Source organism: Lontra canadensis, unplaced genomic scaffold (genome assembly GCF_010015895.1).
Source record: "Lontra canadensis isolate GAN:19392208 unplaced genomic scaffold, GSC_riverotter_1.0 scaffold88, whole genome shotgun sequence".
Taxonomy (NCBI): Eukaryota; Metazoa; Chordata; class Mammalia; order Carnivora; family Mustelidae; genus Lontra; species Lontra canadensis.
Genome location: NW_022631082.1, coordinates 6148645 through 6288374, shown reverse-complemented (window position 1 = coordinate 6288374; position 139730 = coordinate 6148645). Strand labels below are relative to the sequence as shown.

At 49.8% G+C, this 139730-nt stretch overlaps 6 protein-coding genes across 14 annotated transcripts; 5 read left to right on the top strand and 1 right to left on the bottom strand.

The window, feature by feature from the left end:
* Positions 1–51255: 51255 nt before the first annotated feature.
* ACP5 (acid phosphatase 5, tartrate resistant) lies at positions 51256–53640 on the top strand. The gene is made up of 5 exons (XM_032884099.1): positions 51256–51341; positions 51588–51848; positions 52048–52175; positions 52299–52644; positions 53037–53640. Exons 2-5 carry the CDS (start codon positions 51588–51590, stop codon positions 53307–53309), a joined length of 1008 nt encoding a protein of 335 aa, XP_032739990.1. The 5' UTR covers positions 51256–51341; the 3' UTR covers positions 53310–53640.
* Positions 53641–59758: 6118 nt separating this feature from the next.
* On the top strand, positions 59759–65532 carry ELOF1 (elongation factor 1 homolog). Of its 3 annotated transcripts, none has more exons than XM_032884096.1 (4): positions 59759–59873; positions 64216–64349; positions 64512–64582; positions 64891–65532. In XM_032884096.1, exons 2-4 carry the CDS (start codon positions 64234–64236, stop codon positions 64953–64955), a joined length of 252 nt encoding a protein of 83 aa, XP_032739987.1. In that variant the 5' UTR covers positions 59759–59873; positions 64216–64233; the 3' UTR covers positions 64956–65532. The 3 variants fall into 3 exon arrangements, with proteins under 3 accessions (XP_032739987.1, XP_032739988.1, XP_032739989.1); XM_032884097.1 differs by having other exon boundaries at positions 59796–59877; XM_032884098.1 differs by lacking the exon at positions 59759–59873 and adding an exon at positions 59910–60127.
* Positions 65533–68610: 3078 nt separating this feature from the next.
* CNN1 (calponin 1) lies at positions 68611–75163 on the bottom strand. 2 transcript variants are annotated; one of them, XM_032884093.1, is made up of 7 exons: positions 75012–75163; positions 72825–72946; positions 70643–70709; positions 70404–70541; positions 70114–70224; positions 69486–69632; positions 68611–69386 (listed from the first exon to the last, which is right to left on the bottom strand). In XM_032884093.1, the coding sequence occupies exons 1-7, from the start codon at positions 75072–75074 to the stop codon at positions 69141–69143; spliced, it is 894 nt and encodes a 297-aa protein (XP_032739984.1). In that variant the 5' UTR covers positions 75075–75163; the 3' UTR covers positions 68611–69140. The 2 variants fall into 2 exon arrangements, with proteins under 2 accessions (XP_032739984.1, XP_032739986.1); XM_032884095.1 differs by lacking the exon at positions 75012–75163 and adding an exon at positions 73945–73960.
* A 12013-nt stretch (positions 75164–87176) lies between these two features.
* Positions 87177–104779, top strand: ECSIT (ECSIT signaling integrator). Of its 4 annotated transcripts, none has more exons than XM_032884089.1 (9): positions 87177–87254; positions 87465–87605; positions 95013–95131; positions 98628–99060; positions 99194–99417; positions 103267–103324; positions 103441–103589; positions 103787–103892; positions 104437–104779. In XM_032884089.1, the coding sequence occupies exons 3-9, from the start codon at positions 95036–95038 to the stop codon at positions 104685–104687; spliced, it is 1317 nt and encodes a 438-aa protein (XP_032739980.1). In that variant the 5' UTR covers positions 87177–87254; positions 87465–87605; positions 95013–95035; the 3' UTR covers positions 104688–104779. The 4 variants fall into 4 exon arrangements, with proteins under 4 accessions (XP_032739980.1, XP_032739983.1, XP_032739981.1 ...); XM_032884092.1 differs by having other exon boundaries at positions 87465–87640; XM_032884090.1 differs by having other exon boundaries at positions 87187–87262.
* A 493-nt stretch (positions 104780–105272) lies between these two features.
* ZNF653 (zinc finger protein 653) lies at positions 105273–121365 on the top strand. The gene is made up of 9 exons (XM_032884088.1): positions 105273–105571; positions 112157–112200; positions 114258–114473; positions 117708–118325; positions 118481–118661; positions 118763–118874; positions 119949–120063; positions 120633–120732; positions 120930–121365. The coding sequence occupies exons 1-9, from the start codon at positions 105273–105275 to the stop codon at positions 121105–121107; spliced, it is 1863 nt and encodes a 620-aa protein (XP_032739979.1). The 3' UTR covers positions 121108–121365.
* Positions 121366–123846: 2481 nt separating this feature from the next.
* Positions 123847–139087, top strand: ELAVL3 (ELAV like RNA binding protein 3). Of its 3 annotated transcripts, none has more exons than XM_032884086.1 (7): positions 123847–124276; positions 131131–131347; positions 131674–131777; positions 135162–135315; positions 135471–135696; positions 136647–136685; positions 138180–139087. In XM_032884086.1, exons 1-7 carry the CDS (start codon positions 124268–124270, stop codon positions 138529–138531), a joined length of 1101 nt encoding a protein of 366 aa, XP_032739977.1. In that variant the 5' UTR covers positions 123847–124267; the 3' UTR covers positions 138532–139087. The 3 variants fall into 3 exon arrangements, with proteins under 3 accessions (XP_032739977.1, XP_032739978.1, XP_032739976.1); XM_032884087.1 differs by having other exon boundaries at positions 131128–131347; positions 138201–139087; XM_032884085.1 differs by having other exon boundaries at positions 131128–131347.
* Positions 139088–139730: the final 643 nt, after the last annotated feature.

Below are 139730 nucleotides of genomic sequence, written 5' to 3'. Positions count from 1 at the left end.
CAGTTGAAGACTTTGACGTCCCTCTATCAGACAGACCCAGCAGGTAGAAAACTGGCATATGAATTGTTGAAGGACCAGTACTATCAATCAACAAGTCTTTTGTGGTATTTATATTTATGTGATATTTATAGATTTATAGATATTTATAGATGACTTCATCCGACTGCAGGATAGACATTCATCTCAAGACATTTATCTCAAGAGAACATGGAACAAGTCCAGATAGACTACATTCTAGGCCATAAAACACACCTGTAAAACAGTAAAGACTAGAAACCCTACAAAGTATGCTCTCAGACCACAATGGATTTAAACTAGAAATCAGTAGCAGAATCATAGCTGGAAAACCACCAAATATGGAAGACTTCTACATAATACATGCTCAAAGGAGTCCTGAGAGAAATTTTAAAATATTTCAGCTGGGGCACCTTGCTGGCTCAGTCAGACGAGCATGTGACTCTTGGTCTTGGGGCCATGACTTTAAGCCCCATGTTGGATGTAGAGATTATAAAACAACAACAACAAATCTTTAAAAAAATATTTCAACTAGGGGCACCTGGGTGGCTGAGTTGGTTAAGCATCTCAGGTCATGATCCCCGGGTCCTGGGATGGAGTCCCACATCAGGCTCCCTGCTCAGCAGGGAGTCTACTTCTCCCTCTCGCTCTGCCCCTCCTCCCTGCCTGTGCACATTCTCTCAAATAAATAAAATCTTTAAAAATAAATAAAATATTTCAGATAATGGAAAACAAATCTATCTTATCAAAATGTGTGGGATGCTGTAATAACAGTGCTTAAAGAGAAACTGATAGCATTGAATGCACCCATTAGAAACAGAAAATAATGTAATTTTCCATTTTTGGAAACTAGAGAAAGAAGAGTCAGAAGAAATAAACAAAACACAAACCAGTGAAAATGAAAACAGGAAATCAAGAGAGAAAATCAATAAAACAAAGATGTTTATTTTTTTAAAAAAATCAATGAAATTTACCAGGCTATAACCAGAATAACCAAGAAAAGAGAGAAGACAACGTGTTACTATCATAAATGAAAGAGTGGCCATCACAACTGATTTCATGAGATTTAAAGGGATAACAGAGGAATATTATTAACAACACAAGTCCAGAAATTTGATAACCTAGATCAATTGGACCAATTTCTTGAAAGACACAATCTACCAAAAACCACACACACACACACACACACACACACACACACAGATCTGAACAGACCTGTAGCTTTTAAAATAATTGAATCAATAACTAATTACTTTCAAAAAAAAAAAAAAAAAGCACCAGGCCCAGATGATTTCACTGGTGAATTCTAAACATTTAAGGAAGAAACCTATCAATTCTTTTCATTCTTTTCCACAAATTAGAAACAGAAGTAACAGTTCCTAAGTCATCCTCTAAGGTCATGATTACTTTAATATCAAAACCAGACAAACATTTTTAAAAGAGAGAAATTCAGATTAACATTCTCATGAACATAAATGCAAAAATAATAAGGTATTAGCAAATTGAATCTAAAGTGTATAAGAACCATATACCACGATCAAATGCAGTTTATTCCAGGAAGGAAGGGTATCAACATTTGAAAATCAATTAAAGTAATTCACCAATAGGCTAAAGGAGAAAAAAAAATCATAGGATCGTATCAATAGAGTCAGAAAAAGCATTTGAGAAATCCAACATCTATTGCTGATTTTTAAAAAACTACTGATATTCTAGAAATAGAATGGAAATTCCTCAACTTGGTAATGAACATAATACCACACTTAATATCATAGACAATAAAAGGAAATATACCCTTTCTCCCTTTCCCTTATATATTTTCCTCCATTTTTAACATCTTGCTTTAGTGTGGTACATTTGTTCTAATTGATGAACCAATACTGTTAACATTATTTTTTTTAAAGATTTTATTTATTTGACAGAGAGAGATCACAAGTATGCAGAGAGGCAGGCAGAGAGAGAAGGGGAAGCAGGCTCCCCGCTGAACAGAGAGCCTGATGTCGGGCTTGATCTCAGGACCTTGAGACCATGATCTGAGCCAAAGGCAGAGGCTTAACCCACTGAGCCACCCAGGCACCCCCTGTTAAATTATTATTAACTAAAGTTTACAGTTTATATTATAGCTCACTTTTTGGGTTGCATACGTCTGTGAGTTTTCACAGATGCATGTCATATATATATATACAATTACCACATTTCCTAGATACCATTCACTATCCCAAAAATTTCTGCTTCACCTACTCACCTACAAATGCCCCACCCGTTTTTCAAATCCTTGGCACCCACGAATACTGCTTCTATAGTTTTGCCTTTCCCAGAATATCATATAATTGGAAGTAAACAGAATATAGCCTTTGGAGATGGAATTTTTTTCCACTTAATATGTATTTAATGCTCCCCATGTTCTGTCTTGATAGCTTACTTTACCACTGAATAATATTCTATTATTTGGATGTACCACAATTTGTTTATACATTGAACTCTGAGGGGCCTTCCAATTGCTTCTAGTTTTTGGTATATGTGAATAAAGCTTGTATGCCTATGTGGGTGAAGGTTTTTGGGTGAACATAAGTTTTCAACTCATTTGGGTAAATATCTAAAGGACAACTGTTGGATCATATAGTAATACAAGAAACTGTCAGATTGCCCTCCAAAGTGGGCCTCTTAGGCCCAAGATATATGGGTAAAAATAGATACAATTAGGGGCACCTGGGTAGCTCAGTTGGTTGAGCATCTGACTCTTGGTTTGGTTTGGGTCATGATCTCAGGGTCCTGGGATCAGGTCCTGCTCTCAGCATGGAGTCTGCCTAAGAGTCTTTCCCTCTCCCTCCCCCACTATCCCCTGCCCTGCTTGCTCAAATGTTCTCTCTCTCTATAAAACCTTTTTAAAAACAGATGTAATTATTAACCGGCAAAATACCTATGTTGGTTTCCCAACATGTTTGTTGAGGCACATACTGGTGAGAAAGGCTAAATGAATGCTTTTTTATCTATTCTCCAACCAAGACAGTAACCAAGAAGTAACCTCATACAGGGAGGAATTGCAGAGATAAATTATATCAAACAACTCCTTGAAAGATATAGGAGAGTTTTTTTTTTTTTTAATCACCTTTGGGGTGCCTGGGTGGCTCAGTGGGTTAAAGCCTCTGCCTTCAGCTCAAGCCATGATCTCAGGGTCCTGGGATCCAGCCCCGCATCTGGCTCTCTGCTCAGCAGGGAGCCTGCTTCCCCCTCTCTCTGCCTGCCTCTCTGCCTACTTGTGATCTCTGTCAAATAAATAAAATCTTAAAATAAAATCACCTTCTTTTAATTCACATGTTTGCTTGTTAACTATGGAAAGAGTTTAGAATATCACACACTTAAATAGTTTCAGATGTTAATAATGTTTTCCAAATATGGTATCATTACTGGGGCATTTACAAAGAAGGGCCATGGCATCTGGTATGCAGCTTCTACTCTTTGCTCATCTCTGCCAGTAGAGTTCGTCAGAATCCATTTGCCTTTACTTGGATGTCACAACAATGTACATTTACTGTCTTGTCTTAGGGCTAGGTCATGAGTCTTTATCTGTGTCAGAGTACAGACACATACATATCAGATGTTGGGGTATAAATGTTATGAAAGTATATGGGTCATGCACATTTGTAGATTTTTTACAGTTTCATTGAGAACAGGATGAAATATCACCTGCAGTATTGGAGACATGTTGCTGCTCTTTGTACTGCCAACAGGTTGGTATCAAGGTCAATGGAAATGCTGAAATTATGGAGACCACAAATACAACATCTGAGCCTGCCACTCAGACATATTTACTGGGAGACACATAAGAATGCCAGTTTTAAGAACTAAAATCGGGGTGCCTGGGTGGCTCTGTCGGTTAGCATCTGCCTTCAGTTCAGGTCATGATCCCAGGATCCCGGGACTGAGCCCCACATTAGGCTTCCTGCTCAGTAGGGAGCCTGCTTCTCCCTCTCCTCTGCACTCATGCTCTCTGTCGCTATTTCTGTCTCTGTCTCTTGAATAAAGAAAATGAAATCTTAAAAAAAAAACAAACTAAAATCTAACCAAGTCAAAATCAAAAAGGCTATTTACAAGGTGCAATAAAAAATGGAGGCTCTTACTGCTAGGGTAAATGAGGCAGAAGAGAGAATTAGTGATATGGAAGACCAGATGATGGAGAATTGAGAAGCTGAGAAAAAGGGAGATAAATAATTACTGGATCATAAGGGGAGAATTCAAGATAAGTGATACCATAAGATGAAACAGTATTAGAATAACTGGGATCCAGAAGAAGAGAGAGGGGGCCGAAGATATATTGGAGCAAAGTATAACAGAGAATTTCCCTAAGTTGGTGAAGGGAACAAGTGTCAAAATGCAGGAGGCATAGAGAATCCCTCTAAAAAATCAATAAAAATAGGTCCACACCCCATCATCTAATAGTAAAACTTACAAGTCTCAGTGACAAAAGAGAAAATCCTGAAAGCAGCTTGGGACAAGAGGTGTGTTACATACAATGGTAGAAATATTAGATTGACAGCAGACCTATCCACAGAGACCTGGCAAGCCTGAAAGGACTGGCATGATATATTCAGAGCACTAAACAAAAATATGCAGCCAAGAATACTATATCCAGCTAGGCTGTCATTGAAAGCAGAAGGAGAGATTTAAAGAACTTCCAGGACAAACAAAAACTAAAAGAATTTGCAAACACCAAACCAGCCCTACAGGAAATATTGAAAGGGGTTCTCTAAGTAAAGAGGGAGCCTAAAAGTAACAAAGACCAGAAAGGAACAGAGACAATATATGGTAACAGTCACCTTACAGGCAATACAATGGCACTAAATTTTCATATCTTTCAATAGTTACCCTGAATGTAAATGGGCTAAATGCCCCAATCAAAAGACACAGGGTATCAGAGTGGATTAAAAAACAAGACCCATTGATACACTCTCTGCAAGAGACTCATTTTAGACCCAAAGACACCTCCACATTTAAAGTGAGGGTGAGGAAAACCATTTACCATGCTAATGGACATCAAAAGAAAGCTCGGGGGGCAATCCTTATATCAGACAAATTAAATTTTAAACCAAAGACTATAAGACATGAGGAAGGACACTATATCATACTTAAAGGATCTATCCAATAAGAAGATCTAACAACTGTAAATATCTATGCCCCTAATATGGGAGCAACCAATTACACAAACCAATTAGTAACAAAATCAAAGAAACACATTGACAATAATACAGTAATAGGGGACTTTAACACCCCCTCACTGCAACAGACAGATCATCTAAGCAGAAGATCAACAAGGAACTAAGGGCTTTAAATAACACTCTGGACCAGATGGACTTCACAGATATATTCAGAACATTCCGTCCCATAACAACAGAATACATATTCTTCTCTAGTACACATGGGACATCCTCCAGAATAGACCACATTCTGGGTCACAAATCAGGTCTCAACCAGTACCAAAAGACTTGGATCATTACCTGCATATTTTTGGACAACAATGCTTTGAAACTCATACTCAATCACAAGGAGAAAGTTGGAAAGAACTCATATTCATGGAGGCTAAAGAGCATCCTACTAGAGGGGTGCCTGGGTGGCTCAGTGGGTTAAAACCTCTGCCTTCAGCTCAGGTCATGATCCCAGGGTCCTGGGATTGAGGCCCACATCAGGCTCTCTGCTCAGTGGGGAGCCTGATTCCCACCCCCCTTGCCTGCCTCTGCCTACTTGTGATCTCTGTCAAATAAATAAATAAAATCTTTAAAAAAAAAAAAAAGAGCATCCTACTAGAGAATGAATGGGTCAACCAAGAAATTAAAGAAGAATTTTAAAAAATTCATGGAAACAAATGAAAATGAAAACACACTGTTCAAAATCTTTGGGATGCAGCCAAGGCAGTCCTAAGAGGTAAGATTATAGCCCTACAAGCCTTTTTCAACAAACAAGAAAGGTCTCAATACACAACCTAACCCTACACCTAAAGGAGCTGGGAAAAGAACAGCAAATAAAGCCTAAAGCCAGCAGAAGAAGAGAAAAAAGATTAGATCTGAAATCAATGAAATAGAAACGAAAAGAACAGTGAGACAGATCAATGAAACTAGGAGCTGGTTCTTTAAAAGAATTAATAAAATTGATAAACCCTGGCCGATTTATCAAAAAGAAAAGATTAAGGACCCAAATAAATAAAATTATGAATGAAAGAGGAGAGATCAGAACCAATACTAAAGAAATACAAACAATTATAAGAACATATTATGAGCAACTATATGCCAGCAAACTAGACAATCTGGAAGAAATGGATGCATTCCTAGAGATATATAAACTACGAAAACTGAACCAGGAAGAAATAGAAAACCTGAACAGACCCATAACCAGCAAGGAAATTGAAATAGTAATAAAAAAATCTCCCAAAAAACAAGAGCCCAGGGTCAGATGGCTTCCTGGGGGAATTCTACCAAACACTTAAAGAAGAATTAATACCTAATATTCTGAAACTGTCCAAAAAATAGAAATGGAAGGAAAGCTACCAAACTCATTTTATGAGGCCAGCATTACCTTGATCCCCAAAGCAGATAAAGACCCCATCAAAAAGGAGAATTACAGACCAATATCCCTGATGAACATGGATACAAAAATTCTCACAAAATACTAGCCAATAGGATCCAACAGTACATTAAAAAGATTATTGACCACGACCAAGTGGGATTTATTCTGGGGCTGCAAGTTTGGTTCAACATCTGCAAATCAATCAATGCGATATTACATTAATAAAAAAAGAACAAGAACCATATGATATTTTCAATAGATACAGAAAAAGCATTTGACAAAGTACAGCACCCTGTCTTGATCAAAACTCTTCACAGTGTAGGGATAGAGGGTACGTACCTCTCTATCATAAAAGCCATCTATGAAAAACCCAGAGCGAATATCATTCTCAATGGGGAAAAAGAGAGCTTTTTCCCTAATGTCAGGGACACAAAGGGATGTCCACCATCACCACTGCTATTCAATATAGTACTAGAAGTCCTAGCCTCAGCAATCAGACAACAAAAGAAATAAAAAGCATCCATATCGGCAAAGAAGTCAAACTCATCACTCTTCGCAGATGACACGATACTTTATGTGGAAAACCCAGACTCCACCCCAAAACTGCTAGAACTCATACAGGAATTCAGGAAAGTGTCAGTATATAAAAATGAATGCAGGGGCGCCTGGGTGGCTCAGTGGGTTGAGCCTCTGCCTTTGGCTCAGGTCATGGTCTCAGGGTCCTGGGATCGAGCCCCACATCGGGCTCTCTGCTTGGCAGGGAGCCTGCTTCCCTTCCACTCTCTCTCTGCCTGCCTCTCTGCCTACTTGTGATCTCTGTCAAATAAATAAATAAAATATTTTAAAAAATGAATGCATAGAAATCAGTTGCATTTTTATATACCAACAATAAGATGGAAGAAAGTGAAATTAAGGCATTGATCCCATTTATAATTGCACCTGAAAGTATGAGATACCTAGGAATAAACCTAATCAAAGAGAAAAAGAATCTGTACTCAGAAAACTATAGAATACTCATGAAAGAAATTGAGGGAGACACAAAGCAATGGAAAAATGTTCCATGCTCATGGATTGGAATAATAAAAATTGTTAAAATGTCCATGCTATCTAGAGCAATCTACACATTTAATGCAATCCCTATCAAAATACCATCAACTTTTTCACAGAAATGGAACAAATAATCCTAAAATTTTTATGGAACCAGAAGAGACCCTGAATAGCCAGACGAATGTTGACAAAGAAAACCAGAGCTGGTGACATCACAATTCCAGACTTCAAGCTCTATTACTAAACTGTAATCATTAAGACAGCATGGTACTGGCACAAAAGCAGACACATGGCTCAATGGAACAGAACAGAGAGCCTGGAAATTGACCCTTAACTCTATGGTCAACTACTCTTCAACAAAGCAGGAAAGAATGCCCAGTGGAAAAAATGATAGTCTCTTCAACAAATTGTATTGGGAAAATTGGGCAGCCACATGCAGAAGAATGAAACTGGACCATTTCCTTACCCCCACACAAAAATAGACTCAAAATGGATGAAAGACCTCAGTGTGAGACAGGAATCCAACAAAATCGTGAGGAGGACACAGGCAGTAACCTCTTCGACCTCAGCTGCAGCAGCTTCTTCCTAGAAACATCACCAAAGGCAAGGGCAGCAAGAGCAAAAATGAACTACTGGGTCTCATCAAGATCAAAAGCTTGTGCACAGCAAAGGAAATAGTCAACAAAACCAAAAGACAACAGACAGAATGGGGGAAGATATTTGCAAATGACATATCAGATAAAGGGCTAGTATCCAAAATCTATAAAGAACTTATCAAACTCAACACCCAAAGAACAAATAATCCAATCAAGAAATGGGCAGAAGACATGAACAGACATTTCTACAAAGAAGACATCCAAATGGGCAACAAGCACATGAAAAAATGCTCAGCATCACTCAGTGTCAGGGAAATACAAATCAAAACCACAATGAGATCCCACCTCACACCAGTCAGAATGGCTAAAATTAACAAGTCAGGAAACAACAGGTATTGGTGAGGTTGCAGAGAAAAGGGAACCCTCCTACACTGTTGGTAGAAATGCAAGCTGGTGCAGCCACTCTGGAAAACAGTGTGGAGGTTCCTCAAAAAGTTGAAAATGGAGCTACCCTACAACCCAGCAATTGCACTGGTTACCCTAAAGATACAAATGTAGTAATTCAAAGGGGTACCTGCACCCCAATGTTTATAGCAGCAATGTCCATGATAGTCAAACTATGGAAAGAACCTAGATGGCCATCGACTGATGAATGGATAAAGATGATGTGTATGTATGTGTGTGTGTGTGTGTGTGTGTGTGTGTGTGTAGGAATATTATACATCCATCAGAAAATGAAATCTTGCCATTTGCAACAACATGGATGGACCTAGAGGGTATTATGCTAACTAAAATAAGTCAATCAGAGAAAGACCATTATCACAGGATCTCACTGATATGTGGAATTTGAGAAACCAGGCAAAGGATCATGGGGGAAGAGAAGAAAAAGTGAAACAGGACGAAACCAGAGAGGGAGACAAACCATAAGAGACTCTTAATCTTAAGAAACTGAAGTTTGCTGGAGTGAAGGTGGGGGGCAGAAATCGGGTGGCTGGGGGATGGACATTGGGGAGGGTATATGCTATGGTGAGTGCTGTGAATTGTGTAAGACTGATGAATCCCAGACCTGTACCCCCGAAACAAAAAATACATTCTATGTTAATAAAAAAAAAATTTTTTTTAATTAGAAATGCATCTGAGAACTTAAACTCACCCATCTTACCTCTTGAGGTTCTCTCTCCTAAAAGGTACAAATAGTCTGGGCTCCAGAATGTTTTTGCCTAACTCACACCCTACTTCTCAAACCCCAAGAAATTTTCAAACCCCAAGAAATGAAAACTCTTAATACTCACACAGGAAACAAATTCCAAAATGCTAAGGGAAAATCAGTTATATTAGGGCCACAATGTTCAAATGATAAAGGAACCCAAAGGAAAGAAATGCAAAATTTTGAATCAGCTGAGATAAGCAGTCTGCTTCCCTATAACTGAAGAGGAAAAGCCACATTCTGTAGTTCAAATACCTTCCCAAGCTTTGGCTCCAGACTCCTCTGGTGGAGACGGAAGCCCTAGAGTGGGTGGCGCAGTCCCTGGTAAGGGAAGGTAGGGACGCCTGAGCAGCCATACCAAAATACTCACCCCAAAAGCATAATGGAAATGCTCCCTCCCTCTGGCTTCCATTCTCACAAGTGAGGACAATCTCAGCAGGATTCTGACCCAAATAACTCCCACAGTCATAGCCCCTTGGTCAGAAGACAGAACTCCTGATCTTCACAGACTTTCTCAATGTATGCAACTGATGTATACAATCACATACAAATGTATACAGTTTAGACTTGAGTGCACCTACACAATCTATGGAGGCAGAACTCCAACCTGTGTCCATGAGATGGCGGTCACAACCACAGAAAGCCATCACCTGCTCACCACCCACCCACCACTGAACATGCGTCCCCAGCTTTCCAGGGGGGTGTAGCTTCTCCCAGCAGACAGGGCTCCTGTGAGCAGCAGGACATCTGCAGGGGGAGGCTTCCCAGGAAGAACCAAGTGGTACTTCCCTGTGCCATTAGCTTAGAGACTCTGACCTCAAAGCCAGGTTGCTTTGGACCACCACTGATATTTAAAAAGTGATAAACCCAGTGTTCAGAGAATTCAGTAAAATCACTCAAACCCAGTTTTTTGAGTGTAAAAGAAATAAAATTGTAAGGCACTTTTTCTAGTTCAACCATAATATTCACAAATCTCTATTCCTTTCAGTAAATAAAGAGGTCAATTAACTGTCATTGACACGGCAAGAAATTGCTTGGAAAACAAATCTATCTGAACACTCCTGGATGTTGCAAGTCTAAGCCCCAATATTCCATTTAAAATCATCCAAACTTGGGGAGCCTGGGTGGCTCAGTGGGTTAAAACCTCTGCCTTCGGCTCAGGTCATGGTCCCAGTGTCCTAGGATCGAGCCCCGCATCGGGCTCTTTGCTCAGCGGGGAGCCTGCTTCCTCCTCTCTCTGCCTGCCTCTCTGCCTACTTGTGATCTCTGTCTGTCAAATAAATAAAATCTTTAAAAAAATAAATAAAATAAAATCATCCAAACCCAAGAACCTCCAAATATTACTAAATGCCCCCAGGGGAATACAAAAAAGGGAAAGAAGAATCTTTTAACAAATCCAATGTAATAATATGGAATCCATTATTTCATTTTTTTTTAAGTTCTGTAATTTAGTTCTTTCTTGCCTCTTTGGAAATATTTTACACTGTTTCAAGATTCATTGATTTAATTTTTTTATTTATTGAGAATCAAACCCAAGTGAAAAAAAATCTTTCAAGGGGACAAACCTAGGGAGGAGCAGTGCTGACAGGAGAGATCACCCAGAAAACTTTCCAAAGATGCATCTCTACCCAAAGGACTTCCCATAGGAGGTCTGTGCCCAGGAAACATCCTGGAGGGTGTAGGGTGGTGAGGGAGAGGCGTGGGATTTCATACAACGTAGCTCCTGGTGGTTAATTCGCTGCTTCTCATGTAAAATAACCACAAACATTTTTTCATGTGTCTGCCTTAAGAAATTAAAAATGGAGCTACCCTATGACCCTGCAATTGCACTACTGGGTATTTACCCCAAAGATACAGATGTAGTGAAAAAAAAAAGGGCCATCTGTACCCCAGTGTTCATAGCAGCAATGTCCACAGTCGCCAAACTGTGCAAAGAGCCAAAATGCCTTTCAGCAGACAAATAGATAAAGAAGATGTGGTCCATATATACAATGGAATATTACGCCTCCATCAGAAAGGATGAATATCCAACTTTTGTATCAACATGGAGGGGACTGGAAGAGATTATGCTGAGTGAAATAAATCAAGCAAAGATAGCCATTTATCATACGGTGTCACTTACTTGTGGAGCATAAGGAATAACACGGACGACATTGGGAGAAGGAGAGGAGAAGTGAGTTGGGGAAATCGGAGGGGGAGACGAACCATGAGAGACTGTGGACTCTGAGAAACAATCTGAGGGTTTTGGAGGGGGGGATGGGTGAGCCTGGCGGTAGGTATTAAGGAGGGCACGTATTGCATGGAGCGCTGGGTGGGGTGCATAAACAATGAATCTTAGAACGCTGAAAAGAAAAATAGAATTACAATATTTTAAAAAAATAACCACAAACAAAAAATAAACCTTTTAAAAACGGCTGGCCATTGACTGTGGGAAACTGATAAGCAATTAAAACACTGGCTCAGGTTGAAATGCACCATGGAGACTAATAGTGGACGATGCTGTGAATCAAGTCGGCGTTTGGGGACGCGGAGAGCGATACAGAAATTTCGGGATTTACTGCTACCCTTAGGAAGAGCTAGGCTGGGGGAAAGGATCCTGGATTGGACCCTCTGCTTCCCCCAAATGTGGAAGACTCAGGGGAAAACGGGTGTCCCTCAGGGCAAAGGAAGGACTGGGGACCCCACAGTACACAGCACCCACATACACACTAACTTCAAAAACAGAGTCACGACTGTCCCCTGATGATCCCCGTGGTCACCGCACGACTGGAGGACACGCGGCCGCACGCAGAGATGAGACAGGCGGGCGCCCGGGAGGGGACTGAAGTCGGAACGGAGCCACCAGGGACTCTGGGCTCCGCAGACTCGGGGGCTCCCGCGGGAAGTTGGGTCCCCGCCACCGCCCGTCGCCAGCCCCTCCGCCCCTTCCTGGCACACCCGGCCCCGCACACTCACCATTTCCCGGCTTCTCGGTCTACCGGCGCCGTCCCTACGGCTCCCGCACCGGGTGCAGCTCTCCGCGCTATAGACGCGGCAGCAGAGCCACCTGGGACCTAATTAAAAGCTAGTGAGACTTGACCGCGAGCAAGATCTCAAGCGACCACGTGTCTGCGCCACACCCACCTGCCGCAGCGGCGCCCCAGATTGGACAGAGTAAATGCAGCTGGTGGTCACGTGGCTGAGCCGACACTCCTTTCAGTCTTGCACCAGTACTCGGCCTCTCTAGGATGTTTGCATTTAACTGCACCGGAATGGGAGGCAGGTGTGCCCGGGGAATTCAGGACTCAGGTTTTGGGGATGCCTGGGTGGCTCAGCCTGTTAAACATCTGCCTTCTGCCCGCGTCATGATCTCAGTGTCCTCCCATCGAGCCCTGCATGGGTCTCCTTTCTCAGCAGGGAGTCTGCTTCTCCCTCTGCCTGCTGCTCCCCCTGCTTGCCCTCTCTCTGACAAATAAACAAATAAAACCTTAAAAAAAAAAAAAAAAGACTCTAGATGGTCTGACTCGTGGTGGAGGAAGAGGGGGCGACCGTGCCAGAAAACTGGAATAGGAGGATTTGTCGCCGTCTGGAGGTCGGGAGCTTGGCATGAGAGCACTCATGGAACTGTGACCCTCGTTTACAAACACAGACACTTAAAAGTCACCTCGCCATATATAATAATGGGTCTGCCTCCATTTTTTTTAAAGAGATTTTATTTATTAGAGAGAGAGAGCACGAGCAGAGAGAGTTAGAGGAAGAAGCAGACTCCCCGCTGAGTGGGGAGCCCCAGAAGAGGCTTGATCCCAGGACCCTGAGACCATGACCTGAGCTGGTCAGACACTTAACCCACTGAGCAACTCAGGCGCCCCCCATTTTGATTTTTGACCATTGATTGCAGTTTTCCACCCTTCCCTTGGCCACCCCCATATATCTGGTAATTTAAAGAACCCCTTAACCTCTTAACCCCTCGGCTCTGATGGGAAGTTAGAATCTCACAACTCTATCCTAAGCGCAGGGACTCTTCTGGGAACAACCACAAACTATGAGCCAGGTTCAATAAGTTCTCAGGTGTACCTTTCACACTGGAAGGAAATTTACATCAAATTTTGAGTGTGTGCCTAGAGGACTTTGACGCGTGAAAGGCTTTAATATTCCTAAGGCAATTGAATTCTTATTTTCACTGATATAAGAAAAACAAATCATCCTATAAATTTGGGTTGCACCTGAAAACTATTAAAATACTTAACAGATTGGACGGCAAAACTCTGGCACTGAAAAACTTAATGCGTTTACCCATTCATTTGAACAGTTTATCAAGATATAACAATGGACCCCTTTAAAGTGTACAATGCAATGGTTTTCAGTACAATGTATTAAAAAATATGTGCAATAATCGCCATTTTAGAATATTTTCATAATCTCAAAAAGCTCTTAACCATTTTCCTCTTCCTGCCTTCAGCCCTGGGCAACCATTAATCTACTTTCTATCTCTGTAGATTTTTATTTATTTAGTTATTTTTTTTACATTTTATTTATTTATTTGACAGAGGGAGACCACAAGTAGGCAGAGAGAGAGGGGGAAGCAGGCTCCCCGCTGAGCAGAGAGCCGGACGTGGGGCTCGATTGTATGACCCTGAGATCACAACCTGAGCAGAAGGCAGAAGGCCTAACCCACTGAGCCACCCAAGCACCCCTAGTTAGTTATTTTTAAGATTTTATTTATTCGACAGCGAGAAACACACAGCGAGAGAGGGAGCACAGGCAGGGGAGTGGGAGGGGGAGCCCAATGCAGGGCTCGATCTTAGGACCCTGGGATCATGACCTGAGCTGAAGGCAGTCGCTTAACCAACTGAGCCACCCAGGCACCTCAGTTTTTATTTATTTTTAAAGATTTATTTATTCTGGAGAGAGAGAGAGAGCATGAGCAGAAGGGGCAGAGGGAGAGAGAGAGAATCTCAAGCAGGCTCCATGCTGAGGGTGAGACCCACATGAGGCTCATTTCACGACCAAGAGATCATACCGGAGCTGAAAACAAGAGTGGGATGCCTAACCCACTGGGCCACTGAAGGGCCCTTCTATATACTTTTTTTTTTTAAGATTTTATTTATTTATTTGACAGAGAGAGAGCACAAGTAGGCATAGAGGCAGGCAGAGAGAGAGAGGGAGAAGCAGTCTCCCCACCGAGCAGAGAGCCCGATGTGGGGCTCGATCCCAGGACCCTGAGAGCATGACTAATATTCATTGACTTTCTTATGAATGAAATTATATAAAAAGTAGTCTTTGTGGTTAACATCATTTACTCTGTTGAGTTTCTTTATATCATCCTGCTCGCTTCCGCAGCACATATGCTAAAATTGGACCGTTTACATTAGCATAAGTTTTTAAAAAAATATATTCATGTTGTAGCATGTATCGATACCTCATTTGTTTTTGCAGCTGAATAATAGCCCATTGTGTGGATTATTAACCTCAAAAATAGGGCGCCTGGGTAGCTCAGTCAGGAAAGTGTCTCCTTTCGCTCAAGTCAAGCATGAGCTCAGGGTCCTGGGATCAAGTCCCTCATCTGGCTCCCTGCTTAGCAGGAAGTTGGCTTCTCCCTCTACTCTACCCCTGCCCCCCTTTGTGCTCGCTCTCTCTCTCTCTCAGGCTCTCTCTCAGGCTCTCTCTATCAAATAAATTGCTTTTAAAAAAAAAATCTTAAGCAAAAAACTTTAAAAATAAAACCGGCAGTTATTTTACCAGCAAAAATGGGATTATTCGAGAAGAGCAGAGAATTGCAATTTGGAACAAGCAAGATAGGGCAAAACCATAGGCAAGGCAGGAGAAAAAGGAGAGAAAGGTTCTTTCGTGGAAGAAAAGGGAGAGAGCGGGCAGGATTTTGCGAACAAAAAGTCTATTGGAATAAACTGGGAGTTCCAAGTATAGGGGCTTTTCATTGGCGGAGTCTGACAGTCTCTCATTGGCTATTGCCAAGGGAGGAGAAAAAAACTTTCTTCCTGCCGCTGGGTTAGTAAAGTAGCTACAGCAAAAAGAATTTACAAGGTTCCCTTGTTCTGTGGAGTTTGCAACTGATCAGGAGCGGTAGGGCCTGAGAGCTCCCCCTGCTGGCCTCCTAACACAATCGTCAATGAGGTTTCCTTGTATTCATTTTCACAGGGTAAAGTGAGTTTTCTTCATCCATTTCATCCATTAATGGACATCTGATTTGTTATACTACCTTTTGACTCTTATGAATGCTATTCATGAACGTTTTTGTTTGGACACGTTTTTCTTTCACTTGGACATATGCCTGGGAGTGGAATTGACGGCTCATATGGAAATTCTACATTTAATCTTTGAGGAAATGCCAGACTCTTTTCCGAAGTAGCTGAATCACTTATAGTTCCACAAGCAGTGTATGGGGGCTCCAATGTATTCATATACTCGAATACACTTATTATTCTCTCATTTGTTGAGTCTAGCCATTCTAGTGGGTGTGAAGTTGTATCTCATTGTGATTTTGACTTGCTTTTCCTTGATGTGTGATCATGTCCGGCGAATTTTCATACACTCTTGGCCATTGGTATATCTCCCTTGGAAAAATATCTCTTTGGGTGCTTTGCTATTTTTAAATTGGGTTATTTGACTTTTTACTTTTGATATGTAGTTCTTTATATGGTGGATCCTCGAAACCAATACCTTATCAAATATATTTTCTCCAAAATTTTCTTCCATTCTGTGGGGCATGTTTTCACTCTCTTGCTCTAAAACATGTTACTTTTGATTGTGGCAATATACACATACTATAGGGGCACCTGGGTGGCTCAGTGGGTTAAAGCCTCTGCCTTCAGCTCAGGTCATGATCTCAGAGCCCTGGGATCAAGCTCCATATTGGGCTCTCTGCTCAGCAGGGAGCCTGCTTCCTCCTCTCTCTCTCTGCCTGCCTCTCTGCCTACTTGTGATCTCTGTCAAATAAATAAATAAAATCTTTAAAAATATATATATACAAATACTATAAATTTGACATCTTAATCATTTTAAAAGGAAAATCATTTTTAATCATTTTTAAATCATTTATTTAAAAAAATAAATTTTTATTTATTTATTTGAGAGAGAGAATGAAAGAGAGAGAGAGAGCACGAGAAGGGGAGGGTCAGAGGGAGAAGCAGACTCCTGCTGAGCAGAGAGCCTGATGGGACTTGATCCCATGACCTGAGCCAAAGGCAGTCGCTTAACCCACTGAGCCACCCAAGCACCCCAACATCTTAATATCATTTTAAGTGAATGTAAGTAGTATGTTAAGTAGTATGTAGTACACTGACATTGGGAAACCAGTCTCCGGAACTGTTTTCATCATGCAAAGCTGAAACTCTGTAGTCATTAAACAACAACTCCCCATTCACACCTCTGTCCAGCCCCTGGCAACCACAGTTCCATTTTCCTTCTCTATGAATTTGACTACTCTAGGAACCTCATATAAGTGGAATCATGCAGTATTTGTGCTTTTATTTTTTTTTAAGATTTTATTTATTAATTTGACAGAGATCACAAGTAGGCAGAGAGGCAGGCAGAGAGAGAGGAGGAAGCAGGCTCCCTGCTGAGCAGGAAGCCCCATGTTCAGCTAGATCCCAAGACCCTGGGATCATGACCCGAGCCGAAGGCAGAGGCTTTAACCCACTGAGCCACCCAGGCGCCCCATATTTGTGCTTTTAGAACAGGCTTATTTCACTTAGCATATTGTCCTCAAGGTTCATGCATGTTGTAGCCTGGGTCGGGAATTTTTTTCTTGTTGAAGCTGAATCATATCCCATTGTATGTATGTACTACATTTTGTTCATCCATTCATCCCTTCATGGACACTTGGGTTGTTTCCATTTTGGCTATTGTGAATAAGAGTCCTATGAACAAATATCCATAACAGTCTGATTTCTCTTTAGATCAAATAAATCTTTTGCCTTTTACTTAAAAAAAATAGATTATAAATATCTGAATTCATGTTTTGAATGCTTTGGGGTACATATACAGGGGAGAAATTGCTCAAGCATGTAGTAACTCTGTAATTTCTAAGGAACCACCATATTGTTTTCCATATTAGTGGTACAACTTTATATTCCCACCAATAGTATACAAGGAATCCAATGGATCTGTTTATTTTCTTTCTTTCTTTTTTTTTTTTTTTTAAGATTTTAGGGGCACCTAGGTGGCTAAGTCATTTAAGCATCTGCCTTCAGCCCAGATCATGACTTCAGGGTCCTGGGATTGAGCCCCACATTGGGCTCCCTGCTCAGGGAGGAGTCTGCTTCTTGTTCTCCTTCTGTGATCTCTCTTACTCTCACTCTCTCCCAAATAAATAAATAAAAATCTTTTTTTTTTAAAGTTTATTTATTTATTTATTCAGAGAGCAGGAACAGGGGAAAGAGCAGAGAGAGAAGGAGAGATTCTCAAGCAGACGCCACACTGAGCACAGAGCCTAATGCAGGGCTCAATCTCAGGACCCTGAGACCATGACCTGAGCCAAAATTAAGAGCCACCCAGGTGCCCTGGATATGTTCATTTTCTTGATAGTGTCCTTTGGAGCAAAAAAGTTATTAATTTTTATGAAGTCCAAAATATTTTTCTCTTTCTTTCCTTCTTCCCTAATTTTGCTTTAGGTGTTGTTGGGAAGGAAAATTTTTTTCTCTAGCCTTTAAGATTCTTCTTGGTGGCCTAAGAATTACATTGACATGAGATGAATTAAGAGGAGAAAAAAAACAAATTTAATTACATGTACATGGAGGCCCAATAATAAATTTGAGACCCAAAGAAAAGACAAAAGCTTGAAGCTTTTATATGTTTTAGACAAAGAAACATGAATCTTTGAGGAATAAACAGTACAATGAAAACTTATTTGGGGAGCTTCAATTAGTAAGTCATTCTAAGCAGAATTTGAACTGGGATAGTAAATTAGTAAAGGTAACAAGGTTTGTTTATATAAGCTTTTTTTGGCCCAAAATCCCCTGTCTCTAACAATAGGATGTCTCTCTACCACCTGCTGCAGGGAGATTATTTTTCACTTGGGAGATTTATTTCCTGCTTTCTGAAGATAAAGGAGGGTCACACTGTTCTTCCTGCACTGACCATTTCTTAAGTAAATAATTCAAAATAACCAATTTGGGATGGTCTGTCCTGGGCCCCTACAGTGTCATATAAGAATTATTTCCCAACTCCAAGGTCATGAATATATCTTGTATTTTTTTTTTTTTTAAGAATGTTGTCGTTTTGGAGCACCTGGATGGCTCAGTCATTTAAGCATCCAACTCTTGATCTCAGCTCAGGTCTTGATCTCAGGGTCATGAGTTCAAGCCCCACACTGGGCTCCACACTGGTCATGGAGCCTACTTTAAAAAACATAAAAGAGTACTATATTTTAACCTCTTATGTTTGGGTCTTTGTTTCATGTTTGATAGATTATTGTATGTGCTGTGAGTAAGTAAGAGTCAACTCCTTTCGTTTGCATGTGGCCCTCCAGCTGCCTCAGTACTGGGATTTTCAGACCTCATCACAGTCCAATATTCACTTGATCTTCACAAGGTAAATTGGTCTTACCCTGATCCAGTGTGGCAGAGGGGAGTTTCCTAGCCCCTGAGCCAATGCCCAAAGGTGGATTTACCCACATAAGTTGAAAATTCAGGTCTATGTAAAAACCTGCACATGAATGTGTATCACAGCTTTATTTATAATTGCCAAAAGTTGGGAGCAATGGAGGGAGATGTCCCTCAGTAGATGAATGGGTAAACAAATGCTCCATGCAGACAATGGGATATTACATAATGCTAAAACGAAGTGAGCTCTCAGGCCATTAAAAGACATGGAGAAAACTTAAATGCATATCTCTAAGTAAAAGCAACCAATCTGAATATTTATATTATATGATTATGACTATATGACATTCTGAAAAAGGCAAAGCTATGAGACAGTAAAAGGACAGAGGTTAGCTGTAGGGGGGAAGAGGGATGATGAGGCAGAGCACAGAGGATTTTTAGGGCATAAAACGAGTCTATATGATAATCTATAGGATACCTTAATGGTGGATACATGTCATTAAATACATTTGTCAAAACCCATAACATGTACAACACCGAGAGTGAATTCTAAAGTAATCTGTAAACTTTGGTGATAATAATGTGTCAGTGTAGCTTCATTGATGGTAACAAGTATACCACTCTAGTGTAAGATGTTGATATCAGAGGAAATTGCACACATATGGAGATAGGGGCATGTGAGAACTTTGTATTTTCTGTTCAATTTTGGTGTAAAACTAAAACACCCAAAAAAATAAAGCTTGTTGGGACACCGGGGTAGCTCAGTTGGTTAAGCATCTGCCTTCAGCTCAGGTCACAATGCCAGGGACCTGGAGTCAAGTCCCACATAAGGCTCCTTGCTTAGTCGGGAGCCTGCTTCTCCCTCTGCCAGCCCCTCCCCCTGCCTTGTGCTCTCTCTCTCTCTCTCTCTCTCTCTCTCTGGCAAATAAATAAAATCTTTTAAAAATAAATAAAAAATTAAGCTTGTTAAAAGTAAAACAAAAACCCAGTCCCAGACAGCTTCACTGCTGAATTCTACCAAACGCTTAAAGAATTAATACCAGTTCTTTACAAACTCTTCCAAAAGATAGAAGAGTGAACACTTCTCAACTTAGTCTACAAGGTCAGTAATACACCAGGTCAGAATAAGACACCACACACACAAACACACACGCAAACACACACATACACATGCACCAATTTCTTATAAATATGGGTGTAAAAGTCCTCAACAAAGTACTAGCAAACTGAATTCAGAGACATATAAAAGAATTGGGGTGCCTGGGTGGCTCAGTGGGTTAAAGCCTCTGCCTTCAGCTTGGGTCATGATCTCAGGGTCGTGGGATCGAGCCCCGCATTGGGCTCTCTGCTCAGTGGGGAGCCTGCTTCCTCCTCTCTCTCTGCCTACTTGTGATCTCTGTCTGTCAAATGAATAAATAAAATCTTTAAAAAAAAAGAATTATACAATATGACCAGGTAGACTTTATATCCGAGGTATACAAGCTTGGTTTAACCCTCCAAATCAATTATTATAGTACATCATATCAAAAGAATAACAAACAAAACTCCATAGACAGAAAAGCATGTGACAAAATCCAACACTGTTTCATGATTTAAAAAAAAAAAAACATGCAGCAAACTATTAACAGAAGAGAACTTCCACAGGCTGACAAGGGACAGTTAAGATCATAATTAATAGTGATAGAAAGGATCTTTTCGCCCATAAAATCAGAATGAGGACAAGAATGTCCACTCTTGCTAGTTTTATTCGATATGGTATCAGATGTTATAACCAGCTCACTTAGGCCAGAAAAAAAAAAGTTAAAGGCATCCAGATTGGGAGGGAAGGAATAAAACTCTATTCACAGATGATGTAGAATATCCTCAGGAATCTTCTAAAAAACTATTAGAATGACTCCATGAGCTCAGCAAGATTGGAGAGACAAAATTAAATATACAAGAATCAACTGTATTCTTATACACTTGCCATAAAATATGTTGAAATGAAATTGAGAAAACAAGTCTATGGTAAGAGTGCTGACAACACTGACTCAGTCTTTGGCCTTCCCTCTTGCTCATGCCGGTGGAGTGACTTCCCTCGGCCTATGAGTTCCAGGCACCTCGGAGGCTAATGTGTGCCCTGACCAGAATGTGGGAAGACTTGTTGTAATCCTCCCTAAAGTGACTCACAGAAGGCATGTCTTTAGATACCAGTTATCTCTGGTACACGGAGGGTGCCACTTTTTTCTTAATTAATTATTAATTATTTTATTTATTTATTTATTATATAATTATTTAAGGGAGAAAGAGAAAGAGAGAGAGCAGGGGGAGGGACAGAGGGAGAGAGACACTCATAAGCAGACTTCCTGCTGAGCATGGAGCCCCACGTGGGGCTCGATCTCATGATCCTGAGATCATGACCTGAGCTGAAATCAAGAGGTGGATGCTTAACCGAATGCTTGACTTACCGAGCCACTCCTGGGTAGTGCCACTTTAGGTAACTACCCTGTGGCCTCACCATCATGTGCCTTGTTCAATAAAAGCTGGAGATTAAAGTCCAGACTTGGCAGAGAATAGTTGCACAGCAGCGGGACTCTTTGTCTACCCAAGTCCTCCCTGTCAGTAAATTACCCTAAATAAAACTGTGTAAACAGTATGGAGTGGTTTCCTTCATTTTTTGGTCTTTAAGTGCCTTCTCAGTCTGGAGGGTAACATTACTGACGCTCCTTCTTCTTCTAGTATCTACTTACCATAGCACTTATAAAATATATAAGAATAAACCAAACCCCCAAAGTGTAAAACTTAGACTCTGAAAACTACAAAACCTTGTTGGAAGAAACTGAAGAAGATCTAAATAAATGGGAAAACATTCCATGTTCGGGGATCAGAAGATTTAATAATGTTAAGATGTCAGTTCTCCCCAACTTGAACTATAGATTCAACATAATCCCAATCAAAATCCTAGCAAGTTATTTTGGATAACAACAACCGATTCTAAAGTTTATATAGATTGGGGCAGCTGGGTGGCTCAGAGGGTTAGGCCTCTGCCTTCAGCTTGGGTCATGGTCTCAGGGTCCTAGGATCGAGCCCCGCATCGGGCTCTCTGCTTGGTAGGGAGCCTGTTTCTCCCTCTCTCTCTGCCTGCCTCTCTGCCTACTTGTGATCTCTCTCTGTGTGTCAAATAAATAAATAAAATAAAATAAATAAAGTTTACATGGATAGGCCAAAGGCTCTGGGGTGCCTGGGTGGCTCAGTCAGTTAGATGTCCAACTCTTGATCTCAGGTCAGATCTTGATCTCAAGGTTGTAAATTCAAGCTCCGCATTGGACTCCATGGTGGGTGTGAAGCCTACTTTAAAAAAAGAAAGAAAGAAGGATAAAAGACTCAGAATAGCCAACACAGTACTGATAAAGAGCAAAGTCACAGATCTGGCACTACCTGAATTCAGGACTTACTATAAAGCTACAGTGATCGAGATAGTGTGGTTCTGCCAAAAGAGAGAGAGAGAGAGAGAGAGGATGGAACAGGACAACCCCAAAATAAGCACACATATATAGTCAACTGATCTTTAACAAAGAAGCAATGACAATTCAATGGAGAAAATCCTTTCAACAAATTGTCTTTTCAACAAATGGTGATGGAATGCCTGGACAACCATGTGCAAAGAAATTAATTAGATGCAGACTTTACAATATTCACAAAAATTAACTAAAAATGGAACTCATAAACCTAAATGTAAAATGAAAAAATTTTAACTTCTGAAAGATAACATAAGAAAAAATCCAGATGACTTGGGTTGGGCAATGAGACTTTCAGATACAACCCCAAAATCATGATCCATGAATGAAAAAATTGATAAATTGAACCTCACCAAAATTAAATTTTTTCTGCTTTTCAAAAGACCTTGTTAAGGGAAGGAAAGGACAATCCAAAGACTGAGACAAATGTTTGCAAAGTACACATCTGATAAAGGACTGGTATCCAAACTATATAAAGAATTCTTAAAACTCAGTAAGAAAACAAACAACTTAATTTAAAGATAGGCAAAAAATCTGGAAAGGTAGCTCACCCAAGATACTCAGATAGCAAATAAACACATGACAAGATGCTCAACACCGTATGTTGCTAGGGAATTGCAAATTAAAACAATAATGTGGTGCCACAATACACCTAATAGAGTAAAATCCAAAACACTGACAACAAAAAATGCTGGCAAAACTGGAGCAACAGGAACTCTCCTCCGTTGTTAGCATGAATAGAAAATAGTTCAATTGCTTTGGACGATATTCTGGCTTGCTCTTACAAAGCTGAACACTGCCTTACCATACAACTCAGCCATCTCACTCCAAGGTATTTACCCAAATGAGCTGAAAAGTTATATCCACACAAAAGTCTTCACACAAATGTTTCTAGCAGCTCTATTTACAATTGCCAAAAACTTGAAGCATCCAAGACGTTTCAACAGACGAATGGATGAGCAAAGTGTGGTGCATCTATAGAACTAAATGTTATTCAGTGATAAAAAGAAATGAACTATCAAGCCACAGAAAAAAACAGGGAGAGACCTTAAGTGCAATTTTAGTAAGTAGAAGAAGCCAGTATGAAATGGCTAGACACTGCACGATTCCACCAAATAACATTCTGGAAAAGGAAAAACTATTGAGATAGTAGGAAGATCAGTGGTGGCCAGGGATTTGGTGGGGCAAAGCAAAGAAGGGGAAGAGAAATGAATAAATGAAACACAAGGGATTGTCAGGGCTGCAAAACTACTGTGTGGTACTCTGATGGTGGATACATGACATCACATATTTGTCAAAACCCATAAAACTATAAAACACAAAGAGTGAGTGAGCCCTATTGTGAACTGAGAATTTAGTTAATAATAATGTATCAGTTTGTCAACTCTAATCATCATCAAATGTAATACACTGGTTTGTCAGTTGTGACAAATGCACTACACTAATGCAAAATGTTAAAACTCAGGGAAATTGTGAGTCAGGAGGGAAGGGGTATAAGGGAACTCTGTAATAGCTGCTCATTTTGGGGGTGAAACTAAAACCGTTCTGAAAAATAGTCTATTAACTAAAAAGAAAGAATGAATTACCATTCCATGGAAGATTCATAAGTGTGTAAAAATGAAACCTGACATAGTATATATATTATGATGCCATTTGCATAAAAACACACAAAAATAAAAATATATCAACATAGGGATGTATACGCAAGTTACAAAACTATGAAGAAAAGCAAGGAATTGTCTTATAATTCATGACACTAACTCCATCTGGAAAGAGATGGAATGATTGTTTCCTTAAGTGACATCTTGAGTGGGATGGGTAGTATGAAGTGTTCTTCCAAGTCCTGGCCTGATTGACATTATATGGATTTCCTTTATACTGTTTCAGTTGACTGTGCAATTACTTCATTTATCTTCCATATATGTAATATTTTAGTAAGCTTCAGAATGTAAAACTCAATATGAAAATAAATCTCGGGGAAGCCGTGTGGCTCAGTCAGTTGAGTGATTTGATTTTGCCTCAGGTCCTGATATCAGGGTCCTGGCATCGAGCCCTGGGTCAGCCTCTGCACTCAGTGGGGAGTCTGCTTGAGGATTTTCTCTCCCTTTTCCCCGCCTCTGCCCCTGGTTCCATTCTTTCTCTCCCTGTCTCTCTCTCTCTCTCTCTCTCTGTCTCTCCAATAAGTAAATCTTCAAAAAAATGAAATAACTTTCAGTGCAGTTCAAATTACTAGCAGTAAGACACTAGAAGTAAATTTTTTTGAAGATATCATAGCTATAGTTTTAACAAATTTCTATTAAAGCTAATTTTCTTAAAATTCTATTAAATGGCTAGGGTGGGAAAAGTATAGATTGAATGACATCAAAGTGTCATGAAATAAATGTTAAAATTACGTATGTCCTTCAAAAGGAGACTGAATATCACAGTGATGTAATCACTTCCCATGTAGATCTAGTGTTTTAATAAATTCCATTAAATTCACAATCAGGGTTTTGTTTTGTTTTGTTTTTGCTTTATCTTTTAAAGATTTTATCTTTAAGTGATCTTTACACTCAACATGGAGCTCAAACTTATAAGCCGGAGATCAAGAGTCACATGCATTACCAACTGAGCCAGCCAGGCGCCCATGTTTTGTTTTTGAGCTCAATTAAAACTTCTTTTAAAAAATAAAACATAAGACAAATGTCTAATAATAGCTGGGATTTTGTACAGAACGCTGTTAGAGAGTGTCATGAGACTGAATGTTTGTGTCCTCCAAAATTTACATGTTGAAATCCTGCCCTGCACTGTGACGGTATTAGGAGGTGGAGCCTTTGAGAAGTAATTAGGTCATAAGGATAGAAATCTCATTAATGTGGTTATATGAAGAGACAAGAGTTTGTTTCTTCCCTCTCCATTCTACCTTGTGAGGATACAATTAGATCACAGCCATCTGCAAACCAAGAGGTCGGTCTTTACCAGACACCAGATATTCTAGCATCTTAAACTTGGATTTTCCAGCCTCCAGAACCATAAGAAACAAATGTTTGTCGTTAAAGAGACCCAGTCTATGGTAATTTGTGATAGTAGCCCAAATGGACTAAGTTAGGAAGGCACTTTCTTAGCCTACATCGAGGCTTTTCAATCTATAGTAATCAGGACAATATGGTATCAGTACCGATATGTACAAACAGACCAGAGCGAAATGGGAATTTCTAGAACAAGGGCATCAATTTAAAATACAAGAATCTATGACAGAAATTATGGACATTTTAACACAGAGAAATGAAAAATGGTTACCTACAGTAGAATAATGAATTACCTGCTCATCATTTCCACATATAATAATTATTGTAGAGCTACCTATGAAAGACAAAAATAGAATGCTTTCAAAGTTACAGGCAAATGTGTTTTTTTTTTTTACAGCTTCATTGTAGGGAGAGTTTTCTCTACCTTTGTGGTGTGTCTGGCTGACTCACCATGTGTTCTCACAAGACTTGTAGAATCAAGTGATTCTGGCTGAGAAACAAAAGCAGAATTGTCCCATTCCCCAACGGACTCAGATGAAAGCTTGTAATAAAATCAGGTACAACTCCAAGAAGAGACACTGGAGAAGAACCAAGCTGGGTCTACAAGGAATCACACATGAGATGGCCCATGTATTGATGCTGCGCCATGGTCACTAACATCTCACCTGGCCACGGTGAAAACATCACCACAATCTCTGAATAGTCGGGCATGTTTTATTAAGGAAATCATTTTTCTCTTTGTTTTGATGCTTCTGCATTAGTAGGTGAGTTCAGAAATAAATATGTGAGACCTTTAGTTTTGGGGGGGGAAAGGAAGAAAAGAAGTAGACCCAAAGAGATGGACAAATTCAACTCTATTAAAATTAAGAACAGGCTTTGGCTCAGGTCATGATCCCAGGGTCCTGGGATAGAGCCCTGCTTCGGGCTCCCTGACTGGCAGGAAGCCTGCTTCTCCCTCTCCCACTCCCCTGCTTGTGTTCCCTCTCTCACTGTCTCTCTCTCTGTCAAATAAATAAATTAAAAATCTTAAAAAATATATTAAGAACTGGGGCACCTGGGTGGCTCAATTGGTTAAGCATCTGCCTTCAGCTCAGGTCACAATCTCAGGGTCCTAGGATCGAGTCCGGCCTTCAGTTACCTGCTCTAGGTACAGCGGGGATCCTGCTTCTCCTTCTCCTCCATGCTCCTGCTCTCTCTCTCTCTCTCGTTCTCTCTCTCAAATAAATAAATAACATCTTTAAAAAAATTAAGAACAGTCCATTAAAATGTAGAATTGAGTGAAAATTTGGGAGAAAGTGAATTTGGGAGAAAATAGTTTAATACCTACAGATGATGAAGGATTAGCGTGCAGAGTAGTAAAAATGTACAAGAAATCAATAAATGTACAAATAAATTAAATATGAGAAAATGACTGAAACTTCAATCAGGAAATTAAAGACCATATAGGAAAAATGCTCAACACCAATGGTAATTAACAAAAACAATATATAATCACATGGAGAGTCTGTATAACACCATATAGGCAAAAATAAAAGGTGTTGGCAAATTGCAAAGAATAAATAAATGCACGTGCATAAATGGTCAGATAGTTAACTCATACCTTCTATCCGCATTTCCTAGTAAATTTCAATTTACCTATAATCTGTAGCCCAGCAATTTTTTCCCAATGTGTAAAAAAGTTAATAATGCACCAACACTTAAAGACAAAAAGAAGAATGACATTATCAACAAGATTAAAAAAAAAAAACGAACTAGTCAACTCTGTCCCATAAGCAGTGAGGTGGGTAAGTAAATTGGATGACCCACACTTCACAAAGCAGTATGTGTGAAACAGACTGAGGCAAAGAAACAAAAAAAAAAGTCTTTTCAGCATAATAAAAATGATATATTAATGGTAATATGAACTTATTAAAATTCAAAAAAGACAGAACTCTGCTTCATGATAAATAGATGAAGTTCACCATGTAAAGTTTAGAAAAGTCAGTTGAACAGAAAGATATAACAATTTTAAATATGTATGCACCCACCACATAAATACACCTAAGTACATAAAGCAAATACTTACATGTGAAGGAAGAAACTGACAATATCATAATAGTATGATTATCATAATGTCATAATAGTATGAGACTTTGATAACCTGCTTTCATTAATGGCATAGGACATCCAAACAGAATATCATAAATGAAACAGCTACCTTGAACTATATATCAAGCGGAACTAAGCAATTATACACAGAGAGAAAGAGAGATATATAGAGAGAGAACTTTTCATCCAAGCAGAACACACATTCTTCTCAAATCCTCACAGAACATTCTCCAGATAGATCATAGGATCACAGGTTAGGTCACAAAACAAGACTTAGTACATTTAAGAAGGTAAAAATCATCCCAAGTATCCTTTCACACAGTATGAGATGTGATGAAACCAGAAATGATAACAACAGGACACCTGGGTGGCTCAGTCTGTTGGGTGTTTGCCTTCGGCTCAGGTCATGATCTTGGCCAGAGTCCTGAGTTCCCATGTCAGAGTCCCACATCAGTCTCCTTGCTCAGCAGGGAGCCTGCTTCTCCTTCTGCCTGCTCTGTCTGCCGCTTCCCCTGCTTGTGCTCTCTCTCTCTTTCTTGAACAGTAAATAAATTTAAAAAAAATTTTAATAAATAAAAATTAAAAAAAAAAAAAAGAAATAACAGGGACGCCTGGGTGGCTCAGTTGGTTAAGCGGCTGCCTTCGGCTCAGGTCATGATCCCAGCGTCCTGGGATTGAGTCCCACATCGGGCTCCTTGCACAGCAGGGAGCCTGCTTCTCCCTCTGCCTCTGCCTACCACTCTGTCTGCCTGTGCTCACTCTTGCTCTCTCTCTCTGACAAATAAATAAAAAATCTTTAAAAAAGAAAGAAATAACAGCAAGAAAATTCACAAATATGTGGAAACTAGTTCCCACACTCTTGAACAACCAGTGGTTCAGAGAGGAAATCAAAGAGAGGTTTTCTAAATATCTCAAAACAAATGAAAATAAAAACACAACCTAACAAAACTCATGTGATGCAGCGGAAGCAATGCTAAGAGGGAATTTTATAGTGATAAATACCAGCAAGCAAGAAAGAAAGATCCTCAAATAAACTAAATTTAACTTGAAGAAACTATAAAAAGAACAAACTAAGCCCAAAGTTTCAAAAGGAAGGAAATAATAACAAAGATTAGAGAAGAAATAAATGAAATAGAGAATAGAGAAAGAGTAAAAATAATTAACAAACCTAAAATTTGGATTTTTGAAAAAGTAAAATCAACAATGAGCTAGACTTAAAAAAAAAAAAAAGAGAGAGAGAGAGAGAGAGAGACGATTCAAATAGAGCCAGAAAGAGGAAACATTGTAATGCAGCTTCAAAAATAAAAAGGATCATGAAAGACTTTTATGTACAATTATATGCCAACAAATCAGATAACCTAGAAGAAACAGGCAATGTCATTCTTTCCAGAATCTGAAAAAAAAAAAATTCCTAAAATTCAGATGGAACCACGAAAGACTCAGAATAACTAAAGCAAACTTGAATAAGAAGAAAAAAGCTGGAGGAATCGTACTGCTTGACATCATAGTGTACTACAAAGCTATAATACTCAAAACAGTATTGCACTGAAATGAAAGTAGTCATATAGACCAGTGGACTAGAACAGAGAGCCCAGAAAGAGATCTAAATATTTATTGTCAATTGGTCTTCTACAAGGATACCAAGAACAGACATGGGGAAAGTCTCTTTAATAAAGGTGTCAGGAAAACTGGATATCCACGTACAGAAGAATGAAATTGGGCTCTTATCTCACACCATATACAAAAATCAACTTAAGGGACGCTTGGGTGGCTCAGTCAGTTAATTATCTGCCTTCAGCTCAGGTCATGATCCCAGGGTCCTGGGATAGGGTCCCGCATGAGGTTCCTTGCACAGCAGGGAGCCTGCTTCTCCCTCCATCTGCTGCTCCCCTGTTTGTGCGCTCGCTCGCTCTCTCGCTCTCTCTCTGTCAAATAAGTAAATAAAATCTTTTTTAAAAATCAACTTAAAATCAATTAAAGACTTAAATATAACACCTGAAACTGTAAAACTACTAGAAGAAAACACAGGAGGAAAGCTTCTTGACATTGGTCTGGGAAATTGTTGTTTTTTTTTTTTTTTTTTTTTGGGATATGATCCCCAAAGCATAGGCAACAAACCAAAAACAGACAAGTAGGATTGCATCAAATTAAAAACCTTCTGCACAACAATCAGGAGAATAAAGAGACAAACTAAAGAATAGGAGAAAACAGGGGTACCTGGATTGGTCGGTGGGTTAAAGCCTCTGCTTTCAGCTCAGGTCATGATCCTGTGGTCCTGGGTTCGAGCCCCACATCGGGCTCTCTGTTCAGCAGGGAGCCTGCTTCCTCCTCTCTCTGCCTGCTTCTCTGCCTACTCATGATCTCTGTCTGTCAAATAAATAAATAAAATCTTTTAAAAAAAGAATAGGAGAAAATATTTGCAAACCAATAAGTAGTTAACGTCTAAAAAATATAAGGAACTCAACTCAACAGCAAAACCAACAAAAAACAGTAAGCAAAAGATCTGAATAGACATTTCTCAACAACAACAACAACATACAAATGGCCAAGAAGTATATGGAAAGATGTTCAACATCACTAATCATCAGAGAAATGCAAATCAAAACCACAATAAGATATCATCTCACATGGCTAATTGTGAAAAGACAAAAGTTCAAGAGTTGGCAAGGATGTGAAGAAAAGAGAACCTTTGTACACTGTTGGGAATGTAAACTGGTAGAGTCATAATGGAAAATGGCATAGACATTCCTCAAAACATTAAAAATAAAATTACATTTGATCCACAACCCCACTTCAGAATCTCAAAGACCTATCTGCCCTCCCATGTTTATTGCAGCATTATTTTCAATAGTCAAGATATTGAAACAACTTAAGTGTCTGTCAACAGATGAATGAAAAAAAATATTATGTATCTATAGATATAGACACACACTGGAGTATAATTCTGCCTTAAAAAAGAAGGAAATTCTGCCATTTACAACAATATGGATGAACCTAGAGGACATTAGTTAAGTGAAATAAGACAGACATAGAAATACAAATACTGCATGATCTCATTTATTATTTTGAGAGAGAAGAGAAAGCAGGGGAGAGGGGCCAGGGACAGAGGGAGAGGGAGAGAAAGAATTCCAAGCAAGCTCCACACCCAGGGTGGGGCCTGTTGTAGAGCTCACTCTCACAGCTCTGAGATCGCAACCCTGTGATCACCCCCTGAGCCAAAGTCAAGAGTCAGGTGTGCTCAACCCACTGAGCCATCCAGGTATCGCGGCATGATCTTACTTATATGTGGAATCTAACAATGTCAAAGTCACAGAAGCAGAGAGTAAGATGATATTTACTAAAGACTGAGGGATGGGGAAACGGCAAGATGCTAGTCAAAGGGTGGTAACAAGTTTCTGTTACACAGGATAAATAAGTTCTGGAGATACAGTTAATAATATTAAATTGTATGTTTAAAATTTGCTAAGAGAGTAGATCTTAAACAGTCTCATCACACACATGAGAAGGTAACTATGTAAGGTGTTGCGTATGTTAATTTGCTTGATTGTGGTCATCATTTTACAATATATACATCTATCAAAACATCATAAATGTATTTTTGCATATGGTAGAGAAGAAAAATTCCAAGACACTGTTTATGGATAAAAATATTGGCAAATAATTATTTCTTTGAGACTACAAAGATGTCCATAAACTATCATTTTCCCATTAACAAACTGCTATATATAACAACTCATTGAATCTAAACTTCCTCCTCTGCTTCAGAGCTCTCCGACCTTCATCAGTTCATGGTTGTCACCAGATGTTCCCTCCCTGGGTACACATGTCCAATTTACCAATTTGGAACTCGGTCTAAACTCTACTCTCACCCCTACTGATCCATCCAATCATTCCTGTAGCTAAGTCCTAACCATCACATAAATAGCTTTCTCTTTCAAGCAATCTGACTGGCTCCAGGTTGAACCCACCTACACCTCTCTAATTTCCCTAATTTCATTCATTCATTCACTCATTCATTCATTCATTGTAAGCTCTATACCCAGCATGCTTGAACTCATGATCCCCAGATCAAGAGTCACATGCTCTACTCACTGAGCCAGCCAAACGCCCCTTCCTCAATTTAAATTATTAATTTGAAATGATCTTCCAAGATAGGCTGTGATATCTTGATTAAGTGCCTCATCCATTTTCTTTGTTTCTGTTCTCCCTAACCTGTAACACCACTTGCTCATTGAGGGCACACAGAGAATATTTTAAACTGACTCTCCCCTGCTATAAGAGTGTGTGGTTATTAAGGCTGCCCTCACCACAAGAGGGAGCACCACTGAGTTTCCATTTCTGGAAAGGGTTTACGCAGTTTCCCAGAGGACTTTTTATATAGGAGAATACAGTTAATAGAAGTAAAGGTAACACTGTTCAACTTAATCTCAACTACATGGTTAACTGTTGTAAGTTCTTAAGAAAGCAATAAACCCTGTGAACCTTGATTTCCCTAATTCTGAAAAATGTGATGAAAAAAAAAAATCCACACTTGGAAAGTAGTAGGAGTCATTGAGGTGGGAGGAAGGGCACTCTTGGAGGAGTTCACACTAGGGAAGAGACCTGATGTAACTGATTAGTATAAGAAAAGCAGAGGAAGCTGGGAAGATGGCAGAGCAGAATGCACGAGGAATGTCTCCCTACCTAGACAACAATTGCACTGGTAAAATCTGTCTGATAGAAGCACTTGCACTCTGTAGTCTATTGAAGGTTTGCAAATTCCAGGAGATGGTTTGAAAGGCAAACTGAGGTTAACTACAATTAATCTCAGCTCTTTGCACAGTAGCAGCCACCCACCCCCACCTGTAGCCTGGTGGCAGTAATCTGTGCACATGTTCCTGGAGCAGCTTTCACACAGCTTGTGGAAGAAAGGGTGGAAAAAAAGGACCTGGTTCCCCAAATATCAGGGATCTGTGCTCTGATGGCTGATTACTGCTTCTGATCACAGAGGTGCAAGCCAAAGAAGCAGTGGCCACTGTTGCTGCAAATCCCTGCACTGTTGTAAGCTTCCCTCTATAAGTGAAATCATTTCCAAGGTATTTGAAATGTCAGTGCCCTTCTGTCCTCTTTGATTTTTCCCCCCTTCTTTTGGGAGTCAGATGAGAATAATAAAAATCAACTGTGTATACAGGGAAAATTACAAAGTCAACTGTGCATGCCCAAGGAAAGTCATACTCTCAGAAAATACCTAAATTTATACGTCATGCTGATCCTTGGCACAGAGACAACCTACAACAATAAAACAACAAAAATTTTTAATTTTTTAAATTAAGTAAGTGCTACAAAGAATGTGGAGCTTGAACTTACAACCCTAAGATCAAGAGTCACATACTCTACCAGCCAAGCACTGCTAAAATAATAACAACAACAACAAAATTAGAAAGCAAGTCCTGGAGAAGGGGGAGAATCTGATCTCCTGAGTTATAACATTTTTAGATTCAATTGTCCAAATTTCAATGAAGACATCATAAGGCATATAAAGAAATGAGAAAGTACAGCCATTTCAAAGGAAAAAATAAACCAACAAAAACTGCCCCTGAAAAAAACCTGATGGCAGATCTACTGGACAAAGACTTTAAAACAATTGTTTTAAGGTTGCTCAGAGAACTAAAGGAAGATATGGAAAAAGAAAACAATGTATGAACTAAGTGGATATGTCAATAAGAAATAGGAAACAAAATTGGGACACTTGGGAGGCACAGTCAGTTAAGCATCTGACTCTTGGTGTCAGCTCAGAGCATGATCTCAGGGTCATGAGATCAAGCCCTGTGTTTGGCTCTGTGCTCAATGCTGAGTCTGCTTGAGGCTCTTTCTCCCTCTGTCCCTCCCCTCTGCTTTCTCCCTCAATCTCTCTAAAAATAAATAAATTAAATAAATTTTAAAAATTAAAAAAAGATATAGAAAACATTAAAAAGTCAGGCTACAATTTTTATTTGTCAACTAAATGTCAATAAAGACAGAAAAATTTTTAAAAATAAACCTATTCAGGGGGAATATTCTGGAACTGAAAAGTACAATAACTGAAATGAAAATTTCATCAGAGGGATTCAAAGGCACATTTGAGCAGACAGAAGAAAGAATCAGCAAACTTGGAGATAGGAAAATGGAAATTATTGAGTCTGAGAGACAGAAAGACTTAAAAAAGTGAACAGAGCCTAAGGGGCACTATTGAATGGACCAAAATACACATTATGGGAGGCCTAGAAGAAAGAGTATTTGAAGAAACAATGGCCGAAAACTCCCCAAATTTGATGAAAGACACATACAAGAAGTTGAATGGACTCCAAGTAAGATGAACTCAAAGAGACTCACACCATGACACATTATAATCAAACTGTCAAAGCCAAGGTCATAAAGAATTTTGAAAGCAGCAAGAGAAAACTGAATCTAGGGATCCTCAAAAAAGTTAGCAGATTTCTTATCAGAAACTTTGGAGGTCAGAAGACAATGGGCTGATATATTAAAAAACAAAACAAAACTATCAATCAAGAATCCCATACCCAGAAAAACTGTCCTTCAAAAGCATGTGAGAAAAAATTTGCAAGGCATATACAAAATAAATAGCAAGATGACAGAAGTCCCTCTTTATCAGTACTTATTTTACATGTAAATGGGTTAAATGCTCTAATCAAAAGACAGAGATTAGACTTTGAATTTTTTTTTAAAGTGGGCTCCACTGAGCCCATGCAGGGCTTGAACTCTTGATCCCTATAATAACACCTGAGCTGAGATCAAGAGTCAGATGCTTAAACAACTGAGCCACCCAAGGTACCCCTGGCTTTTGAAGTCTTAAACATTAAGGTTTCGCCATCTTTTTATGAATTACAACTACCAGATATAAAAGCATTATGAATTGGATGCTGAAAGTCATGGGGAAAAAAAGGAGACAAAACATCCAATTGTCATTAATTAAAACAATATCTTTAATCCACTTACAATAGATGTAGCATTTTCTGCCAGGTCAGATGGGCATGTTTGGAAGATAAGAGAACAAGATGACTGAGTATAATGAATGAATAAATGATCCCACTTCCTTAGAAAATTACATGCACTCACACACACAGACCCAGAGTCTAATATTAGGGGATGCTGTATAATTTCTGAGGGATAAAATGCTATGTTCTAAGATACTCTGCTCCTCACTCCTCACATTTACCACCCCATAACTGTCATGTTTACTTGTTCCCAAGAGGTGTTTAGAGAAAGGGCGATGTATCCACCTAAGTGGAAGGGGGTATTTATTTATGGCTTCTGTCCATTTTTAAAGATCACAGAAATTAAATAGTTGATTATTGATTTAAATATCTATGAAAGCTTTCAGAAAAAAATAAGCTTTTGTGTTACCATGATGTGGAAAAAAGTCAGGAATAATTATTTTTGTGAAAATTATAAAATAAATACAGAAACCCTATAGGTAAAGAAACTTAGGACAGCCATGAGAGACCACATATTGGTGAGGAATTTGGAGACTGAAACACACACATCACCATATGCTTTTGGATTAGGATGTTTCCTTTTGGTTTTCCTTCAAAACAAACAAACTTCTTCCCTACCACTCGGCCAAAAAATATTATCCTGCATCTGCTGATAACTTTTATGTTTTTATACTTTTACTTTTCACCATTTCAGTGTGAGTTAATTTTTCTGTATGATGTGAGGTAGGGGTTCTCAGGTCATCTTTCTGCAGGATGATATCTAACTGTCCCATCATCACCATGTTGAATAGACTTTCCCCATTGAATTGTCTTAGGCAATTAAAAAAATTAATTACCAGGACACCTGGGTGGCTCAGTCAGTTAAGTGCCCAACTCTTGACTTTGGCTCAGGTCATGATCTCAGGGTTGTGAGATCGAGCCCCATGTCAGGCTCTGCACTGGGCATGGAGCCTGTTTAAGATTCTCTCCCTCTATTTCCCTCCTTCTCTAAAAAATAAAAATAAATAAAAATTAAATAAATGAATAAATAAATAAATTAGCCAAAAATGTAGGCAATTGTTCCTGGACTTTCAATTCTTTCCCATTGATCTGTGTCTAATCTTATGTCAGTCCCATACTGTCTTGGCTACTGGAGCTCTGTAGTATGTTTTGAAATGTCCTGTAGTTAACTTCTTCCTGTTCTAAACCCTATTGATCTCTGAAACCCAGTGACTCTCCTCATCTGTACTACTCCATCCGACTGGGATCCCACTTTCCCATCCTACATAATTCACCCCACTCTGGTCTCCTACTCCCCCATATCTCAGGATTTTGCTATTTCTCTTTCTGACTCTCTATTCCTTCTCTCTCTAGAAATCAGCTCTCTGCTTCAATGTTATACCTCCTCACTCTCATCCCCATGACACCCTTTCCTCCTCAGGCTACTTGGTCTCCTCTTCCTGAGCTGGTTCCCCTTCCTTGGGCAGGACTCTGCCCTGGGTTTGGCTCTGTCTAGGTCCATGGGGTGCATTTCATGTCCTCAGAATGTTCACCTGGGATGGGCATAGCAAGCACTAGCCCCAGGTGCACAGGACCCTGGGATCAGGACCTGAGTCAAAGGCAGACGCTTAATAACTGAGCCACTCAGGTACCCCAAGAGCAAACCTTTTACTGGGGAAAATGAAAGGGGCAAGAAAAATCAGATGAATGTTCTTTTTATAAAGGACAACACACATGTGAGTTTTTCCTGAATTGAACAGTTCCTTTGTAACACAAACTTTCACCAGCACTTAATCTGTGCATTTTACCAACTCAGGAGATTGTATCCTTCAGGGAGAGTGGGAGACTTTGTTACTTATGAAATAACTAATTCTCAGCTTTGACCCCATCCTTTATGCTTTCTCATGTGTTGCTGGAACGGGGCCTCAGCAAACCATGTTTCTGGTTTCCAGAGGTTCCTGGTTAGATGCCACCAGTAGAAGGTGGTAGTGACAGAGAGAAAGCCTGTAGGGAGGGGAAGGGACTCACTTCTTCCAGTTTCCTGTCACACCAGCTTCTTTGCTTTGCAGAAACAGTCTCATGGACACTCCTTGGGGGAAACTAGCACAAGTCAAGCTTCACTGCTTTCTCAGCGTTCTGGGTTCAAGCCCCCCAGAAACCACCTTCCAAGTTTATAATACTTATTCTCTCACCTTCTTCCTGATTCCCCTGATCCCAGAGAGAAGCAAAGTCTTCCTATTTCTCCCTCCTCTCTGCCTTTGAGTTTTCTTTCTGTTTTTCAGTTCTTCAATACCTAGTCAAAAATGTTTATATTCAATTCTCCTTATTCGTGTAACTTCTGACTGGACCATGGATGATATAAAGACCATCCTCTAACTCCCTAAAGTCTATGCCTTTCTTACCAGTCCTGGGTGACAGGGAGTTTGAGCTCAGAGATAGACCCTGCCTCTACCAAGCCAATCTCATGACAGGGGGGTTTGATCCCTCATGTTGGCCAAGGCTGACTCTCAGAAACTTCTTCCCTCTCTATTGTAGCCTCTGCTTCTCCTGGATGGTCTACTATGCTTCTCTTCCCTTTGGATTGCATCCAAAGCTTGTGTTCCGCTTTTGGGAGCCTGGCCCTTGGGCTGGAGGAACAGAGAGACATTATTCACTAATCTGTGTGTAAGACTGTTCTAACTTCTTTGGCAGATGCCTAAAGGACTGGTGCAAGGGGCTCGTGTCTCTTCAACCTCACTCAAATCTCAAGTGGGAAAAGCAGTAGGCACTGCTCATAAAAGCTATACATTATAAAGACCCACAAATGCCCAGGGCAAGAGATTAGGGGGTTAAGACACAAGTAGACTGTCTAAATTCTGGAGTAGAAGCTAGAGAGTTTCTCTGAGGTTTTAGGCCATCTAAAAGCAGCTGTGTCGCAAGTGATGTCAAGGAAGACGCGGAGTACGAAACACCAGGAATCTTTTTTTTCCTACCTAGACAATTATACTGCCACCAATTGTCTGGAATTAACTATTTTGAAACTATGGAATCTATTTGGACTTGCACTTCCCTGTTCCAGTTTTCTAACTTTCCCGGCTTTGATCTTGTGGCTGGTAAATTGCAGTTAATTTCAGCCTTTAGTGCAGGAGTGGAGGGACCTACCTATTACCCACCACCCACTCCATGGCAGACAGCTTTGGTGAAAGTGGCCGTAATTCCTGAACCGAGGTGGGACAAAAAGACTGTCTTCCAGTTATCTGGGCTTTATGTTCTGATTGCTGCTTACTGCTTTTGATCACTGAGGTACAGACACCAAGGCTGGCAGTCATTATTTCAACCCCCACCAGCTAAAGTGGTTCCTGGGAGATTCTTTTTTAAGACTTGATTTAATTACTGGAGAGAAAGAGAGAGAGCATGTGTGCCTACACTCACACACAAGTAAGCATGAGGGGCAGAGGGAGAGGGAAAAGCAGACCCCTCTGAGCAGGGAACCCGATGCAGGGCTCGATCCCAGGACCCCAGGATCATGACCTGAACCAAAGGCAGATGCTTAACTAACTAAGCCATCCAGGCACCCTGGCTTCCATGAGATTTTAAGGAATAGTATCTGTTTGGGATCTTCCCCCCACCATTTTGTTCCTTTTGAGAGCCAGTCATTTAAGTAAGGATGGTGACATTCATAAGCAACCATATCTATGGGTGAATTTAGAAAACCACTGCACATGCCCAAGGGAAAACAAAGGTTCAGAAAAGACCTCTGAGGGGTGCCTGGGTGGCTCAGTGGGTTAAGCCTCTGCCTTCAGCTCAGGTCATGATCTTAGGGTCCTGGGATCAAGCCCCACATCGGGCTCTCTGCTCAGCAGGGAGCCTGCTTCCCCCTCACTCTCTGCCTACTTGTGATCTCTCTGTCAAATAAGTAAATAAAATCTTAAAAAAAAAAAAAGACCTCTGAAGCCCTTAAGCTTCCACCTCAGGCTGATCTACAGAACAGAGACCCTTACAAAAATTTAAAAAAGAAAAAGAAAAAGAAAAAGGAAACCCTGGAGAAAGGGTGAGAATTAAATTTCCAGAATTATCATATTATAAGGTTCAATGATCACTTCCAACAAAACACAACAAAGCAAAGAAACAGAGAGGTCTGATGCATTCGTAGAAACAAAATGAACAAAAAACCAGCCCTGAGGGGCGCCTGGATGGCTCAGTGGGTTAAAGTCTCTGCCTTCAGCTCAGGTCATGATCCCAGGGTCCTGGGATCAAGCCCCACATCGGGCTCTCTGCTCAGCAGGGAGCCTGCTTCCTCCTCTCTCTCTCTGCCTGCCTCTCTGCCTACTTGTGATCTCTGTCTTTCAAATAAATAAATAAAATCTTAAAAAAAAAACAGCCCTGAGAAAACTCAGATGTTGAACTTACTAGGGAAAAAACCCCAATAAAATAACTATCTTCAATATGCCCACAGAGTGAAAGGAAAACATGGGCAAATATGGGGAAATGATGTATAAACAAAATGAGAACATCAATAAAGATAGAAATTATAAAAAGTAACCAAAGGGAAATTAGGGAGCTAAAAAGCACAACTGAAATGAAAAAAAAAATCTACTACAGGGGCTTATAGATTTAAGCAGGAAGAAGAAAGAATTGGCAAACTTGAAAAATGGACAATTGAAGTAGGTAAGAATGAAAAGCATCCTTCTTTACTAGCAGAGCTCTTATCAGAAATCTTGGAGGCCATAAAGTAGTGGTTGATATATTGAAAGTGCTGGGGGGGGGGGAATTTTTTTTTAAACACACTGTCAACTGAGAATTCTATATCCAGTAAAACTGTCCTTCAAAAAATAAGGTTAAAAAAAAAGTGGGGCACCTGAATGGCTCAGTGGGTTAAAACCTCTGCCTTCAGCTCTGGTCATGGTCCCAGGATCCTGGGATTGAGCCCTACATTGGGCTCTCTGCTCGGCAGGGAGCCTCCTTCCCCCTCTCTCTCTGCCTGCCTCTCTGCCTACTTGTGATCTCTGTCTGTCAAATAAATAAATAACCTCTTTAAAAAAAAATAAGGTAAAAATTAAAATATGCTCATTTAAACAAAAGCTGATGAAATTCATTACTACTAGACCTACCCCACAAGAAATGGTGGAAAAAGTCCTCTGGGTTGAAATGAAAGGATATCAGGCAGTAACCTGAGCCACAGAGAGAAAGAAAGTTCTTCAGCGAAGGTGCCTAGAATAATAGGAAAGTAAAAAGTGGTTTGTTTTCTTTTTTTAAACAGAGTCACTAAAGTCTGACCCACACTCAAACAAAAGGGAATTAGGTCCCATCCTTTGGAAGGAGGATGTTGTGGACTGAATGCTTGTTCCCTCCAAATTCATATGTTGAAGCCCTAACCCCCAATGTGATAGAAAGGGACAGGGGCCTTCAGGAGGTGATTAGATTTGATTGTGGCCATGAGGGTGGGGCCCTCTTGATGAGATGCTGCCCTTCTAAGAAGAGACACCAGGGAGCTTCCCCCTCCTTGGTTCCCCTCCCCCTCCTTGGTTCCCCTCCCCCTTACCACCTCTGTCCCCTGTCTCCCTCTGCCATGTGACAGCACTGTGAGATGGTGAGCATTTGCAAGCCAGGAAGAGAGCCCTCATCAGGAATTGAATTGCCTGGCACCTTGACCTTGGACTTCCTAACCTTCAGAACTGTGAGAAATAAATGTCTGCCGTTTAGGCCACCCAGCTGATGGCATCCCATTAGAGCAGGCTGAGTGACTAAGACTGAGGAACAGGCAAGAAGTTAAACCCATCACAGCAGAGATGTGTCATGATGAGGACAGAGTGTTGGGATTATGCATGAGCTTTGGAGTTGGAAAGAATTGAGTTCACTATCAGGCTGGTGACCTTGGACAAGTCCCTTGAGTTCTCTGAACCTCAGCATGCCCTTTTGTAAAATGGAGATGATAAAGCCACCGTGAAGCCACCTCTAAACCACATGACACAGACTTGACAGCGTGTATCTAGAGGTAGTTGCCGTTATTATTACTGTTATTGCTCATATAGTTGTTCATGCCAATGATGTGACGGAGCAGGCAGGGCCGGGTCTCCCACTACCCAATACACCAAGATGAAGGGTGTGGACTTGCTCTCAGGAGCAGTGGAGAGCCGGGGCAGGAACTTGGGGGCTGAGCAGAGGAGAGACAGTAATAGGTCTCTTTGGGACTGCAGTAGATGACTAGGAATTAAAGGCTGGGATAGCTACCCAAGTGACAGGTGTCTGGCACTGGGTGGTGGCCGTGGGGATGGCAGGAGTGAGAGCAAGAGAGGAGTTCAGGACCAAGTGTGGGTTTCAATGGTGACCCCATGATCCAGGCTGAGAGGAGCAGTTAGCAGGAGTAAGATGGGCAGATGTATCAGGAATTCAGCTTTGACCTTTCTTTGCTCAGGCCCTTCCTTCTGCCTAGGATGTCTTTTCTTAGTGCCTCCCTGATGCTCCCACTGGTCCCTGAAGATGCTGCTGTGGACCCCTCCTCTGAGAATCTCTCTGGAGCAGATGCAGTGTGCAATTTCCCAAGAAGCCCACCGCCCATCGGGTTATCCTGAAAGTATCTGAATCCCCAGGTATTTCACTCAGAGTTTCTTTGGAGCAATCCCTGGACCGATACATCTCAGGACTCTCCATGCCCCACACAGGGAGTCTGGAAGAAGCCTTGGCTCACCAAAACGGAAACCGTGTCTGCGGGATGCTACTGCAGTTCGCATTGCAACCACGCGGGGGCAGAAGTGCACAGACCAAGGGTCAGAGAAAGGCACATAGGTGATCTGGTCCCCCAGCCCGCCAGCTTCCCAGGCCAAAACCTCCGCCTTTTTTCTTTTTTTTCTTTTCTTTTTTCATTTCTTTTCTTTTTTCTTTTCTTTTCTTTTTTCTTTTCTTTTCTTTCTTTTCTTTTTTTTTTTCCCCTTTTTTAAATGCGTAGAGGAGAGGGGCGCCTGGGTGGCTCAGTGGGTTAAGCCTCTGCTTTTGGCTAGGGTCATGATCCCATGGTCCAGGGATCCAGCCCCACATCGGGCTCTCTGCTCAGCGGGGAGCCTGCTTCCTCCTCTCTCTCTGCCTGCCTCTCTGCCTACCTATGATCTCTGTCTGTCAAATAAATAAATAAAATCTTTTTTTTTTTTAAATGCGTAGAGGGGAAACCCCTACGACCCAGTTTTTTTTTCCCCCACCTGTCCCACCCACCCAGTGCCCAAGGCCCAAGTCCAACAGTTAGTGGAAATTATGCAAAACCAGTGAGATCAGTCCCTCTGATCAGAATCCTCCATGGTGTGCACCTCACTATGGATAAAGCCCCAGTCCCTGCAGCCCCCAAAAGCCCCTGTCTGTCCCACACACCCCCTCTTCACCTTGTGGCCCTCACTCCCTCTGCTCCCGCCACACTGCCCTACAGGTTCCTCAAAGCAAACAAGTTCAGGACAATGCCTGGGTTGGGGACAGCTTCAGCGCCTTGAAAAATGCATCGTTGTGGTTACTTTGTAAATGTACAGTCATTCAAGTTGTATTTTTAGGGATGCCTGGGTAGCTCCATGGGTTGGGTGTCTGACTCTGCTGAGGTCATGATCCCAGGGTCCTGGGGTCCAGTCCCACATCAGGCTCCCTGCTCAGCGGGGAGCCTGCTCCTCCCTCTGCCTGCAGCTCCCCCTGCTTGTGCTCTCTCTGACAAATAAATAAATAAAATCTTTAAAAATATATAAACAAATAAAATTATATTTTTAGAAACAGTTTCCCTTAAGCCTTTGGTTCCAATCACAGCTGTTATGTTTCTTTTATACCTGGATAAGTGGACCATCACTTGGCAAAGATGTCTCTGGCTATGCATTTGGATCCATTTAGAAATGTCGTGGGCTGAAATCGCTTAAACGTTGTACATGGCATTTATAAAAGTCATATATCTGAGGGGCACCTGGGTGGCTCAGTGGGTTAAGCCTCTGCCTTCAGCTCAGGTCATGATCTTGGGGTCCTGGGATCGAGCCCCGCATCAGGCTCTCTCTCTCTCTGCCTCTTTCTCTCCTCCTCTCTCTCTGCCTGCCTCTCTGCCTACCTATGATCTCTGTCTGTCAAATAAATAAATAAAATCTTTTTTAAAAATAATAAAAGTCATATATCTGATCCTTTAATCTTGTTAAATGCCTCCACCAAGCAAACCCTTCTGAACTCCTTAGCAGTTATTACAAACCTAAAAATTAAATATAAATAATGAGAAATATGTTCCTTTAAACATTGAGATACTACTTCTAAACTTGGCCAAATTATCAAGTAGTTTCCAACTTAAAGTTACCAGCCTGGAACTAATCATCTCTGGAAGGAGACAGAAAAATCTGATAACTCTTGTTCCTTCCAAAGCAGGGGTGAGAGGAGGTAGTTGAAGGACCCGAGAGGGAGGGGGACTTATAAACTATTAGGGACTTTCTGAATTGAAATTATGGGGGGGTATGGGGAGGGTTCAACTTCAACCCTGTTTTCTTTCTTTTACAAAAGGAAAACATACACCTGAAGCAATTATCACCAGATATTAACTTTTGCTTCTTCATGTGGAGACACAGGGGTTTGGGGGGATTATCTTCTGTGCTTTTCTGTCAGCTTTTAATTTTGGTAACATACAAGTAAGAGAAAGTTTACCATCTTTACCATCTTTAGCTGCACGGCTCAGTGACATTAAGTACACTCAGGTGGTCGTGCACCCAGCCTCACCCACCTCTAGGACTTTTCATGGTGCAAAACTGAAACTCTGTCCCCATTGAACCTTAAATGCCCACTCCCCCCCAGGACCCACCCCTCTACTTTCGATCTCTATGGATTTGACCGCCCTAGGAACTACCTATGAGTGGAATCATACACACCTTTTGTAACTGGTTTATTTCACCCAGCAGGGTGTCCTCAAGGTCCATCCGCGTTGTAACAGGTGTCAGAATCTTGCCTGTGTTTTTCAAATTAAACTGAAATTGAAAATACAAAAGCATGTGCTCATGATGAAAATAAATGAGATCTTTGCAGCGTGTGTGATGAATGGCAAATGCCTGCGGAATCAGGGCCTTCTCTGGTCATTTCCATCATTCTGAATGTGCTGGATCCTTCTAGTTGCCCATAGGGGAATGGAGCCCTCACCTGCTGATTTTCCGTGGTGGTGGGGGTTGGGATTTAGCTCACGGCTTCCTTCTCTCTCTTTGACATTTTTCAGGAACATCCTGACCCCATTATTTGTTCTTCCACCAACTCTAGTTCCTTTGACTGTTCCAATGGGCTAATGTTAAAAGTGAGTGTTCTTTTTTTTTTTAAGATTTTATTTATTTATTTGACGGAGAGAGAGAGAGATCACAAGTAGGCAGAGAGACAAGCAGAGGGCGAGAGGGGGAAACAGGCTCCCTGCTGAGCAGAGAGCCCGATGTGGGGCTTGATCCCAGGACCCTGAGATCATGACCCGAGCCGAAGGCGGAGGCTTAACCCACTGAGCCACCCAGGCGCCCCAAAAGTGAGTGTTCTTAAGGCACTTGCTAGCGGCCAGGCCCTCCCCAGTATTTCTATGTAAATTAAGTAGTTTAATATCCATAATAACTGTGTCTGATCTCAGATAGTACCCTTACTAGCCCATTTTAGAGATGAGAAGCTGAGGCCCAGAAAGGGAAAGTCATTTGCTCCAGGTTACAGAGCTTATTATAAAGTGGCAAAGCTGGGGTGGCCTCTGGTAATTTTGTTTGTTTGGTTTGAGTGTCACTGAGAGTGAATAAGTTCTTTCTTCCATGGCTCTGAGGCTTACGAGAACTCAGGAAGTGTACACAACATATGTCCCCATCATTGTATGCAAATTTTACATCAAAGAAAAGAGCTATAAACAGCTATTGAACTCTGGTTGATAGTACAGGCACTGAAGTACTGGGAGGAAAGTGTGCAGGTGTTTGTGACATTTTAAAATGAGTAAAGAGGTGCGCCTGGGTGGCTCAGTGGGTTAAGCTTCTGTCTTCGGCTCAGGTCGTGATCCCGGGGTCCTGGAATCAAGCCCCACATCGGGCTCTCTGCTTGGCGGGGAACCTGCTTCCTCCTCTCTCTCTGCCTGCCTCTCTGCCTACTTGTGACCTCTCTCTATCAAATAAATAAATAAAATCTTTTTAAAAAAATAAAGTGAGTGAAGAGTGGGGCCCCTGGATGGCTCAGTTGCTTAAGTAGCTGTGGCCGAGGTCATGATCTCAGGGTTGGGAGACTGAGCCCCTCACTGGGCTCCGTGCTGAGCGGGGAGTCTGCTTGGGATTCTCTCCCTCGCCCTCTGCTTGCCCCACCCCCACCACATGAACTCTCACCCTCTCTCTTAAAAAAAAAAAAAAAAAAAGAATAAAAAGTAAGTTGGACGAATGGGTAGGAATGAGATACTGGAATACATTCACATGTTCATTACAATATGTAGGACTGTGTGGGTATTTGCCGGACAGTTGTATAATTCTTTTAACTTTGCTGTATGTTCGAAATATTTCAGAACAAAACGTGGGGACGCCTGAACTGAGCTTCCACCGGAAAACTTGTCTTCTCTCGCCAAGACAGGCAAGAAGCCTCTCAGCTCAAAACGGCCACACTTGGATATGTCCAATTCCCCCCAAATGGTTCCTCTCCCCGAGGCTCTTCCTTGTGCTTCTCTCTCACCAGGCCCCAAAGCTGGGAGTTCTCAGAGCTTTCTCCCTCTCACCAATGGGTCCCAAGATTTATCTCAGGGTGACCAGCTGCCCTCCGGTTTTACCCAAGACAGGGTTCCCGGGCTGCGGGACATTTGGTGCTAAAATCAGGGAAAGCCCGAGCAAATTGAGATGAGTTGGTCCCTAACCTACCATTTCTGCCTCTTAAACATGTTCAGTTTATCCAAATTACCACTGCCCTGGTCTGTACTAATAACACACTTTCCAGTGATGACAATGAACTGTGGTAACTGCTTATTTCAAGGGCTTGTTATGTGCGAGGTGCGGTTCCGCGTACTCACCCGCGTGAGGTCTTTTGATGCCCACAATACCTTGCAGTGAACAACCTGATATCGTCTGCGTCAGAGACGCAGGACGAAGGCACAGAGGGGTAAAGTCACCAGCCCCCAGTCACACAGCTAAATAACAGCCAAGGTGCCGGCGTCGGAAGCCAGGCCGATGGCCACAGAGCCCCCAGGGCCAACTACTTTGGATAGCCGTCCTGGAGCGCTGACTCCATCGCGCCAGCCCACTGGGGCGGGGCGGGGGGGGGGGGCCCTCCGCTCACTGTAGGTTCACCCTCATTCACCCCAATCATCTGCGCCTTCACCCAATCATCCGCGCCTTCACCCAATCATCCATGATCTCATCAGAATGATTATATAGGTAAATATTGTTTCCCGGATCACCCACATATCACCAGCTTACAATCTTTAAAGACGAATGCAATGAAGAAATAGATAAAGTAGAAAGTAATAATTTTCCATAGCAATCCTTCCCCAGGAGACCACTTTTTTTTTTTTTTTTTTTTTAAGATCTCTTTACTGGGGCGCCTGGGTGGCTCAGTTGGTTGGGCCTCTGCCTTCCCCTCGGGTCCTGATCCCAGGGTCCTGGGACTGAGTTCCATCTTGGGCTGCCTGCTCAGCAGGGAGTCTGCTTTGTCTCTCTGCCCTTCCCCCTGCTTGTGCTCTCTCTCCCTCTCTCTCTGACAAGCAAATATAATCTTTTAAAAATATTTATTTATTTATCTATTTGAGAGAGAGAGAGCCCAAGAGAGAGAGAGCAGAGGAGGGGCAAAGGGAGAAGGAGAGAAGCAGATCCCTCCGCTGTGCAGGGAGCGCACCTTGGGGCTCTATCTCCTGACCCTGAGGTCAGACTTGAGCCAAAATCAAAAGTCAGACACTCAACCGACTGAGCCACGCAGGCAGTCCGGGGATACCACTTTTAATTGGGCTTCTGTTGGCTCCAGAATTTCCTCTTGGAGTATGGCAACCAACACTTGTAGTTCTAAATCACAACATAATGTGATGGATGGATAGATAGATAGACAAATATAGAGATGGATAAATGGATGGACAGCTAAATAGGAGAAAAACTGATATAGAGGATATACATACAGATCTGTCTTTTGTCTTGTTTTTTCCCAAACTGATCTTGTAAAAACACACCTTGGAACCCATTCTCCAAACCTCTCACCTACACATCAAGCCCACAGTCCATGGCTCCAGGACCTTGTTCTTGTGTTCCCATTAGCCCCTTATCCCTACCTCCCGAGACCATCTACCTGCCTCCCACCTGGGGTTATCCTCACCACACATGGCAGTCTGGTACACAGAGCCCTTCATTGACCTACACTTGTCAGAGTCATGTTAACACTGTATCCCGATCTGTCCCCATTGAGTGTACATTGCTTGTCCATGCAGACATGCTTTCATGGGAAATCCCAGTGGGGAGGTGGAGAGGGGTGCTTGACAACATAGAGATTGGGGAGTGGGGGGTAGGGGGTACTGCTAATTGAGTCAAGAGGTCAGGATGGTCTGAGAAGTTGGCATTTAAGCCAAATACTCATTGACAAAAAGATGAGGGAGTGTGGCCTAGTAGTGGGAACAGCAAGCGCAAAGGCCCTGAGGTAGGAATTAGTTGTCCTTGGTGTTACTTGAGCACTGTGACCCAGACAAAAGAGAGATGCAGAATCTAATCAGGGGTCATTGAAATATCTCCAAGAGTCTTGTCCTGGGCAGATTATCATCATCATCAACAACAACAACCAGGTTAGAGCCAAAGCAAGCTATAAGGGAGCTGGTGGAACTCACTCAAGGGATGGAGCCAGGAGAGTAAGGGTAGGAGGCTGGACACTCAGACGGAAGGGAGGAGTGTGTGTGTCCTGAGGGTTATTGCTTATTCCATCATTCCCCAAATAATTCTTCAGCAATGGCCCTTCTGTTCTCCAGATTCCAGATGCCAAAGAAAACAGCAGTGAACCAGGCCAAGAGAGTTTGTGTCCCCTAAGAGATCATTCTGGTGAGGAGACAGAAAATGAGATAAGCAGTTGTGTGGTTTGTCAGGCAGTGATAAGGGTTCCAGAGGGTGAGGAGGGTAAGAGGGAGTCAGGTAAGAGTGGGGTGCATTTTTGACACATTACATGAACTTGAATACGATGGGGAGAAGCCTCAGAGTATCTGGGGAAGGAAGGGCATTTTAGGCAAGTAGAATGGCAAGAGCCAAGGCCCTGAGGTCAGAATGGGGCTCTATTCCAGGAAGGGTGAGAGGCCACAGGAGTGTGACTACAAGGGGAGGGGAAGTTGGGAGGGCAGGGCCTTCAGAAGCCAAAGGAGGAACTCAACCATAGGATTGACGCTAGTGTTGGGACACAAGGCAAGAGGGAGCCAAATCCTCATCCACCTCCATAGAAAATGGGCAGAACAGGGCTCTGCTGGGCAAATGGAAGGATAAGAGCTTATTCAGAATCCAGGAGGTGACCAGAGAGATAAAGCCAGGAATCCACAGGTTTCCTTACACGCTCAACACAAAGTCTGGTTTATTTTGATCATGTTCCCATGCTTTTGCACTTTTTCTTTTTTTTTTAAGAAGATTTATTTATATGAGAGAGAGACATGGGAGGGGCAGAGGGAGAAGGAGAGGGAATCTCAAGCAGATTCTCCATTCAGCACAGAGCCTGACATGGAGATCCATCTCACAACCTTGAGATCAGGACCTGACCCAAAACTGAGGGTCAGACTCAACCAACTGGGCCACCCAGGTGCCCCTGCACTTTTTCATTTAAAAAATATATATATATAGAAAATGTTAACACTTGGAAAAGCTATAAAATGGTATGTATCATTGTTTCCCACTTTTCTGAAGACAAATGTAGGCATAGAATAATTGACAGGAAAAAGAAATTAATGGATAGTGACTCTCTGGGCAGGAGTATGAGAGGTAAGTGTAATGGTTTTCTTTGTTTTTCAGTATTTTCTAACCTTTTTATGAAGACTATGTACTAAAAAAGATAATACATATAATCTTGTGGGATCTCAAAAAAATAAAAAAACACAGGAAGAAAAGAAGATAATCCCTAAAATACTCCAATACCCTCCATATAAAGAAGCAAATATTAACACTTAATCCTAAATGCTTCAGATATTGTGTGGGTGTATGAATGGAAACAGTAAGGAGAAAGTAGAGGCCCCCTTCCCAGTCCCCTTGTCCCCAGCCCATCTCCCCAGAAAACACCCATTGCCCTGAATCTGAAATGAGGTCTTTGTTTCCTGGGTTTACATTTTAACATATAGATATGTCAAGAGGAAGTCTAGCAAAATGACTAACAATAGCTTTCAAGCCAAAATCCAAACAGCACAGAAAATATAAAATGGAAAGAGAATGCCCCACCCCGTCCCCAAAGAAAGGAAAGTAATTAACAGCTAGAGTATAATTTCCCTGCCCCAACAGAGCAGGTTTTCCTGTCTGTCTTGTTCACTGCTGGATTAGCCAGTACTGGGCATACAGTGGGTGTTCAATACATGCTGAATAAAATTTTAGGTTTCTTGGATCAGTCCTCTTTCTCAAAGAAAAATCTTTTTTTTTTTTTTTAATTTTAGGATATTTTTAGATTTCCAGAAAAGTGGCAAAAGGTGGTGCAGGGTACTCCACCGAAATTCAGGCTTTATTTGGATGTTACCAGTTTTTCCACAATTGGCCCTTTTTTGGTCCAGGATCCCACATTTCATTTTGTCCTCATGTCTCCTGTGTCTGCTATAATCTGTGGCCACTCCTCTAACTTTTCTTCTCCAGGACTGGTGCATTTTTGCAAATACAGGTCAGGTATTCTGTAGAATATCACCCAATTTGGGTGTTTCCTGGGTGTTATTTTTCTCACCCTCCACTTGTGGTTACAGGTTCCTGGGAAGAAACCCACAGAGGCAAGGTGTCCTTCTCATGACATGATGTCAGTGAGACTTATCCCCAGGGCTGTTAGCCTGGACCCTTTGGTTAAGAGGGTGTCTGCCAGGTGTCTCTCCTGGGAAGGTTCCTGTCTTTTGCTTTCCCATTCTTTATTCTTTGGGTGAAAGTCACTAACTCCTTTGACTCTAGACCACACCCAAAAAGAAGCTGGAAGGGTTAACTCCAGCTCCTGGAAGGGCCCTTTCCACTTACACTTACTTGGAATTCTTTCTAGGGAAGATTTGACTTGTCTGCCCTCACACCCATTTTAAAGACCAGGAAGCTGAGGTTGAAGACGACATACTTCCTCACTAGAGGGTGGCCAGGCCCAGGGTGAAGCCCTACCCAGCCACCGCGGGGCTGTGGGCGCCCCAGGTGTGAAGGAAGGCGGGGGGGGCGACTCGGCCTGCGTGGGGGCAGAGGGAGGAACTCTGGTGTCTAAGCCCCGTCGCTGGCCCCAGCTGTAACCCAGTCGGCGGGCCTGAGCCTCCCCCTGGGCTGCTGAACCCCATTCTACAGATGTGCCGCCTGAGCCCCAAAGGAGGCGTGGCGGCGCTCGGCGGCTCAGCCGGATTCGGAGGCGCGGCGGCCGAGGGCCGGAGGCCCAGACGCCTGCCCTCCCCGTGGGGGATCACCTGGGCCCGCCCGGGGCCCGTGGACCTGGCGGGAAGGCCACGGCCTCCTGCAAGCCGAGCTGCCCGCCACCGCGAGCGCCCCGCTCCCCTGCCGCCAGGCCCACTGCTACTCCCGCCGCAGACGGTAGGTGAGACGGCCCCGCGGGTGTGAACGCCGCTGGGGCCCCGGGGGCGGGAGGGGGGTTGCTCCGCCTGCCCGGGTGACCCACTTCCTGTTTGTCCGGGCTGCGGGGGCAGGAGGCACAAACAGCCAGCCTCTGCTGGCTGACCTGGGGCAGGTCACCTCACCTCCCTGAGCCAGTGACCTCCGTGTTGAAAAGAGGGCCCCCCCCAATTGGCCCATCGTGAGTGTGCAGGGGACAAGTCAGAGCGGAAGGAGGAAGGCAGGTTGGTGAGGGGCAGGTCAGACAGGGCACCGGTGCAGGGGGGTGGGGGGCACTGCCCAAGCACCCACCTGCCTACTCTTGGGGCAGCCGGCACTGGGAGGCCTGCAAGCAGGTGCTGAGTGTGTGAGGGTCAAAAATCAGTGGTCACGTGGTGTGTCACCAGCTGCCCCCGCCTGGGTTCCTCCTGTGGGGAATGGGGGATGGGGAGGAGGGGAAGATGTGGGCAGGACTTCCTGGAAAAGGGAGACCCTGGTGTTTGGGGGAGGGAGGTGACCCTGGGACTCAAACCCAGATGTTGTCAAACACACAACTCATGTGAGACACAACATAGACCCACAACACAAGTCAGTCCACAGTGCAGGGTCACAAATCGATGGCCCACGCAGTCCCACTTTAGATCCCAGGCAAAGGTCACCCACATGCCACACGGGCCTTGCCAGGCTCTCCGTGCACATCTACAGGGACAAAGGACTCCCGGGCACACGCAGACATGTGACCCAGGCAGGCACGCTTGGCTACACACAGGAAACAGCGCAGACACACCCAGACACAGGCAGACAAACACCTCCTGGGAGTGCATGGACACACAAGATGGGTCTGGCTGGGGCACAGAGATATACAGCCACAGACACGGCACACACAGATAACGGGGAGCCTCGGGCCTATTACACAAACAAGCTCATGTGGGCAAACACAGAGGCTTCACTCACCCGGGGGCCAGACCCCCACCTGAATCCCGTGTCCAGCACTGGGGAACTCCAAAACTCACATGACCAAAGGGGAGGGCTTCTGGAACAGTCTGCGGAGAAACTGCATCATCCTCACTAATGATCCATTTCCGCCCCAGGGAATAAAGGCTCAGTGACCCACCAGTTCTGACAGGAGCTCACCTGCCTCTGAGCCCCCGGCTGACTGCCTTGTGCCTCCCCCAGGGTGAGTGCTGGGTGTGGGATGAGGGTGACCAGAAGGGGCCAGCACAGCCACCCTTCCCGGCCCCTGGGCCCCGCCTACCCTCTGACCCTCCCAGTGGACTCCTGCCTGAAGTCCTGGGAACAAGGGCCACACCCAGGGCTTCCCCCTGGGCCGGCCCTACAGGGAGCTGTCTCCCTGTCTCTGAGCAGGGGTCCCAAAGGCCCACTGCCCATGCCTCAGCCCAGGACTCATCTCTCCTCCTCCCAGATGGACACACAGACCGTGCTGCTCATCCTGCAAGCCTGGCTGGTGCTCCCCCTGGCTGATGGAGCCAACCCCGTCCTGCGCTTTGTGGCCCTGGGTGACTGGGGAGGAGTCCCCAATGCCCCATTCCACACTGCCAGGGAAATGGCCAATGCCAAGGAGATTGCCAGGACCGTGCAGATTCTCGGTGCAGACTTCATCCTGTCCCTGGGGGACAATTTCTACTTCAGTGGGGTGCAGGATGCCAATGACAAGAGGTTTCAGGTGTGTGCCACTTAGAGTGGGGTGGGGGACACACGTGGAAAAGCCACTTGACCTGTGGACTCTGGAGAGGGCAGGGGGAAGCTGACATTTGTGGGTACCTAGAGCACTCCATGTCCCCAGCCCCCAATTTGGTGGGAGCATCTGGGTAGCTGCCTGACCCTGGGGTTTGGGGGGCGGGTGTCCCTTCTGTGGACTGCAGGAGACCTTCGAGGATGTGTTCTCTGCCTCTTCTCTCCGCAATGTGCCCTGGTACGTGCTGGCTGGCAACCACGACCACTTGGGGAACGTCTCGGCACAAATAGCCTTCTCCAGGATCTCTCAGCGTTGGTGAGCCTGCTCCACCCCCTCGGCCCTGCCTCGCCCCAGTGGACCGAGAGGCCCCCAGGCCTGCGCTGAACCTGGGGCTCCTCTGCTCAAGACACATACCCCCTGCCTCCGTCTCCCCCACAGGAATTTCCCCAGTCCTTACTACCGTCTGCGCTTCAAAGTCCCACGGTCGAACGTGTCCGTGGCCATCTTCATGCTGGACACAGTGACGCTGTGTGGCAACTCAGACGACTTCCTCAGCCAGCAGCCCGAGAGGCCCCGGGACCCGGCGCTGGCCCGCACACAGCTGGCCTGGCTCAAGAAGCAGCTGGCAGTGGCCAAGGAGGACTACGTGCTGGTGGCCGGCCACTACCCGGTGTGGTCCATCGCTGAGCACGGGCCCACCCGCTGTCTGGTCAAGCAGCTGATGCCTCTGCTGGCCACGTACAAGGTCACTGCCTACCTGTGTGGCCATGACCACAACCTGCAGGTGAGCGGTCTGCAGGGGAGGTGGGGAAGGGGAGCCCAGCCCAGCCAATGTGCTGCATGGGATCCTTCTGCTGCTTGGGGGGGTGGGGTGGGGTGGGGTCTCCCAAATGTCCCTCAATGTATGCTGTCTAACCAGGGAAACAGCCTGAAGTTACCTAAAAGTCAGCATACTAGCCACCAGTGGCCAATTGCTTACTCAGTTCTCGGGCTGTGAAGCAGGATAGATAAACGGCCACAGGGAAGGAAACCGAGACCCTGGGGGGGTTCTGGTCCTTGCCCAGGGTGACTCTATGGTCAGGGACACACCTGACCTTGGACTCCGGACAGGGGGGCCACAAACAACCTCTCGAAGGGGCTGGGGCCCCCCACTGACCCAGTGCCCTCCGCGCACAGTACCTTCAGGATGAGAATGGTGTGGGCTATGTGCTGAGCGGGGCCGGGAACTTCATGGACCCTTCGAAAAAGCATCAGCGCAAGGTCCCCAACGGCTACCTGCGCTTCCACTATGGGGCTGAGGACTCGCTGGGTGGCTTTGCCTACGTGGAGATCAGTCCCAAAGAGATGAGCGTCACTTACATTGAAGCCTCGGGCAAGTCCCTCTTCAAGACCAGACTGCCAAGGCGAGCCAGGCCCGAGCGCCCACGAGTCCACCACCCTAAGGCCTGAGCCAGAGGAACCTCCCTGCCAGGGGGTGGGTGGGCTCTGCTGGGACCCGTGCCCACGGGCAGGCTTTCTCACAGGCCTGCCGGGCTGCAGCGGAGCAGGGGTAGAACCACAGACGAGGAGCTGTGGTCCCTGGTGGCCCTTGTGACAAAGATGCCCACGTATGTGGAAAACACAGGGACACATGTACCAGCTGGAGCGCTGCACCCCCGTAGCCAGGCTTGTGCAAACCAAGCTCTGGGCGTGGGGGGCAGGGAGGGAAAGCCTTCTCCTGAATCGAGCATCTTTCTGTCACTGCCGAATATTCAATAAAAGAACAGTTGCATTGGCTGAATGTATGCCCTGAGCGTCTCTTTCCTCCCTTCGCTGGCATGTCCCATCACCTGGGTCCCAGAGGGTTGGGGACCCTCCCACTCGCTCGGCCTGAGGCATGGATGAGATTTTAAGGAAAGACCAAACAGAAAGCAGGGTTACCATGCCAAGCAAGCCTTCCTCCTGCATAAGACAACACGACAGACACAACAGAGCTGGACGCACGCTCCTGCTCACAACAGCATAACATGTCCATAACAGAACATTCCCTTTTGCTCATCTCCGTATGGAATTGGTAATGCCATCATGGGGATAAAAAAAAAAAAATCTAAGGTTTATAGAAAAATGAACTATCTGCTCCCCTCCCTGTTCTTCTGTCCCCTTCTCCTGGAAGGAAAAAAAACTCTTTGTAAATGCCTTGTTTCCTTCCAGGGTTTCTCTGTTCAAAGAAGAGCGTACGTGAACTTGTTTTCTCCCCTCTCCCATGGATCTGCGCCTTGCTTATTTGTTTTCAAACCAGTGGTATGGCCGTGTCATTGACACATTTAAACTCAGTTCCTTGAGTTCTAACACAGGCACATAGCCACAAACCCACCACCACCATCAAGATAGAAGCATTTCCCACAGCCCCAAAGGTTCACTTTGCACTTGGCTGTTGCTGCCTGTTACACCTGGAGATCTGCCCATCAGCTCTCAGGGGAGCTTCTGGCTCTTGCCCCAGCTACAGAGGCCCCGCCCGGTCCCACTGTCCATCTAACTAACCAGCTACCTACTGAGGATTGTCTGCATTGCTTCCAATAATTTTGCTGTCCTCAAACATTGCCGCGGGAAATGCCTCTATGCGTTCATTACCTACGTGTACAAATATGTTTGTAGGATAAATTGGATATGTTCCCACAGGTAGGACCACCCTTCTTTATAATGGCCATGGAGCTTGGCTCCTGGCTGGGGTCCGGTGAAATCTTTTCCAATTCTTCCCTCTTTCCAGCACAACTTCAGGGTGCCTGGGTGGCTCAGTCGGTTAAGGGTCTGCCTTCAGCTCACAGCATGGTCCTCAGGTCCTGGGATCGAGCCCCGCCTTTGGCTCAGGTCATGATCCCAGGGCCCTGGGATGGAGTTCCACATTGGGCTCCCCGCTCTGCAGGGAGTCTGTTTCTCCCTCTGCCCCTCCTCCCACTTGTTCTCTCAATCTCTCTCTCTCTCTCTCTCTCTCAAATAAATAAATAAAATCTTTAAATAAACAAAACCAAAACACACAGCTCCAGGGGATACCCTTGGAGCCGTGTGCCTTTGTATATCTGTGCAAGTAGGTACATAGCAAAACTTCCAGAAGCAGAACTATATCAGGGCCCGTTTCTTACAATAAAATGTTGAAAGCAGAATGGACATTGGACATCCTAAGTCCAAAACTGCAGAGAAGTCTAGTTCCCCCAGGGGGTTGCAGGGGTGGGGGTGGGGGGAGTTGAGTAACACCCACCCACACACTGCCTGAACCAGCCAGGGAGAGGCCGGACACAGACACTGCTCCCTTGGCCCGCCCTCAACTGTCACTTCAGCTGCCACAGGGCAGGGATCCACCTGTGGGGCTCCAACGGTCAGCCTCACCAAGTGAAATGAAATAACAACTTGGACAAAATGCAACTGAGTTACTTCCAGGGAGAGGAACAGGCTGAAAGGGGCACCTTCTATTTGCTACTTAAAAGAAGTCGATCTTGTTACATTTGTTAACAGACGCGCAGGTTCCTATGGACATGAAGCAAAGCCCTCTCACCAAAATGCTAGCCCTGGGTTCCTTCCAGCTAATGTTTACCTGCCTGCCAAGCTCTATGCAAAAAACAACAACAAAGGGGCACCTGGGTGGCTCAGTGGGTTAAAGCCTCTGCCTTCGGCTCAGGTCATGATCTCAGGGTCCTGGGATTGAGCCCCACATCGGGCTCTCTGCTCTGCGGGAAGCCTGCTTCCTCCTCCCTCTCCGCCTGCCTCTCTTCCTACTTGTGATCTCTGTCTGTCAAATAAATAAATAAAATCTTAAAAAAAAAACCACACAACAACAACAACAACACACCATCACTTCTAGTCCCGACCCATGAGGCCAGGGCCAGAGTCATCCTTGCTTCTCTGAGGATATTCCAGAAGCTTGACAGATTAAGTGATGTGCCCAAGGTCAAGCCCAGGAAGTGGCAGACCCTTAATCTTAACCACAACTGTCCAGGCGGTTCACAGCTACCCAGCCTCTTCCCACTGACTCAGAGGCTCCGGGCAGGCGGGGATCTGAATCAGAAGTCCGCCCAATGTCTCTGTTCACAGGGCCCAAAGCGTGGAATTAGCCCAATGTCCCTGTTCACAGGCCCAGCACGTGGAAAGGAGAAGTGACACATCCAAGCTGACACAGGGAATGAGGGGCAGGGAGCGGGATGGTCAGCCAGGCCCCCTTCTCGGCAACGACCGAGTACTGCTGCCAAGCACCAAGCCTTGTGTCAGGCAGCTGCAGACCCAAGAAAAGCCAAAAAGAATATGGCAGGGCAGACCCTCGCCCTCGGAAGGCTTCCATCCTGCTCCGGGGAGAATGCCAGGTAGCATGCAGCCACTGTTAGAAAGAAGCCACACGATGGCAGAGCTCCTCAAAGCCACTCACAGGCTCTCATCTCCTCTCACTCTCCCCAGGCAACCTCTAGTGATCCGACCACCATCACCATGGATATTATTATCTCCCCAACTCTGCTCCTCACACCAGGGCCAGGACAGGCAGTAGCGTTCTCTTGAGGACAGCAGCTGGTCGTGGAGGTCAGTGTACACCCTCAACAACCTCGCAGGCCAAGAATCAGAAATAAGAAGGTAAGAGACCTGCCTTAAACGAAATGCACTGTCATCAAAACAACGTGACATGAGATCAGAGAAAACATCCAGGGGAAATCCAGAAACAAATTCAAGAACGCAAGAGAACGTGACGCAGGTTGAAGGCGGTGCTGTAAATCCGCAGAAAGGTGTTATTTGCCTTGTCAATTTTCCCAGAAGACAGAGCCTAAGCCCTACTTCAGACAAGAGACAAAAACTAAAACCCAGAGGGATCACATATTTTAGTATAGAAGTAAAACACAGGGGCGCCTGGGTGGTTCAGTTGGGTAAACATCTGCCTTTGGCTCAGGTCCTGATGCCAGGGTCCTGGGATCGAGCCCCGCTCAGGCTCCTTCCTCAGCGGGGAGCCTGCTTCTCCCTCTCCCACTGCCCCTCTTGTGTTCTCTCTCTCTGTGTCAAATAAATAAATAAAATCAAAGAAAGAAAGAAAGAAGACACAATAGATGAAAAAGTACATCCACACAAAGATAATAATGAGACGGTTGCGAGTAGCTCTACTCATAACTTGCCCCAAACTGGAAAAACCCACACGGCCATCAACAGGGGCGAGGATAAACAAACTGTGGTCCATCCACACAATGGGATACAACTTAGTGATAGAATGAAGGAAACAACTGATAGACACAACACAGACAAGCTTCAAACTGAGTGAGCTGAGCTAGAGAAGCTAAAGTCGAAAGGCTGTACGTAATGTATGAATCTGTCCATAGGACTTTCTGAGAAATATAAGGGCTATAGGATCTAAAAACAGATCAGTTGGTGCCAGGGGCTGGGGGCAGGGGCAGGGGCAGGAAGTGACTACAAAGAAACATGAAGAAACTTTTGGGGGTTGCTGAAGCATCTGGGTGGCTCAGTCGGAGAAGCCTCTGCCTTCGGCTCAGGCCATGATCTCAGGGTTCAAGTCGTGATCTCAGGGTCCTGAGATCAAGCCCCATGTTGTCATTGGGCTCTCTGCTCAGCAGGGAGTCTGCTTCTCCCTCTTGCTCTCTCTCTCTCTCTCTCTCTCTGCTCCTCCTCCCTCCTCATGCTCTGTCTCTGTCTCTCAAATAAATAATTTTTTTTTTCTTTAATAGGAAGGGCCAGGCCATGCAGGACCCTGTGGGCCATGCTAGGAGTTTGGTCTTTTTTCTTTTTTAAGATTTTATTTATTTATTTGACAGAGAGATTGAGAGAGAGCACAACAAGGCAGAGCAGAAGGCAGAGGGAAACAAAGAAGCAGTCTCCCCACTGAGTAGGGATCTCAATATGAGGCTTGATCACAGGACTCTGAGATCATGACTTGAACCCTGAGATCATGGCCTGAGCCGAAGGCAGCTGCTAAACAAAATGAGCCACCCAGATGCCCCTAAATAAATAAAATCTTAAAAAAGAAAAAAGAAAAAAAGACACCTTTTGGGAGTGATGGATACATTCACTATCTTAATTGTGGTGATGGTTTCATGGGTGGACACATATGTCAAAACATGAAATTTCGTACTTTACCTGAGATTTATTTTCTGTCACTTATTATCTCAATAAAGCTGGGTAGGAAGGAAGGTAGGAGAAAGTGAGAAAGACAGAAATAGAAAATAGAAGGAGAAAGAAAAGAAACTAACAAACCCGGCAATCATGAGCAAATATGGGATTGTCCATATATACTATGGCTGAGTTGCAATACGAACTGTGTAGCTACTAAAAACAAAAGCTACTCGGATGTGTTTTGACTATTCAGGGTAATAGCAAATTTCAAGGAAACATAGAGTGGGATCCCATCCACAGCGTATACAAGTTTTATCCGCACTGAAAAAGGTCGCTAGTCAGTTCCAAGGCTAATACTGCCCCCTAGGGGTTACCTTGAAGATAGCTCAACTTAAAATACCTCTCAATAATTATTTTCCTGAACGCTCTAATGAAAACAGCTCTTATCAAGGTCACCAGTGACCAAACACTTGCAGAGTCAGAAGAGTCAATTCTCTTTCCTCATCTCAGTGAATGTCTCAACCACATGTGAGACAGCTGACCAACTCTCCCTGTTTTGAAATACCTTCTTCTGGAGGCTGCTGGAAAAGGACACCTACCTCTCCCCGCCCTACCTCATCAGTCTGCTCTGTCTCTTGCTGACACCTTTTCCTAACATCCAAGGATGGGGTGCCCCTAGTCTCCTTCTTAGCCCTCTTCTTTTGCCATACTTTGCCCCTCACCCTGAAACCAGACGACTTCCTCAGGCTCCAAGGCTTCAGATCACCTCCATAGGTGAGTGGCTCTCAAAATCACACCCAGATCCTTCCTCTGAGCCCCAGACTCCACTTCCAATAACCTGTCCCATACCTCTTTTTGCTTGTCTCAAAAGTCATGGCTAGAACACAACGCTTGATTTCTCCTCCAAATCATCTCCCTGAGAGGCAGAACCCAAGGCCTCCAGATAGTGGCTTTCATCTTTGATTCCTTTCTCTCCTTCACTCCAGAAATTTCATGTTTCTGTGTAACTCCGGCCCAGCCTTCTATTTCAGCCTGAGTGTCAGTCTCCCAGAGAAGCCTTCCCTAAGCTCTCAGGCTGGCTTGGCAGTCCCCACCACATCATATGCTTTGAGAGCCACACATTCTCCTCTGCGACAGTGCAGTACTACCCTGAAGAGTGCAGTAATTGATACTTTATGTCCAGCCTCTTCCCTAAGTTGTGGGATTCATAACCCCTTTTTTCCTTCTTCCTCCAACTCCAAAGCGGTCCCTAACATGGCCCACAACACTCCACGTGGTCTGGTCCATGTATGCCTATCCAGTCTTTTCTTACAACTTCAGCACCCAGCGTGGTCCGCGGACTAGCAGCATGGACGTCACTGGCGAGCTAGTCGGAAATGTAGACTTTTAGACCGCACACCTGACCTAAAGAATCAGACCTGAACTTTAAGAAGATCCGCAGGCTCTTATTAAAGTTTGAGAAGACAGTCCGACAAGCTCCCCCGTCACCGATTCAGCCGTAATGGTATCTGCAATTCCTTATCCCTGAGATGTTTGAATGTGTCCGAAGTTGGGGAGACCCAGGTGGGCTGCGAGGGGCTGGGGCTTGAACTGGGAGAAAAGACAAGTGAAGATGCTGCGGCCAAGGGCAAGTCAGCCTTTCCCTCGCTGGAAACTCAGCCACCGCCGTCCTGAAACCCGGTAGCCTACCCTCTTGAGAACTCAGCAGAAGAGATGCTGCGCAGTACCGCAGTACGAGGCGCACGCGCCCCCGCGCAGGCGCACTGCGACCCCGCCGCCCAGCCGGGTACGCGAGTACGCGTGTGCACCGGGGGAGGCGGGGCCTGCCCGCGGGGCGGTCCTCCTCGCGGGTGAGAAGAGGAGAAGGGTTTCCGCTTCCGGCGGGAGACGGAAGTCACTGTCTCCTGGTGAACGAGGCCGTCGCAACGAGGGGAGAAGAGTGTAGGTGACTGTTCGCATCGGCGGGCGTTGGGCTTGGCGTGACTGGGCGATCTTCTGCTTGGAGACGCTCAGGGGGTCCAGGAGGAGGCGTCGAGGACCCGGGGCTTGGGGGGGTGGCCTGCCGGGGGAGCTTGGCTCCCTCGGACCCCAGCCCGCTAAGCGCGGCTGCACGGTGGCCCGGCTCCCACGGGCGGCCGGCGGGAGGCGTCGCCGAAACCTCGGTGAGCTTGGACGGACCGCTCACCCGCCGCCTCGTGAGTAACGGCAGGGTTGGGGACCGATTCCTTTTCCGGGCCGCCTTGGCGCGCTTGGACTTAGGTCGCCACAGGGCAGGCTAAGGCCCCTGGAGCTTTGTGTACAGGCCAGACCCCTGTTCCGCTGTTGGGTTGGGGGTGCTGCAGATGCCGGGTAAAAGGAGATTCTGGGGTGCATCCGTACCTTCTGATTCCAGAGACTTATTCATGCAACAAGTAGTTATTGAGGGCTTAATGCATACCAGGCACTACCGGTGCTGGGGATTCAGCAGTGGGCAAATCGTGCCTCCCACGCTGTTCCATTGGGGGCAGATCTGAGATGAGGTTCGGAAATATCCACCACCACCCCCATCCCCCCCGCCAGGTGATTCTGTTACAGATGGTACCCGGGACCGGCTTTGGGAGAACAAAACACTGCCCCTAGCACTGGAGAGACATGGGTCAGTAGAAATGGCCACACCTTTGAGGTCTGGCTGCATTCCTCGGCTGCCCCATCTCGTACCCTTTCTCCCCATTGCTCTCTGAGCTTCAGCTGTACCGATCTTTCTCTTTCTGGGAAAAGAAGGGAAAAAAAAAAAAACTGCTTCTACCTCAGCCCTTGCAATTGCTGTTCCATCAGGTTGGACTGTTTCACGTGGTTGCTCTCTCTCATCATTCAGGCCTCGGCTTAAATGACTTTTACCCAGAGGGTCCTTCCCACCCAACTCTTACCTGAAGTAGCCCCATTCCGGAGGTATTCACGTAGCCCTGATTGATTAATCTCATAGCACTTACTGATAATTGAAATTATTTTTCTTACAACGTTGTTGAGGGTCTGTCGTCTTCTACTAGAATAGAGGTTCCACGAGAGCATGCACTTTGTCTGCCTCGAATGCAGCCTTGCTGTGGTTAGTGAAGGGCCTGGCATTGGTTCATTCATTCATTTATTCCGTAAACATTGGTTGTGTGCCAGCAGTTCCAGGCTCTGGGGATACAAAGAAAAGACGGAAATCCCTGCCGCCATATAATTTGCATTTGGAAGGAGGTGGGCGGGGAAAGAGATTCAGGGACACCAATGAGGAGGCTGTGTGAGCATGACCAGGACTCTGGACCCAGACCTTGGTCTTGGCGAGAAGTGGGCAGATTCTGGATTTCTTTTAGAGGTAGAGCGGTAAGATCAGGATGAGATAATGGGTGTGAGAGGGAGAGAAAGGAATCAAGAGCAAGTCCAAGTTTTTTGGATAGTTGGATTTACTATCTGCGGAGATGGGGAAGACCGGAAGAGCATCCCAAAACCAAGCTGCTGGGGTACCTGGGTGGCTTAGTGGGTTAAGCCTCTGCCTTCCGCTCAGGTCCTTGTCTCAGGGTCCTGGAATCGAGCCCCACATCCGGCTCTCTGCTCGGCAGGGAGCCTGCTCCCCCCCACCACCACCACCTGCCTCTCTGCCTACTTGTGATCTCTGTCAAATAAATTAAAACAAAACAAACAAACAAAACCCAAGCTGCTGAGTTATGTTTAAATGTGTCTTAGCATCAGGTGAAGGTGTAGCTGAGGCAGTTAAACGAGCCAGTCTGCAGTTGAGAGGAGACACTGAGGATGGTGAGATCAGGAGGCATCAGTACAGAGGAGGCATTTGAAGCCCCGAGGTGGGGCAAGATCTCCACGGAGGTGAATGCAAATGAAGTAGACCCCCAAAGATTGACCTTGGGGGCTCATGTACCATTAGAGACGATGGGTGTGGGGGGAGCAGCAGCAGCAGAAACCGAAAAGAGCCACAAGTGAGTTCTAAGAACCACAGGGGGAAGGGTGGGAGGAGGGACCAATGTGTTCAGTGCCCTGAGGAGGGGATGAGCAGAATGGTGGGGAGGTAGGGGGAGAATGGGAAGAAATGAATGCAGGCAGTGAGTGCAGACAGCTCTACTAGAAAAGCCCAGAGAGTGAAGAGGTGGTTGTCTTTTTGTTTAGAAAGAGCGCTCCAGCTTGTGAGCTCCGGCAGGGGCAGAGGGAGAGAGAGAGAATCTCAAGCAGACTGTGTGCTGAGCGGGGAGTCCTGTGCAGGACTCAGTCCCATGACCCTGAGTTCATAACCTGAGCTGAAATCAGGAGTTAGACCCTCAACCCACTGAACCAGTCAGGTGCCCCATGAGGTGGTTGTTTTTAAGGATGTATTTAATAACTGTGTTTGTTAATGAGCTAGAGGAGAGAGACAGTGTTGTTGGGATTCAGGGCAAAGGAGGGGAGGCAGAATGGGGGATTCCTGGGGCTTGTGGGTATTCTGTATGACTACTTCTGGTCACTCAGAGAATTGGGCACACCCCGGGTTAAGAATGAGGATGGGATGTAGAGAGATATTGCTAAATATGAGTGAAATTTATTTTTCTGTTTATTGTGGCAGGCTTCTGGCCTCTCTTGTCAGTGTGGAATAGTTAAAGCCATACAGGTTGGGGAGAGGGGGAGCAGCAAGCGGGGAGAGTGCTTTGGGAAGGCAATCCCAGGTTCAGTGATCATGGAGCCCTGAGCACAGTGTCTGGCATGGGGATGTGCTCAGTGGTCACCCCTGCTTCCAAGATGTCTGTCCCTAAATGTCCCTCTGGTACTTGACCCCATCATTTTCCCCCACATTTTGTTCTTCCTGTGTGTTAGACATCAGAGAACGATGCCACCTTCTCTCCCACTCACCCTCTCCATCCCCCACCGTCTTGGGAGTCATCCTGGACCCCTCCTTCTCTCGCCACACTCACTCCGCTAACGCGTCTCAGACTCTGAGCCACTGCCATCCCTCCTCGCTGAACAGTCCAGCCCTGGTTCCGACTTCATAGACCTCTGCCCGGTTCTCCTTGATGCCTTAGAAAGGCAGAGATTTCAGGGGCACCTGGGTGGCTCAGTGGGTTAGGCCTCTGCCTTCAGGTCAGGTCATGGTCTCAGGGTCCTGGGATCGAGCCCCGTGTCGGGCTCTCTGCTCAGCGGGGAACCTGCTTCCCCTCCCCACGGCCTGCCTCTCTGCCTACTTGTGATCTCTCTCTCTCTCTCTCCCTCTCTCTGTGTCAAATAAATAAAGAAAATCTTTTATTTTAAAAAAAGAGAGAGATTTCATCCTTCCTCCCCTCACTGCCCCCAGGTTCCATCCAAACCCCCCCACCTGCCCCTGCTCCCTCCTTACCCTGCTCCTCACTCCCGCCTGTGTGGTCCCCAAATGTTGGCCTCAGACACCTGTCCTCAGACTTGGTATGTGGCGTTTCTGTATACTTGATGCCTCTCCCATCTTCTCTGCCCACCAGTTCTTTATCTGTGGAGAGTGGCCCAGGAGGTTCATCCCGAGAATCTGTCAAATGCCTTGAGTGTCGTTCCTCCTGGTGCCACTTGCATGTCCCTTTGACGAGAGGAGCAGCTGCTCCTAAAATCATCGGCTTCTGAGTGCTTAGGCCCTGCCCAGCCCTGTGCAGCTGGTCGGTTGGAGTCCCTTGTGTCCTCCTCACCAGGAACAGTGGCGTCCTTTGTGGGCGCCAATGATGGACGGGCCAGGTCCTGTACTTCACTTATCATGTGTCATAGCAGCTCCACGAGACCCCTCTGAAATAGCAGCTTCATCTCTATTTTACTGACAGGAAACTGAGGCACAGAGAATTTAAGTCACCAGCCTGGGGTCACCCAGTAAGTGGAGGGCCATGATTAGAACTCGGGCTTCCTGGGCACCTGGGTGGCTCAGTGGGTTAAGCCTCTCCCTTCAGCTCAGGTCATGATCTCAGGGTCCTGGGATCGATTCCTGAATCGGGCTCTCTGCTCGGCAGGGAGCCTGCTTCCTCCTCTCTCTCTCTGCCTGCCTCTCTGCCTACTTGTGATCTCTCTGTCAAATAAATTAAAAAAAAAAAAATTAAAAAAAAAAAAAAGAAGAACTCGGGCTTCCTGATTGATACCAGAGCCTGCTGCCATGCCCCCTGCCTAGAGTGTGCCCAGACTGTCCACCTGCCTGGGGACTGGGCACCTCCTCCCTCAGGGGCAGGGCCTGAGGTGCCAGCCAGGCCGCCTTCCCAGCCTGCCTCCTAGAGCATCAAGCTGGAGGGCTCTGTGGATTCCCCGAGTTGCTGACTTCTGCTCCCACCACCCTCAGGTTTGCCGTCCTTCAGACATGGGGCGCAGAAAGTCAAAACGGAAGCCACCCCCCAAAAAGAAGATGACCGGCACCCTAGAGACCCAGTTCACCTGCCCCTTCTGCAACCACGAGAAGTCTTGTGATGTAAAAATGTGAGTGGGGGCCCCGACCTCCTCCCTCCTCCCAAAGTCGGGAGGCAGTTTCCCTGCTCCCACCATCCTCCTCTCTGCCCCAGGCCTTCCCAGGTGGGGGGATCATCACCGAGAGACACAGGCTCCTTTACTCACCAGTCCCTCCCCCTCCTCCTGTTCCAGGGATCGTGCCCGCAACACTGGAGTCATCTCTTGTACTGTGTGCCTAGAGGAATTCCAGACGCCCATCACATGTATCCTTGGGAAACCAGGCTTTTCCTGGAAGGTGGGGTAGGATGGGAAGGGTTGGGGGCAGTCAGGACTCCCCTGCCCCAGGTGGGCTGCCCCAGAGCACCTGGCCAGGAGCAGGGGGACCAGACTCGAATCTCTTCTCATCTGGCCCTGCTCTTTGCCTCGGTGCAGGGCTCTGGCTGCCTGGGGGAAGAGGAGCCACCTGCTGGTTTCCATAGGGTGCAGGGCGGGGACCTGGCTGACACCAGTGAGAGGTGTGTACAGGGAAGGGGCCCAGTGCCACCAGTCGTCCTTGACTTCAGCGGCCCAGACTTGTCAGAACCAGTGGACGTGTACAGCGATTGGATAGATGCCTGTGAGGCAGCCAATCAGTAGCGATGCAGAGGACCCGCTCCCCTGGCAGCGCCGCCTGCCGTGGACCTGCCCCTTTGGCTGCCAGTCCAGAGACATTCCAGGGTCCAGGGTGTGGGTCCAGGGCCTTCCCAGCCCTCTACGTATATGGAGTGAGTGTGGCTGTGAGTGTGTGCGGTTGTAAGTGTGGCCTTGACAGTGTGCTTGTGGGCAGGGACTGGAGGTGAGGTGGGGTTGTTGGGCCCCCTGGGGGTCTGAAGTGCTTCACTGGGCTCTGAAAGCCTTGAACTTGCTTGCTCCTGCCTGGAACTGGTGTCCTGACCTTCTGGGCAAGGGCAAGGCCAGCAGAGGCTGCCTCAGGACCCTCCAGCCTCCTCAGCCACCTCACCAGCACCTTGCCCGTTTGAACTGGACTGCCCTCCCTCCTTCCCTGCCTTCCAAGGCCTGTGGCCTGAGATTGAGAGCCACGATCCCGTAGCCCCCTTGGCCAGGCCCTGGCAGAACAGCCCCTTTTCATGTTCAGTTGCTTTTGTAGCCGAGGAGGGACTGGGTCGGGGCTAGCTGTCAGCCACAAGCCCTTAAATAAAGCAGCCGATGCAAACTCCTGCCTCCCTGTGATTTCCTGGGTTCTGGGTCAGGCCCAGGGGCTCAGTGAGGGAGAGGAGGAGACAGAGGCGTTCAGAGGTGGCCCGGCGGGCCTTTGGAGATGGGGTTTGGTTAGTCCAAATTGTCCATCTTGTCCACGTGACGGGCATTCGGGGTGAAACCAGGGCAGTGCTGGGCCCAAGGAACCCACGGACGTCTGGCCAGGCATTTACACGCACAACAAAATGGGACCAATGGAGCCTGGGGTGGGATGGGAGGTTGGTCGGAATGACCATGGAAGGCTTCCTGGGGTCGGGGGGTGACCTGATGGAAGTAACACTTCAGGCCCACCCTGTCCCCCCATGAAGCAGGTGCTCCAGGCTCACAGGTGACAAATTGGGCCAGAAATGGCAAGTTACTGGGTTGAAGTCCCCCAGCCAGAAAGCTGCAGAGCTGGGCGTTGAGCCCGGGAGGCCTGGCTTCATGGCCCAGAGTCCATCTTCCTGTGAGTCCAGGGTCCAGGCTGAGGGAGCAGCTCGTAGCTTCCTTGGGGAGGAATTGAGAGCATGGTAGAAGAGGGTAGGGTCCACAAAAGGGACCTTTTTCCAGGGGCGATGAGGGGTCACTGAAGGCCGGACATGGGGCCAGCTGCGCGTGCGAGGTACAATAAATAGTGGCCTTTGTCCCTGGTTCCTGGCACAGAGTTCCTCAAACCCTTGCAGTTTCCTGAATGATGGTGTCACTCAACGGCGCCCCTTTTGATCACACCTGAGTTGGTGCTGGTCACCAAAAAGACGGCGTGCTCACCAAGTGGGGCCCTCAGTAACTCCCACAAGCTCTGAGGGGGTAGAGGGGCGCTGCAGGTTAAGCTGTATAAGGACTTGAGTGAGATCCGCTGAGCTCTGGGCTGGCGAGCCGTGGAGCTGCCGGGAGAGGGGCACCTGCAGAGGGCGTGGGAGCTCCACGCTGGGCGCCTCTGCCCTCTGGCTGTTCCTGATTTACATTCTTTTCTAATAAACCGCTAATCTATTAAGATACAATGTTTCCCTGAGTTCTGTGAGCCACTCTAGTAACCGAGTCAAACCTGGGCAGGTGGTCGTGGGAAGCCCTGATCTATTACTGATGGATCAGAAGCCCAGGTGACAACCTGGACTTGGCAATGGGCCCAAAAGCGGAGGGACAGTCTCATGAGATGGGGCCCTCATCCTGTGGGAGCGGATGTGTCCTCTAGGTCATGATGGAAATGAGTGAATCGCTTGGTGATTCTGGAAAAAAATGCCTCCGAACCCGGCTTATGGTGAACGGCCACGTGTCGCACGGTGGCCTCGGGCAGTCTCGCAGTTATGGAGATCCTGGTGCTCTGGCTGACTGGGGCCGATCGGCACCTGCTCCCAGCCTCCAACCTGGGCACCAGGTGACCGGTGCTTTGTGTTCCTCCTTGGTATAGCAGGAAGGATGATGGAACCTTCTGGACCATGCTGAGGCTGGAGGACCCCAACATAGTGCCTAGGTTTGAATGACTCTGGGACCCACCCAGGGCAGTAAGGGGTGTGAACAGCCGACGGAGGGAGATGCTGAGCTGGCTGAAAGCCTGGGCCACTAGGCCAGCCACTGGGTCTGGCATGTACCCCCCCCACCCCCCATAGGCCCACCCTGCCCCTGACAGGCCCTTCCCTGGTGTTCCCACCTCCCCCTCCAAAGTCCCAGGTAAGGTCCTCTGACCCAGGTAGGAGCCAGTGGGGGTGGGCAGAGCCGTGGACAGGAGCCTGGGTCAGGGGGTGCCCTCAGGAGTCCAGCAGAAAGGGGGCTCACTCCTCTGGCTTCCAGGGCCCGCCCACCCCAATCACACAGGCCAAGTGCTAATATGGTGCTGTTTTCCCAAGGAAGCAGGCCCTGGGCCAGGCATGGATCCTCCTCGGCATAGCTTCCCCATGCTGGTCCTGGGGGAGCAGGACTTGCCCTGGACAGGCCAAGAGCGCCTGGAATCCCTTTTACGAGGCCCCAGGGGTTGCATGCGTCTGTGCGTGCCGGTCTTCTGGTGTCTGTCTCTGCAAGTCCCCGTGTTCCAGCATCATCCCTGCTATGGGGAAGGAAGGGGAGAGCACTGTTCTCTAACCCCCTCCCTGCCATGGCTGCATTCTCTCCTTGGAATTCTGCAGGTGGTGGCTTCCAGGCAGGACGACCAGGGCCCACATCCCTGGGAAGACAGGGTCCCCTCTGAAATGTGGGGAGGTTGGGGCTGTCCACACATTCCTAGGGCCTTGGGCTGGCAGGCCAGGCTCAGGAATCAGCCCTAAGAAGAGGTGAGCCGAGTGCACAGGGCAGCTGTGCCAGGCAATGCTACTCACCGGCTCCGTGCCAGTGTTCAAAGGGCCATTGCTCTGGGCCCCCAAAGTGCCCACGTCCTCCACTGCCTCGTCCCCTCCCACCTGTCCACCTGCCCTCCCAGGCCGAAAGGGGCCCTGCTGCCCACGAGAGCCTCCAGGACCCGGCTTGTCCATTTTCATCAGTCAGTGCCAAATGTCATCCCCCGTCTGTTTCATGTCAACCTCTCCCTGTCCCCAGGAGGCTGTCTGTCCTCTTCCTGTTGGGAAAACAGGCCTAGGGAGGGCAAGTGAGTTGCCGCAGGTCACCCAGCTAGTGGGAAGTGGAACTGTGATTCACACCCCATTGTGCCTGTCCCAGTGCTCGGGCACTTTTTCACCCCAACCCCAGGCTTCCCAGAGAGGCATGCCAGAGCTGAGCGTGTGTGTGGGTACCGTGTGTGTTGGCGGGGAGGCTGTGTGTTGATGTGTCTTGAGTGGAAGTGGGTCCTGCATGAGTCTGTCTGTGAAAGGGGAATGTGTGTGTGCGCCCAAGGCTGCAGAGTGTATGCACACTGTACACACAAGTGCGTGCGTGTGGATTTTTTGTGTGAGTGCGTGCCTGTCCTGGGTTCAGCCGAGGGCTGTGGGCTCCGTGTGTGTGTGTCTCATGGTGTGTGTGGTATGTGTGCCCGTGCCCCAGTATATGGGGGAGATGGAACGCATCTGAGGCCTGGCTGTCAGCGCGTGCACCAGAGCCACGCAGCTCCAGGACAGAGCAGCCCCAAGGCAATGATTTTACAGCTGTTTATTGTGCTCCAGTGAAATAGAAAAAGAAAGTGCTCGCGTTGACAAACGCCACTGTCACATCCACACATGCCAGTCGCTGCAAACCAAACCGCGTGTGTCCGCTGGGTTTCTGGGCATGCACTTTGCTCCCACTGCGGGAATGGGGTGGGGGCAGGCCGAGCCTGGGCTCTGGGGGCTTTGCTTGGGGGGACCTCTTGTCCTGCGGGGACCCACCTGGGAGGGAGTGGAGGGGGGACAGCTGGGGTAGCTGTGCTCAGTGCGTCCTTTGGGTGCTGTTGGGCACACCCGGCTCAATGTAGGATCCTGCGGCGCTCCGGGGAAGAGGGCCCCCTTCCCCCCCAACCTACAACTCCCCCCCAGTCTGCCCCCCCCCAGACGCTAACCCTGTAGGCAGGTGCCAGGGGGCTGGAGGACGCCATGCAGGGGGAGGGGGTCGGCGGGGCCAGCTTGGCCCTGCCGAGAGCAGCAGCCAGCCTCCCTGGTGGGGAAGGCGGGGTGGGGGCCCAGGGCCCTAGGCGGAGTTGTAGTAGTTGTGCGCATGGTGGTTGTGGGCGGGCTCGCCCAGCTCCGGGTAATCGGGCGTCAGGCAGTACTTGGGGTCGTAGACCTGGCGCGGCAGCCCGTACACCGTCATGCCCCTCTGCGAGGCCCCCTTGTTGCTGCCCATCTGCAGGCTGACGTTGAGCGTGTCACAGTGCTCCATGCCTAGCCCGGGCTCGAAGATCTGTCGCTTGGTCCCAGGTGCAGTCATGCCGGCCTACAGAGGGCAGAGAGGTTAGGCCTGGGGTGGGGCCGGGGGGGGAACTGCGGAGGACTGGGGCCCCACCAGCCCCACCCCAGGATCCCCCCCACCCACCTGGCTGGCTCCTTTGTTGGTGCCCATCTGCAGGCTGATGGTGGCCTGGTCCAAGGGCTGGTCCGTGCCCAGCTTGGGGTCGTAGAGGTGACGCCGGGTGCCATAGGCCGTCATGCCCTGCTGGCTGGCAAACTTGTTGGTGCCCATCTAGCAAAGCAGGAGGAGAGTCACCCCAAAGATCACACAGAGCCTCACCCCGGGCCATGAGACATCACATGTCACCAGGACGCCTGCGCGGCCCTCTAACAAGCCACGGCATCCAGTCTCAGGGGTCCGGACTGGAAACTGAGGCCCAGAGAAGGCATGTCCCATGACCTGTAAGTGGTTCAGAGCACCAGGACCTGACCTCCAGGGTTCCAGCCCCAGCCTAGCCACTTATCTTCCTGGGCAGTCCCAGCAAGTGAACTAGCTTCTCCAGGCCCCATTCCCCCATCTGTGTGGAGGAGTGAGTTAAGGTACGGAAATGGCAAGCACGGTGCCTACCATATGTGTGACTTAAAGCCAAATAGTCTGTGCCACAAAGCCCGCAGGACCCGGGTGCCCTCCCGGCCTCCTCGATGCCCCCGCCCCTCCCATCCCCATCCCTGCTCAGCTCAGCCGCAAGACCCAGGTGAGGAAGGGCCAGTACCTGCAACCCGATGATGTTCCGCCCTTCTCTTAGCTTCTCTGGCTCAAATTTCCGTTCCTGCTTCTCTGCATACTTCACCCCTACATTCACCTTATTCCCTTTCGTCTTGGCCTGGAGAGGGCGAAGGGAGCAGCGGGCTGGCGAGGGAGCCTCGGGGCTACATTGTCCCCTCCTGGCCCCTGCTCTCCCCCTCCCACCCACATTGCGTTTGGGTGTCCCCCCTCACAGCCTAGACCCTCCAAAGCCACCCCCGCCCCAGACCCACACCTCTACCCTTCGGCCCCACTCACCATGCTGGCCAACGCCAGGAGGGTGGATTGCACCTGGGTGTGGTTGGTGTTCTCAAACAGGTCGTTGGCCTCAAAAATGTCATGGGGTTTCACCCCGTACTTGGTGATGGCCTTGATGAAGTTCCCGATGTTTTCCAGCTGGAGAGGAGCAAGCGGTGCTCAGTGGAGGGGGAGCGAGGTGCGGGGCTGAGGGGCTATGGGCCAGGGATTGAGAGAGGTAAAACAGAGCGTGGGCTCACCTGGTGCCAATTTTGGGTTGACTCATTGACCTTCTTCACGGAGCCTGGCTGGAGCTTATTGATGAACCTACAAGGGGTCAGGGAGGGCAGGGAGAAAGGTGAGCCCTGCCCTCTGCACCCATGCCCAACGCCGTGGGCAAAGGGGTCAGGATGACAGCCAGTGGCCATCTTGCCGTTTCCTACTACAGCCAGCCCAGCCGCAGCCCCATGATCCACCCCTCACACACGGGCAGCACTCAGAGAACTAACCTCCCGGAAGCTGGGCTCAGGTCTCTAGCAGAAAGCCCTCTCATCCCCCACTAAGCAAGTCTCCCGCTGCACCCCCATCTCCCTGGCAACCACATTTCCATGTCCTTGACCTTTAGGGGGTACCTGCACTGTGGACAGCCCACATCTCAGGCCTCAGACTTCCCTTCTCTGGCCACACTCACCGCCTTGATCTCCTCCAGTCTCTCGCCTTTCAATGCCACTGATCTGCCCAACTCCCCCCTATTTCCCTGCAGCCGGGCCTCCCAGTCCCCAATCCAGTACCCTCCATGGCATCTTGAATCAAAGACACCACACCCCAGACTCCTGGCACCCGCTTCCCCCAACTCAATTCCCTCCATCCTCCCAGGCTCAGGCAACACACCCTCCCAGGGGCTCAGGCAAAGCCCTCAAATTTGCACTTGACTCTCCTATCCCTTTCTCCCATTCCCACACCCAACCCCTCCACATAGCCATTGGCTCTGCCTTCTGAAGATATTCAGAAGCCTATGGCTCCTTGCCACCTCTGCCCTGCTCTGAGCTGCCCGGTGTGTCTCTCCGGGGCTCTTGCAGGGGCCTCCTGTGGTGTCCAGCTTCTACCTTGTCCCCTGCAGACCCTCATAGCTAAAATGGCCTTTTCAAAATAATTCCAGCTACTCCCAGCTCAAATCTGCCCCCCCAGTCTCCCTTTAGCATACAGATCCTAATCCTTAGCATGACTAAAAGACCCCCAGCTAACTCCCTCCACTTCCCCTAATCTCTCCTCACTGTTCCTTCAACACATGATGCTTGCTCGCACCTCAGGGCCTTTGCACAGCTGTCCCTCTCCTCCTCCTTCAGCCTGGCCCACGCTTTCCTCAGATGCCCTCCTAGCCCCCTCACTCACTTCATCCAAGATTCTGCTTAAACGCTACCTCTTCTGAAAGACCTCTCAGACCATTTTGTGCAAAGCAGCAACCCTTTGCTCTACCCACCCCTCCCCTCCCCCATCCTTCCCTGCTTCTCTTCTCCATGGCACTTCCCACCACAGACAAGTACTGGATTATTTCATTAATTATTTGATCATTCTCCCCCACTGGGACTCAAGCTCTATGTGGGCTCAGAGGTGAGTCTGTTTTGTTTACTTTCCCCAGTGCCTAGAGCTGGCACACAGCAGGTGCTCCATAAATTCTTGGTGCATGAATGACTGAGTGGGTGGGTAGTTCTAGATCTTAAAGGCCCGAGCAACCCTGTCTGAGCTGGGACACCAAGATGTCCCCGTACTCCTTACTCCCACTGGATATGGTAGAACAAGATCTCCCCACCGCGCCACCTTTCCAGCACCTAGATCTTGGTATGACTGCACCTTCGGGAAGCTTCCCAAGGCCATCACAGTCGCCCTGCCCTGGATGAGACTCAGAGATACAGACAGGACCCCAATGGCCTCAGGGCCCTATCCAGCATTAGTGTCGCTGTGGAATCTGGAACCAGGGAATCATTCCTCTCAGTGAGTTAAGTTCTGAGAAGAGTAGAAAACCAAGACCTACTCAAATTACCATGGCATAACTCTCTTGTCACCAAGCCAGTGACGAAAGGCCCTTGTTGCCTGTTGCCTTTTAGCTGCTCCTTGAGCACACTATGCTTGGAACTCTTTCTTGGAACCTCTTTCTTGGAACTCTGGAGACCATAAATGGGCCTGCCCTCTCTGCATGGTGGTTAAGCCTAGATTCCGGTTATTTCTGTTGGGAACAGAACGGGACTCTGGGTGATGTGTTTTATTGAACTGAGCCTCTGTTTTCTTCCCTGTGAAATGGGTACAATGATTCTTTACCACCGCTCTTTCAAGGTCTCAGCTATAAAGTGCCTAACCCAGCTCTGAGCTCCCAGTTGAGGGGGTGAGGGGGAAGGGATAAATGCCCAGATCGGGGGCAGCCCAGGCAGAGCCAGCTCCACTCACTCGCAAAGAATGATGCCATCTTTGAGACCATCCATGAAGTTGTTCCCAATGCGGCGCCCTGTCACCCCCTCGATCCACTCTCGAAGCTCCTGCTCCCGCTGGTGGTCGTACTTCTGGGCTAGCTGGGGGTGGGGGACACAGAAAAGGTGGTAAGGATGCATTGGGGAGCAGAGTTAGCTCCCCCGACCCAATTCAAGGTTCCCTAGGCCTGATCTTCCTCATCCCTTCCCAACTAAGGCAATTCTGCCCCAGCGTCCATGGGGGGGCTGAAGTGGGCTGAGGGCCAGGGCTGAGGTGGCACCTGCCCAGGGGGCCATTCCGGACATTCTGAGGTTTGGCACCAGAGAATGAAGACAAGGGGGGCTGGAGAGCGGGGTACTCAGCTGGGGGGGCGGTGCCTGGCCTCTTGGTTCCCCCTCCAAGCCAAACTTGGGGCTTAGCTTCCCCCACCCCCGCCGCCCTGCCCCCCCAACCCCCTGCTGGGACCCTGGGCGCCTCAAGCAGGGGAGGAGGAGACTTAGGGAGGTGGCTCTGAGTCCTGTGTTGCGTTGGGACTGTTCTGTCTTGCATGTCTGTCTGCCTCAGTGTCTCCCTAGGTCCTCATCCTCTGGGCTCTCGCTGGAGGCTTGGGGATGGGGGGGCTTGTCTTTGTCTTAATCCTGGCCGCATGCATGCACGGCTGTATCTCTCTCTCTCTCTCCATCCCCATCCCCATGCCCTTTGTCTCTCCCCAGCTCCATCTTTCCACGGCCCTGTCTTCCTGTCCCCATCTCTCCATGTCTGGCCCTGGCACGCCCCTCTCTCCCTCGCCAGTCGCTCTGGTCTCCGACTCCAGGTTCCCTGCCTCTGTGGGGGTGGGGCTCGTCTGTCTCCAATCTCGGCCTCTCCATCCCTGTCTCGGTCTTATCTGGCTCCCTGCTTCTCCTCCCCATCCGTCCCTCTCAAGTCTCGGGCTCCCAGAATCTCTGTCTGCGTCCCTCACCCTCTCCCCCGCCACCACCCTGCCCCCTCTGTTTCTCCAGAACCCTCCGCCCCAGCCCAGACAGGCTTCCAAGACTCTGGGGGACCGAGCTGGCCCTTCTGCTGGGGGAGGAGGAGGTGGGAGAGGGAGGCCCCTCACCTGGCCCCCGCCCTGCCGCCCCCCTCCCCACCAGCCCGGCTTTATAAAGCAAACCGGCCCTTATATAGCGCGGCCCGGCGGGCCGGGCTCCCTGAGGCCGCCTTATATGGCGCGGCGGCTTCGCGCAGCTCTGGGGCCAGCGCCGGGGGGGAGGAGGGGGGCGCTGGATCCCGCCTGGCCCGAGCACCCGCCCCCCACCAGCCCCCTCCTCCAGCTGCGAGGATCCCCCGACTCAGGATCCAATCCCAGCTCCCCACTTCCTCGCTGTACACTGGGAAAAGCCACCTCGGGCCTCAATGATCCCCTCTGTCAAATGGGGCGCTGGGACTCCTCTTCTGGCAACACTCACGGGAGCATTCCAGGGAGTTGGAAGTTCACTGCCCTGGAGAAGTTGAACCCCATTCCGTGGTGTGTGTGTGTTTCCAGGGACGTGAGGCCAGGATCCTAGTTCTGCAACTCCTTTATGTAGAACCCAAGCTCCTCACCTCTCCTCTCCAGACCTCAGTTTACCCAGCCATATCACGAAGGCGGTGTCTGGATGTTTTCCCAGCTCAAAATTAGGAGACCCCTAACGTGTTCCTAATGCTCACACTCTGACCTCCCCAGCTGTCTGCCTCTTCCTTCAGGTTCTCCCCAGAATCCCAGCTCTAAAGCACTCCCCAGTTTCTTTCCGAGATGGGGTTGTGTGAGGAAAATCAAGCCCTTTCCTTTCCAAGCACCCCAGGAACACATAAGCAACAGGTGACAGATTAACAGAAGATTCTGATCAAGTGGGGGACTTTACAAGGGACCGACCCCCTCAGTTGACCTGTGGTTGCCTGTATGCCCTCCATTTTGCCCGCCCCCCAACAGTAGCTGAGGGCTCTGGGATGCTCAGGATGGGGATTAAGGCGGACCCTACCCTGTATCTGTCCTTTTCCCTTTCTGGTTCCAAGTCACATGGAATAGGCAAGAGGGGGTCCAGGGAACCCCAAGAATGGGCCTCTGGCCTGCTAGGGTGTGGGGGCCATGCGGGGGCCCTACCTCGTTCTTGACCTCTGCTGATGACCCATTGGTGGGGGCCTTACCTTGTTCTTGACCTCAGCAGACAAGCCATAGGCAGGGCCCCGGTTGAAGTGAGCAGAGGACATGCTGGCTGGCGGTGGGCGGCGGTAGCAGTAGCTCCAAGGACCCTCTGAGGACCAAGGCAGCTGCTAAGGCTCCGTCTGCAACCTCTTCCCTCTTCACACGTTTTTGAAGCTCCGGAGGCGGCCCGGGCCTCTTCCAAGGCCTTCCCATTGGCCGCAGGGGCCTGCCAAGGGGCGGGGCACCCTCCCCCCCAACCTCCGCGATCCTCCTCCCTCCTCCATCCCCCCCCACCCCGTGATGTCAGGGCCTTGGTATTGGGAGCTGATTGTGTCATTGTTTCCACCTAGGGGGGCAGCCTGGGTTATTATTTGGGAGGGGGGCTTGGTCATAAGAGATGAAGTGTTCCCCAACCTTGCCGACCCTCTACTGTTTGTTGGACCTCTGGCGGGCCTCCTGGTTTCTTTGTGTCTGTCACTGAGGCCATCTCTCCTCATCTCTGAGGTCATCTCTCTTCGTCTCCCTGCAGCCTGTGGTAGCTTAGTGAGCATCACCCTGGGTTTAACCTAAGACACCAACAGTCTCTAAGTGGGCCTCTGTTGCCACGTCTGTGAAATGGGCTGATGGACAGTGCATACTCACTGTGTGGCTGGCACAGGGAAGGACTCAGGATAACTATAATATTTCCAATGAACATCTGGCACCCCCCCTTCTGTCCCCTCCAGTCCCTCATAAGGATCTGGGGGAGCAGAGATCCTGGATGACACCCTCTCCACCTACCTGTGGGTCATCATGGAGTGACTGTGTTAGCAGGTTTCAGGCCACAGACACCCCCTGTGTTCCCTGTCCCAGCCAGGGTGGCCTGGAGGAAACACCTGCAAACAGCCACAGGACCACAGAGGCTGATGACATGACCACATCATGCCACGTATGTCAAGGCAACATTAGTGACACTTGGATGACATGTCAGCAACCTGCCATATACTGATGATACCTTAAGGACATACAGTTTGCTGGCCACATGCTTAGGGCATGGCTGTAACATGCTAATGTCAGGCCCTGTTCCAAGTACTGTACGTGTATCAATTCATGCTTCACAACACCCTCAGAAATGGACGCTGTTATTATGCACACTTTACAGATGGGGAAACTGAGGCAGGGGCATGGAGTCCCTTTCCAAGTGGCAGTGGCAGAGCAGAATTTGAAGCCAAGCCCCTGTGCCTAATGTCACCAGGCTGTCAGGGTTTCTCACCCTCAGCGCTGTGGACATCAAGGCTGGATAATTCTTCTGGAGTCTCTCCTGAGCCTCCTAAGACTTTAAACAGCATCTCTGGCCTCTATCTACTAGATGCCTAGAGCACTCCTTTAGTCTTAACAAACAGAAATGTCTCCAGACATTGCCAAATGTCCCTCGGGGGCGGGGGACGGAGGGAGGGCATATCCTTCCTGTTTGTGAACCACTGGGTTAAACCAGTATGCTAAGGACAAGGGGACTAAAATAGGACAAGGGAGAATGAGCTAACAATTAGCTCCTGCTATATTCTGAGTGCATTGGGTCTGTTAACTCATTCCTCACAACAGCCTTCGGAGGTGGGGTCTGTATGAAGCACAGAGAGGTGAAGACGAGCGCCTGGCGTTGCACAGCACAAGAGCGATGCTGCCAAGACTCGAACGCGCAGATTCCGGGATCCTGCCCACGCGGAGCGGCGCGGCCCCTCCCCCCCACCTCCGCCCCGGCGGGGCCGCGGGTCGCTACTACGCCAGTGAGAGCCGGCGCCTCGGCAGAGCAGGCGACCGGCGCCCCCTGGCGGCCCAGGAGCGGCGAGGGCGGGGCCGGGGCCTGGCGGGGTCCGGCCGGCGGTGACGCAAAGCGCTGATTCAGTCGGCTCCGCCCCCGGCCCGCGGCCGCTTGGCCATTTATAGAATCCGCGGGGACTCTGAAGTCACGGCCCAGGCACGACGGGGGCGGGGTGGGGACGCTCTTGGCGCGTCCCCCGACGGGGCAGCCCGGGGTCTCCCTAGGGGGTGGCCCTTTCTGGGTCTCGAGTGTCTCTCGGATTCTAAGTCTGTGTCTGCAGCTCTTGCAATTTGCCCGTCTCGACCTTGCCTAGTCTTTTCCTATTTTTGTATATGAATTTGCCTATCTCACTGTCTCTCTCTCTCTGTTCCCCTGTCTCTCTCCAATATCTCGCCATCTCCGGGTCTCTGTTTCACCTAAGTCACTGTTTTTTTTTTTTTTTTCCACTCGATGTCTCTTTATGTTTCTGTCTTTCTTTTTTTCTTTTTTTTTTTTAAGATTTTATTTAGTTATTTGACAGAGATCACAAGTAGACAGAAAGGCAGGCAGAGAGAGAGAGGGAAGCAGGCTCCCTGCTGAGCAGAGAGCCCGATGCGGGACTCGATCCCAGGACCCTGAGATCATGACCTGAGCCGAAGGCAGCGGCTTAACCCACTGAGCCACCCAGGCGCCCTGTTTCTGTCTTTCTATATGTCTCTGTCTGGTTGATGGGGCAGAAGCAGAACAAGAAGGCTGATCCCATCTAGAGGTCCAACCACTGGGTTCACCCCCCGCCCAACATTACTGGCTCCCTGCACAGTCCCCTACTTAACTCCTCTCTGGTGTTTCCCAGGCCCCAGCGCCTCTGTACCTCAGTTTCCCATCTAAATGAAAGGTGGGATCTCATAAGAAATGGAGTTTACCCGAAGGACCTAGGACAGTCATGAAAAGAAAATCTCTGCTTTGCCTTACTCTTTGGAGAGCCCCCAAACCTTCCTTTCTCTCAGGGCCATCTAAAATACACACACACACAACTCTGTACTTGTGCATCTCCAGAAGAGAGTCGCAGCCCCCTTCCCCCTGCACCTACCTGTCTGGGCAGCCCCACTCGGCCAGGCCCCTCTCACCTAGCTCCCCACTCCTGAAAACAAGCAGAAGCTGTTGTTCATTATGGCTTCTGTTTCTGGAGAGCTCACTCCATGCCAGGCACTGTGCCAAGCTCAACCATTTAATCCTCCTTGCCACTCTCTTGGGGTGGAAACTTTCAGGCCCATTTTATAGATAGGGAAACTTGAGGTTCGGAGAGTCCAGGCCGCTCTCCCAGGGTTACACTGCTCCTGCTGCTTCCAGATCCTTCCACAAGTATTTCTTGAGCACCCAAACATGCTCCCACCCCAGGACCTTTGCACTAGCAGTGCCTTCCAGTGGACACATTTCCAAAAGATGCCTGCATGGCCCCTCCCTTACTTCCTCTGCTCAAATGTCACTCACTTTGGAGAGGCCTTCCCTGCTCCAGATCTGCTCCAAGACAATAGCATCTCCCACCCTCAGACTGACTGGGAAAAGATGGGCATGTTTGCACCTGACCTAGCTATGTCTGCCTCCATAAAAAATTTTACTTAAAAAAATCATTTTTAACGGGGCACCTGGGTGGCTTAGTTGGTTAAAGATCTGCTCACCAGGGAGCCCACTTCTCCCTCTCCCTCTGCCACTCCCCCTGCTAGTGTTCTCTTGAGTTCTGTCAAATAAATAAATAAAATCTTTAACAATATATCATTTTTTAAAAAGATTTTATTTATTTATTTGACAGAGAGATCACAAGTAGACAGAGAAGAAGGCAGAGAGAAAGAGGGAAGCAGGCTCCCTGCTCAGCAGGGAGCCCGATGCGGGACTCGATCCCAGGACCCTAAGATCATGACCTGAGCCGAAGGCAGCGGCTCAACCCACTGAGCCACCCAGGCGCCCCAACAATATATCATTTTTAAAGCCCCCGTTTACACCTGAAACTGATATGACATTGTATGTTAAGTGTATTTTAATGACAAAAATTAGATAAATTTTAAAAACCCCACCGCTCTCTGTCTCCCTTCCAGGCTTTCTTTTTCTTATCATCTCCTTTTGCTTACTTCTATTTCATCCTATGAGAATAAAAGCTCCACAGATCCTGGGCTTTGTTTTTTGTTTGTTTGTTTTTGAGATTTTATTTGTTAGAGAGAGAATGAGAGAGAGAGAGAGCACAAGAGGGGGAGAGTCAGATGGAGAAGCAGACTTCCCACTGAGCAGGGAGCCCAATGTCAGACTCAATCCTGGGACTCCAGGATCATGACCTGAGCTGAAGGCAGTTGCTTAACCAACTGAGCCACCCAGGCGCCCCTGGACTTCGCTTGTTTTGTTCACTGCTCTGACTCTAGTGGCCGGTACAGTGCCTGCACTCAACAGGGGCTCACAAACAAAAACAAAAACAAAAACACTCCCTGGATAAATGGAATTAAAGCTGGTGATCCGGGTGGCACCTGGGCGGCTCAGTGGGTTAAGCCTCTGCCTTCAGCTCAGGTCATGATCTCAGGGTCCTGGGATGAGCCCGGCATGGGGGGGGGGGGTCTCTGCTCAGCGGGGAGCCTGCTTCCCTCCCCCTCTCTGCCTGTCTCTCTGCCTGCTTGTGATCTCTGTCTCTGTCAAATAAATAAATAAAATCTTAAAAAAAAAAAAAAGCTGGGGATCCAGGACTTGAACCACATTTGTCTGAAATGTTGGTGTTTAACCACACCCAGAGGAAGGTCATACTTTCCAGGCACTTCCTGGACTAAAGACAGTGGAGCTGGGTGTCTCTTTTGTGTTTCCATACCAACCTTCCCCTAGAAGATCATTTGGAGGATGGATGGGGGATGTGGCTGGGGTTATGTAGGTGATTCCACCGCTGCCTTGTCCAGCTGTGAGCTTTGCAAGATGTTTTGTAGGAAAAACATCTGCTTGAACAAGAAGAGCCTACCAGATTGGCAAAATTCAAAACATTGACAACAGGTGGTGCTGGGGAAGCTGTGGTAACGGGGTTGATGGATGTGGGCGATGTGTTGATAGCTTTCAAAATGACAAGGTCCTTACGTTTTCTTTTCTTTTTTTTTTTTTTAAGACTTTATTTATTTATTTGAGAGAGAGAGAGATCACAAGTAGCCAGAGAGGCAGGCAGAGCAAGAGGAGGAAGAAGGCTTCCTGCCAGGCAGAGAGCCTGATGTGGGCCTCGATCCCAGGACCCTGGGATCATGACCTGAGCCAAAGGCAGAGGCTTTAACCCACTGAGCCACCCTGGTGCCCCAGTCCTTACCTTTTCTGGTGCTTAATTTTACATATCAAGTTGATAGGGCCCTACGGTACCCAGAGATTCAAACATTATTCTGGCTGTGTCTGTGAGGGTATTTGGGGGATGAGATTGGTATTTGAATTTATAGACAGTAAAACAGCTTGCCCTCCCCAATATGGATGGGCCTCACTCAATCAGTTGGAGGCCTGAATAGAACAAAAAGGCTGACCTTTTCTGTTCAATAAGAAGAAATTCCTCATGGGGTACCTGGCTGGCTCAGTCAGTAGAACATGAGATTCTTGATCTTGGTGTTGTGAGTTTGAGTCCCACATTGGGGGTAGAGATTACTTAAAAATAAGATCTTTAGGCACCCCTGGGTGGTTAAGCGTCTGTCTTTGGCTCAGGGTCCCGGATGGAGTCCTGCACTGGGCTCCCTGTTCATCAGGGAGTCTGCTTCTCCCTCTACCCCTCCCCACTGTTCGTGATCTCTCTCATGCACACGCAAAAATAAATAAAATCTTTCAGGAATAAATAAATGAATAAAATCCATAGAAAGAGAGAGAGAGAGAAAGAAACTCCTTATATGTGACTTCTTTGAGCTGGGACATTGGTATTTTCCTGCTTTCAGACTGAAATTGGAACATCAGCCTGGGTCTCAAGCTTGCCAGCTCTCACACTGGAACTTATGGGCTCCCTGGGTCCTTGGGGCTTCAGACTGGGACTAGAACTACATCATCTGCTCTCCTGGGTCTCCAGCTTGCCAACCGTAGATACTTGACTTCTCAGCCTCCATAATCATGTGAGTCATTTCCTTATAATTTCACACACACACACACACACACAGTCCTTGTCTTTGCCGCTCTCTATTCTGTTGGTTCTGTTTCTCTGGAGAATCCTGCTATCTAATACACCTTCAGATCCAGAAAAATCTCTTTTTTAAGAATATACCTAAGAAGTACAAGCGTAGGTGTGAAAAGAACATTTATTGCAGTGGCCTTTTAATTTTTTTTATTTTTTTAAAGATTTTATTTATTTATTTGACAGAGATCATAAGTAGGCAGAGAGGCAGGCAGAGAGAGAATGGAAAGCAGGCTCCCTGCTGAGCAGAGAGGGATTGATCTCAGGACCCTGGGATCATGACCTGAGCCGAAGGCAGAGGCTTTAACCCACTGAGCCACCCAGGCACCCCTGCAGTGGTCTTTTAATAAAATTACTCTGTAGGTCCATCAACAGGGAACAGGTGAGACAGACACAGATAAAGGCAGAGTATGCAGCATTTTGTGTCAATGACATAACAGTTCTGTGGTGCTGTGGTTAAGAGTTGGGTTGGGGGGGTGGGGGCTCTGGATCCATATTCCATGGGTTTGGGGCATGCCCTGGTGCTTCCTGGCTGTGTGACCTTGGATAGGTATCTTTTTTTTTTTTTTAAAGATTTTATTTATTTATTTGAGAGCGAGACAGTGAGAGAGAGCATGAGCGAGGAGAAGGTCAGAGGGAGAAGCAGACTCCCCATGGAGCTGGGAGCCCGATGTGGGACTCGATCCCGGGATTCCGGGATCATGACCTGAGCTGAAGGCAGTCGTCCAACCAACTGAGCCACCCAGGCGTCCCTTGGATAGGTATCTTAATCTCTCTGTGATTCAGTTTCCTCCTCTGGAAAATGGGCATATTGATAGTGCCTGCTTCCTAGGTTTATTTTTAACTTTTTATTTTGAGATAATTTTAGACTTACAGAAAAGTTGCAAAAATAGCATTGAGTTCCCATATACCCTTCACCTTGCTGCCCCCAGTGTTAACATCTTACATAACCATAGTACATTTCTTAAAACTAAGAACTCAACCTTGGTACAATACTATTAATAAACTACAGACTTGATTTGCCTTTCTCCAGGTTTTCTACTGGTCCTTTTACTGTTCCAGGACCCAATCCAAGATCTCATTGCATTATGTTGTCATGTCTCCTTGGACTCCTCCAGTCAGTGACAGAGTCTCAGTCGTTCATGATCTGACGCTCTTGAAGAGAGCGCGCCAGTTACTGTGTAGACCCTCTCTCAGTTTGGTTTATGTCGATTAGATTGAGGTTTTCACATTACTGGGAAGGATACCCGAGAGGTGATGTTTCCTTCTCATACCCGGGGCTTATGACGTCACGGTGACTCACTGCTGGTGATTTTAACCTCCATTCCTAGTTAACGGAGCTGTCTGCCAGGATCCAATCCTGTGAAGCTGCTATTTTCCCTAGGGTTGTTTTGAGGACTCTGCGTTAAAGGGTTTATATCGGGGTTCCACGCAAACTGTTGGGCTCTATGTTAATTAAAAAAAAAAAATCTATGTAAACGGTTGTGTTTGAATCCAGCCATAACTGCCTCAAAAGGAGAAGGGACACGGGGAGCTCCGGAGGCCGCGGCCAGGTCCGCGACACCACCACCACCCACTCGTGCCCCCACCCACGTCCCAGTTGAGCAGAGCGAAGTGCGCCTGCGCAGAGCTGGACGCTGGAGCCAGGGGCAGGAGCTTTCCCAGCAGCTGCCCACTTGGCTGTCAACGTGCTGGGGTGGGGGTGCACAAGCCCCCTGGACCCGCAGTTGATTGGCTGGCGCTCCTTTCAGCCTGGCCAATCACAGGACTCTTAGTGAAGCGGAAGTGCGGGAGGTTTAGCAGTCTTTGAGGCATCCTACCCGTGGCTAAGGGTAGCCACCGGTCCCCAGGGCAGTGCCATGTGTCACGAAGGCCTAGGGACTGCAGATATGGGTATTGGGGGCGGATGACTCACCTCGCTTGGAGCCTCTGTTACTGCCAAGCCCGGTTTTGTGCGCTAATCCGCTTAGGTTAATAGCCTTCAACTGGCTCTTCCCACCCCCGCAAGCCCCCACCCCCGCACCCCCCCGCTCCTCCACCCCAGGAGCCCGGTACTCCAGTCTGACTTCATCTCTTATCACTTGTCTTTTTTTTTTAAGTAGTCTTTTAAAAAATTGTGATGAAATGTACGTAACATAAAATTTACCATTTTTTAAAAGATTTTATTTATCTGACAGAGATCACAAGTAGGCAGAGAAGCAGGCAGAGAGAGAGGAGGAAGCAGGCTCCCCACTCCCAGGACCCTGGGATCATGACCTGAGCTGAAGGCAGAGGCTTAACCCACTGAGCCACCCAGGCGCCCCCAAATTTACCATTTTTAAGTGTCCAGTTCTGTGTTACTAAGTACCTTCACATTGCTGTGCAACCATCACCACCATCCATCACCAGAACTTTCTTCCATCTTCTAAAACTGAAGCTGTAGCCGGTAAATGCTAACTCCCCATGCCCTCCTCCCTCCAGCTCCTAGCAACCACCATTCTATTTTTTGTCGATATCATTTGCCTTTTCTAGGGACCTCATATAAATGGAATAATACAGTATTTGTCCTTTTGTGGCTCGTTTATTTCATTTAGCACCATGTCCTCAAGGTTCGTCCATGTTGTATCATGTGTCAGAATTTCTTTAACTTTTAAGGCTGAATAATATTCCATTGTATGTATATGCCACGTTTTGTTTATCCATTCGTGATCCAAGGGCACTGGAGTTGCTTTTGCTATTGTGAATCATGCTGCCATGAATATGGGTGTGGAACTATCTGTTCAAGTCCCTGCTTTCAGTTCTTTTGAGTATATACCCAGAAATGGCTTCGCTGAATCATATGGTAGTTCTATTTTTAATATTTTGAGGAACCGCCATACTTTTTTCCTTAGTGGCTGAACCAGTTTATATTCCCACCAGCAATGTACAAGCGTTCCACTTTCTTCAAATCCTCAGACACTTGTCTAGACTTTTAAAATATATTATACAGACAGAAAGGTGTGTAAATTATAGCTCAATGAATCATTTATCATGTTTAAAAACTTTTAAATTGAGCTATTACCTTAAAATGTACAAATCTTAATGGAGACCTCGAAGAATGTTTCCATACATATACACCCGTGTAATCATCACATAGCTCAAGCTATAAAATATTTCTTTTTAAAATCCCTTTATTAATGTCAATATTTAGTTATAATCACGTGTAGCATTTTACATTTTTACTTCATGAAAATATGTCCTTCCTTGGAAATTTCTAAGTACTTGGAGAACTTAAGTTTCTCTCTTTTTTATGATTTTATTTATTTGTTTGGAGAGAGTGCAGGAGTGCATGCCAGCAGCGGGGAGGGGCAGAGGGAAAAAGAGAGAGAATCCCAAGCAGACTCTACACTGAGCACAGAGCCCAGCATAGGGCTCAATCCCATGACCCTGAGATCAATCACAACCTGAGCCATAACCACGAGTTGGGCGCTCAACCAATTGAGCCACCCATACCCCCAGTTGGAGAACTTAAATCTCTTTACCTATTCTCAAATTAGTATTACATTTCCTTCTAGATCTAGCACATAACCTGAGCTTGTTTTTAAAACATATAAATATTTGTTGAATTGATAAATGTATTGTTTGAGATGACAGATTGATGGAAGGCATAAATCTAAATAAATTATACACAGGACACACAAGAAGGGACTAAAATTTTTTGTTAATTACAATAGGTCAATGTTCCAAGTAGATTGACATTAATAAGATGATACACTTGATCTTAGCTAAAAGGCTGAGAAGTAATTAATGTCAATAAGATGATCTGAAGTTGCACTTAAATTTTTTCAAGTTGTAAGTAGTTGTAAGATGTTTCTATAGAACGAGGGTCTTTTGTCTGTCTCCCCCAAGAATTTGTCTGTGCTCACTGTTCTTCCTCAATGCTTAGAACAGTGCCTGTTACCAAGGCAGCACTCAATGAATTCCTGTTGAGTGAGTATGAGTCTTCCCCATGATGGGGTGGGAAGAGCCACAGGCTCCTGGGTACAACCCCCTTCACCCTTTGGCCCAGGGTCCAAGTCTGCTACAGGGTTGAGGAAGCTCTTCTGGATCTTTTCAATAACTTCCCACTCTCTGCTCTGGGTCATGAGAGTTCCTCTGCCTCAGGCCTTGAACAGTGTGAAGTGGTACATTTACAATATGCTGAGGTCCGGGACCAGCAGAGCCACACTCAAAACCTCTTGGCTTTGAGGGCAGCTAGGTGGCTCAGTGGGTCGAGCCTCTACCTTAGGCTCAGGTCATGGTCCCAGAGTCCTGGGATCGAGCCCCACATCGGGCTCTCTGCTCAGCAGGGAGCCTGCTTCCCCCTCTCTCTCCGCCTGCCTCTCTGCCTACTTGTGATCTCTCTGTCAAACAAACAAATAAATAAATAATCTTTAAAAAAAAAAAAAAAACCTTGGCTTTGAGAACGGCATCATAATGATGTCAGCTACATAGACTATGTAGCAAGGCCACTAGTGAGTTTCAGGGGCAGCTCGATGTACTCAGGAACCAACTGTGGACAGGTCAGTTGGAGGATCGGAGCTTGAAGGAAGGGGAGGGGGATGCAGGAAAAGACCAGGAAGGTCCCAAACCCAAGATTAACGAAGGGCTTTGAGCAGACCCGCACTGGCATAGAAGTCTGCAAGGTAATGCAGACTGCCCTGGGGCTGGGGAAAGAGGGGGAAAGGCAGTGGTAGGGTAATTAATCAGGCATGCAGAAGGCGAGTTGCATGGGGCTGTCACAAGTGACTGTTGGTAGGGTTTCAAGATTGGGAGGAACATTAGGCCCATTCATCCATTAATTTATTCATTATTATAACTAACATCTATTGAGTGTGTACCCCGTTCCAGGCCCTGCCATAGAGCTGGGGACACCACACACAACAAACCGCACTCCCCCCATCCTCATGGAGTTTATAGTAACTGGGCCCACAGGCAATGTTCAATATATGTGGGCATGGAGCAGGGGAGGGGTGTGTGTGTCCAGGGGTCTTTACCAAAGCAGTAGAAGCCAGAGAGATAAACCTCACGGTAACACAGGAACATCTGATCCCAGGTGTGGAGAATCACTACCAGATCTGGAGGAAGCAGGGGTCAGAAGGGTGCAGGGAATTGTGTGAATGTGACCTCGGGGTCCCACCCAGCTGGATCCTGTATGACATTGGGCAGGTAACCAGAGGCAGCAGCTACAGTCCGTGGGGTGAGCAGGCGGCCCACTGAACCCTGGACAGCTCTGGGCAGGGAAGCTAGGGGCCTGGCATGGAGGGGTGGAGACCTTGGGTCAACCTCTGCCTGGGTTAGGGTAGAGAGAGACAAGAGGCTGGCCAATGAACCTCCTCAGCTGGGCCAGCCTCAATCTGAGAACCTTCCTGAAGAGATCCCTCGTCATCTGCTCACCCTTATCACCTGGCCATCCTTAGCCGTGTCCACCCCACTTCCCCATGCTGCCAGCTCCCCACACCCACAAGAGTGCAGAGTAGCGTTGGGAGTGCAATGAAGAATGTTCCCCTCGCGGCCCTCCTGCCCCGCGCCCCCCCCGACCCTACGCCGGGCCCAGGCCCCACTGACTCTGTAAGAGTAAAGTCGTTGTTGATTGTCTCCGTGGATTGCTGAGAGCGCTGACGGCAACGGAGAGGACAATGAATACACACCTGGGAGGGGGCAAGTTAGGCTCCGCCCCTCTCTCTGCGAGGTCTTTCCGGCCCCGAGGCACACCTGAAGTCCCACTGGAGGCATTTGAGTCCAAAGCACTCCTGGGCCAACAAGAGGCCGCCGGATACGAGCAGGCGGAGCGCCCAGAAGCTCGTTTGGTGCAGAAGGCCGAGCCACGGGAGGGGGGCCGCCACAGGGACGGGCTGGAGTGGTCACTGCGCTGTGGTCAATTGTAAATCCCAAGCACCGCCTCTGCCCAACTGCACAGCCAGTGGGGAGGATGCCAGCTGCACTATCTCCAGTGTCGCCATGACCCAAGGCAAGGGGATTATCCGGGATCACAGGCCTGCTGCACAAAGGGAAGAGAAGTCCAAATCCAGGACACTGCATCTCTCACACGCATTCACCGGTCCAGCCTCCCATCCGGGGTCAGTCCAGTCACTCTTTTCCCAGCCTTAATCGGGGTGGGACCTGGGTCGGTATGAGGCGGGACCAAGGTCTTTCTGCCTTTCTATTGGTACTCCTCCATTTGGGGCGGGACCTCTCTAAATCGGCGTTTTCGATTTGCTGGCTCCCTGGTGGCCAGTGACCTGGAAGCAATCTGGGTAAAATGGCGGCGCCCAGAGTCTAGATCAAGCGGGTCCGGAGCCCGCGGCTTGCTGCGTGAGTATGTAGGTGGCCGGTGGGGAGGCGACCTCGAACTGCTGGGTCCAGGGCGGCCGGTTCTGGGCCGGCAGGGCGGGAGGGCGGCCCAGAGCGACCCAGCTGCTGGGCCAGGGCACCATGACCTTTTGAGATGCGGGCAGGGACATGCTGGGAAAGGCCGCTCTCCGTGTACTCCCCTCCCCATGTCCCTAATCTCATATTTTGCAGATGAGACAGTTGAAGCTCAGAGAGGTTAAGGCCCTCTCCCGAAGTCACACCGCAAGTTGGGAGCTAGGTCGGAATTCGAACCTGCGTCAGTCCGTTTCTCCCAAGGAACCCAGAATCCTGACAGCCAGCCTCAGAGCTGCTGTAGGTACACCCCGCCACGGGGTTCAGACTTATAGGTCATAGACGTTTTGTAGAAATTCAGCTGTTCTCCACCATTACACTGATACTTGTTAGGCACCTACCACATTCCAGGCACTGTCCAGCTGCTGGAAACACAGCAATGAGGAAGACAAAGTCTCCGGTCGGCTGGGGGAGCCAGACCTTAGGTCAGAAATAAGGGGAACAGGTGATTTCAGATGTTAATAATTGCTAATAATGCATTCGTCAGGGTGATGGGGGCTTTAGATTGGGAGTGGAGCTGTGGTCAGGGAAAGCCTCTCATTTAAATATGAACCTGAATGACCGAAAATAGCTATGGAAACAGTGTACCTAAGGGCCCCTGGGTGTGGCTCAGTCCATTAAGTGTCTGCCCTTGGTCAGGTCATAATCCTGGGGTCCTGAGGGAGTATGCTTCTCCCTCTGCCCCTTCCCTTCCCCCTGCTTGTGCTCTCTCTCTCAAATAAATAAATGAAATCTGTTTTGTTTTTTTTTTTAAGAGTTGAGTTTGGAGGGGTAGATCGTGTCTGAGTATTTTAAGTGTGCTATAACACTAGCAATTTTAGGCAGAGAACACTGAATTTAGTTTACATTCTAAAAATCTCCCTCTGGCCTGTCAGGGAAAATTGACTGGTGGAAGGCTGGATAGGTATTAAAGAGATCATGGGGGGCGCCTGGGTGGCTCAGTGGGTTAAAGCCTCTGCCTTTGGCTCAGGTCATGATCTCAGAGTCCTGGGATCGAGCCCCATGTTGGGCTCTCTGCTCAGCAGGGAGCTTGCTTCTCCCTCTCTGCCTGCCTCTCTGCCTGCTTGTGATCTCCGTCAAATAAATAAATAAAATCTTAAAAAAATAAATAAAGAGATCATGGATTGGGTCGGTGCCTGGCAGATGGAGAGATATGGATGTATTTGGGATGGATTTGGAAGTACTCATCAGGACTACTCAGTGGATTGAATGGGCGAATGAGGGACATAGTGGCCTCAGAAATGACTCCTAGGTTTGTGGACCGAATGACTAGGAATAATGGTGTCATTGGCTAGAATGTGGAGGAACAAGTTTAAGCAGGGATATCATTCTGGAGCAAATTAAGTGTGAGATGGCTAGGTATATGTCAAAGTGGCAGTTAGGTATGGAGGTTGGATCTCAGGACTAGCAATAACTATTTGGAATCCAGGGTGCCTGGCTGGCTCAGTCCGTTAAGTGTCTGCCTTCAGCTCAGGTCATGGTCCCAGGGTTGTGGGATCCAGCTCCACATTGGGCTTTCCAGCTCAACAGGGAGTCTGCTTCTTTCTCTCCCTCTGCCTCCCCTCTGGCTCATGCTCTCTCTCGCTCACTCTCACTCTCTCAAATAAATAAATAAAATCTTTTAAAAAAATAACCATTTGGAATCCATCAGCACATAGATCATCATTTCTGAGACTTTAACACACATATGAGAAACCTGGACTCTTCTTAAAATGTGGATGCTGATTCAGGAGGTTTGGGTTAGGGCTGAGATTCTGCTCTCCTAAGTGATAATGTCAATATAGCTGGTACCTGGAACACACTCTGAGTAGCGAAGATTCAGGTATGGTCTTAATTTTGGCTTCATTTTGGAGTCAATGGAGTGTCTTGGTTTTCTGTTTTTATTTTTTTATTTTGTTTGTTTTTTTAAGATTATTTATTTGAGAGAACACACGAGGGGGGGGCAGAGGGAGGAGGAGTAGCAGACTCCCTGCTGAGCAGGGAGCCCTACATGGGGCTCAATCCCAGGACCCTGAGATCATGACGTGAGCCAAAGAGGGACGATTAACTAACTGACTGAGCCATGCAGGCGCTTCTGGAGTGCTTGCTTTCTTTCTTTCTTTCTTTCTTTCTTTATTTATTTTTAAAAAGATTTTATTTATTTATTTGACAGAGATCACAAGTAGGCAGAGAGGCAGGCAGAGAGAGGGGGGGAAGCAGGCTCCTTGCTGAGCAGAGAGCCCGATGTGGGACTCGATCCCAGGACCCTGGGATCATGACCTGAGCTGAAGGCAGAGGCTTTAACCCACTGAGCCACCCAGGCGCCCCTGGAGTGTTTTAAAATGCTGATGCCTGGGCCCTAGATTTAGATACTTGGATTTATTATATCCAGGATATGGCCTGGACATGGGGATTTTTAAAATCTCCCTAGATGAATCTAATATGAACAAAGTTTGAGAACCATTAGTGCTGCCTACAGTAGTATGGAGAATAGAGGAACAAGTTGAAAGACACCTCAGGGTAGCAGGCAGACATATCCAGAATGTGGGACTCTTTGCAACTTTATTACTCGAAGTGTTGTCCCCAGACCAGCAGTATCAGTATCATTTGGAAGCTTGTTGGATGGATGTACAGGGTCTTTAACTCTACCCCAGACTTGCTGGATCAAAGTCTACATTCTTTTAAAAAGATTTTATTTGTTTATTTGACATCAGGAGAGAGAGTGAGAGAAAGCACAAGCGGGGGGGGGAATAGCAGAGGGAGAGGGAGAAGCAGACATCCCACTGAGCAAGGACCCTCCTGTCTCAGGGCTTGATCCCAGGACCCCCCAAAGCAGGTGCTTGAGCAACTGAGCCACCCAGATGCCCCCGAAATCTGTATTTTAACAAGATCCTGGGTGACTTATCTGCACATTCAAGTTTGCAGACATTGCAGACTTCAAAGAAGGAAGTGGGTCTTGCTGGCTGGCTGAGAAGCAGCCTGGATTCTAGGAAGAAAATCTAGAATGCCAAGAAAGTGGGAGGAGGGCCTCACCCATACTGCACGCTTCTGAGAAACTGAGCAAAATGAGGCCTGAGAAATAATCACTGGCTTTGATAAGTGTAAAACGCAAAAGGGGCCTTTACAAATGGTGCCAGTGGAGTGGCTGGGGCAGCAGCCAAGCTGGAGAGAGTGAGGAAGTCTAGTGCATACATATCTGTTGGGAGAAGCTTTGCTGTAAAGGGAACAGAGATGTGGAGTAGAAGCTGGAGGGAGTCTTTGGGACAAGATGGGAGATGCTAGAGAAAATTTAAATGATAATAATAATCCAGACACTTCCCAGCTCATCTTATGAGATCAGTATGACCCTGATACCAAATCACACAGACACGCAAAACTACAGACCATTATCTCTTAGGAGTGTGGATGTAAAAATCCTCAACAAAATAACTAGCAAACCAAATGTCAGCAACATATAAAAGGGATTATACACCATGACCAAGTGGAATTTGAACCGGAAATGCAAGATTACGGTGAAATCTGAAAACCAGTTAATGTTATATACCATATTAATAGAATAAAAGACAAAAGCTACATGATTGTTTTAGTACTTGGAACAAAAAGTACTTAACAAAATCCAGTACCGTTTCTGATGAGAATATTCAACATCTGGGTATAGAAGGGAATTTTTCTTTCTTTCTTTCTTTTTTTTTTTTCAGGAATTTCCTCTTTTTTTTTTTTTTAAGATTTTTATTTTCTTTATTCTAGAGAGAGAGCATGAGGCAGAGGGACAAGCAGACCCCATGCTGAGCATGGAGCCTGATGTGGGTCTCAGTCCCACAACCCTGAGATTATAACTTGAGCTGAAATCAAGAGTCAGACGCTCAACCAACTGAGCCACCCAGGCGCCCCTGGAAGGGAATTTCTTTAACCTTATAAAACCCATTTATGAAAAACCCACAGCTCACATTTTACTTAAGGATGAAAGACTGGATGCCTTTCCCCTAAGATCAAGAACAAGAAAAGGATATTAACTCTTGTCACTTCTATTCAGCATTGCACTAGAGGTTCCAGCAAGGGCACTTGGGAAAGGAAAATAAATAAAAGACATCCAGTTTGGAAAGGAAGAGGTAAAACTATATTTGCAGGTGATGTGATCTTATATGTAGAAAATCCTAAAGAATGTAATAAAAAGCTATTGGAACTAAGAAGTGAGTTCAGCAAGGTTGCAGGATATAAAACCAAATATACAAAAATAAATTGTGTTCCTATACTTGGCCCTGAACAATGTGGAAATGAAATTAAGAAAATAATTCCATATGTAATAGCTTCCTAAAGAATGAAACATAAGTAGGGGTACCTGGCTGGCCCAGTTGGTACAGCATGTGACTCTTGATTTCAGGGTTGCGAATTCAAGCCCCGTGTTGGGTGTAGAGATTACTTAAAAATAAATCTTTTAAAAAAAGAATGAAATGTGAATAAATTTGACAAAATAACTAAAAGTCTCATATACTGAAAACTATAAAACATTGTTGAGAGAAATTAAAGATGATCTAAATAAATGGAGAGGTTTCCCATGTTCATAGATCAGAAGACTAAATATTATTAAGATACCAATATGCCCTAAATTGATCTGTAGACTCAATACAACCCCTATCAGAATCCACAAAACTATAATAATCAAAACAGTGTGGTGCTGAGATGCATGGATGGCTCAGTCGGTTAAGCATCTGCCTTTAGCTAAGGTTATGATTCCAGGGGTCCTGGGATCGAGTCCTGCATTGGGCTCCTTGGTCAGAGGGGAGTCTGCTTCTCCCTTTGCCTGCTGCACCCCCTACTTGTTCTCTCTCTCTCTTCTCTGACAGATAATAAAATCTTTAAAAACAAACTAAAACAAAAAACAGTGTGGTACTGGCGTAAGACCCAACACATAGATCAATGGAAGTGGGAGCCCAGAATTAAATTCTTACATTTATGGTCAGTTGATTTTCAGCAAGAATGTCAAGACAAAAGAGTACCCTTATCATGGTGAGCACTGAGTAATATATAGAATTGTTGAATCACATTATTATACAGCTGAAACTAATATAACCATGTTAACTGTACTGAAGTTAAAATTTTAAAACTTAATTATAAAAAAGAATGCCAAGGGCTCCTGGGTGGTTCAGTTGGTTGTGTGACTGCCTTTGGCTCAGGTCATGATCCTGGAGTCCCAGGATCAAGTCCTGCATGAGGCTCCCTACTCAGCAGGGGGTCTGCTTCTTCCTCTGACCTTCCCCCCTCTTGCTTGCTCTCTCTCTGTCTCTCAAATAAATAAAATCTTAAAAAAAAAAAAATGCCAAGACAAACGGGGCAAGAATGGTCTCTTCAACAAATAGTACTAGGACAACTAGATAGCCATTTGAAATGAATGCCTTTCTTACACCATTCAAGGTGGATCATAGGATTGAATGTAAGAGCTAAAGCTATTAAACTCTTAAAAGGAAATAGGAGTAAATCTCTCTTTCTTTCTTTCTTTCTTTCTTTTTTTTAAGATTTATATTATTTGAGAGAGAGAGGGAGGGGAGTCCCAAACAGACTCCACACCGGACATAGAGCCCAATGCAGGGGCTCAGTCTCAACAACCCTGAGATCATGACCTGAGCTAAAACCAAGAGTCAGATGCCTAATGAACTGCACCATTCAGTCACCCCAACCTAGGAATAAGTCTTTGTGACCTTGGCCTTGGCAGTGTTTTTTTTTTAGATAGAACATCAACCTCCTAGCTAGAAAAAACATAAATTGCATGTCATCAGAGTAAGACTCGTGCCGCAAACAGTAACATCAAGAAAGTGAAAAGATCACCCAAGGAATGGGAGAAAGTATTTATAATTCACAAGGGTTAGTATCCTGAATATATAAAGAACACTTACAACTCAGTGATAAAAAGCTAAGGAGCCTAATTTTTTTAATGCCCAAAGGATCTAAATACACATTTCTCCAAAAAAGATACACAGTGGCCAATAAGGACATGAGAAGATACTCAGCATCAGTTTTTAGGGAAGTGTAAATCCAACCATGAGATAATCACATCCACTGTGTATCTAATTACAAAGACCATAAGAATTGGCAAGGATATGGAGAAATTGGAACCTTTATATACTGCTGGTGAGAATGTAAAGTGGTGTGGCCAACTGAGAGAACAGTTTGGCAGGGGGCACCTGGCTGTGTCAGTCGGTAGAGTGTGCGACTCTTGATCTGGGGGTTGTGAGTTCAAGCCTCACTTTGGGCATGGAGGCTACTTAAAATTTAAAAAAAAAAAAAAAAAAAACAGTTTGGCAGTTCCTCAAAATGTTTGATAGCATTACCATATGTCTCAGTAATTTGACTTCTCTCTATATAAAAGGCATTTAAGCACCTGTTCAAAGGAAACTCCCACACAAGTGTTCATGGCAGCATTGGTCATAATAGAAAGTGGAAACCCCAAATGTCTATCAATCAATGAATGGAAAAATAAAACATGACCATATCCATATAATGGGATTTTTTTGCTAATTAAAACAGATGAAGTCTGATCCATGCTACAACACGAATAAGCCTGAAACACTTGCTAAGTGAAAGGAGCTCGTCCCACAAGAGCATCTGTTGTATGACCCTGTTTCTATGAACTACCCAGAGTAGGCAAATTATAGAGACAGTGGATTAGTGGTTGCCTGGAGGGAAGATGACAGGGACTGCTGATGGGTATAGGTTTTCTTCTTGGGGTGAGGAGAATGTTCTAAAATTAGATTACAGTGATGGTTGCACGACTCTGTGAATATATTAAAAAACCATTGGATTTTACACTTGAAAAGGGTGAACTATAGGATATGTAAATAAAACTGTTTAAAAAAAAAGGTGGGGGGGCCCTGGGTGGCTCAGTTGGTTAAGCAACTGCCTTCAGCTCAGGTCATGATTCTGGAGTCCGGGGATCGGGTCCTGCATCGGGCTCCCAGCTTGGTGGGGAGTCTGTTTCTCCCTCTTACCCTCTCCCCTTTCATGCTCTCACTCTCTCTCAATAAATAAAATCTTAAAAAAGAAAAGAAAAAGATCCAGAGGCGCCGGGTGGCTCAGCATCTCACTCTTGGTTTCGGCTCAGATCATGATCTCAGGATTCATGAAGTCAAGCCCTGCCTTTGGCTCCACACTGGGCATGGAACCTGCTTAAGATTCTCTCCCTCTGCCCTGCCCCCTCTCACGTGCATGTGTGCACACTCTCTCTCTCGCACGCGTGCTCTCTCTCTCGTATTTTTTATTTAAGAGACAGAGAGAGCCGAGCAGGGGAAGGGGCGGAGGGAGAAGTAGGCTCCCCACTGAGCAGTGAGCCCAACATGGGACCCGGCCCTGAGATCATGACCTGAGCCCAAGGCAGATGCTTAACTGACTGAGCCACCGAGGTGCCCCATAAATAAATCTTAAAAAAAAAAAAAAAATCCACTGGGGAGGGGTACCATGGCAGGAGCAAGTGCCTCCAGATAGTGGAGGGATTAGCCCAACAAAGTAGGGACCCTTGGCTGTAACACCCATTTTAAGTCCATCTTGTGGATGCGGAGACCAGGGGGGCTGGTGAGTTAGCTGTGCCTTCTGGAAGTGGTCTCTGCACAGCAGGGGTCTCATCTCCTCTAGCAGGTAGGGGTGCCAGGCTGATGTTGTCTTTTCTCTCTCCTCCAGGTGGTTGTCTGACAAGCAGCAGCATGAGCTGGGCCCAAGCCCTTCTGCTGACCCGGGGCATCTCTCGGGGCTGGAGAGGCATCTGCGGGGCCACCGTCATGGGACCCCCCTTCCCCCAGGTAACCAGCACCCGAGCAAGTCATCTGCTCACAGCACCTGACCTCTCTGCTCTGAGGGCCAGCTGGACGCGCCTTATTCATTTTAAGAAGCGCTGCTGCCGATGTGGGTAGAGGGGTTAAATTTGGAAATGAGGGTACAGGAGCTAAGTAGATTTGAGTGGTGACTGCGGGTGACTCCTGCATCCATTTGTAAAAATACGGGCAGAACATTGAACTTCCTTCCCTTCCCAGAGTGACCAGATGGCCCAAGCCGATCGATGGGCATAGAGAGCCATATCAGTGATGGTGGCAGTCTGATGATAATAATCAGGCAGACCTCGTTTTATTGTGCTTCACAGATAATGCAAAGGTTTTCTTCTTGGTTTTTGGCTTTTACAAGTTGAGGGCTTGTGGCAGCCCTCCATCGAGCACGTTTCTTGGTGCCCTTTCCCAACCACATTCGCTCATTTCGTGCCTCTGTGTCACATTTTGGTAATTCTTGCAATATTTCAAACTTATTCATTATTCCCGTGCACGTTATGGTGATCCATGAGCAGTGGTTATGACCCGCTGAAAGCTCAGATAGGCTGGTTAGCATTTTTTAACAAGAAAGTAGTTTTTAATTGAGGTTTGTCCTTTTTTTTTTTTTTTAGACTTAACGTTACTGCTCACTTTACAGACTACAGTGTAGTGTAAACCGAACTGTCCCATGCATTGGGAAGCCAAAACGGTCATTTGGCTCACTTGACTGTGACATTTGCTTCATTGTGGGGCTCTGGAACTGAACCCCCAGTGTCTCCGGGCTATACCTGGGTCTCCCTTATTGAGCACTGCCAAGCCCTGTGCTATGTTTTTTGTTTACACGATCTCCTGTCTCCCCTTCTTTGGGGGCATTCTAGAGTTACCTTTCTGATTTCTGACCTAGGCACATACCACGCACAGAATGAGTTGCCTACAATTTCGCTTTAAATGGACTTTTTTTTTTTTAAACATCACCTTATGTAAGTAGGATACTGGGATGGCTGTTGGGGCAGCAGAGCAGAGGGACCAAGGACGGGGACTCTGATCTCAGCTCTGTCACTTAGCAGCTGTGGGACGCCAGACATCCCATTTCACCTCTCCAGGCCTCAGTTTTCTCCTCTGTGAAATGGGTACACTAAGAGCCCTCTCTCAATGGGCAGTTGGAAAGAATAAATGAGCTTCACACTCAGAAAGTGCTCAAGAAGAATGCCTGGAAGAATAATCAGTAACTATTAGCTCTTTTTTGCCAAAAAAAAAAAAAAAAAGAAAGAAAATTTTTTGTGTGTGTGTGGGCTCCATTCCCAATATGAGGCTTGAACTCATAACCCTGAGATCAAGAGTTGCACACTCTACCAACTGAGCTGGCCAGGTGCCCCTTGCCATGTATTTTTAAAGATGCCTTGTGTATAACCATTCTAATTTAAACATTCGGTTTCACTTAAAATAAGAAATTTGGTAGCGTACTATCCATACAGGGGTTAGCAAACATTTTCCTAGAGAGAGAGTAAATATTTTTGGCTTTGCAAGCCACACAATGCCCGTCACAACTACTCACCTCTGCCAATGGAGCACAGATACAGCCCCAGACTCGACGTCATGAATGTGTCTGGCTGGATTCGAGTAAGACTTTATGGACAAAAGCAGGCAGCTGGCCATAGGTGCCCCTCAGATTTGCCCCCAGTAGCCTCCACTCCCCACTCTGGGGAACAAGGTCTGCTTGGCCCAAGGGAAACACCATCGTAACAGGCAGGAAAACTGAGGCCTGAGCAGCAAAGTGGGATGTGGGTGTCACCTAGCAGAGGACAGTCAACCCAAGACTACTGCTGACTCCAAAATCTACATTTTTCTTTTTCAAACTCAGTTGTTGAAATGTATCTTTTTAAATATATATTTTGTTTATTTGAGAGAGAGACAGTGAGGGAGAGCATGAGCGAGGAGAAGGTCAGAGGGAGAAGCAAACTCCCCATGGAGTTGGGAGCCCAATGCGGGACTCGATCCTGGGACTCCAGGATCATGACCTGAGCTGAAGGCAGTCGCTTAACCAGCTGAGCCACCCAGGCGCCCTGAAATGTATCTTTTGAATAGACAACACAGCTAGTTACAGCAAGCAATCCCAGCAGTTCTGGGGCTACACTCGCAAGGGTCTGTCCCTCCTTTGCTTGGCCGCCACTTAACTCCCCTGTCTAGAGGCTAGAGGTGTTACCCATTCAAGGTATTTCCTCCCAGGCATACTCTACAGGAGCAAAAAATGTATATGTGTACGGTCATTCCCTTACCCACAGTAGTTACATTTTGCAAAGTGGCCGCCTACACGGAATTAGTGAATACCAAACTGTCGCTTCCAGGGAAATACGGAGCACTTTCCCGTGAGCCTCTGCTCACATTGTCATCAACCCATCAATACATACCTCGTTGTATGTATGCGTCTCTGTGTGTGTTTCTGGTTTTTTTGTTTGTGTTTGTGTGTGTGTGTGTTTCTGTTTAAAGACATCTTGTTGGATGTAAACTGTGGATTCACGGACATTGAACTCCCAGCCCCCAGCACTGTAAATCACACCTGAAGGAAGCTTCTCGACCACATGCTATTTTCTCTGTAAAGAACTGCGAAGCCTTCTTGCAGGGAGGACCACAAGGCAGCCCTTCAGCACTGTGCTTGGGGGCCATTTTCCACAGCAAAAATCACTCACAGAAAGATGTGGAAAACGTGCACTTAAAAACAAAAATCTCTAAGAGGACACACGTTGACAGCGTGCCAGCTGAAGCAGGAGGGCCGAGCGTCCCCGTGCTCTATCTCAGCTAGAAATGACCAGGCTTGGGCGACTCCCAGTTTTTCACCACACTGCATGTGTCTGTGAATGACCAGGAAAGTGTTAAGAGTATTGACTTGGGGATTACAAATCAATTTTAGCAAGTAGGCAAATTTGCAACCAGGGAGACCACAAATAATGAAGATCTATTATATATAATTTGGTGAGCGTTTTTTTTTGTTTGTTTGTTTGTTTTGTTTTGTTTTTTACCCCCTCTGGGCACTTCGTTCCACAGGCTGCTTTTTTTCGTTTCATATTGTACCTGGGAGCTCGTTCTGGGTCACTCAAGACCCTCCTGGGTGGCTCACAGAGACGCAGGTGCCCCCTGTCCACGTTCATGGCCACGTGCTTAACCATTTCCTTGCGGACGCACATTGCAGCTGTTTCCACCGCCGCAGCAGACATACAAACGTCATCTGGCCCAGGTCTTGTCGATACCTGTGGGAGTTACAAACCCAAGGCAGGATCCCTGCATCAGAGGATGTGTTTGCCGTGTGGGTTTCCCTGTTGTTTTCCCACACTTTGTAAGGGTGCCTGATCTTGGTCTAGTCCCCACAGCACCACACTTCCTCAGGGGCCCTTTGGGATGCCCACTGGCAACTTTCCCAGGAAAGAGCCAGCCCGGCAGCCTCCCGGGGTGGGGGGCACCTGGGAGGTGCCAGATTCCGGCCACTGTTCTCTGTCTCCAGGTGCCTCTCCAGGCCCCACGAGGCCTGCACTGCAGCGCCGCCGCAACCGCAGCCGGTAGCTCCGACTCGTGGCTGGCCCCGCCCCCGCCCCCGCCCGAGCCCCAGAAGGGACCCACGAAGGCCCTGGCCTTCCACGAGGAGCTGTTCCAGCGGGCACCGGAAGGGACGCGCGACAAGGCGGACTTCGTGCGCGCGGTGCAGAACTTCGGGCAGCAGAATGTGCACAAGCGGGGTCACGTGGACTTCATCTACTTGGCCCTGCGCAAGATGCGGGAGTTCGGCGTCGAGCGGGACCTTGCTGTCTACAACCTGCTGCTCGACGTCTTTCCCAAGGAGGTCTTCCGGCCTCGCAGCGTCTTCCAGCGGATGTTCATCCACTACCCCCGGCAGCAGGAGTGTGGGGTCGCCGTCCTGGAACAGATGGAGAACCACGGTGAGGCCAGCAGGCTCGGGTGGGGAGTTGGGGTCCTCCTTCTCCCTGGTCCTCCGCCCCTCTCCGTCTCTCATGTCTGTCTACCCTTCCCTGTCGGCCTGCCTGACGCCCTGTCTCCTTCTGCCCCACGCAGGTGTGATGCCCAACAAGGAGACTGAGTTCCTACTGCTTCAGATATTTGGACGTAAAAGTTACCCCATGCTCAAGTTTGTGCGCATGAAGCTGTGGTTCTCCCGCTTCAAGAATATCAACCCCTTCCCTGTGCCCCGGGACCTGCCCCGGGACCCGGTGGACCTGGCCAAGTTGGGCCTGCGGCACATGGAGCCCAACCTCAACGCCACCGTCACCATTTATCAGGTATCCACCCCTGGCTGCGCCCTCAACTGCAACACCAGCCTGGCCCCCTTACTCACCCTGAGCGATGGTGCGGAGATAGGCTGAGCCCTGACGAGATTCCCGTGGCCCTCACTCCTCCCTGCAGCTTGACCTCTGACCTCTGACCTCTGCACCTACCCCTCTCGCCACGCTCTGTATTCTAGGCATCTATCTTCCTTTCTGGCCCTCGAGCCTTCCTTTTTTTTTAAGATTTTATTTATTTATTTGAGGGGGTGGGGGAGGGGCAGAAGGAGAGGGAGAATCTCAAGCAGATTCCACACTGAGCTTGGAGCCTGATGCGGGGCTCCATCCCAGGACCCTGAGATCATGACCTGAGCCAAAATCAAGAGTTAGATGCTCAACGGACTAAGCCACCCAGGTGCCCCAGTTCCCAAGCATTCTATGCCAACTTACTTCTCAGGCCTTTGTGCTCACTGCTCCCTCTGCCAGGACCACTCCTCCCTGGGACTTCATGTTCTTCCAGTCTCAGTTATGCCGTCCCTTCCTCAGGATCCCCTTCCCGACCACCCTGGCTGAGGCACTGGGTACCTGGCTTGGTTGCTCATTCACAATGACTCAGTTTCTCCTGTGTCTCCCAAGGCTCAGCACAGAGTCTGGCACAAAACTGAGCTCAGCGGTTGTTTGTTGAATGACTGAATGAACTGGGACACACACACGCAGACACACACACACCGCACAGGGTCCTAGGGGCCCCACTCATGCCAGACCATGTGGAGGAGCCTGTGGTCCTGGAGGCTGATAACAGTTTCTCTCAGAGCTGCTGGTTCTGAGATGGAGAAGGACTGGGGGCTGTGGGAGCGCAGAAGGGGCAAGGTGAAAGGAGGGCTTCCCAGAAGAGGTGAGGTGAGCTGCACTTGGGCAGGACAGGAGAGGTGAGGAAAGCATTCCAGGCAGTGGAAGCAGTGTGGGCTGGGGTTCAGAGAGCAGCTGGGAGATGCAGAAAGGGCTGCTTCTGGCCAGTGCGGGCAGTTGGGCTGGGGGAGAAGGGGCATGGAGGCACCAAGCTAGTGTGATTTGAACCGGTTGGTGGGGAGGGAGCCCCCAGGAAATTTTAAGAACAGGAAGGATGGGGTGGGAGTCATGTTTCTGGAAGGAGTTTCTCTGTTTCAAAAGCACCCTCTGGGGGCGCCCGGGTGGCTCAGTGGGTTAAAGCCTCTGCCTTCAGCTCAGGTCATGGTCCCAGGGTCCTGGGATCGAGCCCCATATCGGGCTCTCTGCTCAGCGGGGAGCCTGCTTCCTCCTCTCTCTCTGCCTGCCACTCTGCCTACTTGTGATCTCTGTCAAAAAAATAAAATTAAAAAAAAAAAAAAAGCACCCTCTGGTGGCCACATGGATGGTGTTGGATGGGGGCGGGCAGAGGACTGAGTGGTAGGGACCGGGGGTAATGGGGTGTCCAGGTGAGAAAGGACAGAGACTTGGCCTGGAGCACATTGCAGAGGAAAGGTGGTCTTTAACTAACTTCTTCATTTTGAAAAGTAAAGCTTTAGAAGCCAAACAGTCCTCAAGAACACACAATGAAGAGTTGTCTCCTAGCCTAGACCTTCAGTCCCCAGGCTCCTTCCCCAGGGGTGACCACGCCTGTGTCTCCTTCCAAAGAGATCCTATGCACTGGCAAGCAGATATAGCCTTTGTATGTATGTTTACCCTCATTGTGAAAAGTACATACAGAAAGGTTGAAAACATGGTAAAATGATCACCACCACCACTTAGATTTAGAATGGGAACAATCCAAGAGTCCCATCAGGAGGGCATTATCTACATAGAGTCTAACACTTCAGTTAGACTGGTTAAAAAAAAAGCAAGTGAAAAGTTGAAGTATGTTCAGTGGTACAGTAAGTTCCCTTCAGTGTGAGAAGGGAGGGGAAGTTAAAAGGCATATCCCTATTTTCCTATTTTCACAAAAATAAATAATACAAAGATAGAAATTATTCTAGAAATTATTATCTCTGGGCAGGCAGAGGAGATGGGATAGAGAGAACAGGAGCGGAAGAGAGACATCTATTTAATATGGATTGACTTTTAAACTATGCAGATGTTTACATGTATTTTTTTTTTTTAATCCAAGTGGGGAGGGGAACTCCACTAAAATTGAAAACAAACAGAAGCAAGTGGATATGGCCAAATATCTAAATGATAGGATAATCAATGAGATAAAAAGTTCTCCTGAGTCAGCTGTCCAACAGCCCCTCCTTAGTGGTTTCCGTTCTAAGAACAAACATACCCGTAGAGAAATCCTAAGCTTAATCCCATAGCATTATGGTGAGCAGTAATATCAAAACTATTTCTGTAGTTTGGTGGATAAGTAAATGTATTACTATTAATAGGAACCAAGATTTCTAGTGTAAGAAAAAGAGAAGAGAAAAATATACAATCAAATGTGAAAAAAGAAAAAAACCCAACCTCCATAATGTGAAATTTAAAATGAAAAATCAGTTTTGGGGCACCTCAGTGCCTCAGTCAGTTAAGCGTATACTTTTTTCTGCCTCCGAAGAACTTAGACTTTATAATGTTTCTTCAGTGGCACAGCGTTTTATACATGTTCTGTACCTTGTCCTTTTGCTGTTTTCACTTAAGAATATGGCCGGGAGCCCGTTCTTTGTCTGTTCCCATTGATTCATCTCCGTTCTTCTTCACGTGGACGGATGGATGATAGTTGTCCACTCTAAGGTGTTTCAAAGAATATATGCATTTTTTAAAAAGATTTTATTTATTTATTTGTCAGAGAGAGAGATCAATAGAGAGCACAGGCAGGGGGAGCGGCAGGCAGAGGGAGAAGCAGGCTCCCCGCTGAGCAAGGAGCCCCATGTGGGACTTGACCCCAGGGCCCTGGGATCATGACCTGAGCCAAAGGCAAATGCTTAACCGACTGAGCCACCTAGGTGCCCCAACATGTGCTTTTTTTTTTTAATTTGGGGGGCGCCTGGGTGGCTTAGTTGGTTAAGCATCTGCCTTTGGCTCAGATCATGATCTCAGGGTCTTGGAATTGAGTCCTGCATCAGGCTCCCTGGTCAGTGGAGAGCCCGCTTCTCCCTCTCCCTCTGCCTGGTGCTCCCCCAGCTCCTTCTCTCCCTCTCTCTCTCAAATAAGTAAAATCTTTAGAAAAAAGATTTCATTTGTTTTGGTTTTTGAATCACCGCAGTATGTAAAGTGAGAAATACATAAAAGGGATTTCCTTTCCTCCCTGTTCTCCACAGAAGCGAACACTGATTTGCTTCTTGTGTGCATGTGAAATTATTTCTCCTTTTAAAACCTCACAAGCCGGAGCATTTACTATGTGGCAGGCATTGTTCTTGGCATTTTAGATCTGCCTGAATTAAGTGCTGTAATATCTCCATTTTTTGGAGAAACTGAGGCACACAGCTGTATCGACTTGACCACAGTCACACAGCCTGTATGGCAGATCCCAGATTTTAACACAGGTAGGCAGGCTCTAGGATTCTAGGCTCGTGCCACATTGTATAGAAGTGAGGAAGGGGGGGTGCCTGGGTGGCTCAGTGGGTTAAAGCCTCTGCCTTCGGCTCAGGTCATGATGCCAGAGTCCTGGGATCAAGCCCCGCATCGGGCTCTCTGCTCTGCAGGGAGCCTGCTTCCTCCCCTCTCTCTCTGCCTGCCTCTCTGCCTACTTGTGATCTCTGTCAAATAAATAAATAAAATCTTAAAAAAAAAAAATGAGGAAGGGATGGGCTTCGGTGATGGGTAGGAGGCCAAAAGAAGGCCTGAATTCGCTGGGATCCCCTTCCCCCATTTTTCTCCCCAGCTCTTCTAGAGAGGCTGGGGGCCACAAGCTTCTACCCCTACTCCTCCTTGCAGATGCCTTCTTCCACAGACTCCACAGGTGCAGCAGATCCCGCCGAGCCCCACATTGTAGGTAAGCTCTGGCATGGGGTGACTGGATTCTCACTGGACTTGCTGGGTGGGCTCCCTGGGGCCTTTGGGCAGAGCCTAGCATCCAGGTCCCCCTGGGTCTGTGTGTCTCCACACCAGGAATCCAGACTCCTGATCAGCAGGCTGCCTTGGCCCACCACAACCCAGCCCGGCCTGTCTTCGTCGAGGGCCCCTTTTCCCTGTGGCTCCGAAACAAATGTGTTTATTATCACATCCTCAGAGCTGACTTGCTGCCTCCTGAAGAGAGGGTAAGGGCCCAAAGCATGAGTGGCGGGTATGGGTATATTCGGGGGGGGGGGGCGTTGGCACCACTCCAGGGGCTCCTGTGAAGTCTCAGAGGGGCAGGCGGAAGAGGAAGGGATAGCTCCTGGTTTGGGGAGGTAGGCTGCCGCTGCCTGTAAGATCCTGGGCCTCTGACTCTACTATACACGCCTCCCTGGGGTAGGAAGTAGAAGAAATTCCAGAGGAGTGGAATCTCTACTACCCGATGCAGCTGCACCTGGACTATGGGAGGAGCGGCTGGGATGACTACGAGTTTGACATCCATAAAGGTAAAACGGGTGGGCAGGGTTCCCAGCACCGAATATGATGAGGCCTCTAGGGGACAAGGGTAGCACCCAGGCTAAGACCTGGCCCAGTTACCACATGCAGACCCAGTAGACGTCCAAGTACACACACACACACACACACACACACACACACACAAATGTACTCCCCAGGAGCTTCAGGCCCTTGGTCATGGAGCATCTCTGAGCTGGCTACCTGACTGTGACCAGGACAGGCCAGGTCCCTCCCTTGAGCAGCTCTGGACAGTGGGGGAACAGGCACATTAAGTTACATTCTTGGGGTCTCAAGGGAGGAGCACAGCATCCAGCATCGGGTAGGCTGTGGGGAGGACTTCTTGGTGGAATGTTGAAGAAAGGCATCAGTCAGGTGAAGCATGGGATTAGCAGTCTAGGCAGAGGGGATATCTTGTGCAAAGGCTTGGATGCACAAGAAACATCCCACCTGTGGCCTGGAAGGGGTGCAGACATGGGGGGGGGTGCTCCTCCAATCCCCATTGCACAAACTCTAAACACCTGTTTCCCCCAACAGTGGAGGAAGGCCCTGTCTTCGCCATGTGCATGGCGGGTGCCCACGATCAAGCTACGCTGGCCAAGTGGATCCAGGGCTTGCAGGAGACCAACCCAGCCCTGGCCCAGATTCCCGTGGTCTTCCGCCTGGCAGGGTCCACCGGGGAGCTCCTGGCGCCCTCCTCAGGGCTGGAGGAGCCGCCCCCGCACCCACCAGAGAGCCAGGAAGAAGAGGAAGACGATCAGCAGCGACAGCATCAGGGCCAGAGCTGAGCTTGAGCGGTCATCCGCACAAGCTGTGGACTGGTGTGACAGCGTGAGATGCCTTTTGAGTGTACAGCAAATAAAAGATTTCCTTCCTGGGGCTCCCCTCTCTCTTCTCTGGCAGCGTGGCGTCTCTGTTCTTGTAATGCTTGGTGGCCTGACTTTTCAAGTCCCGGATCTGCAGCATCCGGGACGGACAGATCGGACCCCAGGCTTTCCCTCTGCCTTCACCTGACCGCTCCTACCCTTTCTTTCCTTGTTCTCTCCAAGATGCATTCGGGATGAGACATGGAGAGAGGAGCCCCTACCTCCTAGGGTCTACGGGCTCATCTAGGACTTTCTTCCCGCGGCTGGCTTCAAACCTCAGCCCCTCCCTCGGTCTCTGCGAAGTTAAAAAGTTTGAGGAAAAAAGTAAGAGAAGTACAAGTCACTGCTCGCGCTTGTGGCGCGCATGCGCAGTTTCTGCTCTCGGTCTCCTCTTGGCGCCTTGGGACAGTGAAAGTCCGTGAGAAATTTCCCGTCGGCGCGGAAGATGCGCGCCACTTCCGGCCGGGCTCCTAACAACGGGGGAGGTTGGTAACCAGGGAGGGGGGGATGGCGGAGCGGGTGCCGGAGCCCGAGGCGGAGGCGGAGGCTGAGGGGGGCGCAGGCGGGGAGGCGGCGGCCGAGGAGGGTGCGGCGGGACGCAAGGCGCGGGGTCGGCCGCGGCTCACGGAGTCCGACCGAGCCCGGCGGCGGCTCGAGTCCCGGAAGAAGTACGACGTGCGGCGTGTGTACCTGGGCGAGGCGCACGGGCCCTGGGTGGACCTGCGGCGCCGCAGCGGCTGGAGCGACGCCAAGCTCGCAGCCTATCTCATCTCGCTGGAGCGCGGCCAGCGTAGCGGCCGCCACGGGTGAGGGGGCCCGGCCAGAGGGAGGGAGGGAGCGAGCGAGGGAGGAGACGCCCCCATCCCCGCTGAGCCTGGTCCCGCCCCCTCTGCCCACGGCCCCGCCCCCGGCACCTGTGAGCCCCGCCCAGTGGCCGGGCCGCAGGCCTGGGTTTCCTACCGCCGGTCCTGGGACGCGCCTGGCTCGCGGCCCCGCCTCCCGGCTTTCCAACTGCCCAATCCTAGGAGGCGCCCAGCCTCTCGACCCGCCTCTTAGCACTTGGCCACGCCCACCAGATTCCTGGCTGCCCAATCCCAGTGCCGGCCCCACCTCCAAGCGTTCTAACTACCTAGTCCCTGGAGGGGCGGCCCCGCCTCCTGAGGCCTTAATTTCCCTTCTTCCTTGCTGGTTCTTGGGATCTCACATGCCTCATCCTCTAAAACCCCTACTGTGCAGACTGGGGCTGTGACTGGATACACTGGGCCAGGCAGCCCTGTCCCTCGTGAGGTTCTGGTACTCCCATCTGGGGCTCTGTGCGGCCCCATTCCCACGACCCTCCACCTCAGACATAGAAAGACTCCTCTCGATCCAGATCGCGTTCCTTTAAACCTCTTGGCTCCTGGGGAGCGAACACCTTAGCCCATGGAGACTCAGGTGAAGAGGAAGTCCCAAGTTAGCTGCTCGGGTAGGAGAAGGCAGGCCTTTGCAAGAGTCTCAGTCTTGAGAATGAGGAGTGTGGATGCAGTTCTTCCCTTCCTGCCTAATAGGTTGGCGTGACAATTAAATGAGTTAAAATACAGCAGAAGGCTTAGAACGTGGTTGGCACGAGGTGAGCACTCCCAAGTATTAGTTGTTATGATGATATTTATCCTCTGTTGCAATGCTGCGACAGTATCCTCCTTGTGCCCTGGTTTTTATTTGCACACATTGCACATTGGCATGTTCCTCTGGGGGGAGATTCTAAGGGTCAAGGATCAACCAGATCCTTCTGAATTGCACCACCGCCTCCCTGGGGTGGCAGGCCAGCTTATATGCCCAAGAGTAGATCAGGAAATGCTGGGCATTTAAAAAACTCAAGTTAGTGTTCCATTATTGGAGTTTCTTTTCCTTTTTTTAGACAGCGCAAGCGGGGATGGTGGGGGGTGAAGGGAGAGCAGAATGAGAAGGAGAAAGAATCTTAAGCAGGCTCCACACCCAGTGCAGCATGGAACCCGTCGCGGAGCTCTTATAGCCCTGAGATTATGACCTGAGCTGAAATCAATAGTCGCATGCTTAACTGACTGAGCCACCCAGGCACCCACACACACACACATTAGTGGAGTTACTGAAGTTAATCTGGGTAGAGTTGCAGACCTTTGCTTTTTTTCTGCAAAGCTGCCAGGGAGACATTTTGTGCAACTGGAATTAAGAACCACTGGCCAGAGGGAGCTCCTGGAGGTCCCTAAGCTGAAAGTGGTATTTTCATTTTTTTAAAAAAGATTTTATTTATTTATTTAACAGAGAGAGAAGAGGGGAAGCAGGCTCCCCGCCGAGCAGAGAGCCCGATGCAGGGCTTGATCCAAGGACCCCGAGACCATGACCTGAGCCAAAGGCAGAGGCTTAACCCACTGAGCCACCCAAGTGCCCCTGAAAGTGGTATTTTCAGAAGCTCAGTTTGTGTAGTCCTGCAAGACTGGGGCCAGGACACTGAGACAGCCCAGGCCATACATGGCAATAACCGGGCCCCAGGACACGTGGGTAATTGGGAAAATACAAACCCTGAACGAGGGGTCTCCGTGGGAAATGGACATGACCAGAGATAGGGGGTCACTTATTTCAACTCTTCAATTATCTGTACCTGTCTTGTCCCTGGAAGATTTCAGTTCAAGACTATGTGCAACTTGGACCAGAAGACAGAAATGAAAAGTGGGATGAAAAGAGAAAGGAGAGGTGCTGGGTGGCTCAGTAAGTTGGGCGTCTGCCTTCGGCTCTGGTTGTCATCTCGGGGTCCCAGGATCAGGCCTGTGTTGAGCTCTCTGCTTGGTGGGGAGCCTGCCTCTCCCTCTGCCTCTGCCCCTCCCCACTGCTTGTGCCTGCACTCTCTCTCAAATAAATAAAACTTAAAAAGAAAAGATAAAAGGAGGGACAAGGTGGGGCCAGGATCTGTGCTATTGGATTGAAACATAAGTCACAGGGGACATGGCAAGGGCAGTTTTGTGGCATAGTGATTTAAAAACCCAACCAGAGGGGTTCAAAAGACATCAAGACGTGGGAACAGAGAATGGGCCATAAATTTGCCTCAGAACCATCCTAGCAGCCCGTGGGAAAAGGGAAACAGTGGCTAATAGCAGGGTCTCCGGTACCCATTTGTTTAGGGAACGCTTCATCAGCACCCACTGTGTGCCAGGCACTGGCGTGAGTGCTGGCGGTGCAGCAGGAAACAGCACAGAAAGTCACTGACTTATGGAGTCGCCATTTTAGAGGCCAGAGGGCGGAGGCTTATCCACTGTGCAAAAGCTTGTCCACTGTATTACTTTACATTTACTGTTATTTATGATCATGAATAAATTACATGTGAGAGATTGATGGGGCTATGTAAAGAAAAAAAGTGAAATAGGGAAAGAGGAATCAGGAGGGGCTGCTGGAGGTTTAAATAGGGTGTTAGGGTGGGCTGCAGTGAGAGGATAGCAGCCGGGGTATAGACCTGAAGGAGGCCAGGAAAGCCATGCAGGTAACTGCAGGAAGAGTGTTGAAGAAGAAGGAGTGGCAGGTGCAAAGGCCCTGAGGCAGAACCCAGCCTGGTGTGTACATGGGGCAGTGAGGAGACCCATGTGGCTGGAGCACAATGAAAGGGTGAAGACTGGGAAAAGACAAGGACAGGAAGGTGACAGGAACTTATAGACTGCGTGGAGGACTCTGGTTTTTCCTCCCAGTTAAGTGGGAGGCCTGATAATATTTTTTTTCTTTGCTTTTTTTAAGTACAGAATTTCAGACAGAGGGGTCCCATACCTGGCTTATATTTTAACAGAAGCACTCTCCAGGGTATGTGTGGCAGGAGGATTGGGTGAGGGTTGCACTGAAACGAGGTTGACTAAGAGCTGGCAGTCTTTGATGCTGGTGATGGTCTCTAGGAGGTTCACTCTTCTCTCTAGCTTTGTATGTGTTTGAGTTTTTCGTTTTACATTTTAAAATGTTAACAAGAAAATCAGAAAAAGCACCCGGACTCCAATGTTGAGGCTCCGGGAGGGGAGGGCCAGAGCTGGCAGACCGGGAGGGAGCTGACTGCACCAATCCAGGTGAGTGAGGCGGGGCCGTGCAGAAGTGGGGAGAAGTGGCTGAAATCAGGGCCAGCAGGGTTTGCTGATGGGTGTGGATATGAGAAACGACACCCCCAGGTTTGGACTTGAGCACCTGGAAGTTTGCAGGGGCCGGTAACAGAGAAGGGACAGGTCAGGGGACAATACAACAGCTCACGTGTGAGATGTCTGGGAGACCCCTTCATGTAGTATTGGGGAGGCGTGCTGGTGGCGGTGTGGTTAGGAGAGGTCCAGGTGGGAGATCCGGGTTTGGGGGTCACCAGGCCAGTGATGGTACGGTGCTGGAGGTTGCTAAGGGGGCGCAGGTACACACACAGGTCTGAGCCCGGCACTCGCTCTCTGTGATTAGGGAAGTCAGGGAGACGAGGGAGAAGCAGCACCCAGGAGGCTGGTGGAGAACTCCCTGGGCCAGGGTCCTGGAGGCCGAGGGAAGGATCTGTGGTCTAACACTGCTGGGCCAAGGGAGGCAGCCACCCCCGGGGTCTGGAACGGGACAGTTTGTGGTGGAGAAGACCCTGACTCGAGGGGCTCAAGAGAGACGCAGGAGAAGACGGGAAGACTGCACACACGTATAGACAGCTCGAAGGGACTGGGGAGAGGAATGGGCAGGACTTGGCAGGGAAGAGGCTCCAGATTATTTAAATCCAGGGTAGGACTTGATGGTGTGTTGGGACACTTGGCGGGGATGAGGGAGTTGAGCGTGAAAGCAAATGGCAGAGGAGAGCGAAGGAGAGCTCCTGGGCACCCTTTGGGGGCTGGCCACTGCGGGGAAAGCAGAGCCCCAAGGAAGCCCCAGCAGCTGCTGTCCTCAAACAGGGCGACGTGTAAGGGCTGGAACCTGGAGAAGTGGGCAGGGGGAGGGAAGGCGGTTTGAGGTCTGGCCTCATTTAATCGCCACAGCGACTCCGTGTGGGAGGCACTGCTGTTTTCCCCACTTCCCAGATGAGGACACTGAGGCTCAGAGGGAACAAGACCTGCTCAAGGTCACACAGCTAGTCAAGAGCAGAGACGAGACTTGAACTTGGATCTGACTGGCACCCAGCCCGTCCCCAGCACCAAGCGCCGTTCCCAGTCACGGCAAGACTCTGAGTGCACAGAGGCAGCCGCGGGTGTTTGGACTTGGCCAGCCTGCCCCTCGGAGGGAAGGAGAGAGCTGTGGGAGGGGATGGCGGCATCTGGGATGGGGGTGGCCAGAGACCTGGACAAGGGCAGAGCCAGGGACAGAGGAGCCTGGGGAACTGTCTTGGGACCAGACTCGGGGTGCAGTCCCAGGACAGGTGTCATCAGCCTGGACAGGTGGGGTAGATGGTGAAGCTGACAAGAGACCCTGAACTGCCTGTCAGGATGATTTGTGTGGAAAGCACCGTCTGGGCCATAGCAGGGAGGCCAGCGTTCCAGGGCCAGGCTCTGTGAGAACATCGGTAATCGCAATGATCATCTCTACCACTTGCTGAGCAGTTACTAAGTCCCCCGGGGCCGCGCCAAGCTCTTGCTGTGCATATAACCTCATGCCAGGCCCACAAGGAAGGGACGGTTATGATCCCATGCTACAGATGGGGAACTGAGCATGGGGAGACAAGGTCACCCAGGGTCTCAGGGCCTCCTGCTGCAGCGTAGAAAAGGAAGGATGAGGGGCATCTGGCTGGTTCAGTTGGAAGAGCACGCGACCCTTCATCTTGGGCTCATGAGTTCAAGCCCCACATTGGGTGCAGAGATTATTTTTTTAAGATTTTTTTATTTATTTGAGGGCGAGAGAGAGAGAGTGCAAGTGGGGGGAGGGGCAGAAGGAGGAGAGAGAGAGGAAAGGGAGAATCTTAAGCAGACTCCCTGCTGAGCGATCTCATACCCCTGAGTCCAGAGCTGAGATCAAGAGTCAGATGCTTAACCCACGGAGCCACCCAGGTACCCCGGTGTAGAGATTACTTAAATAAATAAATTTTATTAAAAAAAAAAAAAGGAAGGATGAGGAAGAAGCCAGAGCAGGTGGGCAGATCCAGAAGCGTGGTGTCAGGAAGGCAGAAGGAGCCCAAGTGGATGCAGGAGGACTAACTCCAAAACACCTGCCCTCAGCACACGTAGAGCCAGTGCTGGGCCACAGTACGGGGTCAGAATCCCACCTAGTGGTTCTGGTGGCCATCTGGGGGTGGAAATCCTTGGGGGGCCCCCAATGCTTAGGCCCAGCCTTGCCCTGGGCTCCCTGAGGCCTCTGTCATGTCGGCACATGGTCAGGGTGTTGTGCTCCGGCCAAAGTGGGGAAGGCCCCAGAAGCAGGTGGCATGGTGACCAGAGCATGTGGGCCCGAGCTGGCTGCAGGGGCGGCACTGATGGAGGGGGCAGCATCTTGGGTGGGGGCCCACATAGAGCCTGCAGTTAGGGCCAGGGGCAGGGTCCTTAGCAGGGCCAGCCCTCCTGGCTTGGCCTGACGGCCTCCGCAGGGATCTCAGCCAGCCTGAGGGGTGGGAGCTGCTGGGCCCTGTATAGGGCCGAATCCATGAATATCCTTTTTTTTTCTTTTGTTACGGAATAAACAACCACGGACCTAGTGGCTTAAAACCACACAAATTATCTCACATTTCTGTGGATGAGGACTCTAGCATGTTTAGGCTGGATCTTCTGCTCAAGGTCTCACAGGGCTGAAACGAGGCTTTCAGCTGGCCGCGTCTTTATCCAGAGGCTCAGCTAGGGAAGGAGCGGCTTCCATACTCCCTTAGAGCATTTGCAGAATTCATTCCCCTCCCTGCATTGTACAGCTGAGGTCCCCACAGCCTTGAGGCCATCTTCCAGGATTGCTGTCAGCTCCCAGAGTCCGTTCTCAGGTCCCAGTCCCTCATAGGTCATTCCTATCCTCGTACTCAAGGGCTCCCCTGATTAGGCCAGGCCCACCTTGGAAAGCTGCCTTCCAATTCATTCCAAGTCACCTAGGTACAGGAGCGGTATCCCAGCATATTGTCAGGCCGCCCCACTCATGGGGAGAGGATTATAGACAGTGTGTGACCCGGGGTTAGGAATCATGGGGCCAGTGTAGAATTCTGCCTGCCACACTAATTTTCTGTTACCCTTTTCTGAGTTCTCCATTCCCTGGCCACAGGCCCCTGGGCAGGCAGCCTCACTCCTCAGCCTCATTTTGCCACTTGGTGAAATGGATGGTGATGCTAGACCACAGTCCCAGGGCTGGTGTCCATGGAGGAGAGAGGCCACATGCAGACCCCGGGGAAACAGGACAACAGCTACAATTCGGCCTTGGAGCAGGGTGCCGTCACTAGCTCAGCATCAGCCATGCCCTGTGTTCACTCCCCCTGCCTCTCTCTCTTACAGGAAGCCTTGGGAGCAAGTCCCCAAAAAGCCAAAGCGGAAGAAAAGTAAGTGGGGGTGCAGCCAGCAGGGAGGGGATGGGTGTTGGGAGCAAGTGGCTTTGTTGTTCGTTCCCTCACTCATTGTCAGGCCCCATCTGTGGAGCGCCTGCATGGGACAGTGCTGAGTGGACCGGCCCAGACCCAGCCCTGCCCTCCCAGAGCCCATGGTCTCAGGGGAAGACAAGGGACAGGCCCAGCAGGGCCGTGGCAGGGAAGTAGGTACACTGGGGGCCCAGAGGAAGGGCCTGACCCAGCTGGGCCTGCGGAGGGGTTGGGGACAGGGGCAGGAAGGGGACCGGCACCTGTGCTGTGCCTAGTGGGGTACCCCACCCCCCATCTCATACATAAAAGGCCAAGTCCCCACCCCACGCCACACAGCTGGCAAGGGGCCAGGCCAGAGTACACACCCATGTCACCCGAGCAGTCCCCTTAGCTCCTGCACTGTCCTGCCTGATGCATGGGAGTCACCCAGGGAAGAGCTGGACAGGGCAGAGGGAACAGCTTGTGCGGGGGCCTTAAGAGCCGTGTCACATGCCAGGCTGAGGGGAGCAGGGCACGAGCAGTCGGAGTGGAGGCCTGCCGTGCGTCCCTCCTGCCCCCTGGCCGCAACCTCTGAGCCCCCACACTGTGGGTCTCAGGCCTTGTCCAGCAGGGTAAGGGCCAGTGGTCCGGGAACAGCCATCTGGTGGCCGTGAGTCCCGCCCCTTCTCACAGTTGTCAGAGGCGAGGGCTGAGCTAAGCCAGTGGCCTCCAAGTCCTAAAGGGGTGAGGAGGGAGATAAGGAGAAAAGTGCGGTCTGGAGGGGCGGCTAGGGGCGGGGTCCGTGTTTTCCCCACGGTCATCACAGGGTTGAAGTCCCCAGACAACATCCCTAGGCCCCAGGACCCTTCTGGGCACCCTCCTCATCTTCCAACCTGGAAGATCGGGAGGACGGTTTCCTCCCCGTTGGCTGCAAGACCAGCATCGTTAGACAAATCACAGATTCCATTTCTTGAGCATTCAGAGTGTACCCAGCCCTGTCCCATGCCCTGTCCATGTCGTCCCTGCCTGCCCTCTGGCAGCCCGCAGGAGTGGGGACGGGTACTCGCCCCTGGCCCGGAGGAGGCGGCTGAGGTTCAGAGAAGCGGGATCCACCTGGCTACAAAGTGGCAGTCAGAGTTTGAACCCCACAGTCAGGCTCCACTGGGCCCACCTCCTTGAAGCATCAACTCATCCATGCTTGCTATGTGCCAGGCCCTGCATAGGCACTGGGGACACAAGAGGACCAACAGACAGGTGTCCCCGCCCTTGGGGAGCTGGCACTCTAGCAGGGAAGACAGAAACACAGATGGGATCTGGGTACTTCCTGGAAAAAAAAGAAGAGCAAGTCAGGTCAGCTAGAAGGACACTGGGGAGGGGACGGCAGACTGAAGGAAAGACGTGAGTGAAGGGGAAAGGGCAAGGCCATCATCTGGAAGGGGACACAGTCCGCGCAAAGGCCCTGAGGCAGGGCCGTACCCTGCGCAGTTTCCGGAACAGGGAGGAAGCCATGAGGCTGGGATGCAGTGATGAAGGAGAAAGGCAGAGCAGGGCCTGGCGGCTCTGGGGAGGACTTTGCCTTTTACCCCCAGCCAGGTAGGAGCCCTGGTGGCTTCTGGGCTGAGGAGGGCATGGCCAGACTCAAGCGTTTGCAGCAGGTGCCCTCTGCTGCAGACCGAGTAGACTGGTAGTGGGACAAATGTAGGAGCAGAGAGACGAGGGCAGAGGGGACTCAGCGGGTCTGGGTCCAGAGTCTCTTAATAGCAAGCAGTCGCTGACCACCTATCACACGTCAGGCTCCATGGTTCATGTGGTTTCCCTTATCAGTGAGGACCCTGTGGCCTGTCTCCATTCTCACCAGCGCAGACCTCACCTCGCAGAGCCTGTTTCTTCATCTGCAGACGGGGGACAGGCCTGGACAGGATGCAGGAAGGTGTCTCACCACCCGGGGAGCCAGAAGGCCAGGGCATCCTGGGGCTCTGGATGAGGGGGCGGGGGGCTGGTGATCACTGTCCCTGACCCCGTGCCCCGCCCTGTGTGTGCAGGGAGGCGACGCAACGTGAACTGCCTAAAGAACGTGGTGATCTGGTACGAGGACCACAAGCACCGCTGCCCGTACGAGCCGCACCTGGCCGAGCTGGACCCCACCTTTGGCCTATACACCACGGCCGTGTGGCAGTGCGAGGCCGGCCACCGCTACTTCCAGGACCTGCACTCGCCCCTGAAGCCCCTCAGTGAGTCAGACCCTGACAGTGACAAAGGTGGGTCTGAGGGACGAGGGCTCTACGGCTCTTCTGGGGCCTCGTCGCCCGGGACTCCCTGCCCTCGTGGTCTCCTCGGCCTGGAAACGGGAGCGGGGAGGCCGGTGCTGGCTGAGCCAGGGACAGCGCCTGGGACCTGCAGGCTGGCCTGCCATCTTCCAAGTCCTTCTGGGGCTGAGAGGCAGTGGCCCCCATTTCCCAGAGGGACAGCTGTGACAGCTTGGCCCACCTGTGCCTGAGGCCAGCCAGGCTGTGGGTCAGGAAACCTGGCTCCATGGCTGGAGGGAGGGTGGGTGCTGGGCGTTCTCAGGCTTGGCAGCTCTCCTGGCCTCTGCCTCCTCTGTTTTCCCTGGCCCTTCCCCTTTCGGGTCTGGGTTGTCTCTCCCAGCCTCATCCTCTTCCCCTCTCTGCCCTGTACTCCTCCTTCCTCCCCATTCTCTGTTCATGAGCTCTCTTTCATTCCCCCTCCCTCGCTCACTCTTCTGTTTCATCCTCTGCCTTCTGTCTCCTGCCTTCTCCCTGCCCCCCCAGTATCTCTCTGTCTCCCCCACACTCCACTCCCTTTCCCCCATCTGTCTCTCCCTGCTCTGCCCCTGCCCCTCGTCTGCCACCCCATGCGGGTCACATGTCCTGAGCAAGCAGCAGGACCAGGCAGCAGGACCAGGAGGGACTCAGTTCCCGAGGCCCAGTTGGCCCTGGTGGGGGAGCAGAGGAGGCGCGCGGGTGGCCTCAGGATCTCGGCTTCAGCTGCGAGAAGGAGCAACGGGGCTGCTGCCAGGTGCCCTGCCGGGGCCGAGGGTGAGGTCAGTCGCCAGGGCTGAGCCTGCACTGGCAGGAATCACAGAGCAGGTGGCATCCCAGCTGGCCGAGGGGAAGCCGTGGGCGAGAGCTGTTCCAGGTGGGCCCCCCGGCCAACGGCCATCCCATGTGTGTCAGCCGCAGCCCACCGTGCAGCCCGCCCCTCGGCCGTCCTCTCCCTGCTCCAGGTACTGCCCCCCCCCCGCCAACTCAACCCACCCTGAGTCTTCCCTACAGCTCTTCTGTCAGCCCCCCTTGGCTACAGTAGGGCAAACCAAGGCCCTGGGACGAACTGTGACTGACCCTTCTGGTGATGGGTCCGCTGGGCTGGGGATGGCACCAAGAGGAGCCCCCTTGCACCCCCACCCAACTGTGACACCAGTGGCTGGGGGATCTGGCTCTCAGGAGCGAACGCGCTGGGTTAAACAGTTGGGGGGTTCTGCTGCGGCTGCTGGGAGAGGGAGGGGCTGTGTCCCCTGTCCCAGCCCGGTTCCCTCAGCAGCTCCCTTATCAGCTCTCTGCCTGGGGTGCCTGCTTCTCATGAAGTAGGAGCACCTCCTGCCGGCACTGTGAGAGGCCATTTCTGTGGTTCAGGCCATGATCACCTGGTAAGAAGCACAGTCTGGCCCCTCACAGTCCGAAGCTATAGCTGGGGAGGCAGGCGAACCCCCAGGCTGTCCCCCCGCAGCGCACTGGGTGACTGCCCCCCTGCCTCACAGTGGAGCCCAGGGACTCAACTCACCCTGCAGATTACAGGGTGTTACAAGGAGGGGCCGATCCCCCTACCCCACCCCTGCTGCCATCTGGGGGCCTTGAGTCAGGGATGGGACATTACGATAAGAATAATAATAGAAAACATTGGTAGGGTGCTTACTCAGAGCCTAGTACTATCCTAGGCCCTTTACACATATTTCCTCATTACTCAAAACAGCCCCTGGGGAAGGTACCAACTTATCCTCAGGCCCAGAGAGGTTATATAAGGCCCCCACATCACACAGCTGGTGGGGGGAGCACCAAGATCCCAGCCCCGAAGTCTGGCCCCAGAGTCTGTGTGCCCCGTGTGACCTTCTGGGAGGGTAGGACGCGCGGTCTCCAGACAGTGTACCCTGAGTCTGTCATGAGTATGTAACTGAGGGTCAGCCCTTGATTTTTCTGTCCCCTTTTCTCTCCATATGTGGACTTTAGCATGAAATAACCTGGGCGAAATGTTGGTCTCGTTGACCTCCATCACAACATCAGGCTGAGATTCATTCGTTTTTACAACCATTTGCTCAGTGTGCACCAGGCGGCCTTCTGGGCCCTGGGGCCTGTGCCCATGGCCCCCCATCCTTGTGGAGCTTATGATCTAGAGGGGAAGCAGAGAGGAAACAAGATAAACAATTAAAATCTAGAGTATAGCAGAGGGTGGTATTTCGGAGGAAAATTAAGGAGAGAAAGAATGCTATCTTAGATAAGAGGGTCAGAGGCTTCCATGAATGAATAGCATTTTAGGAAAAGGTCTGATGGAGGTGAGGGAGAAAGCCCCTGTAGGTGTCTGAGAGAAGAGTGTTCAGGCAGAACAAACAGCAAGTGCAAAGGGCCTGAGGCCGGAGCCTGCCTAGTATCCCTAAATACAAGGATGTAGTGCCAATGGGGTTTGCTGACAAACTGAAAGTGGCTGTGAGAGAAAGAGAAGTCAGGGCCAGTCCTCGGACTTGGTTTGGCCTGAGCACCTGGAAGGATAGAGCCGCCATCAACCCCTGAGACAGGGATGTCTGCGAAGGGTGTGGGCTTTTCCTTAGGGAAGATTCAGAGCCCAGAATTACTGAGTGGACTCTCAGGTGGCTGTGAGACCCACCCTGGGGGCAGCAGAAGAGGCAGTGGGAGGTAAGAATCCCCAGCCCTACAGGAGGTCCAGGCCGAAGCTGTCCACATGGAGACATGGGGTATGGGTGAGGGCAGTGTAATGAAAATCTGCATTTGACCTCTCTCCCTGGTTCCTGGCACAGAGCTCCTAAAACCCTTGGAATTTCCTGAGTAATGGGAGTGTTCTTCCTTGTTCGTCACAAGCCCCTTTCATAAGGGGCCCCTTTGGAACACACCTGAGTCTGTGCTAATCTCGGTTACTCAGGCAGGGTCCCCTAGACAGCTTCAGGAGGGGGGCTGGTCACCAAAGACATATGATTAGTGGGGGTGGGGGGGCGGGGAGTCTCTCAGCCCAAGCCTGACCCCATAGGGCCACCAGAGAGGGGCCAGACACCCAGAATTCGGGTCTGAGGCTGAGGGAGGAAAGCGTCTCTGAGGAGCAGGGGTGGTTGGGGCACAAGGGGGACTGAGAAATGAGAGGGGTTTGTGGCTCTGAGGGGGTAACCGTGCCCAGCCCCCAGTAAGCCCTTGACAGATACTGTTGCCGCCACTGTTGCTATCGTGACCATCCCCTTTCCTCTGTCACCACAGTGGGCAATGGCCTGGCGGCTGGCAGCTCCGACTCTTCCAGCTCTGGCTCGGGCTCCGACTCCGAGGAGCCCCCTGAGGGCCAGTCGGCTAAGGTGGCAGCAGCGGCGGCAGTGGCGGCGGTCACCCCCACCAGCCCGGCAGACAGCAGTGGGCTCATCACGCAGGAAGGCGTGCACATCCCCTTCGACGTCCACCACGTGGAGAGCGTGGCTGAGCAGGGCACCCCGCTGTGCCCCAACCCAGCAGGCAGCGGGCCTGAGGCCCTGGAGACGGTGGTGTGCGTGCCGGTGCCCGTACAAGTGGGCCCGGGTCCCGGCACCCTCTTTGAGAACATGCCCCAGGAGGCACTGGGCGAGGTGGTCGCCAGCTGTCCCATGCCGGGCATGGTGCCTGGCTCACAGGTGATCATCATCGCCGGCCCCGGCTACGATGCCCTCACAGCCGAGGGCATCCACCTCAACGTGGCAGCAGGCAGCGGTGCCCCCACTGGGGGTCTGGGGGATGAGGTGCCCTGCGCGGTGATGGAGGGCGTGGCGGCCTACACCCAGACGGAGCCTGAGGGCAGCCAGCCCAGCACCACAGACCCTGCCGCCTTGGCAGGCATCGAGACCAAGAAAGGTCTGGCGGGGCCAGGAGGGGGGCCGTGCCGGTCCAGGGAGGGCTGCTGGGGTCTCTGGCAGGGGTTGGGGTGGAGGGAGGGAGGGATGGCCCTGGAGCCAGCTTCACCACGCAAGTCCCCTCCACAGACACCCACCCCGTGTCTGCCCCCGTAGAGAAGGAGGACTTGTACATGCTTAAGAAGGAGGAGAAGGAGGAGCCTGTGGCCCCAGAGCTGGCGGAGCTGGCGGCGACGGTACCTGAGAGCACGGAACCGGAAGCAGAGGTGGACGGGGAGGAGCTGGACGGCAGTGACATGTCGGCCATCATCTACGAGATCCCCAAGGAGCCTGAGAAGTGGGTGCCTGGGCAGCGGGGGGCTGGGACGAGGAGCAGCCCACGGGCCCACAGCCAGCCTGGTGTGACACCCCTGATGCCATGGGCCCCTTCCCCTCCAGGAGGCGGCGCAGCAAGCGGACTCGGGTGATGGACGCCGACGGTCTGCTGGAGATGTTCCACTGCCCCTACGAGGGCTGCAGCCAGGTCTACGTGGCCCTCAGCAGTTTCCAGGTGAGACCACTGGCCCAGCAGGCTGAGCAGGGCCTGCTTCCTTTTCCCGCTGCCTGTGTGCAGGCGTCTGGGCAGTGTGGCTCACGGATGGCCCCACTTGGCCCCACCAGGTGCCACTGGCCTGCCTCCCACATGCCCACCTCTCAGTAGCTTCTCACTAACCCCTCCTTGGCCACAGGGTGCCAGGTGTCACCTCACTGCCTCCCCTTCTTGCTCTCCAGTGCCTTTGTCCTGCCTTCTAGTCAGCCTGGACTCAGCCTGCTTTTGCCCCAGCCACCTTCTTGGCTCCGGATGCTTCTTCTCCGGGCTTGGCTCTGGAGGCCCCTCCACCAGGAAGTCCCCCTAGCCCCCCCAGGTCTAGAGGGGTCTGCAAGCCCCAGGTCACAACACAATCAGGACGTCCCTGTAGTTTGTCCCCAGGAGCCTGGATGGGATGCCCCAAGGGCAGAGACTGTCCTGCCACATTCCCACCTATGGTGGCACCAGTAGGCCTTTGAATTCGCCTGGTCTCATTTTCCAGCATTGTGTTGAGCATCTGTCGGGTGCCGGGCCTAGCGCTGGGCCCTAGAACTACAGACGTGCTGGTGAGTGGAAGAATAAAAGAACAAAAGAATGACTGAGGGGCCTGCCCGCCTGGACTGCGGGCGCAGCACAGCTCCATGGCAAAGCCTGCCTCGGGACTGAGAGCCCTGGAACCCAGGCCAAGCCTTCCACTGCCCACCCGTGAGATGGGCCAAACGCTCTGCCCCTGGAGCCTCATCTCCCCATCCATAAAACCGGGCCAATAGCAGGGCCCCACCTCAAGGTTATGACGAGGCTGCCTGATGCCCCAGCCCAGGCCCTGGCTGTCGGCGGTGCCCAAGAAAGCTGTGGCTGATCCCAGTTGTGTCCCTGAGCCTTTGCTCAGAGCCAGGAGGCCCTTGCAAGGGCAAGGGCAAGGGCCCCTCTCTTGGCTCCCCCAGAAAGGCTGGCCCCAGCCTGCCTCCCAGCTACGCTTGTCTGTCCCCACCGTGGATAACCCTGGAGGTGGGCCCATGGCACCCACAGCCCCACTCCTGCCCCTCTTGCCTGCAGAACCATGTCAATCTGGTACATCGGAAAGGGAAGACCAAGGTGTGTCCACACCCTGGCTGTGGCAAGAAGTTCTATTTATCCAACCACCTGCGGCGACACATGATCATTCATTCAGGTCAGGCCCCCGGTGGCGCCGGCAGCAAGGGGCACAGGGTCATGGGCCTTGGATCTAGGGCGGGGGCAGGCGGGCTGAAACCCCGAGGAGCACTGGGTCCCCAGGCATAGGACTGCCCCCCTCCCTGGGACTGACCCCCAGGGCGCTGGCTGCTGACTCCGTGGGTAGCTGTGGTGCCTGTATCCAGCGGGAAGGGACGGCTTCAGATTTTTCAAGAGGTGGGAACCTTGGATTTTTATGTGAAGTCGCCCCGAAGTTCAAATATTGGGGTCAAATTCAGACCCACTTTGGCTTGACAGTTTGCATTTGGTGCCTCCCGGGAAGCCGAGCTCACATTTCCGCTCTGCCCCGGAGCCTTCCCCTACAGCCTCTGAGCCTTATCCGGGGTCGTGAGCTGCCCTCGGTATTAACCGCCCTCGTAATTAGAGTCTGCAGAGTTTATGGGATCTGGTGTCCCTGCGCCCGGAGGGCCGGGAGCCCGCCAGGGAACTCGGTTTCGGCAGCGCGGCAGAGACGTCCAGCAGCCCCCGCCCCCGACGGCGGCGTGCTCAGCCCCGCATTTCCCCCAGGTGTCCGTGAATTCACCTGCGAAACCTGCGGCAAGTCCTTCAAGAGGAAGAACCACCTGGAGGTACACCGTCGCACGCACACCGGCGAGACGCCCTTGCAGTGAGTGACAGGGTTCCCCATGAGGTTGATGGGGGGGCTGCGGGGGAGGGGGGAGGTCTGGACCTGTATCCGCAGAGGGCGGGTCCACCCCTAGGGTTGGGGGCGGGGCGGGCCGGCTGGGTCCTAGTAGCTTGGGCCCCGCCCCCAATGCGGCCCCACCCCAGTCTGACCCCGCCCCCGGTGTCGCCTCCCGGCAGGTGCGAGATCTGTGGCTACCAGTGCCGACAGCGCGCTTCGCTCAACTGGCACATGAAGAAGCACACGGCCGAGGTGCAGTACAACTTCACGTGCGAGCGCTGCGGGAAGCGCTTCGAGAAGCTGGACAGTGTCAAGTTTCACACGCTCAAAAGCCACCCGGACCACAAGCCAGCCTGACCCATCCAACCACTGATCGCCCCTATTTATTTGTCCGCTCGGACACGATGCCCGGGCTTGCCGGGGCCCGGACAGCCGCGGGGGCCTCCCGGACCGCCGGCCGGAAGGAGGCGCCCCTGCCCTGCCCCAGGGCTGGGCCCCCCGGGGCTGGTCCCCCCCCAACCCCACCCTATCTCTGGAGGTGGTGCCTGGGGCTTGCACTGCTAGAACTGTGTCAAGAGAGCAGAGCGAGATTAAAGAGCGAGAAAGGAGACGCCCTTCCCCTAGGCCTGGATGATTGGAGTGGGGTGGACGGGCCCCTCGTCTCCATCTTCGTCCCTTCCTGAGCAAGGCCAAGGCAGGCGGTGATGACCCTACAGGCCAGAAGATGCCCTTTTCTTGACAGCTTCTGCTAGGCCTCAGCTATCTGGCCTGGCAGCTCCCAACACTCCCTGTCACAGGCCCACGGGTGGGAGTTTAGGAGCCTGGGGACGCCACTGGACATCTCCCAAGACTCAGGATCCTCATGCCAACTCCTAATTCCCCCCACGGAACACACATTCTCCACCATCAGGGAGCTCAGGGACCGGTTGGGGAGATGTTCAGTAGATCCCTAAGTAAGACGTCTACAGCTGTGACAAGCACCCTGCAGGAAATAGAGTGATGTTAGTTTCTGGCTGTTTAAGTCGGTGGTCAGGGCGGTCCTCTCTGAGATGGTGGCATTTGAGTGTAGACCAGAATGACAAAGAGGTTCCGTCCCTGAAGAAAGCTGGAGGAGGCAAATCCCAGGGCGAAGGAACAGCCAGTGCCAAAACCCCGAGGTAGAACGGCTCGGCTTGTTCCTGGAACAGGAAGCCGCGGTGGGGAGGGAAGTTGGCAGCGACGGGGCGGCTGCCCTGGCCCCATTTCCCAGAGGAGGATGCTGAGGCCGCCGCCGCCTCCTGCTGGTCGCTAGCAAGAGAAGCGGGGAGCGATACGAGGCCGGCGGCCGCCAGGTGGCGCGCAAGCTGCGTGGGCTCTGGTGGCTGCAACCACGTGACCCCGGGGACCGCATCCGCGAGCCCGGGCACGTGCCCGAGGGAGCCCAGTGGCGCCACGGGCAGATTGGTCCCTTGGCTCCTCACCAGCCCGTGGGGGCGGGGCCGCAGCTAGGCTTCATTTTACACTTTGGACCAGGGGTTATCCCAACCAGGGATGGAAGTGTCGGCGAGTATGAGCAAGTCCGGCCGCTGGGGCCACCCACACGAGCTCCCCAAATCTCCCAGGGCTCAGTCCCCTTCGCTATCCTCGAACATCCAGACCCAACAGTTGCCATGGAAACCGCAGCCGGGTCCGCGCGCCCAGAAGGAGCTCCCCTCCCGGCACAGGCACAGTTTGCAATCCGATAGGAGCCGGGAGGAACACGGGGTGGGAACAAGCCTTCGCTCGGGGTCTCTAGGGTCGGCAGCCCAGGTCGCCCCGGCAAACCCAAGAGAGGGCCACCAGGGACCTGCAACGCCACCGCCCAGATTGCGCGGGCCACTGTGATTGGCCTGTTCTCTCCATCCAGCGTGGCAGGGCTCTCTGCTGAGCGCCGTCTCATTGGTTCAATCTCGAGGGCATCCTCCCGCAATTGGTTCTCTCGAAGACAGTCCCTGATTGGTCAAATTAGGTTCTCCTCGCTGGGTTTGATGGCATTCTCGGACAGTCTGGAACCTAAAAGGGCGTGCAGGGACGAGGGTAGGGTGGAGGCTGTGACTCCCGGATTAGGGGCCCCGCGCTAAGCATCCCGTAGCGCCCTCGGCCAGACCGTCGGGCCGCTGTCTGTGGTGCTGAAGTCTCAGTCGAAAGCGACCCTGCCCTAGTGAGAACACTTCTCCTGCCTGATAGCCGTCCCGACGTAAATGTGCCCTTGAGCCCGCGCACCGAAGGAGGCTGCGTCAACCGCTATTGCCTAAGAGAGGAGCCAGATTCCTCCTAGCTGAGAAGAAGCGTGACTCCACAGGCGCGCCAATCCCGAGCCCGGAAAGCCAGGACATTTATACAACAGATCCGCCCACCAAAAATTTATGGGGTCTGAGAAGGCCCAGTGGTTTCCCAGTGCGCCAGTGGGTGTGGTCTGGAATCCTAAGCCCCAAACTTCTCCACCCCCCCCCTTGGATAAGTGCCGGGTGCCCTTGCACTGTGGGATGCCAGTCCCCACCTTTCTAACGAATCTTTTGAACCTAGCCCACTCAAAAGCTGCAGGGTCCCAGTTCTTTCCGCAGGCAGACAAGAGCTCCTGCCACCCCCCACCTTTCTCCATTAGTCTTGGGGGGCTACACCTACTGCCCCAAATCTGGGGACCTGGGCCTCTCCTCATAGAAATCTTGGTTCCTCATCCCTTTCCAGTCTTCTTGGTGGACAGCAACTCCGGAAGTTCGTCCAATCGGGCCACTGATATCTCCTCGCTCTCTTCCCTCCAAGAGCTCAGAGTGTTGGACAGAGGAGGGGACCCGTCCCTGTCTTTTCGGCAGAAAGCCCGCCCGAGAAGGGGCGGCAATGTAGGGAGCAGGGTCTACGGGGCAAAGGGGCTCGAATCTGGCAACCCGAGCACCTAGGGCGTGCTTTCTGGGGGTGCGGAGTCCCAGCCAGCGCGCGCTCGTTTCCACCTGCCGAGCCGTCGGGCGCCGGGAGGAGGCGGGGCTCAGCTGTCGCAGCCAATAAGGGACGCCGGCTCTGGCAGCTGCTCCTATAAAGGGCTGGGGGCGGCGGCGGCGCGGCCCAGAGCGCGGAGCGCGCAGCGCGGGCTGGAGGGTGGGAGGGAGGGCGGGCGAGGGGAGAGGACTGAGCACCCAGGACCGGACAGGCCCGGCCGAGGGGCGGCGGCGAAAGGCAGAGCGCCGCGATCTCTGTCAGGAAGCGCAACCTCCCCGGGCCCCGCGGGGCCGCGCAGGGGACGTTCTCAATCCCGCGTCCGCTCCCTCTTTCCATCCCCTGCCGCCCGCAGGCCACCCCGGGGCCCGGCTATCCGCGCGCGCGTCCTCGGGCTCGGGCCCGTCCCCGGCCCTCGAGGGAGCCGCCGCCTTCATCTACACCTCTGCAGCGGCCGCGCCAGAGGCCGCCCGGGCAGGACCCCGGCTTGAGCATCGAGCGCCCCCCAAGGAGTGCACGACCCCCGGAGCCGCCCTCAACACGGACCGCGCCCGCTGGGCACACAAGAATGGTCACTGTAGGTATTCCCTTGTCGCTGAGATGGAACCTGGTTGGGGAGGGGTTAGGCACAGGCTCCGCGGAGATGGCGGGGGGGGGGGGTAGGACCAGGCCTAGCTAGGCCCCGGTGGGGGGGTAGGACCGATCCTCGGGCCCTGAGAGTGGGCTGGGCCGCACCCAGAGTGCTGGGGACGCATAGAGTCTGGCCTGAGAGGCCTTAGGGAGCCGAACTCTGATTCGGAGAGGCGTCCTAGGGCGCCCTGGGGGCGGGATTGCCCCCCTCCAGCAGGCCTGATGGGGGAGGGGCCGCAGCGGCGGAGGATGCCTTCTCCATTCAGGCCCGGACCCCGCAGGCCGCCCAGCCAAACACAGGGCCCCAGTCACTGGTGCTGGGCCAGGAAAAGGCGGCAAGCCGTCCCCGAGAACCCCGGGAAAGCGGGTAGCGTCGGATCGCGCGCCCGGGGCCCTGGCCGCGCCCGGGGAACCGGGCGTCTCGTCCTCGAGCCTGTCGACCTTGCGGCAAGCGGGGAGGGGAGAGGAGGGGGCGCGCCCGGAGGCCCCGCGGGCCTGCCGCCGCTGCCGCCGCGTCCCTTTGTTTCTCGGAGCTTCTTAGCGGGCCGTAGCCTCGCGCGGGCGCCTCAGGCTTCGGGGAGGGGGAGGGGAGAGGAGGGCCTGCGGGGGGTGGGGTGGGGGGGTGGGGGCGGCTTCCTGACTCCTGGGCCCCCGCCTCACGGGGGATGGGGTAAGAAACTCAGGGATGTTTCCTAGCCCAGGGCCAGGCGCCCCACCCCGCCAGGGCCCTGGGCCTCGGGGTGACCTTGAGAGCGCCCGCCCGCCCGCGCCGCTTGCCCCACTCCCGATGCTTTCAGCAACCACCGAGCTGGTCAGCTCCCGAACCCGCGGCCACGCCCGGCCACGCCCTGTATAACCACGCCCCTGCCCCGCCCATCTGGGCCCCGCCCCCTTGGGCCCCTAGGGCCCGGCCTCGCCCGAGCCCTCGGATTTCCACTCGGCAACCCGGGCGTATCCCGGGGGCGGGGCTGGCCAGTCCTAGCCCCACCCCGGCTCCACCCCCGCCCCCGCCGCGCGACTCCGCTCCCCGCGCCGCCGCGCGTCCTTTGTCTGGTCCCAGCGCCCAGGCCTCCTTCTTCCGTACTCACTGTCTTTCCGGTCTGTGTGTGTGTGTGTCTCTGTGCACTGTGTCTCTTTCTGGGTCTCTTCTTGGAGTCTTGGCGAGCACAGTGGGTGGAGGGATGCTCAGCACTCCCTCCCTGCATGGAACCCTGGGACCCGCCCACCTGGCTCGGAGAAAGGAGGACCGAGAGGCCATGCTTCCCTGCTGTGTGACCTTAGGCAGGCACCCTCCTCTCTCTGGGCCTCGGGCGGCTAACCCAGTCTCAGGAACGTAAGTGCAGCCTCCTGAGGACCCTCAGAACCCGCACAGCTGTCCATCATCCATTCCTCTGATCAGTTCCTTCATTTGAAAGAGGGAAACTGATGCACAAAGGGGCGAGGGTGTGGTCAGAGGTCACAGAAGGGCCTTGAAACCTTGGAAGGCCTGGTTACTCCCCTGGAGGGCACTTCGGCCAAAGTCCACCAGGGCGACAATCTGGGAGGAAGTGAGGGGATAAATTAAGACAGTGAGGGCCCTATATATATGGAAGAAGAAGGACCCAGAAGTGAGAAGTCTAATTAGCACCACGTGGTGGCCCAGCCTTAGCATGTATAGTCACTCAATGCCCTATTGTGGCCAGTATCCAGGCATCTATCACTGCTACTGGGACCAGGGGGTCACAGCTGGGGCCAAAGGGGTCAGTCACAGGAGGGTCTACAGAACAAGTGACCTCAGATGTGTTCCCTGCAAAAACCATATGTCATATGTATGTGTAATGGTGCAAAAGAGTTGAAGAAAGAATAGCAGAGAAAGGGAGGGGGAGACAGACGGGTTCAGAGGGGACAGGAGGACAGAGAAACAGGGGGGAAAGAGGGAGAGAGAAAGAGAGAGAGAGAGCCAGAGGAAAAGCTGGAGAGACTGGGAGGAAAGGTTCCATTGCTCCCGGATCATCTCTGCCTCCCCATCTTGGATCCTCCCCTCTGACTTCGCCCCTCCACTCCTGACATGGGACAGCCCTCCAAGGTCCCTGCGATCCCCGAGTCATCCCAGGCCACACGTTTGCCATGGGCTGGGGCCAGGCGGGTGTGATCTCCACCAATCCGATCCCTATTAGCGGCTCAGCCGGCTGAGCTGCAGAGGAAACGCGACACTGATCCTGCTAAGCTCTGGCACAGATGGGAGGGAGATGGGGTGCTGGGGAGATTAGTCGGCTGGGCCTCAAGATCCCAATTACCTTTTAACCCCATCCAAGTTGAGGACATTTGGGGTGGCTCTGTACGCTCTGGGATAATCAGATCAGTAGTCAAACCTCATCACTACCTCCGCCGCCGGTCACTCCCAGGCAAATCACAAATCCCTCTGACCCTCAATTTCTCCATGAGAGAAATGGAACAGATGACCTCCAGCTTTCAGTGTGGTTGTGGGAAGTCAGTGAAACCTTTGCACCTGCTCAGTGCCTGGCACATAGTAGGGGTTGCAAAGCTGCAACCTGCTGGGTCCTGAAACAGCGATTCGTGTACTGCTAATTATTTGGTGGTGGGGGGGGGTGTCCCATAGCAGACGTCATCAACCAATCACAGAACTCTAGTTTGCCAAGCCCAGACGGGAACTCAGAATCCATCTTCGTGCATGGGGAACTTTGGTGCCATATCTTTAGTGTTGGGACAGAGACCCAGAGAGGCGATGTGTCAGCGGATACACAGTGAGGAGGTTGGAGCCTGAAGCTGGCACGTGGTGGTACCCAGTAAATGTTTGTGGAATTCAATGGATAGACTCAGCCAACAGAGTGGGTTTAAATGTCATGATGCCAGGGCTAGGTGTAGAGTACGGGTTCAGTTTCACTTTGTTTTTTGTTTGTTTGTTTTGTTTTGTTTTTTACTATTATTGGCCTTTTTGGCCACTAGTAAAGTGGGCTCTGATGGCCAACCTCCTGATTTGAATTCTTGATCCACCATCTGCATGACACCCAGCCTTGTGTAAATTCCTAAACCCTTCATCGAGATTCAGTTTCCTCTTCTGGTAAATGAAGGAAAGAGTCCCATAATGTTCGATGTTGGAAGAATTGCCAAGAAATTGTCACAGAAAGGATTTTGTCTGGCATATAGCAGGGCCTCAATACGTGGCCATCAGTGGAGTATTAACCTTACGAAACTGGACGAGGCTCTGTAGTGTGCATTCCCGTTTTATGGCAAGTGCCTGTGGCAGACATTGCTAATCAACCCCCGGGGTGTGTTCCTGCTCAGTCTGGATGTGGCTTCAGAATAACTAACTCCCCCAAAAGCCCCCGGACAGCCACGCTCAACCAACTGGAGATGTAGGGGAGTTGACCCTCTGTGCCATCCTTTTAATAAGAGTAAATGGAAAGGCAGCAGAGGCTCGAAGAAGAGCTAAGGTCATCCCTGAGGACACACACCTGTAAGGTGCCAGAGCCGCCCTCATGCTTTGGTCTCTCGTTAAAAACAGCTTTGGAGTCCAACACAGCCAAGTTTGAGATCGAATTCGCCATTGATATCACTCAGCGTCTCTGGGCTCGGTTGCCTCACTTATAAAATGGAGACTGTTGCTGTCTCTAAAGATGACTGGGAGAAATACGTGATATGATGCCTGGGAGCACTTCGCAACGCGCGGTGCCTGGCCCACAGATGTCAATGGGGCAGAACCAGTATTAATAGCCGGGATTGCGAAACAGGGATGGCAGACACGACAAGCTGCTTCCTGTGATTGTCCCCATGGCAGACCTGATCCCAGAATACTTTCCAGCTGCACCCACGTGTGGTTTTAGATCCTTCCCTGGGGTCACTGTGCCAATAACTTGGAGTTTGCAGCAAAGTGGAGCAGAGCTCCAGGAGCATTATGCAGCCTACCCGAGGACACGGAGCTGAGAAAGGTTAGGGCTAGCACTATTCTTCCGTTGGCAGTGGAAGCTGAAAATGCAGACACTCGATCAGAAACGCTCCTGTGCAAATCCCCGTTTCGCCATTTATAAGCTGCATGACCTTTAGTAATTTTTAAAACATTGTTGAACTTCACTTTCCCCCTCTGGTGTCTTAGTCAGCTTAGGCTGCTCTAACAATATGCCATAAACTGGGGAGCTTAAACAACAGACATTTATTTCTCATAAATCTTCTTCTGGAGCTTGGGAAGTCCAAGATCAAGGTACCACCTGAGTTGCTTCCTAGTAAGGACTTGCTCCCTGCTTTGCAGATGGACCTCTTCTTGCTGTGTCCTCACCTGGTGGAGAGAGATTTCTATCCTGTCCCCCCTCCTTTTTTTTTTTTTTTAAGATTCTATTTATTTAACAGAGAGAGAGATAATGAGAGAGGGAACACAAGTAGGGGGAGTGGGAGAGGGAGAAGCAGGCTTCCTGCCAAGCAGGGAGCAGCCCCATGCAGGGCTCCATCCCAGTACCCCGGGATCATGACCTGAGCCGAAGGCAGACGCTTAACTGATTGAGCCACCCAGGCACCCCATCCTTGCCCCTTTTTATAAGGACATGAATCGCATTCATGGGGACTCCACCCTCATGACCTAATTACCTCCCAAAGGCTCCACATCCAAATACCATCACGTTGGGGATTAAGTTTTCAACATATGAATTTGAGGGGACACAGCCATCCAGTTCACAGCATCTGTTAGGCAGGGGAAATTAAGCTCTCTTTTCAGGGTGGTTGTGAATAAGAAAAAAAAAATAAATAAACATTGCTTATAGAGGGCTTTGCACTGTGCCTGGCACACAGGAGGCCCAATATTTGGGAACAAGTATGGTATTGTGTTTTGGCTCAGGGAAGGCTGAGATAAAATGTACCTGCTGACTTCCTAATTCTGTAGCCTCAAAGACATTGCTAATCAATCACAGTGATCTCTCGTGCTGAAACTGAATATGGCTTCTAATCCTTCCTAATTCATCCCTTTTGGAAAACCCTACCAATCGATTTGATTTTTCAAGTAAGGGCACCCATCTGCCAACCGTGCCATCTGAGAATACCTAAGGAAACGCTGGCTTCTTTACCTTCCTACGTCCGTTACAGATAATCCCAGCACTGTTTCCTGCTGAGCCCAGATGTGGCCTTAAAATTCTTCTCTGTGTGGTCCTTATATGTAAAATACATGAAGAATTTATTTGATAATTGCTAAAGAAGTAGATCTTAGAGGTTCTCATCACAGGAAAAAAAAATATAACTATGTATGGTGATGGATGTTGACTAGACTTATCGTGGAGATAATTTTGCAATACATACAAATATTGAGTCATTATGTTACACACCTGAAACTAATGTAATATTATATGTCAATTATTAAGAAATAGATGCAGGGGGAAAAAACGTTAAATAAAATTCAACATCCATTCTTTTAAAAAAATCATCTTAGGGTAATAAGAATAAAATTAAACGTTTATAAGTGAAAACCCACAGCAAAAATCAAATTTATCTGTGAAATGTTTAAAGCATTTCATTTAACATCATGAATAAAAAAGCCACTATTGCACTGTAGCCCCTGCAATAAGACAAGAAAAATAAATAACAGGTGTAGATTGGAGATTAAAAAAATAAAGCTGTCATTATTTGCTGATGTTATTATGTTGTATATTTAAATAGCTCAAGGGCACCTACCTGGCTCAGTCAGAGCACACAACTCTTGATCTCAGGGCTGTGAGTTGAGCCCCACATGTGATGTAGAGATTACTTAAAAATATGTTTTTAAAAGACTTTATTTTAATTTTTATTGATTTTTTAAAGATTTTATTCATTTTTTGGAGAGAGAGAAAGAACACGAGCAGAAGGAAAGGGAGAAGCAGACTCTCCACTGAGCAGGGAGCCCCATGTGGGACTCAATCCCAGAACCCTGGGATCATGATCCAAGTCCAAGGCAGACACTTAACAGACTGAGCCACCCAGGTGCCCTTATTTTTTATTTGAGAGAGAAAGAGAGTAAGTGAGAGAGATAGTATGAGCTGGGGGAGAGGCAGAGGGAGAAGCAGACTCCCCGCTAAGCAGGGAATCGGATGCAAGGCTTGATCCCAGGACCCCAGGATCATGACCTGAACCAAAGGCAGATACTTAACAAACTGAGCCATCCAGGTGCCCCTTAAAAATAAAATCTTTTAAAAAAATCATAATAATTGGGGCTCCTGGGTGGCTCAGTCTCTTGGGCATCCGACTCTTGATTTCAGTTCAGATCATGATCTCAGGGTTGTGGAATTGAGCCCTACATCAGGCTCAGTGCTGGGTGGAAGGGAGTCTGCTTGAGATTCTCTCTTTTCCTCTCCCTCTGCCCCTACTCACTCTCTCTCTCAAATAAATTCATTTAAAAAATAATAATAAAAAACAGCTCAGTGGAAAAACTGGGGGAGGGGGATAAATGTCTAGGGGGATAATTATGCATGAAACAAAAGAAATATTAACACATTTGGGATAGGAATTCCCTTTGGTGGGAGGAGGGCAGGACATTGTCAGGGAGGTATTATATTTCTTATTCTGAAGACAAGAGTGTTCATCTTCTTCTAGAAATGCACAGACTGATTTTAGACAAACAGGCAAACCTAGCAAGCATAGCAAGTAAACATAGAAAGTAAAATCACATGTAAGGTGCATGCCTGATGCTGGAGGAGTGGAAGAGATTATTAGAATAATACTTCTCCTCTCTCCATGTTTAAGCCATGTCAGACTTGACTGATCCATCACCACTGAGCCCCTCTCACTCCCACTGATGCCTGTGTGGGGACTGGGCCGTGAGCGGGTGTGGCCTGTTGTCTCCAGCAGATACTCGGGGCCATGGAGTCTCAGGTGGCGGGGGGCCCGGCCGGCCCGGCCCTGCCCAACGGGCCACTCCTTGGTACAAATGGAGCCACTGATGACAGCAAGACCAACCTCATCGTCAACTACCTGCCCCAGAACATGACCCAGGATGAGTTCAAGAGTCTCTTTGGCAGCATTGGTGACATCGAATCCTGCAAGTTGGTTCGGGATAAGATCACAGGTGTGGCTGCTGGCAGGTGGGGAGGGAGGGGACAGAGGTGATAGTCTCAGAAGTACTGGTGTGGTGGGGGCAGGTAGCACCCTGGGGAATCTGAGGTGTGATGGGGAGACAGGTGTGACCCCTGGCAGGGTATCTCTGGGGTGATGGGGGCAGGCAGGATTCTGGGGTATCGGAGGTGTCCTGGGGACAAGGTAGTACTCTCAGGGAACAGTAAGGTGGGGATCCTGTGTCTCATAACCTTGAGTGATGGCAGTCAGCCTCTCAGGACCGGGTCTGGGAGGACACTGGTAGGTCTGGGGAGGTCATCATTCTGGTCCTGCCCACAGGGCAGAGCCTCGGTTATGGGTTTGTGAACTACTCTGATCCCAACGATGCAGACAAAGCCATCAGCACCCTCAACGGCCTCAAACTGCAGACGAAGACCATCAAGGTTAGTGCCCTCGTTTCCCTCTGCTGCCCATCCCCCATGACTGCCCGTCTGCGACTGTCCCCAATCCCCTGTATTACTGCCCTCTCGGACTGCCCCCTTCACTGCCACTGAACCCCTACAGCCCCTCACCCTCGCCACACACCCTTTTCCCCACTGCCACCCACCCCTCTCCATGGCTCATCCCCTGAGTGGTTGAAACTCTCCTCCAAGGGTTCCTAGCTGGGCATCGGGGGCCCAGTGTCTCTGCCTCTCTGAAACTGTTTCCTTATTTGTCAGAATACCAGCCGCACATTCTCTGGTAGCTCAGGGAGGTAGCCATACCATTGGCAGTAGCAGAGTGACCAGGGTCGTCTGGGCAGTCCCCCTTGCCTTTGTCATGGAAATGAAGGAGGGGTGGGGGCCCCATCTGCCATCTGGAGCCTAATTAGGGTCTGGGAGGGCGGGGTTAGGGGCGAGCCCCTCCCCCACCTTTGTGCAACGCCCCTCCCCCCCAAGACCTCCCCTCTCAGCAGCTGCAGCTGGGACTCTGCTAGCCCAGATTCCCTGGAGGGGGATCGCCATGGAAACCCCCCTCTCTAGGTTCGCCTGGGGGTGTCTGGACTCCACCCCACAAATCTGCTCTGGAACCTTGGGGGAGGCTGAGCTGAGGGTGCCCATCTGGCCCCCAGTTCTCTCTGGGAACAGAGGTGCAGGAATCTCTCCCTCTCCCCATTGTGCGCTGTGGGGGAGGATGAGGTCATGACCTGATGGGTCGCTCCATGGCCAACTAGACTCAGAAGCCCTGGGGCATGAGAGCGACAAATCCAGAGGGCCACTGTATGCACGCAATGCCCTGAGTGAGCGTGTGTGTGCGATACCCTGGGCTGTGAGCCATTGTGTTTGTGGGACACCATGACTGTGTGTCTGTTGTCACGTGAGTCCGGCTATTACAGACTTTGTGTCACTGTGTGTCTGTGGGACGTGGTGTTTATCGCTCGGGTGCTTTGTGACACGCTGTGACTCTGGCCGTGACCTGGTGGGGCTGTGTGGGTGTGTCTGGCTGTGCCCCATATGGGATGTGGGTTTGTGCGGTGGTGACCGGTGTAGTTCTGTGACTCTTAACTGTGCTTATCCAAGAACCCCAGAGCCTCTGGGAATGTCTTTGCAGCCTGAGTCACCCTTCTGCTGGTCTAGGCACTGGGGCCGTGCAGAGCGTGGGGTGGCCTTGTGTGTGTGTGTGTGTGTGTGTGTGTGTGTGTGTGTCTGCTTGGGCGGCACAGTTGTGTGGTCAGTCCCAACCGGGTGTTCTGGCAGATTCTGCCTTTGTCCTATCCTGGTGAGGGGGTGTTGCTGAGCCCACACCCAGCTGAGGGACGTGGGTCAGCCCCCATCATGGGGGGGATGGGAAATACCCCAGAAGTCCTACTCAGTGCCTCAAATGAGCCCTGATTACCCCAAACACCCACCCAGGAGCTCAGGCCTATCTTCCCCTCACCCTTAAGTCTGATTCATCAACAAGCCCTCACGCCTCAAAACTCACAGCCCTGTGGGCCAGAGTGGAAACCATCGAGTATGTGGCTGTGATTTTGAATGAATATTACCGGGGAGAAGAGCAGCTGATGGGTTTCTGTTTGTTTCCTGGAGGACCCCAGGTGCGCACAATTGCGTTAATTAGAACCCCTCTACCTCCAGCCTAGGAGTGCCTTCACCTTGACCCCCACCCCCCAGCCCGATGTTCGCCTTTTGTTAGTTTTTTAATTAGTCATTTCTAATGAAGTTCTATGCCCTCCCAGCTCACCACGCCAAACAAAAAGCCTGGCCCTTGACAATGACCCTTATCTACCCAGAGGTTAATTTAGAAGGCTACAGAAGATAGACAGTGGCAGAAATAAGTGGAAAGAGAAGCTCGTGCCCCCCAGGGCCCCCGCCAGCTCTGGGTCAACCTGTTAGCATCTGGGGTGGCCCCCCCAGACTGTGTTTCCAGGACACGAATAAGCACACAATGAGATGGGGTCACATCTCACACCGCAGGCTGCTCTATAAATGGACTTTTCTTTCCCCCCGTTTACAATACTCACCACTGTTTCTGGGAAATAAATATACATGTCCACCATTTTTTAAAACAGCTGCAGAGAGTTTCATTGTTGGGCTGGACCGTAATTAATGACACAAATCGAATGATCATACTAAAACGTTTCTAATTCACCACTGAGAGAAGTGCTTGCAGAGAGTGACAGGGGTGGGTAGGAGCGGAGGACCAAATTCAGATGGAAGAGGACAGGGAGGACACTTCAGCTGAGACTGGAAGAAGAAAGGAGAGGAAGGGTGTTCCAGGCCGAGGGGAACAGCCAGAGCAAAGGCCCTGAGACTGAAATGTGCCTGGTGTGTTTGGGGAACACGGAGGAGACTGGTGTGGCTGAAACAGAAATTCTGGGCAGAGATGAGAATGAGGGGGTGGGCTGATGGGCAGGTTTCAGGGCCTTGTGGGCTGTGAGAAGGACTTTTACTCTGGGGAAGGTGGGAGCCACAGAAGGTTCTGACCAAAGAAAGGATGTGCCCTGACTCATTTGCTCACAGGCGCCCTCTGGCAGCTGTGGTGGAAAGAGACGGGAGGTTAGGGTGGGAGTGGGGACCAGGGTAGAGTAGAGGCTGCTGTACTGGCCTGGGTGAGCCATGGTGGGCCATGACGCAGCAGTGGAAGTGGGGGCAAGTGTGGATTCTGGGTAATGAGGAAGAATCGATGGTAGATTGGATGTGGGTGTAAAAGACGGGCATCAGGGACAACGGAGGTTGGGGACCTGAGCACCCAGAAGGATAAAACTACCACTACTGAACTGGGGCGTTCTTGGGGACAGTTGGGAGCTAGATGCAGCCTCACTGAGTGGAATCCCCTGCGAGACCTCGGGGGTGCCCAGAGGCAGGTGTCACACAGGTATGCAGCTTGGGGGTCAGGCCCACACTGGGGACGGACATTTGGGAGTCATCAGCATTGAGCTGGCAGCTAAAGACCCGAGTGACCCCGAGGGCCCCGGGATGGTCAGAAAGAAAAGGGCCAGAGTCCCGGGCTCACTTTCCAAAGGAACGGAAAATGACTTGTTGACGGAATGTATGGTGTGAGAGCAGGAGCTGGGGACTCGAGGTCCTCAGGGAGACATGTGCCACCTCGGGACCCAGTGACAGGTTTCCCTTCCACTTTATGGAGGCCAGGCCACATTATCAACCACGGCCACGGCCACGGCCCCTCCCTCAAGCCCTCAGCACTGCCTACGGAGATGACTTGAGAGATATTTATTGCATGAACAGGTGAGGCACTTCTGCTGCTCGCTGGTGGCCAAGACATGGCCTCAGTCTCCCCATCTGTGAAACGGGTCTTCCCTCACCTCTGTCCACTTACCCTCCCTACAGGTGTCCTATGCCAGACCTAGTTCTGCATCCATCCGTGATGCTAACCTATATGTCAGTGGACTCCCCAAGACCATGAGCCAGAAGGAAATGGAGCAGCTCTTCTCCCAGTATGGCCGCATCATCACTTCCCGCATCCTGGTGGACCAGGTCACAGGTCAGGCTGCCAGGGATGATGCACTTGGCTGGGAACCGGGCAAAGGCACGGAGGTGGGACCAAAGTGGAGAAGACGGGCATGGCGGGGGCGGAGAAGTGGGAAAGGGGGTCACATCAGGGGGCAGTGTCCTCAGGATGCCCTCACTCCCTGACAGGTGTCTCTCGGGGTGTGGGATTCATTCGCTTTGACAAGAGGATTGAGGCTGAGGAGGCCATCAAAGGACTGAACGGGCAGAAGCCGCTGGGTGCGGCGGAGCCCATCACGGTCAAGTTCGCCAATAACCCAAGTCAGAAGACTGGCCAGGCCCTGCTCACTCACCTCTACCAGTCATCAGCCCGACGCTACGCAGGCCCCCTACACCATCAGACGCAGCGCTTCCGGTAAGGCCCCAGGCACTCTGGACCCCCACAGGCTGGGGGGGTCCAGGCCTTGCAACCACCCTCCCTGAACACCATTCCTGCAGGGCAGAGGGACCCTGGGAGGGTGTCCACATGATGGGACCACTGAGGGCAGCAAAGGGGAAATGTGTGAGTATGTCAGATGCTGAGGCCAAGCCCTTGTACACAGCAGGCACTCAATGTATGCAGGGCACTATGAGTGGCATCGGCATTAAGACTTTTATTTTTTGTAAAGATTTATTAGAGAGAGAGAGGGAGAGAGTGCAAGCAGGGGGAGGGAGAGGGGCAGAGGGAGAGGGAGAAGCCAACTCCCAGCTGAGCAGAGAGCTCAAAGGGGGTGGGTTAGGGGGAGTCAATCCCAGGACCCCGGAATCACGACCTGAGCCAAAGATAGATGCTTAACCAACTGAGCCACCCAGGAACCCGAAATTTTTGAATTTTAGAGTCAACAACAAAAAAAATACTTTAGAGTCACCTGATCGGGGTCCCCCTCTTCTCAGGGCTGGGGGTCCCATGCTGTGTGCTCATGGGAGAGGAGTGCCTGTATTTTACAAACAGGGACCCTGAGGCACCATGACATGTTGTCACTTGCCTAGCCCAGGCACTACCCCAAAGAGACCTGAACCTCCCCTTCTGGGGACCTGAGCCCCACAGGCTAGGGGCAGGCAAGTGGGACTGGGCAGGCTGGGATGGGGAGGACAGGACACGGGCACAGGCCAGGCAGAGGCAGGGCGGGCGAGAGGCAGTGCCTGAGTGACCACGGTTCCGTGCCAGGCGGTGTCCAGCCGGGCGGGGAGCAGGCGGGTGGGGGCAGGGCCGGGCTGCTGGCCTGCTGGGGGGGGGCGGGGAGGGCAGTCAGGCCAGGGCCAGCCAGAGTCACAGCTGGGGGTGTGGCCAGAGGCCATGGGTGACCACCCTTTTTGCTTCCACAGGCTGGATAACTTGCTCAACATGGCCTACGGAGTCAAGAGGTAACAGTGCCCCCACCCTGCTGCCCCCAGCTCCCCACTGTCCTTCCTCGGACTCTTGCCCCAGTGCTGGAACCCACCCTCCCCCACCTCCCCCTGGGGACTGCCGGCTTAGCTGTGTCTGCCCCCTGTCTGGGGTCAGGGAGTCAGTCGCGTGTCCATTAGGAGAGTTAGAGGCTATGAAGCCTAGAAAATGCCTGGGAAGAGCTACTATGGAATTCGGACCCAGGAGGGCCTTTCCAGGGTGCTCTCCAGCCCATGGAAGGGGTCATGGCCATGGGCCCAGTCACAGCCATGCCCCCTGGTTCCCACACTGTCCGAGTCCCATCTGCCACTGTTAATGGTCTTTGCTGAGGGTCACAGAATGCCCCCTTTCACCCCCGAGTCTGGGCTGGACCTTGTGGCCCGCATGACGTTGTCCACATTCCTGCCCCCGAGAGGGTCCCTGCGTTTACTGCATGGGGAGCTGTTGAGCACACACTGAGTGCCGGGCACTGGGCTTGGGGCTGGGGACCCAACGTGGGCCAGCCAGACTTGGTCTCCCGTGGAGACGACGTGGCATTGAGCACAGCGCTTGGCACGTAGTGGGCGCTCAATAAAAGGCAGCAGCTCCTGTGATTATTGTTATCGTTATTCATTATCTCCGCCTAGTGGGGCAGGAGACAGAGGAACAGTGAACAGGGCTGTGAAGGGGGCAGGAAAGGGGGTGACGGGGACCCTGCTGAGACTGTGGACGTGACCAGGGTGCCAGCCAGCAAGCTGTTCGTCCCCACTGGGGCCCGCTCTGAGCTGAGCGAGGCCCAGACTGTAGGGAGGCAGTGAGGAACGAGGGTGGAGCCAGTCCTGTCTGTTCATTCACTCGGGCCCTCTGACAGTCAGTCAACAAACCCCCTCCGGGGCTGCCGCGCTGGGAGCCATTCTGGATGGAGCAAAACCTTGCAGAAAAAGGGGAGTGGATCCTAAATATACAATTTGAGCAGGAAAAGTCTGGCAAGAGGCAGAGGAAGACAGCAGACTGCTTTATGAGTCAGAGACCTGGTCCCAGAGTGGGGGGCTCCTCCAGCCACTCTCTCCGCCTGGGATGAGCGCTGCCCTTGGTGGGGGGCCTCTAGTCAGGGAGGGGTGGTAGGGTGCGGTCCGTGGGGGGGAACATGTCCCTAGGGAGGGGTAGTTCATCAGGAGTGGGGAAGGGGCCAGGGTCCACAGGGCCGGGCCAAGGACCCAGTAAGGTCAGAGGTTAGGGGGTCCGGGTGTAGCTGGAGGCTCCTGGCAGGACTGGGTGAGGGCCTGACATTCAGAGCAGGTCAGAGTTCAGGCCACAGCTGCAGGTCAGTATGGAGGTTCTGGTGGGGTCAGGGGCAAAGGTCACGAGACCACGGCAGGGTCAGGACAACGCAGGGATCACCGCACAGTCTGAGGTCACGACGGTGTCAGGGGTCCCAGGGGCTCAGGGGTGTGCCGGGGGTCAGGGCAGAGCCCGCGTGACCCCCAAAGTAGTCCCCTGTCGCTCATCGCCAGGTTCTCGCCCATCGCCATCGACGGCATGAGTGGCCTCGCAGGCGTGGGCCTGTCGGGGGGTGCGGCAGGCGCTGGCTGGTGTATCTTCGTGTACAACCTGTCGCCGGAGGCGGACGAGAGCGTGCTGTGGCAGCTGTTCGGGCCCTTTGGGGCAGTCACCAACGTCAAGGTCATCCGCGACTTCACCACCAACAAGTGCAAGGGCTTTGGCTTCGTCACGATGACCAACTACGACGAAGCTGCCATGGCCATCGCCAGCCTCAACGGCTACCGCCTGGGCGAGCGCGTGCTGCAGGTGTCCTTCAAGACCAGCAAACAGCACAAGGCCTGAGCCACGGCCGCCCGCCCTCCCCACCCTCCCCGGGCAGCAGAGAGAGAGAGAGAGAGAGAGAGAGAGGGGCCCCGAGAGAGACAGCGCAGGCAGACCACCGACGGCACGAGGGCCCCGCGTCCCTGCGGAAGCCACAGGGTGAGCATTTGGGGTGGGGGGGGAGAGTCTACAGGGAATGGGGGGGTGCCTGGGGGTCCCCCACCCCATCCTCCTGCCCCCACCCCAGGCTGGGCTCTTCACTCTCTCGTCTTGGTTTTGTTCATGGCGATGGTTTTTGTTTCTTTTTTTGGCTAAAAAGAAAGCAGAGATGTGCCCCGCCCCACCTTCAACCACCCTCCACGGGATGGCTTTGCAGGGGTGCTGGGGGTGCGCTCCCAGACCCCCCTGCCCAGGCCTCCCCAACACCTAGATGAGCCTGAGGGGAGGGGGGACAGGTTTAAAAATCCCCAAAAAAACAAAACGGAGGAGGGGTGTGGGCATCCCTGGCCCAGAGCCCCTGGATGGAGTATGAGGTGCAGGGGGAGGGGCTGGAAACAGAAACAAAATGAAAAAAAAAGGGGGGGTGGGAGGGGAAGAAAAACTCTATTTTTGTAAAAAGGGAAAAAAGACCTCGTGGAGAATTTTTACTGGGGATTCTTGAACTTGAAAAAAAAAACACAAAAAAAGACAAAAAAAAAAAAAGAAAATATTTTGGCAGGTTATGTTTACCAACTGGGGCAGGGGTAGGGAGCAGGGCTTGGGGGCTGGGGGTCCATGGGGCCACACAGAGAAACACAGCTACACAAAGACACGTGGGGGCATGCACACGCACACGCACGCACACACACACACACACACACACACCCCACAGGGACACACAGAAGCACTGACAGACCCAGAGACATGCCCCGGACACCTTCAGGATCTTGTTGGCTAGAACCAGACGTTCAGACACACACGTAGATAATCACAGGAGACTGAAGCGGGGGGCTCCGCAAACGTGGCCACGGTCAAAAACACTGTCATGGGCAAATGCGGCCACAGGTGGGTGCAGAAGGCGAACGTTTCCACGTGGACACATGAGAGCAGAGACAGATACGCACGGACACACAAACCTAGACACCCGTCATGGAGATACAGATACAACACCCAGGAGACACCGACACGCCCATAGCATCCCTCAGGCCCATGCGAGAGGTCGTGGCCCAGAGCCTGGCCCA

Bases quoted from the DNA above. Each gene is read 5' to 3' on its own strand.
- ACP5 (XM_032884099.1), top strand. From the start codon at position 51,588: ATGGACACACAGACCGTGCTGCTCATCCTGCAAGCCTGGCTGGTGCTC. The intron at 52,176-52,298 runs GTGAGCCTGCTC...TCTCCCCCACAG, and splicing joins TCCAGGATCTCTCAGCGTTG to GAATTTCCCCAGTCCTTACT. The intron at 52,645-53,036 runs GTGAGCGGTCTG...CTCCGCGCACAG, and splicing joins GCCATGACCACAACCTGCAG to TACCTTCAGGATGAGAATGG.
- ELOF1 (XM_032884096.1), top strand. From the start codon at position 64,234: ATGGGGCGCAGAAAGTCAAAACGGAAGCCACCCCCCAAAAAGAAGATG. The intron at 64,350-64,511 runs GTGAGTGGGGGC...CTCCTGTTCCAG, and splicing joins AAGTCTTGTGATGTAAAAAT to GGATCGTGCCCGCAACACTG. The intron at 64,583-64,890 runs GTATCCTTGGGA...TCAGCGGCCCAG, and splicing joins ATTCCAGACGCCCATCACAT to ACTTGTCAGAACCAGTGGAC.
- CNN1 (XM_032884093.1), bottom strand. From the start codon at position 75,074: ATGTCCTCTGCTCACTTCAACCGGGGCCCTGCCTATGGCTTGTCTGCT. The intron at 72,947-75,011 runs GTAAGGCCCCCA...CCCCACCCCCAG, and splicing joins CTGCTGAGGTCAAGAACAAG to CTAGCCCAGAAGTACGACCA. The intron at 70,710-72,824 runs GTGAGTGGAGCT...GACCCCTTGTAG, and splicing joins GATGGCATCATTCTTTGCGA to GTTCATCAATAAGCTCCAGC.
- ECSIT (XM_032884089.1), top strand. From the start codon at position 95,036: ATGAGCTGGGCCCAAGCCCTTCTGCTGACCCGGGGCATCTCTCGGGGC. The intron at 99,418-103,266 runs GTATCCACCCCT...TCCTCCTTGCAG, and splicing joins CCACCGTCACCATTTATCAG to ATGCCTTCTTCCACAGACTC. The intron at 103,325-103,440 runs GTAAGCTCTGGC...TCTCCACACCAG, and splicing joins CGCCGAGCCCCACATTGTAG to GAATCCAGACTCCTGATCAG.
- ZNF653 (XM_032884088.1), top strand. From the start codon at position 105,273: ATGGCGGAGCGGGTGCCGGAGCCCGAGGCGGAGGCGGAGGCTGAGGGG. The intron at 118,326-118,480 runs GTCTGGCGGGGC...CTGCCCCCGTAG, and splicing joins AGGCATCGAGACCAAGAAAG to AGAAGGAGGACTTGTACATG. The intron at 118,662-118,762 runs GTGGGTGCCTGG...CTTCCCCTCCAG, and splicing joins ATCCCCAAGGAGCCTGAGAA to GAGGCGGCGCAGCAAGCGGA.
- ELAVL3 (XM_032884085.1), top strand. The intron at 131,348-131,673 runs GTGTGGCTGCTG...TCCTGCCCACAG, and splicing joins GGTTCGGGATAAGATCACAG to GGCAGAGCCTCGGTTATGGG. The intron at 136,686-138,179 runs GTAACAGTGCCC...CCCCCAAAGTAG, and splicing joins ATGGCCTACGGAGTCAAGAG to TCCCCTGTCGCTCATCGCCA.